The 121,896-nt window shown below is 41.0% G+C and overlaps 13 protein-coding genes and 1 long non-coding RNA gene across 21 annotated transcripts in view; 7 read left to right on the forward strand and 7 right to left on the reverse strand.

Moving 5' to 3' along the window:
- The window catches only part of mazb (MYC-associated zinc finger protein b (purine-binding transcription factor)), a 6,595-nt gene extending 6,531 nt beyond the window's left edge, over positions 1-64 (reverse strand). Inside the window, exon 1 of the mRNA XM_080482303.1 lies at positions 1-64. This exon is cut by the window's left edge and continues 1,107 nt beyond it. The gene's annotated coding sequence lies outside the window, so the exon portion shown is untranslated.
- A 4,432-nt stretch (positions 65-4,496) lies between these two features.
- Positions 4,497-29,531, reverse strand: taok2b (TAO kinase 2b). Its single transcript, XM_080482005.1, is given in 21 exon segments — positions 4,497-6,491; positions 7,725-7,907; positions 9,915-10,127; positions 17,726-17,965; positions 18,909-19,112; positions 19,308-19,436; positions 19,540-19,717; positions 20,075-20,280; positions 20,864-21,070; positions 21,552-21,719; positions 22,193-22,274; positions 22,771-22,864; positions 23,246-23,330; positions 23,332-23,338; positions 24,490-24,603; positions 24,877-24,973; positions 25,071-25,116; positions 27,006-27,107; positions 27,198-27,269; positions 28,878-29,018; positions 29,490-29,531. Coding segments are annotated over 21 exon segments (3,513 nt in total). The 5' UTR covers positions 29,493-29,531; the 3' UTR covers positions 4,497-5,549.
- A 7,154-nt stretch (positions 29,532-36,685) lies between these two features.
- cabp5a (calcium binding protein 5a) lies at positions 36,686-39,588 on the forward strand. The gene is made up of 7 exons (XM_080482569.1): positions 36,686-36,947; positions 37,258-37,307; positions 37,837-37,867; positions 38,006-38,149; positions 38,358-38,467; positions 38,599-38,746; positions 38,870-39,588. Exons 1-7 carry the CDS (start codon positions 36,908-36,910, stop codon positions 38,896-38,898), a joined length of 552 nt encoding a protein of 183 aa, XP_080338695.1. The 5' UTR covers positions 36,686-36,907; the 3' UTR covers positions 38,899-39,588.
- Positions 39,589-42,498: 2,910 nt separating this feature from the next.
- On the forward strand, positions 42,499-46,013 carry nif3l1 (NIF3 NGG1 interacting factor 3-like 1). 3 transcript variants are annotated; one of them, XM_080482390.1, is made up of 8 exons: positions 42,513-42,584; positions 43,232-43,330; positions 43,417-43,835; positions 44,008-44,164; positions 44,742-44,865; positions 44,982-45,120; positions 45,552-45,635; positions 45,750-46,013. In XM_080482390.1, the coding sequence occupies exons 3-8, from the start codon at positions 43,481-43,483 to the stop codon at positions 45,932-45,934; spliced, it is 1,044 nt and encodes a 347-aa protein (XP_080338516.1). In that variant the 5' UTR covers positions 42,513-42,584; positions 43,232-43,330; positions 43,417-43,480; the 3' UTR covers positions 45,935-46,013. The 3 variants fall into 3 exon arrangements, with proteins under 3 accessions (XP_080338515.1, XP_080338516.1, XP_080338514.1); XM_080482389.1 differs by having other exon boundaries at positions 42,499-42,584; positions 43,232-43,835; XM_080482388.1 differs by having other exon boundaries at positions 42,519-42,645; positions 43,232-43,835.
- A 3,141-nt stretch (positions 46,014-49,154) lies between these two features.
- tbx6 (T-box transcription factor 6) lies at positions 49,155-53,403 on the forward strand (the record flags this gene model as incomplete). Its single annotated transcript, XM_080484773.1, has 8 exons — positions 49,155-49,227; positions 49,693-49,906; positions 50,695-50,962; positions 51,050-51,193; positions 51,340-51,410; positions 51,506-51,564; positions 51,670-51,943; positions 52,152-53,403. Exons 1-8 carry the CDS (start codon positions 49,158-49,160, stop codon positions 53,401-53,403), a joined length of 2,352 nt encoding a protein of 783 aa, XP_080340899.1. The 5' UTR covers positions 49,155-49,157.
- A 2,042-nt stretch (positions 53,404-55,445) lies between these two features.
- Positions 55,446-59,937, forward strand: prodh2 (proline dehydrogenase 2). The gene is made up of 11 exons (XM_080482347.1): positions 55,446-55,631; positions 55,889-56,221; positions 56,578-56,768; positions 56,979-57,105; positions 57,443-57,514; positions 57,621-57,701; positions 57,805-57,948; positions 58,046-58,212; positions 58,292-58,402; positions 58,650-58,738; positions 58,873-59,937. Exons 2-11 carry the CDS (start codon positions 55,991-55,993, stop codon positions 59,040-59,042), a joined length of 1,383 nt encoding a protein of 460 aa, XP_080338473.1. The 5' UTR covers positions 55,446-55,631; positions 55,889-55,990; the 3' UTR covers positions 59,043-59,937.
- A 681-nt stretch (positions 59,938-60,618) lies between these two features.
- eif3c (eukaryotic translation initiation factor 3, subunit C) lies at positions 60,619-68,194 on the reverse strand. 2 transcript variants are annotated; one of them, XM_080482121.1, is made up of 23 exons: positions 68,075-68,194; positions 66,466-66,583; positions 66,312-66,377; positions 66,038-66,227; positions 65,825-65,950; positions 65,632-65,683; positions 65,282-65,391; positions 65,055-65,185; positions 64,799-64,949; positions 64,540-64,643; positions 64,281-64,422; positions 63,941-64,066; positions 63,452-63,545; positions 63,123-63,310; positions 62,811-63,035; positions 62,530-62,721; positions 62,237-62,408; positions 61,993-62,152; positions 61,841-61,906; positions 61,624-61,711; positions 61,383-61,548; positions 61,203-61,244; positions 60,619-60,954 (listed from the first exon to the last, which is right to left on the reverse strand). In XM_080482121.1, the coding sequence occupies exons 2-23, from the start codon at positions 66,561-66,563 to the stop codon at positions 60,875-60,877; spliced, it is 2,769 nt and encodes a 922-aa protein (XP_080338247.1). In that variant the 5' UTR covers positions 66,564-66,583; positions 68,075-68,194; the 3' UTR covers positions 60,619-60,874. The 2 variants fall into 2 exon arrangements, with proteins under 2 accessions (XP_080338247.1, XP_080338248.1); XM_080482122.1 differs by having other exon boundaries at positions 68,071-68,174.
- Positions 68,195-68,890: 696 nt separating this feature from the next.
- Positions 68,891-74,570, reverse strand: LOC308121049 (uncharacterized protein). Of its 4 annotated transcripts, XM_080482087.1 has the most exons (9): positions 74,484-74,570; positions 71,347-73,653; positions 71,174-71,219; positions 70,836-70,955; positions 70,462-70,560; positions 70,158-70,244; positions 69,893-69,967; positions 69,509-69,580; positions 68,891-69,276 (listed from the first exon to the last, which is right to left on the reverse strand). In XM_080482087.1, the coding sequence occupies exons 2-9, from the start codon at positions 73,633-73,635 to the stop codon at positions 69,248-69,250; spliced, it is 2,817 nt and encodes a 938-aa protein (XP_080338213.1). In that variant the 5' UTR covers positions 73,636-73,653; positions 74,484-74,570; the 3' UTR covers positions 68,891-69,247. The 4 variants fall into 4 exon arrangements, with proteins under 4 accessions (XP_080338213.1, XP_080338211.1, XP_080338212.1 ...); XM_080482085.1 differs by lacking the exon at positions 68,891-69,276 and having other exon boundaries at positions 69,409-69,580; positions 74,484-74,551; XM_080482086.1 differs by lacking the exons at positions 68,891-69,276; positions 74,484-74,570 and having other exon boundaries at positions 69,409-69,580; positions 70,462-70,557; positions 71,347-72,856.
- Positions 74,571-75,484: 914 nt separating this feature from the next.
- On the reverse strand, positions 75,485-80,703 carry LOC308121041 (uncharacterized protein). Its single transcript, XM_080482065.1, has 6 exons — positions 80,525-80,703; positions 76,758-79,496; positions 76,474-76,666; positions 76,296-76,375; positions 76,134-76,225; positions 75,485-76,043 (listed from the first exon to the last, which is right to left on the reverse strand). Exons 1-6 carry the CDS (start codon positions 80,576-80,578, stop codon positions 75,983-75,985), a joined length of 3,219 nt encoding a protein of 1,072 aa, XP_080338191.1. The 5' UTR covers positions 80,579-80,703; the 3' UTR covers positions 75,485-75,982.
- A 2,153-nt stretch (positions 80,704-82,856) lies between these two features.
- LOC308121208 (uncharacterized protein) lies at positions 82,857-86,470 on the reverse strand (the record flags this gene model as incomplete). Its single annotated transcript, XM_080482321.1, has 7 exons — positions 82,857-83,213; positions 83,403-83,675; positions 84,646-84,915; positions 85,001-85,345; positions 85,417-85,671; positions 86,146-86,196; positions 86,278-86,470. 7 exons carry the CDS (start codon positions 86,468-86,470, stop codon positions 83,182-83,184), a joined length of 1,419 nt encoding a protein of 472 aa, XP_080338447.1. The 3' UTR covers positions 82,857-83,181.
- On the forward strand, positions 84,336-91,130 carry LOC308121438. Its single transcript, XR_013936100.1, has 5 exons — positions 84,336-84,973; positions 85,116-85,230; positions 85,496-85,619; positions 86,337-86,516; positions 90,136-91,130. It is a non-coding gene; the product is annotated as an uncharacterized lncRNA (long non-coding RNA).
- Positions 91,131-94,810: 3,680 nt separating this feature from the next.
- Positions 94,811-100,084, forward strand: LOC308121319 (chymotrypsin-like protease CTRL-1). 2 transcript variants are annotated; one of them, XR_013936093.1, is made up of 7 exons: positions 94,811-94,919; positions 95,412-95,426; positions 95,534-95,702; positions 98,192-98,258; positions 98,375-98,460; positions 99,104-99,252; positions 99,400-100,084. XR_013936093.1 is itself a non-coding variant. In XM_080482497.1 (6 exons), exons 1-6 carry the CDS (start codon positions 94,865-94,867, stop codon positions 99,712-99,714), a joined length of 972 nt encoding a protein of 323 aa, XP_080338623.1. In that variant the 5' UTR covers positions 94,811-94,864; the 3' UTR covers positions 99,715-100,084. The 2 variants fall into 2 exon arrangements, 1 of the variants encoding a protein (XP_080338623.1); XM_080482497.1 differs by having other exon boundaries at positions 98,192-98,460.
- Positions 100,085-100,342: 258 nt separating this feature from the next.
- On the reverse strand, positions 100,343-104,057 carry aldoab (aldolase a, fructose-bisphosphate, b). The gene is made up of 7 exons (XM_080482476.1): positions 103,834-104,057; positions 102,543-102,661; positions 102,013-102,279; positions 101,738-101,898; positions 101,174-101,432; positions 100,897-101,096; positions 100,343-100,772 (listed from the first exon to the last, which is right to left on the reverse strand). Exons 2-7 carry the CDS (start codon positions 102,652-102,654, stop codon positions 100,680-100,682), a joined length of 1,092 nt encoding a protein of 363 aa, XP_080338602.1. The 5' UTR covers positions 102,655-102,661; positions 103,834-104,057; the 3' UTR covers positions 100,343-100,679.
- Positions 104,058-107,462: 3,405 nt separating this feature from the next.
- LOC308121006 (integrin alpha-X-like) lies at positions 107,463-120,730 on the forward strand. The gene is made up of 30 exons (XM_080482017.1): positions 107,463-107,643; positions 109,034-109,136; positions 109,223-109,320; positions 109,604-109,674; positions 109,799-109,913; positions 110,261-110,388; positions 110,503-110,651; positions 111,885-112,035; positions 112,271-112,421; positions 112,583-112,656; positions 112,997-113,117; positions 113,343-113,479; positions 113,571-113,717; positions 113,813-114,025; positions 114,767-114,900; positions 115,110-115,252; positions 115,364-115,518; positions 115,613-115,738; positions 115,940-116,013; positions 117,017-117,158; positions 117,257-117,352; positions 117,450-117,529; positions 117,612-117,698; positions 117,791-117,860; positions 117,947-118,045; positions 118,153-118,233; positions 118,341-118,451; positions 118,547-118,660; positions 119,504-119,614; positions 119,731-120,730. Exons 1-30 carry the CDS (start codon positions 107,607-107,609, stop codon positions 119,812-119,814), a joined length of 3,402 nt encoding a protein of 1,133 aa, XP_080338143.1. The 5' UTR covers positions 107,463-107,606; the 3' UTR covers positions 119,815-120,730.
- The last annotated feature ends 1,166 nt before the right edge of the window (positions 120,731-121,896 follow it).

Consider the following 121,896-nt stretch of genomic DNA (forward strand, 5'->3'; position numbering starts at 1 on the left):
GAGCGGATCTGCAGCGTTGGGAAAAAAAAAAACAGCCAGAACCACTTTCCATTAACGGCGAGATGACAGACGCATCTTAAAGGGCAGTGCGCGCGCGGCGCGCAGATCCTCCCAGCCAGTAATAATGATGTCAGAGATACAGGACGGCACGAGAGCGGCACACAATGGATGGATGGATGGGAATAATGTCAACAACAAATATGTCTGCTTAGGGGAAGACAAAAAAAAAAGAAGAAAAGATTAACCCTTTATTGGGCAACCATTTCTGATTCCTGAAAAACTAGATAGATAGATAGATAGATAGATAGATAGATAGATAGATAGATAGATAGATAGATAGATAGATAGATAGATAGATAGATAGATAGATAGATAGATAGATAGATAGATAGATAGATCTGTAAATTGCACATCAGTCCAATTTGAGTATATATTTTTTCTGTTATTGTGTTGTTGTTTGTTTGTTTGTTTGTTTTTATTGTGTTTTGAAGAACGGGGCACCTACTATCAGTTTGATCTTCTTTGTGCTCCTTTTGAAACCATCAATGAAATGAGCTTCATGAAATCTGAGACAAAAAGAATATAACATAACTGAAATTAATAAAAAGAAAGAAAGAATTTAAAGGAATCTCTCGCCATCAATGATTTTAAAACTAATGTTCCTCATGTATACTCATGTATAGTACCTTCACTGTGTTTTAGTAAATGTATGTATAAAGCTCATAAAGAAGCTTTACCAGTGTCCAGAACAGATTTTCAAAACAGGTAAGCTGTAATTTAAAAAGATCACAGATCTTCACAGAAGGTTTAGGACCAACTTTATGAGAACATCGTATTTCGATTTATGGTAGAATTTAGACAAGGAATCAAAACGATCTAAATCACATGCAATATTTAGAAATGTGATTAAAAAACAGCATATTATTGAAATACAACGAAACTAAGTAAGAGAATCATAAAGTTTGTAATGAGTGAAAGTGGCTGTGCTCAGACTTTACAGTCATGTTTGTTTTCAGTGTTCGTTGTAAAATGATTGTTTGATATAAAGGGGCAAAGCACAAAGCTTTATTCCTAATCTTCTCCCTTTCATTCAGAAGTTCTGAAAACTTTGTATTTTATTGTATTGAATTGTTTAATTTTTTAAAAGTTAATGAAGAAATTTAAAGAAAATTACAAAAACAACATGATAAACCACAACATGTCAACACATGTCAAATGCATGTGACATTTTTTCTACAGAGTACTTTTATACTATCTAATAGTGTTTCACGGAGCTCAGGTCAAACATTTATTCCAAACAGGGAATTTCTTAAGAATCCCCTGATTTTGACCCATTTTGCACTCATAGATAGTCTATAAATGTGTTTTAAACAACAGATCATAACATTTTCAGTCGTCTTTCCAATGAGTGCCATAAAGGGTTAGAATATGTACTTTAATTAAAAGCATGCTAGAAAAATAAGTATCAGTATTAATGATGACTGATCGTCTCTCTTTAAGCGACGACTAATAATATAATACTAATTGCAAGTTACTGAAAGTTAACTAATTTGAAGGGGAGCCCAATAAGAGTGGTGGTTAGCAGATGGTTTATTTTAATAATGAAAATATTTCTCTGCATTTAACCCTTCCCAGTGAACCTTAGCTCCACGTACTGTGGCTGCTGCAGTGTGGTATGAAAGGTTGTTGAATAGTTACTTGGAAAAGCAACACACGTGTTATGTCTCTCTAAATAAGGCCATTTTTAATGTTGTATTATTGTGAGTCGCCGTCACTGTGATCTGGTTATAATGACTGAACCACTTATTGAGCTCAGATGAAGTTAACTTATTTGGACACGCAGTATTTTGCTCAATTTCAAATAAATCAATGATTATTAAAGTCTGATAAATTCAACTGATGGCAACAGATCAGCTGAGATAAACAAACAACCTGGAGACAGCAGTGATTGGAACTTATAAAGGTGAATTCATGTTTATTTCAGGCTGTCAATACATCTGTGGAGAGAAAAAAAAGCTTTTGCTGATGCCAAAGACACGGCCGCTTCGCAGCTTTTACTGTATGACAAAAATAAGAACAAGCCAAGGCAAATTTCAGTAACTATGATAGTATTATTTTGTAAAAGTATTAATTCACTACGATCACGGCCACTTTTTAACCTAATTTAAGTTGCATTGTCAATAACATAAAGTCCATGGTTATAACAAATGACCAAATGTGGGAGAAGACTGAATTAAATGTGATATAACAGTCAAAAGTTCAGATTTCAGAAAATGAAAAAAGAATTTGTACTCTATTTTTAATCATCATTAAATCTCAATGAGACGGAGCACCTGCAGCCCTGGGATAAAAAAGATTAGGGGAATCTACTGTGCATCTTCTGCATAATATTGAGCTTTTATAAATGTCCAATAAAAACAGTGTTGAAGGAAACACTTCATCCGTTTGCACATGTAGGATCTTTTTTTTCTGATCTTTTGTTGCTGTGGCAGTAATGAAATGACTGAAATCTAAATGTATCAACAGACTATATGATCTTAAAAAGTTTGGTTTCAGAGAGGATGACATAAATAAGACCAACAAAACAGATTCAGACATTTCAGCATTGGATAAATTACTTTTTATGATTGTAGAAGCTAATACAGCAGGTCTTCTGAATATGAAAAACATGAATAAATCCAAGCCAAATCAAGACAGGTTAATGTGTTAATATCAATTTATTATCTTTTTTTTTTTTATTACTTTTTAAAGCACCCCATTTCTTTTCCAATACATGTGTTAAGACCCTTCTTCCTTCCCCTCGTCAAGCTTGGATTTGCTTGATTTGAGTATTTGATAAGAATTTCCGCCCCCTAAAAATCTCAGCATAACACAAGCGCCGTGTGCGCCGCGTCTCCATCCTTCATCCGTCATCCAGGCGTGATGCAGACACTCTATCCGCTCTCGCCGTGCCTCGAAAAGCACAGCCGATGATCCCCCGCACACAGAAAAAGGCCTTCCTGAACCCGCCAGTCTTAGTTTATATAAGGAGTTTATGCATGCACTGAGATTCCAACCAAGCATAAAGTAGTAGGTTATACAGGGAATTGTCTTGAGCTGGTGTTTCTGAGTCATACAAACATCATGGTGATTATCTTTTAGTTTTTTTCCTTTTTTTTTGTTTTTTTAGAATTAAATTATTAATAATAATAATAATAATAATAATAATAATAACAATAATAATAATAACAATGATGATTATTTTCAAAAACAAAAAACAAAACAAAAACAAAGTCCAGTTGTTTCTGATCCCCTTCAAGTAAACGGAGGCCCTGGAGAAGTGGTGGTGGTGGTGGGGTGTCACGACCTTTGGGGGGGGGGGGGGGCCTCAGAAGCTTCATGCTTGATAAACACTGATTGGCGTGTGCAGTGAGCGGACGGGCTGCTGCTGTCACTGCTGCTGCGCCGGCACAAGAGGGTGCGCGTCCACAGCAGCTCGGTCGACGCCCGTCCTCTCGCTCCTTCCTCTTCCTCTTCCTCCAGCTTGTGATTGCACGCGGCGTGTTTCAGCGGCCAGATTATCAACATATGGAACCCCGAACCGAAAACCTCAAAAAAACTAAAAACTAAAAAATCTGAAGGAAAAACCAGCGTTTACATTCCTGTGGCCAATTGTTTTTTTGTTTTTTTTTAATGTCCCTCTGGTTTTTTTTTTTTTTTTTGTGAGTCCAGAGGAGGAGGTCAGAGTTCATGTGAACAATGGTGGTGGGGGGTGGGGGTGTGGGGGGCGTTGCTGTCGGAGTGTCTTTCAAAGTTCACTTGTTTCGCTGTCTAAAGAAAAGTGGCAATATAACTAGACTTTACCGCTCGACACACACACACACAGAACTCATTAACAATTATTAATAATCCCTTATTAATAATCATTAATACCTTGAACACACACCACACCTGACAACAGTTTTTATTCAGCTATTTTGTTTTGTGTTTTTTTTTTTTTTACTTTTTTTTTTGTTCTTTTCGTTTACAGTCAAACGTGGGCCCTTTTGAGTCTCGCAAGAAAAATGTGAACATGTTTACAACAACTATTACATCGGGATTAGTTATGGTATTATTGACACCTATAGAAAATGCAGTTGGAGTTGTCACCCTAAATCTTGAATTCAATACTCATTTGAATATATCAAAATTACTATCATCATCTTTGTTACTCTATAAAACCAAATGATTTGTTGTTGTTTTTTTTCTGTTTGTAATATTCCCATAAATATGTACAGTAAAGATCAAAAATGTGGGACAAGTGATCTAAATGTCAGTGAAACTTGGACAGATACGGTACATTTTCAAATGTGTTTGGTCATGTTTACAAATGTTTTTTTTGTTTTTGTTTTTTCTTTTTGTACATCTATCTCATGCATCGGAGCAACTCCTGTAGACACCTATTTTGTTTAGATACTCAATATGTCATGAATGCCAAAAAGCTTCTTCTTTTTTTTTTTTCCCCTCTTCTTCATCTCCAAATGTCCACACAAAGATTTCTCCTCCTCCCAGCTGCATTTTTAGAAGAGTCTCTTGAATTTACAAACATTCTGTGTATTTGTATTCGGCTTTAAATCATCCTGCAGTCATCAAATAAAAATTTTGATGGCACGACATCCCTTTAAGAACCCCTTAAAGGCATTGGTGACGTTCCAAGCAACTTGTTTTTCAGGGTTTTTTTGTTTTTTTTTATACACTTAATACAAAAAAAATTAAATAAATAAACAAAACATCAACTGTTGTAAACCAATATAAAGTGTTTTTCAAGCTCCAGTATACTGGAGTCTAAAGTAATCCATCCTGTTACTGCTTTTGTTATCGTGTTTTTTAACTTTGTCCGCTTTATGAAGTCCCCATTTATTAGTGCTTGCTAGTTAATATCTCGACACTAACGACTACGTACAAGTACATACACAATGCAACAAAACATCCTCTTCCTTTTTTTCCTCCCCTGTCCTCTCGCTTTCTCCATTCCAGCAAAGAACATCATAGAAGAGGCCGAGGCTGCCGTCTGCTCTCTCCGCAGCTCCGGGAGGGAAAAATCAAAGGCTAAATGTCCTTTCCTTTCACGCGTCCTGGCTTACTTTTATACAGGCGGTAACAAAGATAAAAACATTAAATGGAAACCTCCTCTTTTTTTTAAAATCTAATATCACTTTGATCCAGTGGCGTCACGTGCGTTTACATTCCTCCCTTCCCTTGTTTGTACCTGTGAGAATGGGAGAAGAGCTCTCAACCCACCCTGAGTCTGAAGAGGCAGGATGCAGCTCAGCACCGTCAGCTTGACCGCTCTTGGCTTCGGCCTGATCGCTTTGACTTGCTGTGCATTAAGAGAGAACGGGTGATATCCCGAAACCCTCTACGTTTGACCTACTTTAAACGTTGGGATCAGTCCAGGAAAATCATCATAATAATAATCTTTTTTTTTTTTTTTTTTTTAAAGTGGCAAGCTGAGAGTATTGAGATGCAACCTGTGATAGCTACCTTCCTAAATCTGGTGCGACCACGCTGTCAGAGCTTCCTCCTGCCGTCTAAGAGTAGGAGAGGTGGGAGCCGTTGGAGATGTGCGACGTGACCGAGGTGCTTCGGCTCAGGACACCGTCGCTGCCCCCGGCGCCTCCGGGACCCCCGCCAGACGCCGTCCTCCTCAGAGGCTGGGGGCTGTTTCTCAGGGCCATCAGGCTGGGGGCTCCGCGCACCCCGAGCCCCCCGCCTCCATATATGCCCCCCTGCGAGGAGGAGGAGGAGGAGGAGGATGAAGAGGGGCCAGAGATGGAGGGAGGAGCGGGCGGTGGGGGAGGTAGCATGGCCAGGGACTGGGAGGAGGAGCGTGAGGGCAGGTGATGGGAGAAGGGCAGGGGGTGTGGGTGGGCCAGGTCGCCGCCGGAGCCTCGCACTCCGGCCCACTCCCGCTCCCTCTCCTTCTCCCGCTCCCGATCTCGATCCCTCTCCCGCTCGCGGTAGAGCTGCGGCGTGCTCTGGTGGTGGTAGTGCTGCGGCAGGTGGTGGCGCTGGTGGTGGGAGGAAGACGAGGAGGAGGAGGAGGAAGAGGAGGCGGAGGAGTGGGACGAATGGTGCACCTCCCTCCCGTCCCGCCCCAGCCCCAAGACCATCCCCAAACCGTGGGAGGAGGAGGAGGAGGACTCGCTGCGGCGGTCTCCAGACCCGCTGCCAATGCCGCTACTGCTGCTGCTGCTGCTGTTGTGGCTGCGGCGCGAGAGCTGCTGCGACGGGATGCTCTGGGGGTGGATGCCGTGGCTCCAGTGGCCGGCCGAGCGGGAGCCGGGGGGTGGGGCGTTGGAGTAGCCCTGCTTGGGGTAGGCCTCGCTGGGGATGCCCGTCAGCGCCATGTTGCTGAAGCCCAGACGCATGCTCTCCGAATCGAAGGCCTCGATCTCGCTGGCCTGCCGCTCCAGGAGGGTGCGGATGCGCTCCGAGCGCTCGTTCTGCAGGGACAGCATCTCCTCCTCGATCTGGACACAGGAAACGCATCACATCCTCACTTCTCATGTCGAACCTCAGTGCACACCTCCGTCATCTCAGTAACTTGGGGTTTCACAGTGGACCTCATGAAGTTCACAATTTATTAAACTATAAATTCAGTTCTGCTGACTTATGGTTGAATAAAATAATCATTAATGTTAGTTTGCAACACCTTTTTTCTCATGACTTCATTTCAACAATTAAGAGAGAAAGTCATGCTGAAGAAAAGGCATCCCTCTGACCCCCAGACTCTTTACTCCTGAAACTCTCTGCTCACTTAGAAACTCACTTTATCACATTCATCCTGAAAATGACTCATTTTCAAACAAGTTTTGGTCAATATAAATTACATTTTTCACTAATTTGATTAAATCCATTGTCAAAACCACCAGTTGTGGCAAAAACGGAGATAGTGTGAAATGATTAAAATCTCAAGAATATCTACTAAAAAGGGTCTTTAGTGGGAGGGAATGATATTTGTTCATTTCTTTTTCCAAGTTTTGAAGATTTTTTTAGTTGGATGATTAGAATTGTTGAGGGTAAAATATCTGTCATCTAAAATCCAAAACTCTCTTCTTGTATAATAACTTGGATCTTGGACTTTAAAATTATTTTCTTGTATTTCGAAGCGCCGGCCAGACTCGGCCATTGTTCTGCAATCTTTTTGACCAAAAGAGGCAACTTTTCCACTTTTCACCAAATAACATTTGTCTGGACCCACAAAACACGTTTAAACTTTAAAATGAAGCTAACAAAGCTTTTAAACTGTGTCACAGGACCATCAATGAAATCAGATCAAATACTTATTTGCATACAATTACTTTAGTTTAGAGTAGAGGATTTGTTTCTTTCTCATATCGGACCGGCAGCCTCAGTCGGCAGCTCAGACGCTCCTTGTACGGACTCGCTCGTTATATTTTTGTATTAAGTCTTGCACATTCTTGTAAACAATGTTTGAATTAGCGAAGACACACTGAACTGAATAACAGTGCGCGGTTGTTTCGGTCACGGAGCTGTGGTTTTGGCCAAATCATGACTGAACATTACTGAAAGAGTGTAAAAGGCTTTACAGCATCGTATTTCACATTAGATGCTCACTGTGCCTTTCAGACTAAGTCTAGAGTTTTGCAGTTTGCAACTATTACATGTCAAACTAAATTAGTCTTTGCACCACCTGTAACGGAACTGTGCTTCCATACAAATAGTTGCCCCAAAGCCCTCACCCTCTGCTCCAGCAGGGCCCGGCGGATGGACACCCTCTGCTCCAGGTCCTTGACCTCCCTCTCGTGCTGTGTGTCGGTGTGGATCTTGATCTTGCTCTGGTAGGCGTTCAGCAGCTCCAGCTCCTGCTGCAGCTGCATGCGCAGCACCTTGTACTCGGCTTCCTGGGTCTCATCCAGTCGGAGCTGAGAGGAAGAACAAGGGGGAGGTAGTAGAATGAAAAGAAACAGACTGAGGCCATAAGTTGTACTTTGGAGAGGTTAGGAGAGGAAAGGAGTAGAGAGAGTCTGACAACAGAGAGAAAAGAGAGGGCAGATGCAGAGGAGAGGGTGAGGACTGAGGAGAGTGAGCTGCATGGTTTTATCAGTGTGTGCCTGCATGTGCTGCATGTCGTGTTTGACTCTTTCAACCAGAGCCTAATGACACAGAGTCTGTGCTTTCAATTTATTATATATTCTGTCTGTGTGGAATCAAGTGTCAGAGTGCAAAGTGGAGCGTGTGAGACAAATTTACACATTCTTGTAGCGAAGGTTTTCCAGTTTAAATTTATGTGTAACATCCAAATATTGTGTAACTTTTGAAGCAGAGATCGCCGTCTTTATTTTCAAATGGTTGAAAAGATAAAATACTACAGTATATCGGTAGTTAATGAGTAAACATGTCAAATAAAATCCCCTAAATCAACACAAATACGGCATTATCACTATTGTTGTATGTTATGGACATGTATATATGGCACACATATATACGTATATATACGTATATATATATATATATATATATATATATATATATATATATATATATATATATATATATATATATATATATATATATATATATATATATATATATATATATATATATATATATATATATGTAAATGCGTGTTTGTTTTACCGAATCCTTTGTTTTGATCAGAGCTTGGACATCGGGGAACACAGCTTCCTATATCATTGCTCAGACAGTGAAAAGAACGAGGTGGGGAAAGTGTAAACATTAAATGAATTGGTATAATCGCACCGGCTGAGCTCCTCGACCTGTGAGGGCGACGTCTGGTCTCTATCCTGGTTCCAGGAACACAGATTGAGTTTGGTTTTCTTCATTTAAATATATATTTCTCTGACCTGAGGATTGAGATTAATCATGGTGTGGGAAGCCTTCCCAAACAGACTTTAACCACTGCACACAAACAAGGGCAGCGGGGATTTGGCTTACTGGGCTTACGTGGCAGGATGCCATGTGAGGTAATTACAGTATAGTAGCACAGAGGGGTTATGTCATTGAAAAGACATTTTGTCTTTCATCCCATCCTTTTCCTGGTAGATTTCATTCATTTAAAATGAGTGGATTTGTGGAGTCTCACACTGAGAGGCCAGGCGATGACTCTGGAGGGCCAGAGAGCGGCGGGGCGAGGCTGTTGGGCGTCAACCAAAACACACGGTTTCTTCCTTTATTCCTCCACACTAACAATCTGAGGAGTCACAGACAGTGCATCACTTATACTTTATCCTTTGTGAGCAGTGAACCCAGGAGGCGTCCCATTAGGTTGTTATCACTAGTGAGAATAGTGCTATCGTGGAAATGAACATTCCGTCGGTTATTTTTTACGTCTCCACAGAACAAGCTAAAGCAGTTCAGGAAGGCAGGAGGTGGACGTTAAAGGACCTGACTTCAACTCTATTTAATCAAATGACGTAGAATCAGATAATCTGGCTTTGGGCTTTTGAAGCTTGGCATCGAGGTATTTTGTTGTTCAGATTTTAAAAAAGAATCTGGGACAAGAAAAGAATCACTGCTCACCCTCCGCGGTATAATGGGTTTATAGGATGGGAAAGCGGTTCAGGAACTGAAGATATGGTGTTGGATTGAAATATTCTAACATTTTTCCCCCCCTTTTTTTAATGTAAATATAAAAAATAAAAGTAACCTCTTACTGGAAGCTGGAACGATTTCGTGTCTCCCCCATTACTGAAAAGGTGAAGGATGTTTTGGAAAAGGAGTCGCACACAATTGTGGGACCGGGAGGAGGCCGGTTGGCGGGCGAGCAGACAAGCGGGCGGGTGGTCAGACAGGCGAAGGAGGGGTGGGGTGGGGTGGGTGGGAAGGAGGGCCCCCCCCACCAGGCCAGGGCACAGCAGTGGTGGTGTGGTGCGAGTGTGAAGTGAACGACGTTTCCTTGCCTTACTCACAGCCTGTGTGGACAGCATATCATTGATGGAGTGGTCATACTGCTCTGCCAGGATGGCCAGCTTACGAGTCTGCTCATCCTTCAGCCGCTTCAGCACGGCCTTGTGGTCCGACTTGGGCGTGTTCTCCAGCAGGTGGTTGCGCAGCGCCTTGTACTGACGGGTCTGGATCTTGCAGGTGTCCTGGAACTGACGCTTGATCTGAAGCTCTTTGGACTGGAGGAGAGAGGAGAGAGACGGACGCAGCTGGGCTCAAGTGCTCCTGTGATATGTAAAAATTTTTGTTGAAAAATCTAAATCAAAAATCATCAGAAAAATGGAAATACCGGGGCTCGCCATGGCAAATCAGGTTTGATTCACAAGTTTTAGACGAAGTGTCCTGAATGATGTAAACCGAGAAGTTGGGAGTACCAGCGACTTTAATAAGCTTAATATAAAATACCTACAATTTCCTAAAATTATTATTCTCATTCTGGTAGCTACTTTATTAGAAAAAAAAAGAAAGCTTGCAGATAATATTGTTATGATTTTGACACTGGGTCAAATTTAACTGTTTGGCTGGCATGCCTTATATTTGACATCCCAGACTTACAAGATTGTTTTCCTAACCTTATGCCATGAAGAAAACAAACATCTGTTTGTTTTGGTTGTGGTGTGCTTCCATGCATATTATTACCAATTGTTAACTAAATAGGACAAACCCTTTAATGAAGCCACTTAAGTGCAGTTCAGCCCAAGAAGCCTGCTTCTGTAACTTGTGGAGTTTTGTCCAGTTGCGGATGCTTTAATGTCTCAGCAGTGTTGAAATTATAACTCACCAATGTTTTGGGACTCAATGTGTTTTAAGTATTGACGGTATTTTGCTGAAATGCAAATGTATTGAAAAACTTGTCCTCAAATACAGCTTTTTACATCGTTTTCAAAAATCAATATGCAAGTCAAAGTTTAAAGGGTAAGTATATTTAACTGTACTTAAATGCTTTGTCTATATAATGCAATGATTCAAAATATGTAGGTTCAAACATCTAATGGAATAATTAAACAATAAGAGTTTATGTGAATTTCAAATTGAAACCTATTTGGAAGAAAAATGCAAATCTAATGTCTGAGTATGAATTGAAAAGGATGGCGCACTCGATATGAACTGTAAATTTAAATCATACTCGAGTAGATGGTGTAAAACTGTACTTAAGTGTGGGTAAAAATACAAAACTACTACTTATTAGTACTACTTAGTAACTTGATTATTTGTAATGCTTAGGTTTTAAGCTCAATTTGTAGGAAACTTCCTCTTTCTGGTCTGTGTTTCCGTCTTTTCTATCACTGCAGGGAACAAAATGTTCTCTCCATTATAAGTGCTATTTCACTGATGAATCAAACACATTTCTAAAATCACTGACTCAGTCCTCCACAGACGAAACATTCTCCCTGCCTTCTTGTTCTTTGAGGTTGTAAGAAGCCTGAAGACTGCAAGTCTTCTATGTGTTTTTTATCCTTTCTGTCATTGTATTTAATGCAATACTTAATTGAAAACTTCAGTAATAAAAGATTAAAAAAAAAGTGAATAACCTGATCTTTCATTATAACAATGGTGCTTCAAACCACGACTGTAAACTCAGGCTTGTAGGACTCATGCTTCTGATATAATAAAAAAACATGTTTAGATGCTTTCAATTTGAACCATCTGATTCATAAATATGAAACTGTTTTGACTAAGTTATGGTTTATGACTGAAGCTTATTCCATTTATCACTTTTAATATATATTCTTAAATTATGTGCTTTAAAATATATTGTTATCCTCCACTTGTATATTTTAATGATTTCTCTTTAAAAGGAAAAGACATCCCCCTGACCCCCTTATTTCTCTTTTTCCTGCACCCCCGTCATGCAGAGAAGTCCCACACTTTGCATACCACCACTTTCAAGGGCTATTTAAACTTTTGGCACAACTTTTATCAGGAATAATAATTATGAGGGTGAAAACTCTGAAATACCAATTGGTTAAATTGTGAGTGTGAGATTTCTGGCGACCAAGTTAATCTTGACTCGGGCCCCGTTTACACAGCGCTTACAGTGAAAATGCACCATTTTTTCGTTTTCGTTTCAGAAAAGTTTCACCATAACACAGCAACCTTTTAAAAACAATGTCCTTTTAAAGCTTTAATGCTGAAAATGATTGTTTTCATGTAGGGCCACTAGTGGGTGCCGTTGGTTGTTTTTTTGTAATTAAACCACACAAGTGTGCAGAGAACAATTTGCCATTGTTGTTACTGTCCATCGACTGAGCATGTGCAGAAGAACTATTCACAACGGCTGTGGTTCGCGGAAGCAGCTTTTCAAAAAAGTTGCATTTGCCACCGTTTCCAAGGAGAAGTAGTCAGCGTGATTTCAAAACGTTCCGAGCACCGTCTACAAGTTAGGTTTAGTGAATCAACACAGGCATCTCAACGGTTCTCACCTCGACTTTCGCCTGCAGAAGTTAAAATCTGGTACAAATGTGGTAAATATGATCTTTGTCCTCCCGTCACCTGTTTAAGCAGTAAATGTTTTTCCAAATTTGGCTGCACGTGGTCCAGGTATCTGTATTTAGATTTGAGTTTCATGTGGGACAAAGTCACACCGTTGTTACTATTCATGTGAAATTAATTTAAACTAACGATTCAGAAGCTAAAAACAGATTCCCGTCATATCTGCTAAAAGCAGCATTCATCTGAATAACATAGTGCTGATGTATATTGTGGGTAATATGAAGGGAAGGGTAGGAGGACACAGCGTGTGATGACACAGGAGGAGTCGCATCAATAAAAAACTGAAGGAAATTATCTGCTCGGTAAAAAAAACAAAACCCAAAGAGGATAAAACAAACAAATGATAATAATGGAAACATAAAAACAAATCATAAACACAAACAAGACAATGATTTCAACACAAAAGAATTTATTTTTGTGTAAAGAAAAATCTCTAAGTATAACAAAATGTCTGTTTGGGAGCACACAGCCGTACAGTATGCCAACACTCATGCAGCTAATTAAAAAATAAAATAAAGGATGACGAAATGCCTCCTAAACAGAATGCAGTACTACTCGTATAGATACTGCATAAAATAAATAATCAAAAAAAAAAAAAAAAAGTGATATAACTCTGTGGAAACAAACAGAATGCAAACATGTAAACATACACAGGAACAGGAAATCAATGAAATAATCAATGGCAAATAAGTTACATAAAAAGAAAAGACAAAACAAAACGATGCATGAGGAGAAACAGTGTCCTACTTTCTTACTCCCCCCCCCAGATCGTTTTACAGTTAAGACCGAGTTTCCACACTCGGTGATTTTTCCTACATACGAGCGGCGCCGATGTCGTTTCTCTGTGACACACCAGGCACCTTTTTTCCCTGTATCACAGATGTTTTATAAGAATCATGCTCTTTGGAGTTTTTCACCTGAACCGTTTTTGTTTTTTAGTCTCCAGAGACAGACGCCGTCAAATCTCTTTCATGTTTAAATTTAAAGCTGTAATGACTCAAATGTTTGGCTTGAAAAATAAATATTTCTTAAAGAGGAATTATTTCAGTATATTTTAATGGAAATGTCTGGTTTAGGCTGATCAACTGCAATACAGGCGCATCTCAAAACCTTAATTATTACTGAAAGCCTACCGATTTGTTGGGTCTCCACTGTGAGGAACATAGTGAGACGATCAGGCACAGAAGAGGCAGGCTAAGATCACTATCAGAGGTGAATGATGGTGAGAATGATGATCAAAAACACTCTACAGACCACCTCCACAAACCGCCAAAGATCATCTTGAGGCAGATGGAGTCACTGTGCAGCAAAATGGGAAAAATGGAACATTCATACATGTTCCGATATTGTCTTGGCAAGCACATGGAAAGAGTCTGCAAAACAATGACATCTCCTAATTCTCAGTGCTGCAAAAAAAAAAAGAAAAAAAAAAAAGCTTCTGGTTGACATCACACAGGGGCCGAATGTACTGAACAAGCAGTTCCAAGCTCAGTGCTGCCTATACCAACATGAGAGCACTCTCCATAAAAGTTGTTCTGCAAAGCCCAGCTCTCTCAAGACAAACCTCAAGACACTAGTGAATGCAGGCACAACATTCAGTGGATTATGAAGCCACGGGAGGAATTTGATCACTGGTTTGGAGACGTCCGAGATGCACAGAGCTGCTTTACAAATATTTGCCGACCCTTCCTCCTTCGCTCTGCATGATGCTTCTCCTGTGCTCACTGGCACTGCAGGGCAATTCTCAACTCAAAGTTCAGGGAGGCGAGTGTAAAAGCAGAAGAGCCTACAATTTTCTGGGAGAATTGGCCACTCCCAACTTCTCTAGGCTTTCCAGCTTGTTCGAGTGGACCAGATGCCTTTTTGGGAGCACATATCTGTGAAAAACCCGTCTCCAGCATGAATTCAATAAGTCAGAGTACAGGTCCAGACTTACTGATGAGCATCTACCAAGACACACTGAGGATCGCAGCTGCTTCTTCCCTCAAAGTCAAACGTGGCTCAGCTGCGTGAAAGGAAGCGCTGCCAGAGGAGCAGGCAAGAGAAGAACCGTTCATGTTGAAAAACGATTCCATTGCACTTTTTTTGTAGAATACCTGATCCAGCCTCATCCAGCCCCAGGTCAGCCCACTTAAGAGACTCCTGGTTTTACAGGATTCCATTTTAATATCGCTTGCTTTAAACAGTCAGTGACTGTTTGTAATGATGCCATTTGTTAAGTTAAATTAAAATTCTGTGACCACGAGAAAACTAAATCTTTTCTACTGTATTATAATCTTTTCAGATGTGCATGTATCTTTGCTACTTTTTTGGGATTTAATATTCACAAAATGATTTCCAAACAAGTTTAAGGCAAAGAACAGGTGCAATTTTTTATGTTTTCAGTGAAGAAAAGCAACACGTTCTTCTATATTAATTTATTTTAAATGGCTTTGGGTCAGTGCAAAGCTAAATGAGCATTCAATATCACGGGATATCCCCTCATCTGATAGTGAGCTGCTTTGTCTCGACTTTCACATTCAGTAGTACTATCAACCTTTCCTTTTGAAGATTGTTTCTCTCAAAAGATTGTTTATATGGCTTCATATAAATTAAGCTACACTGAGATATTAAATACTTTTTTTTTTCCTTATATCAAACCTAAATCTACGACGAAGAACATCCTGCTTTCTTACGATCCCATGATGACTTCAGGATATGTCACTAAGCGACAGACTGTTGATATTTGTGCAAACAGCTGAAACTAGGCACTCTTCTTCTATCTATCAGGGGAAATGTTTACATGGTAAATAATCACATAATCATTGCAAAAACCGCAATAAAATAGTATAACTAACTAAAACGGGAAGGATGGCGGTTTTCACCAGCTGCATGTAAAATGATCCCATATGTCCACATAAACTTCATATTCTGATTTATCTGGTCATTGTTTCAGCTAAATGTTACCATACTTTGGTATTTTAGGTCCATATATAACCTCCACCCGTTACAGTGGTCCAAGATAATTTGGTTGAACTTTTTATTGCACTTGCATGGCGGACAGAGATAGTGTTCAGGGTAATGCTAGTGAAATGATTGAATATGAATATTGCTTTTCACAGTATTCAGCTTCAGGGAGTGAAATCATCGTCACAAAGCTTTGCAACACTGTAATATTTGTTCTAAGCACTGAGAAAACGGTGCAGCTGATCAAATAAGACCAATGTAAAAGTAGTTAAAAAAAAAAAAAAAAAGAACAAAAATAAAACATTGCACAAAAGAACGGTCTGAAAAATAACCATAAAAATATTTGTCTTACAAATTAAGAGCAAAATAATAAAAAATCCAAGAAACTTTTGAGAAACTTTTACAAAAAGCACAATAAATGAAATGTTTAAACTTCACTGGGTTTGGTACAGCAACTGTGGTCGCGGATCCCACTTCAAACGTATGTGGCTTGTGGGCACACACGTGCATGTTTACTTTCAGCCAGCACACACACGCACGCACGCACGCACAGATGAGTGCATGAAGTACAGCTCATCTCCAAGAAATGTGACCATAAACATGTTTGGAATTATGTAAAGAGGGACGGAGGCCAAATCCAAGAAGACACACAAATAATGGGCAGCTGTACGACATGAATCCCCTACATCAGTTCCCCAGTTTTCTTTGATTTGTCCTACGCTTGTTATCTCCATGGCCGAATTTTCCCCCTCACAAACCTCCCCGATGAAGTTCTCCTCAGCCCACACTCCCACCTCCCCTCTTCGCGAAACATCCGCACCCTCTCCTCCCTCCTCTGTCTCTCCCTCTCTCTCCTCCTCCTCTCACTCTGCCTCTGCTCTCTGACCTCTCGAGGCAACAGTCTGGGCAACCTGCTGGGAGCCTCTTTATTCAGGACGCCCAGTGCTTGGAGTTTAAGCCGAGCACTCGGTGGCAGCTTTTTGACGACCTGCCGAGCTAGTTTCAGCACGACCGAGTTAGCCAGATCCGCCAGGACTCCGAGGGGACGTCTGCTGAAACGCCTCGCCCAGAGCAGAGCCTTGGACATGGGAGAGGCGTTTCTGCAATGAACCTGGAACTCTAAGGGCAAGCTCTTCAAGGGAACCGGGATCTTGGACTGGCGCACACCCCAGTTGCGGCCTGCTTTGGGAAACATCTCGTATAGGTTACGCTCAGCCATGCCGCCCATTACGGATTGGCACATGGCAAACAGGGGCCGAGGCAGGCGGAAAAGGATGCGCATGCAAAGGCGGTTGACCTTGCGGGGCGCAAGCTGAAGAAAGTCACGGGCCGGCCTGACAATCAGTACCACAACCAGGTACAAGGACAAGAAGAGAGAAGGAGAGCTGAGGAAGGAAGCGGAGATCAAAATCATGGGGATGTAATAAATCCCCAAACTAAAAGAAAGTCCTAAACTGAAGAGGCCGCTAGCCCAGAGGCTGAGGGACAAGTAGCTGGAGAGCGAGAGAGAGCAGCAGGACCGGAGGAATAGGTAAGAGAAGAAGAGCGCCAAGAAGGCGAGCTCGGCAGAGAGCAGGACCGAGGCCACGGAGGGCAGCGGTGGCGAGCGACGAAGGGAGAGGAGGAAGATGGAGAGGAGCAGCAGGGTGAGGTTGGAGGGCTGGGCGGCAGCGGAGAAGGAGAGGAGGAGGCAGATGGCATGAGAGAGGAGTGACGGTAGAGAGGTCTGAGCAGGGGAAGAAGTGGGAGCGGGCGAGACGGGAACGGGTTCCAACTCCTCTAAAGCATTGGGGAAGTAAAACTCAGACAGCTCGTCGATCTCTCGCTCACGCAGCCGCCTCTTTTCCGAGGACGGGGCCAAGAAGAGCTCAGAGGGACAACCATCAGCCACACCTCTGCCCCCCTCTTCCTCTTCCTCTTCATCAAATGCAGTATTGCTGTGGTCGTCCTCTTCGTACGCCCACTGCTCTCCTTCAACTTCCCTTAGATCTGTCCCCTCTTCACTCATTTTCCACTCTTCATCATCTTCCTTGGGTTCTCCGTCCTCCTCGTCTACCTCACATCTCCCATCAACTATAGAGATGCTTTCTCCGTCCACCTCGTCTACACTTTCCCTAGAGTCTTCATTATCATTGAAATCCTCGACAGCTCCATCAAGCTCACCGTCAACTTCGTACAGCTCCTTCACCGTCAACTCATTCTCCTTTCCCAACTCTCTGTCTCCCTGACCCTCCACCTCAACCCCCACCTCCCCCGCCTCACTGACCCAGCTGCCACTGCACCCCTCTGCTGATTGGCTCTCCTCAGGAGACCCCTGGCGCTGGGTGCTCTCACTCACTTTGAGGCTCTTGGGCTGCTGGCGGACCTCCACGGCATGTTTCTGGCGCAACTCTTGCTCGCGCCTCTTGTTATACTCCATCTGGTTGGTGAGCTCCGTCTGGTGCTGCGTGCGGATCAGCTCGGCCCGCGTGCGCTGCACCAAACTCAGCTGGCGGAACTCCAGCTCCTGGGTGGACTCGTGGTGACGCAGCAGCATGGCGCACTCCAGGTCCTTCAGAGTTTGCTTCTTGTTCAGATCCTTGGGAAGAGAAGAATTATTAGAACTTAGAGGAGGAGGACTTGGCATGAAAACAAAACACCACTAGGGATCACAGCCATACGATTTTCACACTGCAGACAATTTCTGAAATTGGTCGAAGTCTGTCACATTGGCATTTGTTGGCCAAACCACAAGATTCCCCCCTGCCTCAGACAGAAGTTGTGATGTCAGTTGTTGGCTTCATCACCAAAGCAAATGAACGCAGTAAGGCAGACAAAAGACAAAACAGTACCTCGTACAATAACTGTAACTTCAGATAACTCTCCTCCTTGTGTCTTGCCACTTCAGTGCTATTTTTGATTAATTTTCTACACAATGTAATTTCTCCTTCATTGCGGCTGCGCTGTGTGTGAATTAAAATCTGGATTCTATGACATGTTGAGCAACATTTGATGGATATAAACAATAGACAAATTAAGAGTCTGGTCAGATACACACTGGTTAACCGACTTTAAAAAGTTAATTTGTGTATTTTTCTGTTGAATGCAGATCTCAGGTCATTCAAGTTGGTTTATGATCTGCAAAATCTTGAAAAACTTATTTTGAAAATCTCTGCGGCAGTGTTCACATCTGCAGTCTAATTCTTGATACAGAGAAGAACAAAGTAAACTCAGCAAACTACCTTTAAACCGATTCACTCTGCATTCATACTGGCTTTTGAAAATGTGAACTCAAAATTGTGAACAGGCAGAAGAACTACATGAAGAACTACAAAACAATACTGGACATAGGAATAAATCCACTCATGGAATCAATGCTTTGAATTCGCCACAAAGAGCCGATGAAACGTATAAATAGTCAAAACGGCAACAACATTTGACGTTAATGAAGCCATAAAAATAATGAAGTGTTTGAATTGTGTAATTTGTTTTCATATGACTCCAACGGGTTGTTTTTATGTTCCTTCAAAAGAAGACATTACCTCTCTTAGCAGATCCTGCTCCAGGTTGTGACGTGCCAGCAGCATCTTCCTCTTGTACTGACGACACTGTAGCTCATAATACTGCCTCTGCCTGCGCAGCAGCCCGGACTCTTCCTCTGCCTGCAGCTGCTGAAGACACTCTTTCTGGTGCACCAACCATTCCTGTTTCTCCCGTTTTGGTGTGGACTGGTTCTCATTCAGTTCCTTGAGCAAAAAAAAAAAAAAAAAAGATTACTATTGGCTCAAAGTCATGTTCGATAGTTCAATGCAGGGTTAGTAGACACACATGAAAAAGTAATTATCGTTCGTTGTTCAATGGCAAACACCGTATGCAAACTTTCCCTCTGTTATGTGATTAACAGCTGACTGAAGACATCCTGTGATAAAACTAAGACGAACCTCTTTGAGCTGCTCTTTACGCTGACGGTACTGTCGCTTTTGGGATTCCAGCAGGCCAGTGAGCTCCTTCTTCTGCTGGCCCAATATATGCTGCTGAAACTTCTTCTCCTCCGTCAAGACTGCCTTTGTCTGAGTAAAAAAAACCAAAACAAAATGATAACGGAACTTCTGGAGGATGAAATCTTCACCTTGACGTTCTCTTGTTACTTTCAGAAACTCCGTCACTGCTTACCTCCTTCTCCAGGATAGCCTGGTGCTTCTTGGAGAGTTTCTCTCCTTCCATTGAGAAACTGTTCCTCTGGTTCTCTAGCTCTTTGTCCAGTCTCAGCTGGTGCTCGTCCATCTCCGCTTTCAGCTTATTCTCCAGGCCCATCAGCTGCTTCTGGTGCTGCCGCCGCATTCGCTTATAGCTGTTAGGAAAAACAAGGTAAGAAGTTAACTCTCGGTCGCAAGTTTTATCAAGTTGGCACTGTAAAACCATGTTATGGAGCAACTATCAAATACTAACAAGAGGCATTTTCATACTAAATCTGATCAGCAGCTGTACATGTGGCAAAGGTGACTCAGCTCAACCATGTCAACAAATCATTGCTACAATGTGTGCAACTATTGTAAATACAGACGCAACCACTACCACTACCAAAGCAGCATTTTCACATTGTGTTACACAAGCATCTGGCCTCTCCCTCGCTTACATGACATCGCCGTATGACTTCGGTCTTCTTCTCCGACAATTCAAATATCAGGAAACTGAGATGAGACTTTACCCGGACATCTGCTCTCTGAGGGCCGAACCCTGCTCGTGTTCCTGGATCTGACGGGTGACCAGCGAGGCTGTACGAATGGTAGCAAAATGGTCGCGGCCCCGCCGCCGCCTGCCCCCGCCGCCCCCTCCACCGCCACCAGCAGATGAAGCTTCTCGTTGTGTGTCGACCTCTGGCTGATAGGGATCATCGTAGATGTTGTCATGGCTCTACACAGCAGAAGAATGAGGAAAAGAACGTGGGAATTTCAAAATGAATAGTCAAATATAACGCAGCAATCAATTAACTTATTCATCGTTCAGCCATCTGTGCAGTGATAGTCCAACACTTGAAGCTTTGTCACTTTACTTGGCGTTGTTTGTTTGAGCCTGCTACCATGCAATGCGGTCATTTTCTGCTTTCTTCTATATGTAGCAACACTGACAAGTCAGCTATGTCTCTGCAGCTTCAAACTGCTGTTTTTACTTGGTTATTCCTGAAGGTGGTGCAAGCATGCATGTGGTCAACTGAACCAACAACCGCTTCCTTTGTGGATGATCATTACATCTAAAGTAGCGCAACTGATTTGTCATTGAGAAATACAGACTTGGAAAGACACAAAAGCATTAAAAAAATATATGACTTACAGATTTTCATTTAGTACAATATTGCTGCTTGAATTATAAGATGAACCAAAACTATCATTTGCTCTTTCCAGCAATGTACCAATGGAGAGAGTGTGAGATGTTTTTGAAAGGGACAGGACTCTCAAACCTGGTGTCCTCCCACAGACAGTTTCACACTTGGACTAACCAGAGGCTTGTGCAGGACGGAGCTGTTGGAGGTGACTGTGTGCTCTCCCTCCTGCATCATGGCCATCTCCCCGCTGTCATCAGAGCCGTCTGCCAGACTGTTGACCGAGCTGCTCTGGGAGCTGGCGCTGATGGACATGGAGGGCAGAGAGTGGGAGCTCTCCATGCTGTTAACTGTGCCGGTGCGCAGCATATACTGCTCCACATCCTGGTGGAAAGAAAAAGGAAAAAAAAAAAAAAGTGGATGGAAAAAAAAAGTTGTGGGTAGAAACGACATTTAGGGATGGTGACTAGGTTTTAAATTTGGCAGTGGTGTCTTTAGCTAAATCATACATCACTTTGATACTGTGGGGGTGAAAAAAAAAGAAAAAAAGTGCCTTGAAGTGACAAACACAAACCGCCACTCTAAAAAGAGCCACTCCACATACTCTGAATTCTTTCATTTCCTTTCCAGAGAAATGCAAGCTAGAATTAAAAGGAAACAAAGGCCTTTGTATGGCCATGAACACATGTTGCATACAATAGTTTTATAACAAAGCAGGATGGATGCTGGGCTACCAGATCTTATCGCTTTCTAACTTTGAAGAAATGCAGCCAGTCTTGCTTAACAAAACCAGTTACAAAAAAATGGAAAAGTACTGAACTGCTGCATTTTCTTTTGAGATTCTCCTCGTCAGCCCCATTCTCACCTCTTCTTCGTCACCTCCTTCAGGTGCGGGACCGTTGTGCGCCTCGTGAAATAAGATTTTCTTCATCTTTCGGTACTGTAGGTTGTCCAGCTCACGGACAGCATCCTTGGTGCGTGCGATCAGGTCCATCACAACCGTCATGGGACGCTCTCTGCATAGGAAATGGTGCTGGGAGGACGTGTGAGGTGAACGAAGGAGTGAAAAGGACAGAGATGGTGTGAACATAACATGACCCAAAAGCAGCTAACCAGTAGACTAAGTATGCTCTTGAAAAATATTTTAAAAAGTCAGAATCGCTACCACAAAAATACATTGAAATGGCCGACATGGATTCACACAAAGTTTCTTTCTTTCACATTACCACTCCACTCTATATTTTCTTTCATCAAAACTGCAATAAAAGTGGAAAAACATTTTTGGGGCTTACATTTCATATATACTTTAATATATTTTGGGAATTTTCAAAAAACTAAAATTAATTATTCCATGATTCTTTCATGCATGTCTTTTGAGAGCAAAACAGATGTAGGTCCTTTTATAGGAATATAAACAAAAATATACTGTCCTCTTTCTCAGATTTCCTCTTCTTCTAGTGATAAAAGTAATCGTTCATGGCCTGTTATTGAAAAGCCTTTGTGTACCTTGAGCAGCACATCAGAGGTAGGTCTGTCCTGAGCGATCTTCTGCAAACAGGAGTCCACAAAATTGCGGAAATAATCCGACCTAGAGAAAGAAATGCATCATTATACAGGCACTGAGACGTATGAAAGCAGCTTGGAAGGCCTGTTAAGGAGAACAGCATCAGCACACTAGTGCTTGTGTCCTACATTAAGTGTTTTTTGAGTATCTACGTAATGGATAGTACCTGTGAAACAATTGCATTTTGAAATGTAAATGAAGTCATTTCAAATAAAAATTTGCAGCTTTACTTTTAGTAAAAACCTGGTCCAACAGTCAAAGAAAACTACAAATTTGGACACATAGCCCTGTACAGCCCTCATAAAATCAATAAAATTGTAAAACAAATTACAATTGCACATCAAAGTTGGCTGACGTGCTATACAAAAAGAAAACGCTTAACCTTCAATTACGCTGAAATTCCTTTGTGACATATTCTATTTGAAAGTATTTATAAGAGAAATCAGACTAACACGAAAAATAAAACAATCCTCTTTGCCTAAAAGGACTCATATGGTTAGAAAATGCCATTATCTCTCACCAGTGATTAGACTGCAACACAGGGCTCTCATTCTGGGCGATGTGGTATAAGGCACTCATAGCATTCATGTTGAACAGAGGAGGCTTCCTTTCCGCTGGAGATGACAGAGCATGACAGAGAAAGAGCGCGGCAAATAAAAAGAAAGATCAAAAAATAAAAAAGAAAAAGAGAGAGAGAGAGAGAGAGAGAGAGAGAGAGAGAGAGAGAGAGAGAGAGAGAGAGAGAGAGAGAGAGAGAGAGAGAGAGAGAGAGAGAGAGAGAGAGAGAGAGAGAGAGAGAGAGAGAGAGAGAGAGAGAGAGAGAGAGAGAGAGAGAGAGAGAGAGAGAGAGAGAGAGAGAGAGAGAGAGAGAGAGAGAGAGAGAGAGAGAGAGGGGAGAAAGCAATGAAAATGGTTGGGTGCTTTCATCTTGGTAAACATTTGAAAAAAGGAAAAAAAAAAAAATACTTCTGCATCATTGTATGGCTGCCACTTACCCAGCTCTATGCAGGTAATGCCAAGTGACCACACATCCACCTTTCCATCATATTGACCCTCGTCCATGGCTAGAATCACTTCGGGGGGCCATCCTGTACAGAGGAAACAACAACAATTCAGCCATTTCCAGCTCCATTCCTTTGATCCTGGACCAACAGAGAACAGCACCTCGGGGCTTGCTGTCATTTCCGACAGCTCCACTGCATGAGCACACATTACAAGGGTTAGGCTGCCTCGTGTACAGTAACAACAGTAACTTGGAGCTGCTGAACGCTGGATTCTGGGGCACTTGTGAGATACAAAAAAAAGAACTTTCTTTTGCTGAAATACAGATGAAAATATGCGTTGAAATTGTAATCACATCCTATTAAAACCCTGCAGGTTCACATTCTTCAAGTTTATCTCGCATTGTGAGTGCTTTGAATGAATGTGAATCTGACTTTAAAACAAATATCTTTTCTCTTCTCTCCAACAGTATGTAAAGATCAGCCTGACTAGACTGTACATAACACCTTTTCAGTGCTATTGAAACTAAAAGATAGTTCCTTTATATAGCAGTGCAGTGACAACATTACATCACAATCTTTTTTCAGCTGCAAAGTATTGCATCAGATGAGCACCCATTCTATCGTTTTCTCAGTTCAAATATATGCAATTTTAGACAACAGCATAATCTATATGTGCGTGTACAAGATTATTTATATTAGCAGTCAGGAATAAAGACTAATCAAATTTGTACAGTCAATTTGTCATTTGTCCTGAACTCAAATGCCACTGCTGTTTCCTTTACAGCACAAAGTATTTATTTCCTCGGCTGAAAAGCCTTTTTCTAAAGCTTGACAAACCGTCTAAACTCATAAAAGCGACACTCTGAAGTACCAGTGCACCTGGCTCTTTGTGTGAATAAAATAGTCCACTGTGGTTTGGTTTATTTGATGTTAAGCCTATAATATGTATTTGACCACTCAGAACATTGTGCTGCACTTTGTGGAAAGGTTAACATAAAAAAAAAGAAAAGAAAAAAAAAGAACTTGGATAAATACAACTGCACAATGGATTTCAAGCTAAAAATGGAAACAGACGTAGCTGGAAGGGAAGACTTCCAGTGGTCTACAACTGGCTGTTTTTGGATAAAATCGATGCTCATGTAAGTGTTTGGGTCACTGGCACTGGAAAGGTGTAAGCTATGTCAAAACATTTTTTCTTTTCGGTGAGCGGATGAGGAGTACAAAACTTCTTTCACCAGTAAGGTGTTCCCACGAAGGAGTTGGCTGGGGCAACAATGGAGGCAGAGCCAAAATCTCCGAGCTTGACCTGACCGGGCTCCGTTAACAAGATGTTTCCTGCCTTTACATCCCTGGGAGAAACCATCAAATGACAAGACAATGACAGGGTCAGAAAAAAAATGGCAGCGAGAAAGAATATGCACAGAGCTGTGGAGGCTCAGGAATAACAAGATGCACTAGAATGTGTTGCTGCACGGTGTGAAAGCATAAACACCATTGCATAAGCTTATCTCAGGCAGCACAGTTTGTGCTTTCTCCCCTGGATTTGTTTTGTCTCTTGTCAGGAGTGTGGGGGAGGATAGATAGAATAGATACAGATAGTGAGAAATGAAAATGGGGGTCACCTGTGAATCATGTTGTGAGAGTGAAGATACACCAGTCCCTGCAATGCACCATGGGTTATGGCAGCTATTTCCACTTCCTGAAGAGGCTTCTTGTGTACTGAGTGAGGAGAGACATTTCGCAATATGAGACAGTGTTTATGCAAAGAGAAGGACACGTAATTAACTCATTAGTGCATGTCGTCGTCCCCACGTACCTTCTAAGAGGTCGGAAGCCGAACCCAAGCAATACTCCATCACCAGCTAGGACAGAGACGGCACAGTGTGAGATTGCAGCATGTGCATAGTTAAAGACTTTTCCACACAAGAGCTCAGCAGAGAGTTTAAGTTGGGAAAGCTCAAGTCAAACTAAGTGCATCACAGAAAAGCATTCTTGTGTCCACCTCATAATAGAGCTGTAAAATGTGCTTCTCCTGGAGCATTTCCAGGAGTCTGCAATATATGCACACACAGAAAAAAAGTTGCTTCAACAATACATGTTAAATATTTATTAGCCATCAGGCTGTTTCTGATTCTTTAAATGCAACTGAAGTTGCATTATTTCTAATGGTTTTTCACTGCTCCGACTTTCAAGAAGCCAGAAACCTTAAGAAGACCTCTAAAGGTGAACATGTCTCATGAAATGAACAGAGACTAAATGTAATCCTCACTTCCTGATTCTGTCGGTTCAGGAAGTTAAGTCAAATGGAAGAATATATACAACTTGCTTAATGATTCAGACGAAAGAAGGAAGTATTAGATACAAGTATGAAAGTATCTTTCAACGTGAGACAGTGCACATGGGGAAAGAAAAAAAGAGCAGATAAAATTAAGAGACAGATTTTTTAATGCCTTTTAATCTCAGGCTAAAACAAAGTGAAACGAGTCCAGTTTACGTGAACACTGGATGAAGTGATCAGATTGATGCTCTTATATGCGAAACAAATATCTGATTCAAAGGATCAATCCCATAATGCTTGGTATTCTGTCGTTTACCATTTGTGACAAGCTCACATCCTCCCACATGCAGCTTTACTCGCGATGGATTTCGTCAATAGGCGAATCAAGCTGGTTGTATGTCTTTTTGCGACCTTTGAGACGCCGCAATCACATGATCAGGAAGAGACCATATGTGAGAGAGCAGCGTTCCCTTCAACATCGACCAGTTGTGCTTCACCGCCTAAATCTTTCTCTCAACACTGTGTGCGACTTTTCACATGGTGACATTTCGTAATAGACGAGCACAAAAGCTCCGAGGGTGATGGGCCGTTTAGATGGACCGCATCCAAACCAAGATTACTCCAACTTCTCTGATGAGAAATGCTGGTGAACTTTTCTTTAGTGGAGCCAAAGCTTGCGCGTTCAGAAATCTAAACATTTGACTTTTGTCAAATTCACATAAAAGTGAGAACAATTCCAAAAATCTTGCGCCAATGGCTGTGGTGAACTCGTCTCCTGTCATTACCCAACACAGAAACAAGCACACAGTTCAATCCCAGCCAGACCAAGAGTGAAGTTTCTGTACATGTTAGAATACAGATGTGGTTTTAATGCTCACAGCTGCACACAGAGAAAAATGTAAAAAAAAAGTAGCTGATCATGGCTCATCAATTCTGCAAAAGCCATTATTAACGCTGAATCCATGTTTGTTCTGTACAAAAAAAAATGATAGTTAAATTTCAACTAATTATTGGATATCATGACGTTAACTAAAAAAGAAAGACATGATCTAAAACATTTTCTGTTGCTAAACTCCAAGCCAAGACTTACTTTAGATGATTTTTAAATATGTTCAATGAGATTTTCATACATTTCTGTACTGTTTTTTTTATTTATTAAGTATGCCTGCAGGACACTGGACCTTATATCAGGCCAACGCTGGAAATAAGTGACAGTAAACTCTAGACTTGCTGAGAGTCCTCTGCAAAGAGACGGTCATATGTGCACTCAATCACACCAATTAAATGGTCAGTTAATTTTTATCTAAAGACAGTATTTTATTGCTTCAGCAGCGTCAATGTGCTTAACACAATCTTTTATATTCAACCACTCGCTCACACCAATGGTAACCACTACTTAAATATAACAATGGTAATTATGACATGAATGTAGATGAAATAAGAATAGCCGTATATGTCAATGTGCACACTCACCCAGGCGGTGTGCTCTCTCAGGTAGCAGCCACGGTACTCGACAGTGTTGGGGTGGCGAAGCTTCTGGAGAAACTTCACCTCCTTGATGATATCCTGCCATTTCTGGAAGGAAAAACAGAGCCAATTACACACAAGAACCTGTCAATGCATCCAAGATCGACAGTAGTTGATGATGGTGTGGAGTGTGGTTACCTCGTTGGACTGCTTCCCACTATAGGACATCTTCTTGATGGCCACCACCTCATTTGTGCGGATGTCATGGGCCTAATGTGGAGGTTAAGAACAACAGATGATGAACTATTCTTCACTGTTTCTTGAATAGAAATATTTACGGAGTCTTTTACCAGTTAATTTGAGTTGAGGGTTGACTATCAGCAGTATCAGCAGATGGTAGCAATAATCAAACATTTTGCACAACACAACAGTGATTCATGGAGCTTTTTTTTTTTTACATTTGTGACAACAAAGAGAACAGGATTACATGAAACAAAGATTTCTGCTGTGTCTCCTTCTCTCTTCTTTTCTGGCCTCTCCTGTCCGTGACCAGCTCCTCTTCACCCTTCATTAAACATGATTTTTCATCCACCACTGCCACGTTGTTCTTTGTCCCTGACGCCCACCATGCTTTTTTCCTCTTTCCAGCCACATCTCAGCCTCAGCTGACAAATATAACAACCTTCTCTTTCATTGGGAGGTACCATCATCATCATCTTCTATATCGTCAACATCTTATAAGATCAATCGTACAGTCATGTATCAACTATCCACCTCTTCTTAATATCTGCAAATTTAAGCCAAGGGAGCTACTTCTCAATGATGGTACCTTACATTTTAGAATGTGTTGCTTTTTTTCAATGGGTTTTTTGTTTTTCTTTCCCAGTGGAATATCCTCTGAAAATGTTCAATCCAACAAAATTAGTTGCTAGTGCTTGAGATGCTCATGTGATCTGCAACTCATAGGTAATAAATGAATACAGGAAACAATTCTTCCTTCATTTATATTTCGCTACGTTATGTTTTCAAATTTTAATTAATCCTGATTGGAAGAACAAATAAAAGCAAATAATATTGATTAGGGATGCACCGATGACACTTTTTGAAAGGAGGAGCACTAACCTTCAGCTACTTGCCGATACCGTGTACCGATACGAGTATTTTTTTAAATGCTATTGAGACTAAATCATCCTCCATACGTAAACAATACGTGAAGGCTATGCATTGCACGCACCTCCAACCGCCTTGAAGGCTCCAGTATACTACTGTGTCTACAATACGAATAGCGCAGTACGTAGCGTCAATCTACGCACTGCGCTATGAATACTGTAGACTGACAGTAAAAAATAAAACAATTTGCAGATTTATATTTAAACCTCTACAATCATGTGGTACATTGCTATAATAATTTCAACACTGATTTTCACAACTGTGGAAGCTGTCAATCAAAGCTAATTTACTTCACGGTCTGTCTCGGTTGTCGAGTGAAATATGAGAATGGCTTCCAAGCATGTACTTTATCCATATCATTTACTCAGTTCTGAATAATAGCTTGGATTGTTTGTCAAATCAGGACAAAAACCTGGCTGAAAAAAATGAATCGTAATCAGAAATGACAGGTTTTCTCGCCTCCTCGCTGGCAGATTCAGACACTTCCAATAGTCATGACTCTCCTCACAAGGCTTTTGATTCCAACAGCTGCAGTAAAATCAGAACTATTAAACAGCATTGAGGGGTGATCCAAACACATCACCCGTGAACCACTACAGGGCGCAGACCACCGGCTGCATATTATGCAAAAGAATGATGTTTAAGGGCTCTGATGTGTGTGAGTTCAACGTAAACAATTCTGCATTAAAATCCAGGGGTGCCACTTACGAAGTAGACTGCTCCGAAGCTCCCATGGCCGATTTCCCTCAGGTCCGTGAAGAGCTTCTCAGGATCCTCCCTGTAGAACAGCTCAGCCACCTCCGGGTCCTTCAGGCTCCCGGCCCGCACACTCGACGGCATGGCCAGCGCCTGGTGAGCGTGTGGGAGACACACTGGGTGAGCGTCTGCTGTCTGGCAACATTACCAATGTTTGTGTTGGGCATACGTCTCATCTTTTAAATATGTTCTTGTATGTCACACAGAAGTAATACGCTCAGATGACTTGGGGTGATTAGCTTGTTTTCTTTGGAGGGAAAGATTTGCACCTAATCCCCACGTGTCTCAAACAACTGATGACCAGGACATCAACCACTTGGGTCCAGGTATAAAAAGCCGATAATGCATTCAAAATATTACATGATGCAAAAAATGCAGATCCGCAAGCTGGCTGAAACAAAGGCCAAATATTCCATTCATTCACTTGACCGTCAGTCACCATCACCCTCATCCATCTGTCACTGTACTCAAAATATAGACTTCAACAGTTCCGACAAACACAAACACTGCTGTATTTTCCATTTCTACATTCAACACTGAAATTTTCAAAAAGTGGTTAATTACCATAATTTCACCAGATATAGTCTAAACAGCTTCAGCCTTGAAGGATCTAATTGCAAAGAGAAAGAAGAGAACACTCATCTGGACCACATAATATTCCTTTGCAAATCCAAATATTTCTAAAATGATGAAAGCTGTGGAGGCTACGCAAAACACTTGTGAACACTCATCTTATCTGGTCATTCTTTGATCCTTCACCATGTTACATACTCAATGACATAGTCACTGCCACTATATAGTGGCTTACGAGAGCCGGAGAACCAAATACAGTAAAATCAAGTTCAAAAACCAGCAACGTGTTTAGATTGAGAATAATGGATGAGACACTGTTAGGCCAAAGTCAGATATCCATGGTGAAGTTGAGATTGCAGTTATGAGACACATCTCAAAGTATATGTTTTTTGGAGGTTGTTATTCCTTCTTGGGAATATTAATGTTTGAAATATTGGCTTAGACCACTAACAACAATACACTTACAGGACTTAAATTCAAATTAACCATGACCAACATATATTGAGAGCAAGGTGTGTTATTCAGTATCATCAGAGCTGTTTGTTTTTCCAAAGATAAGTCTTTCTCTAAATGTCAAAATCCCCCCAAAACAAAGAAATCACATGATTGTTATACAGCCAAAACGGGAGTGTTCATATCTCCTGGAGGCTAAATTAAACACTGTACAGACATATTTTACAACAGGCAAGCTTTTCTGCGAAGGTCTTGAATGGGGCCATTATAATGCTACGAGCTATTAGAAAAAGATATTTGTCTCACATGTCATCTGTTGACTTATAAGTGTTCATAATGGTTGAAAAACTGATTAAAAGTTATTCTTCTGCACACCGACAACCACACCACGAGTGCTGCTCCACATTGTCCATAGAGTTGTTTTTGGACATAATGTGACATTAATTTCAGGAGTGCACCACAGATTAGATATTTTTAACACATAATTCTGAGACGATCATTTATCAGATACACTGTCTGTCAAGGTAACAGCCTGTAACAGGGCAAAACATGGCTCATTTAGGGGACGTGTCAAAGTTTTCATGTGGACAAACACTTGACCTTTTTACTGAAATGATCTGTAGCCTCACTCTTTCCACACTCCTGAAAATGAGCATACATGATTTATCTTCAGGGCCATTTAGGGACTCTCGACCATGAAGTATTTGGTTCCTTTTAAACAAGCAATTGCTTGAATCCTGCCACAAGCAACACATCTTGAGTCACTATGACGATGCCATCTCCAGTGCAGAGAAGGAGACAAACACGGCTGCAATAGTGTGGTTATATTTATATCTAAATCACGTGCAGCTTGCAACGTTGAATCACACTGGAAACAGGTCACTGGGAAACGAAATGCAAATTATTTCCCAATGATCGGATACATAAATGATAACCTGGATGTGGTCTTGCCTCGCGTTTAGAAGGCTTTTGCACTCGGCTGGTCAATTCGGCTGCACAAATGCATGAATTGCATTCAACAGTGGCCGGACAACAACTCCAGGCTTGCTGGCTGCTCAGGCCAACAACAAGCCTGCATGTCAATGTCAACGTCTGCCAGATGTGAAAATTAGAACCCGGGCGATGCTAGCCGGTGTCTTCGCTGGAGAAAAAATAAATAAATAAATAAATAAATAAATAAATAAATAAATAAATAAAAGAACCGAGGGGGAGACGCGGCTTGCTTTTAGCATGCTGAATGATTTATGACACGTCTTACCGTGGCTTTTGGGATCCACTGTAGCTAGCTCGAGAGCTAGCTGACTGGCCTGGCAGGAAATTATTGGTCTCGCGCCCCTTTTCCTCCGCGCTGATGTCCTTATTCAGCACGAACGCAACACATTCTGCCCGCCGATGCTTTTACTCAAACGCCCCTCCATCCTGAAGCCCCCCACCGTCGGTTGGACCGCTAGCGCGTCTGCACGACTCGACATGGGTGAAGTGTCCGTCGGTGGAAGTGACAGCGAGCTGACAGACGGCTGCCAGCTAACCGAGCAGCGGAGAGCCGCCGCCTCCAACCAGCGAACCAGGCTGCTGCCGCTGCCGCTGCCGCTAGCCACAGTGCTAACGAAATAACGCAACGAGAGGAGCCGCCCGGGACGCTTTCAGCGGCAAACTGGTGCTCGGAAAACCGCGGCTCCGCTCCCTTCTCCGCTCTGCGCTGTCATTACGCTCGTGGCGCCGGTGGTTTTCACGGTCCCGCTCGTGTTATCCCCATTTTGCTCGACTCTCGTCCGTTTTTGTTCAGGACTTCATGATGGCGGAGCGGGGCGGGAGCCGAGAGGAAAACGGAACCGCTCTTCTTCGACGCTTCGGAGGCGCGCGCGTCAGCGGGAACAGTATCCCCGCGTGGCCGAGAAGATTAAACATTAATAGAACATTTTAGGGCTGAAGTGTGAAATGAACCCCAAGAACTGTGTGGCCATTTACGCAAACAAACAAACAAAAAAAATCTAAATAGTAATAAAATTCTACTATCACTCAAAGTCCTTACAATCATCTTCTACATCTGAACCCAGTGTTCTGCGTGTCCTAGATCTCTCCCAGCCTCATCCATCCAGAGCACTGGAGCCAATTCCAGCTTTCTGTGGGCAAGGGATACATCCTGACAGATCACCAACTCGTCACAGGGGAAACACAGAAACAAACAACACACACACAGGAAATATAGGGTCACAAATTAACCCCCCATGCATGTTTTCGGACCATGGGAGAGACATTGCACGACCTGGAGGAAACCAACGCACACATAGGGAGAACATGCAAATTCCACACGGACAGGCTGGGCCGGTATTTGAACCCATGACCTTTTCATTGTGAGGCACTAACCTCTGACCCCTTCTCTGCCTCAATACACCTGAACATAACAGCAGTTTCAATCTGGTAAACTGGAATTGGGCACGGACTGATAAAGCAACTTTGGAAAGGGGGAAAACGTCTCGCAAGGCCAGTTGTTTTCTCAATTGTTTTGAGATACACGAATGTAATGATTATATGGACAATAAGCTCCAAAGAAAGCCCAAAGAAGGAGCCCCTCATTGCCACCAGGGTTGGAGACGCCTGTTTGTCAGGAGCTGATCCCAGCTGGCAGAGGTAGGCAACAAGGACAGGTTCAAATTTATACCAACAGGCAATTTAGAATCAAATGCATGTGTTTGGACTGGGGGAGCACCTGGATAATTTACAAGTTCGGGCGCTAAGTAACCACTATTCTACTGTATGGTCTGATTCAAAGTTTATCCATCCATCGTCCATATTCATTTATCTAACTCAGGGTCACAGGGTGGAACCCAAGGCAGGGTACACCCTGGATCAGGGTTAGGGTTAGGGTTAGTTAGTTTCTGGACTATGAGAGGAGCCTGATGTACCTAGAAAAACAACAGAGGCACATTGAAAAGATGCAAAGCACACTTAGAAACGCTCCCAAGGCTCTCACTATGGAACAAGCCTGATAATTACACCACCGTAAGGCCTAATTAAATTCCTGTAATTTGAATTAGGCACAAAGGTACAATGTGTAAGATTCTGGTAATTTCTCTGTGCATTGGCTGGTGGAGAGTAACTGAGTGTTTTTACATGGATTCAAATACTCTGAGTATAACTTGGCATACAGGTTAGGGAATCTTATTGGTTTATGACTCCTGCCATCGGGTCACCACTTTGATCCAAGCTCTTGTGAACACGGTCTATAACCCTCAACAGCTCAGGTTGAGTCCATAAGGGCATCCTGCATAAAACCTGTACCAAATCAAACATGCGGATTGCACAGTGCACTCTGCCATCCTAGAAAAGGAGTAGCTGAAGATTGACTATATTTTGGTTAAAGCGTTCACAGCACAGTGAGCACACGCTGGGGTAGATAGGCACTGGAATAGTCACCAACCTTCAAGCTCCTATTCCCCAGTATACGGCATTTACATTGGAAAAATGAAAGAAAATCAATATCATTATCACATTTGTCAAGAGGGATGAAATTAAGCACAGAAGGTCTAGAATTTGTTTTCTGCTTATTTCTGGTACACTTTTGTTGTTGTTGTTGTTGTTAGGCTTCTCAGAATTGCCGTGCTTAAACTTTTTAATTATAAGTGACAACTTTATATCACCGAAATGTTGAGAGATAATGCTTGAATTTATGCTCATGTTTTGGTTTCAGCATTGAAATTTTTATGCTGGAGTGACACAACAATCTGTCATTTCAATGGCTGTGCATCATCAGATAGGATGGATGTCTGACCTGATTTTTATATGGATGTGTTGAGCTGAGTGTGGACAGTTAGAGTAATCCTTACAGATGATGACGTCACTCACTCATTATAATTCAGTGGCGGGCTTGAGATCGGGAGTTCGTGGGATCGATCCCCACAGTGGACAGGCCACCACTATGGGTCCCTGAGCAAGACCCTTGACTCCCACCATGGCATCCTGTGGCCTCCCTCCATTAGATCAATTTGATAAAGAAACTTCTAAAAGTTGATTGATGAAGTATAATTAATTTAGATTATTCTACTGTTGCTCAACTTCCCAGACGAGCACAGAGCAGTCTAACTGGATTTTAATGAGTTCAAAACTTGTTTTCTGTACTTCACCTAGATTATTATCTAAATAAACAATAGACACAACCATCTGGCTCAACTTAATCTTTAAAGAGAGCCATCGTGTGTGAATCATCAGGATATATTTGTGACTAAAGAGGGTGTGTGTTTCTCAGCTTGCCTTTTTGTCTTTATTTTTATTTTTTATTTGTTTAGTTATTTTATTTTATATTCCTTATATATATATATATATATATAAGGAATTCCACAAAAGAAATAGATGTATTTCAAAACCATTTTTATTTAAAGATAACACAATATAAAAATATAATTTAAAAAATGAATTCAGTGCTGTTAAAAACACATATTAATGTTGAAGAACAAGCCAGATACTGAAAGTTATCTTAGAAAGCATGGGCAGAAGTTCAACATTTTATTGACAATAAAATATATCTAATTAAAAGAGGAGTAAAAGTTTAGAAATACATCGAAATCACATTGATATCCCAGTGCTGGGATGGCTTCCCAATCTTTAAATGAAAATTGAGTTTTCTTACTTGCTTATAAGCCGATTTAATAGCCAATGACCTGTACACCCACATCATGCAATCACACATATGGCTTGTTTGGAACAGCGTTTGCTCCTGTAATCCACTCAGTGTAATCCCTGAGCTGTGCATCTATAGCTGACACAACACATACACAAAACACACCAACAACAACAAAAATAAAATCATGATTCCCTGTCATTTTCTCCATTTATCTTTCACAGTTTCTCATTAATTAAAAAAAAGAGGAGAAAAAAATATCATTCTTTCATGACCTTCAGTTATAGTTCTGGATGTCTGACTCCAGTTGTACCATAATGTGGCGCAATTTACCTTTAATCTTCTTAGTAATTATTTTAAAGTGACTTCATAATTTTTCTTTTTTCTAAAGTCGAGCCAAGTTATCCCTTTAAACCCACCCAGCACTCAATCCCTCTCTTCCCAGTTTCATTCATGCTCTCCTTACCCACATTCCTCCTGCCCTCCACTCCACAGACACACAGACAGATCTTTTATATAGACATATATACAGCCTTGCATAACCTCTTAGCTGCCTCACTTCTGCAAAAAAACGGGGGAAAAAAGAAAAGATGATAAATCGTTATTAGTTCCTGTTGCATTGCCTGGAGGATTATGCTTCTTATGCAAACAGATTTTTGATGAATTTACGTAACAGGAAAGCAAGCAGAGGGGATAAGGTCAGGCCAGAGGACATTCACACCATCCAGACCCGGCGCCTCTGTGTTTCCGCTCTGCCAGGTAATTTATTGTTGATATTTAATTGTAGCTGTGGAAGAAAAAAAACTGACCCTGAGGTTTTAATCCCAGACTACATCATCATGGGGATTGTTATCCCCCCCCCCCCTCCTCCTCGGAAATGTAACCAATACTTACGTAGATAATCACACAGAGGGATAATAGCTGTAATCGGCTCTATATTCAGTTCGACTTTTCTGTCTGAAAGAAATTGGAGTCACAAAAGCTATGAGATCACACAAATAGCCCTCAGTTCTGTTATTGTCATCACATGTTGGTCAACAGGAAGAACTTTCCATTCATTTGGAAACATTTACAGGACGCAACTCTTTGTTCATACAAAATTTGTTTGAGGACAAAGGAGTGATTAATACACACTAAGTGTTAATATAATAACAACAGCTTCTGTTTGTCTTTATTCCTAGAGAAAACTTCCATCCAAGTCACAAATAATTTAGAAATATATTTTCATTCTGCTTATAAAACACTTCCCATCAAATTCAAATATGGTTTATGGTTCAAAAACCAAATAAATTGTACTATGAAAGTATGAATAATAGAAATCTGTTCAAATAGAATTCAATTAAAAAAGGACTTCCATTGAAACTGAGCTGGGACATTTGACGAAACACTTTTTTAAAAGTCTATTGTCAAGTTATTTCATTGTTATTTACAGTAACATAACAAGAGCGGTTTGAGTGTAAAAGTTTTGATTTGATCGAGGAACAATAGACAAGTATGAAAATCCAACAATATTAAGCAAATGCAAAAGATAAAAAAATACATTTGTTGAAGAAAGTTTATTGATTTTTAATTCGGACCGATATTTAAGTCATTGATTGACCAAAATTGTCAATTTGTTTGCATTCCAGTATATTACATGAAGATATTTCTGCTTTTCCACATTTGTATTGGATAATACCATTTAGGAATATTCACTGAAATAAGCTTTGAATGGGAAATCTATTTACTCAGTCACTGAAATCGAACGAGACGCAGCAATTTGAAGATATTCTCTACAACTTATGATGAGTTATCCTGTAAAAACAACTGTCAAATGAATTATTAATTCATCTTTGTGAAGTAATTTTTCAAGTAGCAGTTCTTTTAACCTGTATGTTGAGTGGTGCACTTATTAAGGGGTGAATGTGTTGAACCAATTAACTAAAAGAAGTTTAATTAACTAACAAACAACTTAACCCCCTAACCTGCTAACTGACCCTGACCGGTTGTGTGCCCTCTGTCAGCCTCAGATAGCAGTGTTATGATACGGTGTGATGTCAACACACAGCCGGAAACCAGGACGTCATCACTTCTCTCTACACATGATCCAGCGGCCCATCGATCACACGGCTGACTCCGCCCCACAAGCATACAACCCTGGATGCAGCCACACCCTCCCTCATACAACCTCCAGGCATCCCTGGCGGGCTCGGCAGACAGCAGCACAGCAGGCTGGGGGCAAAGCACTCAAACGGGACAAATACGAAGAGGAAGATTAAAAAAAGGCCAAAAGAGACCCAATTTTTTTTTTTCCCAAACAGCTTGAGCCTGCTGCTTGTCTCGACTCTGGGGGTTGTGTATGATGCGCTTGGTTGACAAGAAGAATTCAACAGAAAAAGGTGAGTGTTCAAAGCTACGTGGGAATTTTTTTTTTTTTTCGTCCTTCAAATTTCAGATTGTAAATATAGTGTGTAGAAAAATGTTGCAAACAGACTGTGTATTTAAAAGATAAATGGTTGGGCTGCAAAAATCTGCAGACATACGTTTAACTGTTGTTGTGTCTTCTCATTAAATCACTTCAACTTTTAAAAATTTGAGAAGTGGGTCATTTAGGCAATTTTGAAACTGTCAGCATTTCAGAGGGAAAAACAAACTATGATTTTACCAAACTTTCTATTGTGTCCCTTTTCTCTGTGTTTCTTCTTGCAGAAATGAGCTTTGGAGCAGCGTGCATCTTCCTGCGTGGAGGGAAAAACATTGTAGGTGCACTAACAGCATAGTTACATACTTAGATGTTTGTGTCGAATGTTTGCAAACATAAACAGTATTTTCTTTGGTTTGAAAGGTTTATTTTGAATAACAAGGTACAAAACTAAAAAAAAAAATAAGGAAAAAGAAAAACAACAACAAAGTTTTCCTCTCAAATTAATAAATAACACACACACACACACACACACACACACACACACACACACACACACACACACACACACACACACACACACACACACACACACACACACACGTACATACATTGAGGCTGACTGCATTAGAATTCCAGAGGTAACTGGATCAAATGAGACAGACTCTGTTTCTTCCATGTTACCAAACAACCTTGTAAAACTGCTTGATCCCTAAATTTAGTAAATCAGTAAATTACTGCATATTTTCATTTCTTTTACCTTGTGTTTTATGTCTTTAACAATCGCAGCATTTAGTAGTGACATTGCGATTGTATTTTTGTTTTTGGTCCTAATCTTTACTTTCTTTTATTCTGTTTTTGTGCAGTCAAGACAACTGGCTGACGATGAGATTGATGGTGAGTTAAATTCTGTCTTGCATTACCATGTCATCCATGATCAAATACAGATTGAACGTTTGACGTACAAATAAGTGACAGGTTGATTGCAAGGTGTTTTTCTTTTGTCTTTTTGGGGGCACTTGGACACTTGTGCAGAGCTGCGTGATGCATTCAATGAGTTTGACAAAGACAAGGACGGCTTGATCAGCTGTAAGGACCTTGGCAACCTGATGAGGACGATGGGTTACATGCCCACAGAGATGGAGCTCATCGAGCTGAGCCAGAATATCAATATGAACCGTGAGTAATCAGTGAAACATTTTCATTTAAATTTTATGTCTGATTTAATCCAAACCAATAGAAAACCTCACGGACCTGCCGTCATCACACACGACTTGATTCAGACTTTCAAAAAGTACACCTGCTAAAAACAGATAGTATTAAATATTGCTATGTTACCACTTAAGTTCACCGTCTCCTAATTTCTACGCTTGTTTTCTTTTTTCAGTTGGTGGCAGAGTCGACTTTGACGACTTTGTGGACCTGATGGCCCCGAAGCTCATTGCGGAAACAGCTGGGATGATCGGTGTGAAAGAGCTGAAAAACGCCTTTAAAGAGGTGAGCGTGAAATGTCACAGGAACAAGTTGTCTGGTCTCTCCTTTGTTTCATTTTACACTCATCATGACCCCCTAAAGATCTGCTACTCTCTTATTGTTATTATTTTGTATTAAAAAAAATTTCACCTTAGTTTGACATGGACGGAGATGGAGAAATTACAACACAGGAGCTGAGGGCGGCCATGACCAAGCTGATGGGAGAGCACATGACCCAAAGAGAAATCGACGCTATAGTCAAAGAAGCTGACGATAACGGCGATGGCACAGTAGATTTTGAAGGTACAAGCTGTCTTTTGACTTGCAGTCACACAATTATTGCCAACAGTAACAGTGCAGTGAATTCTGTGTCAGTAAATGCAGCCTTTGAGAGTCAACTAATCCAACCCTCGCTCTCTCTTGCAGAATTTGTGAGAATGATGTCCCATCAATGACGGTCAAGGCCAAAGCCTATCGAGGGAGTCTGTACACTCCTTCACATTAACACGGATGCTGTAACAGGTTAAACTGTTCATAATATAAAGGAATTATGATTCCAAGTGCGGCAAAGAAACCCAACGAAGATCAGGCAGCCGCCTGAGAAGGAACTTTATAGCTATGCAAACATTGACAATCATGTTGTGACATTCTCTTTTAATATGACATTAAAAAAAAACACTCTGAGTATGATCAACTGTTTTGTTTGGTTTAATTGTATGTATTGTATTGTATGAACAAGTCTTAAAAGATGGGGGGGGGGGGGGGGGGGGGGTTGGAATTGATTGTACATTAGGAAATTAATCACTAAGTAATTTATGATATTTACTCTTATTTCGACAGTTTTGCATCAGGATATAAAGTTACCGAGCATGAATAATCAATCTATTTCAGTGTGGCTCACTGTAATATTGAACCGTCTTTATAATTTCTTTAATGAACTTAATTCCTGATGACCGGAGACGGTCTTTCTTTGACAAAAAAACCCTTTCAAGTGCAATGTAAATATTACAAAGTCTTGGTTTAAAAGCTAAGATATTTTGTGTCCCTCTTGACAGAAATCTATTGGCAGCCATTAATTGTTATGAACCTTACTTCTGAATGACGTTTGCCGTTTACACAATATCAAGCAGAAATAAATGCCGTAGAAAAGGTCTGCTGATTCAGTGCTGACAAAAACAAGGATTATTCATATGTGGAAGAGGCTTCCCATGAAATCTTGCGTAATAGAATACAGCAGCAGTTTGTATAATACGCAGACGCCATGATCTATGGATTTTGTGTACCAAAGAAGGGATTTGGAAGCCAAAAACATCAGTGGTGCTGCTCTGCTGGGGAGGATTGACTTCTCTGGGTTTGGAAGGACATCAGGATGAAGAGATTGTGTGAGCAAAATGATTTGATAACACTGCTGCTCACCAAAATCCCGATATTACAACTCATGCATAACGGATGCATTGGAATTAAGTGCAAAAAAAATGAATAAATATATAGAGGGGAAAGCAAAATAATGCGAATGTTCCATTATTTCCTCTTTTGGAAAGCCAGTCTAAGCCGTTTTGTGAATTTGGAAATTCTTAGTGCAAGTTGTTACTTCACAGAAGAAGCTTAAGAGAATCAAAGAATACTCGGTAAAATATTAAAAGATTTAGGTGGCCCGAAAAAAATAGAACTCTACGCTTAGGAATATTTAAAAAAAAAATCAGTGCAGCATTAAAAATACAAAAATTACCTCACATTGAAGACATTTATTTCACTTGATATTTCTTAATGAATCTCCCAACTGGAATATGATTTTTCTGTGTTTTATATTTAAGTATCTAACTATCTAACTTATCCAAAACCAGGACAGCTGAGATTAACAGGTTGAATTTGTGGTCTGGGACACACTGCACCCTCACACTTTAGCCAGACAGATGCTATTGCATGACAAACTGGGCATGATGCACGGACAGATGGGGCGTGAGGGCTTATAATACCAATTACCAAAAGTGAAGATGTTCCCTCTCCGAACACAGGCGTGATGAATAAACACACATCTGTAAACGCCACTCCACAGATTGGTTATAGGGGTAATAGCTGTGCCAATATGCTGAATGGACAAACAAAAAAGGATCTGTTGCCCATGTTGTAAACAAGCTTTTTGTTCACAAGGATTTGGAGAGAGATTGACACGGGGAAACATGTTAAGTGAGGCTTTACATTGCTTTGCTTTTTCCGGCACACAATCTTGTCAATTTAATGTTCGAGGCGAAGTTTAGCGAGGGGAACGAGCTAATTCAACTTGAGAGAAGTAGGGAAAAGTGTATTTGATGAAGAGGAAACAGATGATGTAATGTCCGCTGCCCAGCCTTCGCCCTGATCCTTCCCTCATCCCTCTAACATCCAGCATCGACCTTTATTGCATTAATCCACTTTAATCTCGCTCTTGGTCACTCTCTGACTCAGTTCCGAGGTAGCCACTCTGCCGAGCAGCTTGGTGAAAGCTGTAATGAAAACTGCGGTTTTAACCCTTCGCAATTATCCACCATCATTGATAACCCTTCCTTCTGTCTTTGTATATGGATTTTATTTGTCTGTCGCTAAACTCTCGCCTGATAATCTTTCTGAGAAGAGCCGGGTGCATCCAGGTCATCTTCCACTATAGACCACCTGCCTTCTGACAGTTAATACAGCTTATCAAAGTCATCTTGTCTTTTCCTGTTCTCATAATCTGAGAATGTGTTTCATAACATTCTATAAAACAGTGGGGAAAGAAGTAGTGACATTTTATTACTTAAGTAAAAATAGATCTGAACCATTGTAAAAAAAACAAATAAAAAAACCACCCTTCAATCTTGGTCCTAGGCCTGCTTTATCCATTCTTTTATCCTTTGGCTTTAACTGCTTTATCCCGACTAAGGACTCTGGGACTGGAGGCTATTGAAAACAACACAGGGAGAAAAGAAAAAATTGGGGAGTAACACACTGGACCGAATGAAAGCAGGGGGTAGACTTCTAAATTGAAAATCTTAACCCTAATGTGTTGTTGGAAGATTCAAAATTCTAAATACACCATTACTTCATGGTTATATAAGCACATTTCTTGCAAGTAATTTCACTATTTCAGTTTTCAAGAAGTTGTGCAATGGTCTCCATGCTCTCTGTGAGAGTGCCTACAGACCACAGACTTATTGAGAATTATTCAGTGTAGGTTTCAAAATTGATTCTTATAACTTTAGCTTAGTAGTATTATGTGTATGCTGCAGATGATTTCGCAGTTTTTAAAAAGTTTTTCTTCACTACCACCGTTGCCCTAAACGTCCACACAGTAATTCAAATATAGCAAAATAAGTGAACAATATAGAAAATGTAGTGCTTCGTTATAAAGGAAGTATTTTTGCTTTGGATAGTTTGGTTAGAACATGTTTAATGTGAGGCTTCCAGCAGATGATGTGGTCAATCATCACATCTAGAAACTTCATTTCTTTAATTTACACCTTCTATCATAACTTTTAAGTTGCTATTCCGCATATAATCCCGAAACAATATGAACTTTGTTTGAACCAAATTGAATGATAGTTTATGTATATCAAACCACTTTTTAAATTAGAATTTAGATAAAGGTAAGATAAGCATTTATACTGTTGATACCTCATAAACTCAATTCAAAATATAAGACCTTTATTTAAATAGATAGATAGATAGATAGATAGATAGATAGATAGATAGATAGATAGATAGATAGATAGATAGATAGATAGATAGATAGATAGATAGATAGATAGATAGATAGATATTATAATTAAACACAAGAGTACTAGTTACGGTAATTGAATATTCACCGTACTCAGTTATCACGCTGATACAAAAATATATGATATAAAATAATTCTTCCGGGTTTGTTTTGTTTTTTTAATATCAAGTAAATTGACAAAGAGTGTTCATTGGAATTGGCTATTTATTTATTTATAAAAATAAAAAAATTTGTTACTGATTATTACATTCCCATTAAACCACATGTTTTGTTGCTTTTGAAGTATTAAAAAAAGTGATATTATTTACCAACGCTACCTGTTGGTACGGAAGCCTTACAGGGACAATCCGCGTGCTCCTCATTGACTGCGGCTCCGCTGTCACTCCGAAACAAACTCAGCAGTAAAAGGTCAGGTTTGCTTCTCCCGTCAAAGGCAGGAGAGAATCTCAGTTTTTACCACTTCGTAATGGTACTTTTTTGTCATTTTTCGCTCAAAAGCAGCAGCGATTTGAACTCAAGTTTAAAGCTGAGCTAGTTGCTGTTAGCCACATGCTAGTCTGCAGAAATAACCCACAGCTGCTGTCAAGCTTCACACTTATTGTTTATTATAGCCTCAACCCGCTCATTTAAGGATCTTTAGTTCACTAAAGCTGTGCTTTGAAGCCAAAGAAACTACATTACAACTCGCTGTGGGCCATCGATAGTTGAAGCAGTTCTAATGTTGACACAGATCAGTTAATGTGTTTCTTCATGTAGGTTTTGAGTTTCTGCCATTGGCATCTGTGTGCTTGTTTGTGAGCTTATTTCAAACAGCACACAGCTGCAGCTCTTCTGTCAGTTTCTTTTATGCCCTTCTGGTCACTGCATTTCACTCTATTTAGAAAAAAGAAAACACTGTTTTGATAGACTCTGGAAGAAAGAATAACCTCTTCTGGTCTTTGTACAATATAAATAACTTGTTTTCTTTATTTATCGGGGGTTTGCTCATGCACTTATTGTTTTATTTTGAAATAGCATGTTTTGTGTAACCAGTGTCTCTTTGTTTTTACCCACAGATATCTCCCCTGATGTTGACTGGATGTGGGAATCGCTTCCGAACATTTGTGTCACTCACTCATCGAAGATTTTGCATTGCTGAGAGTTTTTACACAAAGGTTGCTTCCTGCTCCTGCACCGATTGGTTTTCTGTCTCTTCAAACCCCCATTCATCTCCTCACAGTCACAACTTCTTTACAAACAGACGGATTTCCGCTCCTCTGAATCCTTCTCGCTGCCTCTCTGATTCGGCCGGTTTTTCTGGCCTGATGGATTTGAAAGAGGTGCTGCAGGTGTTGGAGCAGCTCGCTCCTTTGTCACTCGCCGAGTCGTGGGATAATGTTGGCTTGCTGGTCGAGCCGAGCAAACCTCGCTCTGTTAAAACCGTCCTGCTCACCAATGACCTCACGAATGCCGTCATGGAGGAAGCTGAGGCCATGAGCTGTGACCTCATTATTTCATATCACCCGCCTTTGTTTCGGCCGATAAAACGTCTTGTCCAGAAAGACTGGAAGCAGCGATTAGCCGTCCGGGCTGTGGAGGCTGGAATCGCAGTCTTCTCCCCTCACACCTCATGGGACAGTGTAAAAGGAGGAGTGAATGACTGGCTGGTAGGGGGACTTGGTAAGAGGCCTTTCCTAATGGAAAACATGTGACATACACAGTATTTCCATATTAATGAAGGTTTACGGCACGTTGTGATACTTGATCCACGGAGGAGGTGTCCTCAATATCACTGATGTGTACTTTTTTTTAAAAAAAATTTCCCTCTCTGGTGTCTGTTTTTGACTCTCAGGAAGCGGTCGAGTGTCCGTCCTGAGTCAGGCCCTCGGCCGCACCGTCCAGAGTAACAAATTGGAATTTACGGTGAGGAGCACAGAGGAGCTGAGCACCGTCATGGAGGAGCTGAAGGCTTGTGACGGTGGAACAACACTGCAACCTTCAGCCAGCAGGTTGGACCAGAAACATGTTGATGTTTATGTGTGTGAAGGTGACGATTCGCAGCAAACATTGCCATTTTAATGGCCTCATTTTATAAACTGGGGCTGCACATTAATGTGGTTTGTTAGTGCTCTTGCTTTTTAGCAACAAATCTCTGGTTTGAGTTCGAATAGGGAAGGGAGAGTTCATACATGCATAAACCGTAATCTATTTTTCTCCAACATTCCCAAAGCATGCGATCGCATGTATGACTGTCCAAATTTCTCCAAATGTTTCCTTTAGTTTAAGTACAACGAAGTATAAGATTACATTTAATAATTGAACAATTCATTTGAACAATTAAATAGACTTTGATTTCCTGTCACTTTTACACTTTTCAACATCATCCCCATTGGTATTATAGGACTTTCTAGCAGGTTGTTTTTTTGGGGCCAGAGGTAAGGTAAGATTCTTTTCTTTCAGCCTGAAAACTATCACAGACTTGTTTTTATGTTGGAACCGTGCCAGTGGAAAAGAAATGTTTCGAGAAAAAGTTAATCTGCCAGATCTGCTCATTGATAAATAATGGCTGGTTTCTCGTCATAACAGACCAGAAGGCGGTGGCGTCCTTGTCAGTGTGACCTGCAGCGACTCGGCTCTGACCCCGACTGTCCAGACGCTGTTAAAGCACAGCGCAGCCAGCCAGTCGATGAGCATCATGAAGTTAGAAAAGGTAGAAACCTGAAGACCATTTCAACGCTCAGCTCGCGGAAACCAATGAGATTGTTTTGAAAATAAAAATTAGTGTGGTCTTTTGATATTTGGTTTAATGCCTGTCGCTCCTTACAGCCGCCTCTCCCAGGTCACGGCCAAGGGAGACTCAGTGTTTTGGACGAGCCCGTAACTGTGGCAGCAGCCATCCTGAAAATGAAGTCCCACTTGGGTCTGAGTCACCTCCGTTTAGCTCTGGGATGGGGGAAAACACTGGGTGAGAACACAAACAGGATTTTGGTTTTTTTACATTTCATTTCTTGAAAAAAAAACAACAACTCATATTCAAAGTAACTAGGTAGAGGTTAAAAAAGTGTATATTTTATTCCATCACACATTTTTAGTACTGACTGTGTAAATCTGAATAATTAAAATTATAATATTTGTGCAAGACATTTAGTTTAACAGTTCAGAGACTGATTATAAAAAATTACCAAATATTTCAAATATAATATTTGTAACATAAAATATATATGTATGTATATATTTTTGTTTGTTTGTTTTACTGTCGATCCCAACAGCCAATAATAAAAATATCTTATGACATTATGAACAATAGGAAGTCCACCATTTAGGAAGAGATGTGATTCAGCCTCTGTGATCATTTTGAAAGCCGCTGCATGAAGTCACTTTTGTGGTATTTGACAGAGTCCTCCGTGTGCACTGTGGCTGTATGTGCCGGCTCCGGGGCCTCTGTGCTCAGCGGAGTCGAGGCAGACCTCTACATCACAGGTCAACAACAACAACACATGTCCAACTTTCCTACAAAGCAACTGTTTATTCTTGATGATGTTAATTAATCACAGAAGTCATTTGTTATAACAGTGTTTCCTATCTGTTTTTCAGGCGAGATGTCCCACCATGAGGTGCTGGATGCAGTGGCGAAAGGAACCAGCGTCATCCTCAGCGACCACAGTAACAGTGAGCGAGGTTTCCTCTCCATTTTCAGGGAGCGGCTGGCAGTGCGTCTTCCTGCCGATGTGACAGTGGCGGTATCAAAAGCTGACAGAGATCCTCTGGTGGTCGTCTGATCCTTTGACTTGCGGTAGCACTAAAGCTTGTTTTTTTTTTTTTTTACTGATGTAAATGAATTAAACTTGAGTGACTGACATTTCTGTGTGCTGTGTTTATTGCTTAAAACAATGTTTTTTGCAAGAACTTACAAACTCCTCATGGGAAGGCCACCAAGCCTTGATTTGAACTGGGAATATTTTAATGCTGAGGTGAGTGTGTTTACTACATTAGCGCCATGTGGCCTCAAACTTAAACAGTATTTCCCAAAATAAAATAAATCTGTGCTTCCTGCTGATGAAAAGTGCTTTCTTGGTACAGTTTAATATGTATTTCATGCAGGGTCTTAATAAAAATTGGTTCTACAAATCAAAATGGACTGTAGGCTTGCTGGATAAGACAAAATATCATCAGCTCACCAATACACTAAGAGCGAAAGATAAAGCATGTAATCTGTAATCTAAATGCATGTGGCTTGTACATGCAGTGGATCTATTTATGGACAACACATAATGGGGTTCAATCAGAATAACCAGTGACCTAAGATTTTCCTTTTGGTTGAAGTCCATTTTGGTTGAATTTCAGCATTCATAAAAATGAACCTAAAAGGTATTTGGGGGGGGGGTGGGATTGTATAGAGTTAATCCCCATCGGATTAAATGGGTTGTTGTTCTATCATGAAGATACTGAGGAAAATCTCTTGTGACGTAATAGTAGTGATGTAAACACAAATCGGACAACTATGATCATTTGAATAATGAGATATAATAGGAAACACTTTGATTCAGCTCAACAACAAAAGAGTGACCCAAGTATTTTGTCATTAAATGACCTTTAGACCTTTGGTGAGTAAACATTGGCGGACATCAAACATTTTAGCACGTCTCTGTCAAAGAGCAGATCTATGGTAAGACTCGATAAACTAAATAACAAATACAACCTGCCTTCCCTCTGGTGAGGGTAAAAAACAAACATAAACAAGAATTACTCTCCCCATTATTGCCTCTCAGAGTCTGGGGACCGCAGCACCTGTAACACACCTGTCACGTTCGTAAAATCATTAGAGGATGTGTCTCCCTTGCTAACACACACATACCCCGCTGCACCCGTCAAGGTAATGACCTTTATCCCGGCGTGGGGTTCACACCTCCACTTCCCCTCAGACCTCAGGGTCTTTCATCCCAACACGTATACACACACACACACACACACACAAATGGAGAATGAAAACAGCAACTACAACAACACGTAAACCTCCCTCAAGTAAACTGACCCCAGCTGTCACTTTTAGATCGTCTGAAAGGAGAGAAGTTAGATTTGAAACCTGTTTTTTTTCATTTTAGGTTTTTTTGCTGCGCTTTTGTTTGAGAATCTATATGTCATCATCCACATGTTGGTCTGTTGGTGGAAAATTCCTCCAGAAGACGTGAGTCCAGTTACAGACGAATCATTTCTGTGGCCTTTTCCATGTCAAAACATCTGTGTGACAATAGTAGAACTATGAATATAAAAAACCTTCATTTAAAAAATAAAAGATAAATAAATATTTCTTTTTTTTTTTTTTTTGCTTGTACTGAGGTTTTAAAACGTATGAATACAAGTCACAATTCTCCAGATATCCCAGATTCAGTGACTACAGAAAAGTCTCCACTTCTCACTAAAATTCAACTTGTGTGACTTTGTTTATATTATGAATAATATTTTGTCTAGAAAGTAGATAATTGTGGTGGTAAGTGTTGAAGAAATTCCGGAAAAGAGCTAGAGGGTATCCAATGGATGCCAAGGATGATTCCAGAGAGTGTATTACCGATGAAGTTAAGGTACATATTTTTGAGATTTCAGAGTTGTATAGACAGTATGTGGATGCTTCGTCTCTGTTGGAACATGATGGCGTCTCTTCAGGGAGAGCTGACGGCCTTCAGACTGTGGCATTCTATCACAACTTCTAAATTCTTGTTTAGATAAATTATTCTATAGCTTGTATTTGTAAACAAATGTTATTACTTTGTCAGATGACTGGATTCACTTCTCCGTAAATTTCATCAAGACACAAGCCAGAACTTTAATTCCAACATCCATCTTCCATGACCAAATTGTAGCCATTGGCCAAACTGGTCCTACTCCAGTTACATTCATGGCCCGGCTCCCTGCTGAGACGGCCTAACGGGCGGCCTGCTGGGAGGAAGACACCAGTCATCAAGTCATCAAACAGCCACAGGGAACCTGCCAGTAAACAACAAGATTCCTTTGCATGGATAAACAGCCACAGCTTTTCTATGAATCACAGAGAATTAGACAGTTCAGACTACGTCTTTTACGTCATTTTCTATAATTTAAAGAATTATGCAAAAGCATTAAAAGAAAATTCTGAATACAACACATTTAATTGTTGAAGAAGTAGCCAGTCATGTAGCAAACTTCAAATAAATGTATGCACTTGTTTAAAACTTTTACTCCTGCCCTGTCAATATTTGACATAACAGCCCGACTCCAGACAAAAAGAGCGTTGTGATCTGACGCTTGTCGTTGCGAAAGCCTTCAGGACTTCTGTGATGTTTGGCAACATTAACTTCTCAGTAATGTCAAAAGACACTGCCAGTTATTTAAAGGTAAATTGATCTTAAAAAATTCTAACACTGATTCATTGGACCCTTTTGGATAATTTTGTAGCTACAAAAATCTAAATAAACACAGATGTCCCAGTCATACAAGAGTTCACCACTCACTGTTTATGTTAAGATGAAAATGTAAAATAATTGTAGTTAAAATTTGAAACAAAACGTGACAAAAAGCTCAATATATCAAAGCTTAAAAGTTAATGCTTTTTCAAGTTGAATTGTTGAGGGGGAAAAAAAAATACAATCGCAACACACCCGAAGGCAAGCCATCCACATTTCAATTAATGTTGGTTGTGTTTATGAGCAGGGACAGAAGGGATTTTGAGGGGATAGGGTGGAGAAATGGTGGTGCGAGTGAAGAGCTACGTGAAAATGGGGCCATTTGGTCGTAGGTGTGAAGTCCGACACACCTATTTAACAGAGCAAACCCAATAAGGTGGGCTCTTTTTTTTGCAAAGGACAGCACAAGAACAGGAGCCTATACAAGGACAGTGAAAGGAAGAGACTGCTTTGGAGACACTTTGGAAAAGTCGATCGAAGCGAGACAGAAGAAGCCCGGAGAGTGAAATGGTCCCCTGTTGACGGGTGAAGAGGACGGGCAAAGAAACAAACACAGACGAGGAGAATGCTGAGTGTTGAGATGTATCCCAGTTTGACTCTGGCGCCACAAAGGATCGGAGAATGCTTCTACAGAGGTGAGGTGGGCATGCACGAGGGAGAAAGAAAGTGAAAAGCTTCCATTTTTACTCAAATATGTATTGGCTTATTGTCATAAATCACAAATAAGTTATTGTCCATCCATCCATTATCTGAAGAGCTGTATCCACCTCAGGGTAGTTGGATGCTGATCCCAGCAGATTGTGGGTGAGGGGGGCAGGATACATCCTGAACAGGTCAAACATCAGAGCGGAAATCAACCACACACACACACTCACATACACACCTATGGGTTCGTTGAAAGTATTCTCTGTGTCTGTATATAACAATAACCTGAATATACAGAGAGATACTCTATGATTTTTTTTTTTTACTCTTGAAGTTTGGGTATTCCTGTTTTCCTAAATATCTTCATGAGAAACTACCTTTTAGTCTTTATTTGGCTCTGGTGGTTCTTTAGTTTCTAACTCAAAACTGCTGCTTGGATTTGTGGATTCAAACAGACCGGGAGGCCGCTGCCCACATATCACTGTTCCCTCCAACCTGTGATGTGGCGGCTAAAACTCTGCCTCTGAGGATGCTGGGACCTCCTCCTGCCCCCAGCGATACTGCCTCCAAACCTCAGTGTGATGAGGTGACGATGGAGCTGGAGAATGCCTCTTTATGGAAGCAGTTCAGCTCAGTGGGCACAGAGATGATCATTACAAAGAAGGGCAGGTGAGTTCCAGTAGTAGTACTAGTAGTACTAGTACAAGTAGTAGTAGTAGCTGCAGCAGCATCAGTACATACATTTCACCCAGCCATGCATGATGAGCAGGGCTGTCAACTCTCACACATTGAGCCTGAGACTCATGCATTGCCTCAGATACAGATGCCTCACATGACTCTTCTCACACTAACCTGCAGTTTTTAGCTTGATGCTTCATTTCCTGTCTGTCACATCAAAATATGGTGATAGTGATTGCAGAGTGAAATAGCTGAACATCTGATATTCATGGGTCGTCTGTGTTTGATATCTTAAATGGTCCAGCTTATCAACACTCACAGATTTACACGATGACCTTTTCATTTTTTATCAATCTTCATTTGTTTATATCATTTTAGCCAAAACAAAATCCTAAAAATGTGTTCCACTCTATCCATTACATTAATTGACATTAATTTGAAGTATTACTAAAAAAAAAAAGGTAAAATATGTCTTCCTGGGATGATTTCCACAGACAGCTTAAACTTTTATTTGGCAAGTGACTACATTCAGTAACTTGATTGTTGTTGGGTTTTTTTTTGTAGAATGCATGAATACGAAGTTGTGCTAAACACGCTTTACTTTTGCAGTGTTTTGCCTTTTTCTCCACTCTTTCTCTGCCCTCAACATTAAAAATGATTTAAAGCATACGCATACAAATACATGAAACCAAGATGCTGTCAGTAAATGCAAACTACCAAACAGAGAAACCCAACATTTATTGTTCTACAACTTTCTCTAATTTCCACGCCTTTACCAGACGGATGTTTCCCGGGTTGAAGTTGAAGCTGTCAGGCATGAATCAGTCGCTCCGCTACATCCTCCTCCTGGACGTCGTTCCGGTGGATAACTCCCGCTATCGTTTCCAAGGCGGCGGCTGGCAGGCGGTTGGCAGCGCCGAAGCGAGGCTGCCAGACCGAGTGTTCATACACCCAGACTCACCTGCCACAGGTGCACACTGGCAGAGCCGCACCATCTCCTTCCACTGCGCCAAGCTCACCAACAACACACTGGACGCACAGGGACATGTGAGCACTGCAGACTGGCGAACACACATGTCCATCAGCCGTCTCAGCACGGTGAGTTTTGAGTTAATGCTCTTCTTTTGTTCTCAGATCATCCTGCACTCGCTGCATCGCTACCAGCCCAGAATCCATGTCATCGAAGCCAGAGACGTGCTGAGGTGGGGCGGCGGACAGCACTCCTTTGTCTTTCCTGAAACCCAGTTCATCACTGTCACTGCCTACCAGAACAACAAGGTATTGTGATGTTATAATCCTTTCACCAGCTGAAGAACATGTTCATGTTTAAGTGCACCTATATCTTCTAGATTGGGAAAATAACAGCCAATAACAGATTTAGCAAAACAAACTGAAATAGATTATTATTTTTTGTTTGTTTTTAGATGACTGAGCTTAAGATCAACTCCAACCCGTTTGCGAAAGGTTTTCGAGAGAATGGCATGAACAGCAAAAGGTATTTCACAACTTAACTACATGAGAAACACAAAATTACGACCTGAAGTTCATTAACTAAGCCTGCGCAGAACCTAAACTCCTTTTCCTCTGCAGACAAAGAGATGCGAGATTGAAGCGGAAAATGGATGTCATGACTGAAACCTTGGATATTGGTACATGCATAACCATATACGTGAATTATTCATTTGCTCACGAGTGGCCTGTTTTAAATCGCCTTACCCTAAAATATCCTCTTTTTTCCCTTCTTTTGAAATCAGTGAACTGTGATCCGTGCAATCCTCCCGAGCTGCCATCACAACCCACAGCCACTGAGCTGCAGGCTCTCACTCTGGCCCCGCTGCCCCCGCTGCCCGACCCCTCCTGCGGCTTCAGACCAGAGGAGGCCACCTTTCAGGACACAATGGTTTCAGAGCAGCAGCTAGACCTCGGCCAGACATATATGGCATCACAGATGTCTGATATTGACATTGCAATGGCCCGAGGGCTGCAGGACACCGTGGGAAGCGAGGTGGCAAACAGCGTGAACAAAAGGTAGGTGTGCAGAACCAGAGGATTTTAAAATGTTCCAGTGTCGCTAAAAGAGTCTCCTCACTCTGTTTTGATTGATAATACACAGGGTTATATGGACAATTTTCAAATATCTTTACTCGTTTATGCATCTCCTTGGATAGTTTTTTTTCCTGTTATCGCACAAAATTGTAGTTACTGTATTGAAACTCTTTTAATGTCTCATCTACAGATCAGGCACAGTGGATGAATCAACTTTCACCAGCAGCTTCCCTGATGTCCGGGGAATCAGCACCTCTTTCCCTCCAGCAAGTCTTCCTCATTCTTCCTCCTCTTTCTCCTCCCTTCCCCCCGTCCCTGGAACATCCGATACGTCGGATCCTCAGCCCTCCATTCCTCCGATTGATTATCCCGCCCTGCTCTCGTCCTCCCCCGCAATCTCGGCCACCTCCACCAGCACGCCGGCGTTGCAGCAGACCTCCTTCACCTTCCCCACCCCACCTCATTCCAACTCCTCATCGCCACAGTCGCTTCTTGTACCGTCCTCCTCCAACACCTATCATTCCATCGGCGAGACAATCAGCCCCCAAACTCTGACTGGTGACTCTTTTCATCGCCAGCCTTCCACGTGCCAGTCGGACCTGCAGAACCAAATGTCTGTGCCCGTTCTGCACACCCGACCCAACCAGCAGCTTCAGGGTGAACTCGCCAGCGCTGACGACGATTCGCCTAATGACCAAAGCTCAGCAGCATTCGTCTATCCAGATTTCCTGCCTCCAAATCCTGATTCTGCCCCTCTTACTACTCAGCCTATCCTCAATCAAAACCAACCTCCATCTTCAGGTCTTCCGTGTTACTTACCTTCTCATGGATCCTCCACGTCTTTTACTTTCCCTCCGCAAGTGCAAAATCTCTCATTTTCAAATGTGTCACACAACCCTGTCCACCCTGCGCTGCACCTCTCAAATTTAAGCCACCAAGCACAAGCGACCTCGTTCGCCGCCACATTTGCTCCTTCGCCTTTTCATCCGTCATCCTCCCTTTCTCACCCTCCTTTCCAACCCTCGTCTTGCTTGGCTGTTTCCTCCTCTTTGCAGCAGTCCGCCACTGCTGCCGGGTCGTTCCCACCGGCAAACCATCTTCAGAACTTGCCCAATCCCCCTACGTCCTGCCCCTCCACCTACCCTCAAGTTGAATTAGGCGCCATTTCCAACCCAGTCTCCATTCCTCAGTTCAACCCAGCGCCGCCCTATCGCCCAGAGATGGTACTGCACCACCCGTCTATTCTGCCTCAACGGGATCCAACGCTTCCATCCTCCACCCCTCCTCCAGCCCTTTACCCCACCTTTCCCTCCTACCCTCTGCGGCTCTGCCAGGACCCCCACTCCTCCCTCTCCATGCCATTCAGGCACCTGTACAGACAACACCAGCATGGCCACTCTCAGGGGCCGTACCTGGACGTGGGCGCAAGAGCTGTTTTTTAAAATGCAGCAACCATGACAAAAATTCAAAAAAGTTTTAAATTGCGTTTAGATGAATTAGCAATTTGTAGAAATAGTTAAAATAGCATAGTGCAATCTGTGTGTTTTTAAAGCAAGTTAGCTAATGAGGAAATAATTCTACCATGTATATAATAGATTACTGTACTAGAACCTGTGTGAAAAATAAAGCCTGCTGTGTGAGGTGGTTTGCAATTTAGTTTATATGTCAACATTAACCTCCTGATTCACATGAATGCTTTTAATCAATATTATTATTTTGGAAAATGTCCATGAAAAATGTAAATATTTTGAATTGATAAAATTTTTTCAGTGATTTTAAAGTGTGGATCATGTTGTGGGATAGACTATAACAGTATAATTTACAATAATAGCTCCACAATGTGCAGTGTTTCGCTCTCTCGCCTCACAACAAAAGGTTCTTGGTTCAAGTCCAGTGGTGGCCTGTATTTGTGGAGTTTGCATGTTGTTGACTTGTGACCTCTCCAGTCTACTCTACATTAGCTGGTAAATGGATTTCAGCTCCAGCTCCTGTCTAACCATACATTTGGAAAAGATTAATATAAGGTGACTAGATCAATGCCACATAGATAAAAGCCAAGCATTTTAAGAGGGTCTTACAGACCAGACATACCTAGAGGAAAGAGTATGATGCATGTATTTACTCTCACCAGCTGATCAAGCTGATCATGGTAAATAACCACAAACAGTGAATGTTACAGTTGTACACGTGTTTGATTTGAGCTAACATTGTGTCATTTTGTAAAACCAAGCCTTCAGGGAACAGCTCAAGTAAAACTCACTTTGTGCTGTTTTATATTTTTGTTTTGTTTTGATTTAATAGTAGTTTTTGAGTAAACGTCTTAAATTTATGTTTAGACACCTATGAAGGCACTTCATATTTACACTTTACTTACACCACGCGGACATAGATTATCGATTATCTAAATGAGAGAGAGAGAGAGAGAGAGAGAGAGAGAGAGAGAGAGAGAGAGAGAGAGAGAGAGACACATAACACATTGGTGTTATATATACACTCACATATATATGTATATATGTTACTCACACAAATATGATATGTGAGTTAGGTGTGAGGATTCTCGGGTGATTAAAAATCTGATTAAAAAGGATTGTGTAAACCCTTTAGGTGGGTGCGGGTATAATTGTCAGTAATACAATCAGGAAGATTTTTAATGGGCTTCAAATTTGTTGTGCTACAGAGGACACCAACACACCAGGCATACAGCCAGTGTCGTCAAGAACTATCTTTAGCGTAAAGAAGAAGAAGCGTGGAAGTGATAGTGTGGCCCCCACGGAGGGTCTATCTGAACGGGGTGGAGCCTGTCTGGGGTTGCAGGAAGAGACAGGGGGACCTCATCAAGCCTGTATCCACACAAGTGTTCCACATTACTGAGAAAGAAAAACAAAAAGGTAAAGAGTCACCCAATGCTGGTCTTCTGTTCATTGACTTTGAATCTTGTATTTTAACCACCTTCATTTTTAAAGCATTCTGCAGCATCTGTCTCACAAGATCCTAACATGTTTGCACAGTACTGTACCTCCATATTATAGGGGTTAATCAGTTCCTCTAACAGCAGCATTGCTGGACTTTCATGGAACACCTGATGAAGCTCAAACCCTTTCAAACATTAACTGAGTTCCCAGGAGCACTGTCACTTTTCTGCTTGGGTCAGAAAAGGATTTTTTTGTCATAAATGCACTCACATGAATAGTTTCTACTATGTGCTCTTTACAGATAGTCAAAACTGTATTTTAATCATAATGGAGCACATCTGTTGACCCATTTTCAAAATGTAATGCCAGAGTGCAGAATTCCCAATTACAGGCCGAATTAAACAACTGATATTTAAAGTTCATAAACTCCAGATTAAAAAAACTGTGGGAAAAAGGCTCCCATTCATATTGTTTATTGGCATATTGACAGATGTGATGGCAGTCAGACATTGAGACAGCCCAATAGTTTCTAAAGTCCCATTCAGTGACACATTAACCAACATGTAAACAGCAGATTAAACAGCAACAGACCAGCTCTTCAAACCTAGTGCCTTTTGGGAGACGGAGATGAACAGATTTCCCATTTATTTCCCTAACATTTTCTCACTTTTTTCGACTTTGGGGTAACAGAGTGTAACAGAGATCGACATAACTTTTCTGCTTGTTCAGTAAAACACTTTTTTTGAAAACAATATTCCGTAAGTACATTGAAACGTCTGCTGTTAACTGACTTTAAGAACTTTCTTTTGCATTTATTTGTGTTTGTAAGGCTGTATTATGTCTTAATTCTGATGTTTTTATCATATCTTTACAAAATGTTTAATAATTAGTCCTCTTTTGAAAGTTTTAGCTTCTATAATTTGTTTTTGTATTTTACGTGAAACACTTTGAAGATTGCTCCCCCAAAGATTAGTCACTATTATTAATAATATATATTTTTTTCTATTTCCAACAGGTTTTGAGACAAGACACTATTTAAACCGAGACAAACCATTATCCTTCCAGGATCTGAGAGTGTGGAATAAAAACATAATCCAGCTTGGACTTCCCTGGGACAATGTTGTTCTCTCGATTATGTCCCTCACTTCCTCGCCTTTTTTCACTGAGGCTTGCGGGCACCGTGGCCTCGAGGAGGACAGAAGTGGTGAAGCAGCCCGAGCTTTTCTCGGCCTCTCTGGCTTTTGAGGATCCCCGTGCCTTCAGGGTCAAGAGCTTGTGGGAGCTGCTCCGAGCCCTGGGCGTCTTTCGCCTCTGCTCCTTGCCAGTGCTGGTGAACAACTGTGGGAAGGTGAGACTTAAGTTTACAGTTATCATATATCAATTATAAAAAAAAAGCTCAGAGAAATCAAGACGTCCTCCAACAGGATTGTTGCTAAAGTCATTTTGTTTAATTTTGTGTGATTATAGTTGACATTGTGAAACAATTTGTATACATAACCTGAAATAAGACAATTTTTCCCATTCTTCCTTGACACCTCAGTTTCACACCTTCCGGGTTTAGATACCAAAACACTGAGTGATCATCATTGATGACTTTGTGTGTGAGGAAAAGAGAAAAAGTCACTGGGAATTCTTACCAACACAGTTTTTAACACCACCCACCATCCTCACCTAAATCACTCCTCATCTGCTCTTTTTGTCAAGCTGATGTCAATAACACGCACCCTGCTGGGGAGGAGAGGCTTCTCCTTGGTGCTGCGGCCCACTGTGTACGCCCAGTTTGTTGCTGGAGAGAATGAGAGCGAGATCTCTCGGTCCATGGAGAAGATGAGTTCTCTGGGCATGAGGCCCATGCTGGCGGTGCCTATCGAGGAGGACCTGGGAGAGAGCACCGGGTACGGCTCACTCTTATAACACAGTCCATTTAAAGTGGGACTCTTCCCAGAAAGCAATCAAAAACATACACTTAATGAAAACGATTTGGAAAGCTATTGCATCTGAATCATTTGACTGTTAGACACACATGAAAAAAACACTTGAGCTCAACACGTTATAGTTTTACACGGCGCATGTTGGAGTGAGGTTGTCAATTCATCCTCTTCCAGAGAGAAACGTTACGACGACAACATGGAGGCCATGTTGGAGTGTGTGCGGATGTCGTACAGCAACGCTTGGAGCAAAGACCCCATGATGCAGCTGAAGATCACGGCCTTGATCAGCCCAGAGCTCTGTGTAAGGCTACATCTTCCACCCCAAAGGCTGAATAGAAACTTACTCCACGGATAGTTTTGGTTTCTACTGCGAAATTTACTGTAATTCTGTATTAAATGTAAAAAAAAAAAGAAAAAAAAAAAGACAATTTTATCATCTTAAACCAGTCGTTTAAAACTTTCTCAATACACCCCGAGAGTGCAGCACTTGGCGACTTGTTTGTATTTCAACCATCTGTGTAATTCCCAGGCCTCTGAGCGATTATAATCAAATGTCAGGGGCAAAAAGCTGATAAGCTGTTTGGTGTGTCCACAGCCATTACAGGTTATAAAACAGCCCTCTGTTGCTTCTTTTAAAGGTGAAACTCACAACCCTCATGACACATCAGTCCTATGATCTAAATCTACTTGTCAGAGCAATGGGTGGAGAGGTAAGACCACAGCAAAAATCACTTTATCAGGCCTTAAACTCTGAAGCATTTTTATGTACAATTGATGTAAATTTTCCTGAAACTGTTTTGTTACCCCCCCCACCAGGGCGTTGCATTCCCTGGTTTAGATGAAAAGGAGGCCGCTCACTTCCTGTGTGGCCTGCGAAGACTCAACAAAATCGCAGAGGTGGAGAAGTTAACTGATCCTTCTGCGCAGATCAAGTTAAAATAATACTGTAAAAATCGTACTTACCATTTAAGAATGATTTCTTTTTTTTTGTCTTCTTCAGGCGAGTGTAAACAAAGTCAGAGTCCTTGTTGATGCTGAGTACACGTACATGAATCCCGCGCTTTCTCTTGTCACCATGGCAATGATGAAAAAGTTCAACAAGGATAGCGCCTGGATTTGGAACACCTATCAATGCTACCTAAAGGCAAATACCTATTTTTGTTTTTATCTAAGCCTCAGAGGAGCTTTCTAATCTTCTCTGAACATTACGGTGATTACGGGTCTCCGTTTGTGCCTGTTAGGAGTCAAGGTCTCTTCTGTTAGAGGCTCTGCAACTGTCCAAGACGGAAGGTTTCTGTCTGGGCGTCAAGCTGGTGCGAGGAGCCTACATGGACAAAGAAAGAAAGCTGGCAAAGCAGGAGGGCCGTGCCGACCCCGTTCACCAGAGCTGGGAGGACACCAACGACAGGTAGGAAGGTCACATCCAGGCCAACGCTGCACAGAAAACAACTGAAAACCAACAATCTTTCTTATTTTTGGTTTTCTAGTTACAATGGCTCCCTTGATGTGATGCTTGAAGTCATCTCGCAGAAACCTGAGAATTACAGGATTATCATCGCCACTCACAACGAGGAGTCAGTGAGACGAGCAGCCAAGAGGTCAGACTATGTGAAGTTATTGGTTTTTCCGATTATTGACAGTTGAGAGCTACAATAATTGCAAAAAACAAGTGTTGACAAGTGAAACAAAGCGGGAAGAAAGCGTTAACGTACACTCTCGTTTCTGTTAAAATGTGCTCCGCAAATTACATATTGGTGTAAGACAGACATTTGCAACGTCTCTTGGTGTGCATCCATTGTTCATTTGGAAGCATACTGTAGTAAGCTGGAGGCCTTTTGTCTTCAGGATGGACGAGCTGGGGATGGACAAAGATGGAGGCTCAGTGTGTTTTGGCCAGCTCCTGGGAATGTGTGATCACGTCTCTCTCACACTCGGTGAGCTACACTAACGAACCCTGGACGTTACACGAACATCCAAGAGTTGAGCTGTGACTAACCCAGTCATTTTCATTTTTCCCACACTAAGCTGTAATGAGTGTACTTCTCCCTCTCTCTGCTCGATGCTGCAGCTCAGGAGGGCTATGCTGTCTACAAGTCTGTGCCATATGGTTCAGTGGACGACACGGTCCCGTACCTGGTGCGTCGGGCCCAGGAGAATCGCACAGTGCTGCAAGGGATCCGCAAAGAGAGGGACCTGCTGAGGCGGGAGTTCAAGCGACGGCTGGGCCTGTCGGGATGAAGCTGATCGGCCGCTGGGACAGAGAAAGAAGAGGCACGGGTTCGTGTGTTGGTTGAAACCAGTTCTCAAGCAGTTTCCAAACTGGAGACATTTAGTTTGTCATTAAAGGTCAAATGAATATTTTCTAAATCAGGTCGACTTGAGTCCGATGTGTTGCTACAAGGACATGACTCCAGACGTATGGCTGCAAATGATGTGAGGATAAAATAGTTGCAGGAAGACTTGCACATGCAAAGAATCATGTATTTATAAATGATTGTGAGTATTACTATCTGTGTCTGTGATCAGATTTGTCAGTTTAGAATAGATCTATTATAACAGGACTATCTAGTAATAGATTTAGTTTTCTAATCAAAAACAAAAGCTATATGAGAAACACTGTTTGGACTGTGAGTCCAAAATTGTTTTGTGTTTTTAGAACAGTCACAAAAAAAGTCAATGAACATCTAAAATTATAGTTGAATTATTTTTTATTTTTTTCTCCATCACTCCATTTAGTGCCACAAATACACCAGTCATTGTTGCTAAGCAACAAGCATTTTCATTTCATTACTGTACATTAATGAATTATGTAGATTCCCATCGCTTGGGCAACTAGAAAAACACATGGATGACATGAAACCATTGAAACACTGGCGGCGTGGAGTGATAGTCATTTTCTGGTCTAATCAAAACTTGTCGGAGGTAACTGTTGGATAAACTAAGTTTTGACTTTTATAGTGAAAATATTAGCTATAAAGGCCAATAATTGAGAAATTAGGAAAATGAAAAATGCAAAACGAGAGAAAAAAAGTGAAAAGTAGTGTTTTCTGGTTGGGAGGTTTTGTCAACACGAAGCTTTTCAGTGTTTCAAATGGCTGATCATTGTTTCATAATAAACAAATACATTGAATACATCTATTGTTTGTTTTATTGACATATTAAAAAGCATCTTTCAACTAAATGGAAGGAATCACTTTGACAGGCTGTTTATGCTCGGATGAAACTCTCCAATCACAAACACCTCCAAAAGCTGAGGAAATAAAAACTCCCTCAAAAATCCTGGTCACTCAGTTAAATAGTGAGTCTGGTGATTGATTTACCTTCTGGCAATGTGCCAACAATCGGCACATAACACCAGTTTTACATAAAAACCATGTTTTTAGTTTGTAGCTCAAAATGACCTGATAATCATCACTTGCTCTTCATCATAGAAACTAAAGTTCTTGAGAATATATATATATATATATATATATATATACATATACAATTTTTGGGGATATTTTCAGAGAAAAAACTAAATGTGATTCTCTTAAAGTCAGTGAGGCACAAAATAATCACCTAGAACTGAACTTCAAGCCAAACCGAGGGGACGATTTCATTTTCTGCATTAGTTAACCTAATTAAATGCAAGTTCCTATTGAGTACAGTGTGAACATGATTCACTGCTGGCCTGACTTTTGTCTCATCGGAGAGGTAAGTCGGCTCAGCAGGTCACTTGAGACATTGGATGATTTTTCAATGCAAAGTTTAAAGGATCTCTCCTTTTTGTCTATCTCTGTTCCAAAAGTCTTATGAGGAAAAAAAAGGTCAAACGCAGTGTTGATATTTGTTTATTTTAGAGGCTAATAACACTTGACATGTCTTGTTGGCCAACACAACCAAACCACACTGCAACGCTGTTATTTTCTTTCATGATAAAACTCCAAAGCATCCAGAGATGAAGGGACTGGAAAGTAAAATCAATTGATGCAGCAGCAAAGAGAAAAGTGACTTTGGAGCTGGCAGTTCTGAGACTGTAGGAGACCCAGGCGATGTAATGGAATGGAGACTGCTTTTCGAGGGTCGGAGGATCAATAGTTGCTTTGGTTCTGATTCCTGTAGCCTCCTCGCTGGTAGCCGCCCTTGTTCTGCTGGTAAGAACCTTTCTGATCTGTGACCCAGGCGGAGAGGAAAACACCATTAATGCCATATTTAATCATGCAACAAATAAAGACTCCACTCACACGGGAGAGTCCACGTTTTCAAGGACCACCAATACTTTTAGTAAAATCATCCACAAACTTTAAACTTCAATGCATCACAACTTTGGTATTAATTAAACAGCAATAAGGTGAATCAGCAAAAAAAATTTAACAGCAAAGAGTAAACAAATGAATGTTGGAGTGTGGATTAATTTACCTCGTTGGTAGGACTGCTTCTGTTGGTAGCCGCCTTTCTGGTCTGTAATACAAAATAAAATAAAAAATAATTAAACATTATAGCTTGAACCTAAAGATCCAGGGAACTTTTACCCGAGGTATGAAGGAGACCTTTATACCTTTGGAGTAACCGCATCCGAGGCCTTTTGTCTGAACTCACCTCGGTTGAAATATCCTCCGTAGACGCCCTGTTTGAGGTCGAAGACGCGCTCGTTGTTCTCCACCAAGCTGCCGAGCTTCTCCGCCAGCTGCAGGGCCATGTTCTGCAGGGAGGTTGGCTCCGTGCGGTGCATCACCACTGTCTGTGTAGGCTGGTCGAGTGACGCCTGAACAGGACGGGAAACGCACTTCAGCACTCCAATACACCAGAACAAAGATTAGTTATAGAATTAAAGACTCACCATCAGTTCCTCATTGATGATCATCTTGCTGATGATGCTGTGCACTGTGGGTATCTCCAACTCAAACATCTCCGACAGAGTTTCCATGCTGGAGGAAATAAATAATGGGACATGAATATTAAAAAAAACAAAAAACTTGTTAGAAGCATTTCTCGTTTTCAGAAATACAAACTGTAGCTTCAGTTCAGTAACAACCAAAGCTGGAACCTTTGCTCACCTGATGGAGTCATAAACGCTGCTGTATGTGAAGAGGTACGTCCTCAGCGACTCCTCTTGTATCTTCCTACAAAAATGTAAAACAACCAAGGTTGTTTTAATATTACAATATTGCTAAGAAGTAACTTCAGGCAAAATGCAATAGCCGCCGACCTGACGAGCATCTCGCGCACTCTCTGCGTCTCAGGAAACAGGTCCCAGACTTTACTGTTCATCTTCTCGTTGATGATGAACGAGTGGCAGGTACGCCAGTCTCCCATCTTCATGGCCTTGCTGGCTGCCACCACGTGCTCCCTCATGCTCTCTGGGGGTCCTGGAGGACAAACACGGTTCGCGTCTCTGAATTCTTTGAACATCAAAGCCTCCTACTGAGAATCTTAGCAGACTTGTTCCGTACCCAGAAGTGGCTGTCTCTCTCCCACCCTCAGCTGGTGATGGAACTGCTTGCTGATCATCCTGCGGCGGGCGTCGAACTCGTGCGCGGCCATGTAGGGGATTTCCAACAGCATGGCCGACACTAGGTAGACACACTCCAACAGCTCCAGGTTGATGTGCATGTGGAACGGCACCTGTGAGGGAGGCCAAATGTCATTGTGATACCGTTCTGTACACGGCAATGCGATTTGGTCTGCTCAAATTAATTACATCGACTTTCACTGTTATGAATCAGCACGTATGCAGATGACTTACTTGTCTTCTCTTTTCGATCTTTTCCTGCTCTGCGTTCCTCTCCTGCATGTTCCTCATGAGCAACCCTTGACCCAGGAGCTCCTTGGCTCGGCCAGACGACTGGATGTCCAAGAGTGCATTGTGGGCGTCTTTAATCATGCCCTGTCTAAAAGCACAAATTCCAAGCTGGACCATGGTTCTGTTGTACAGGATCTAGAAAAAAATAAAAAATAAAAATAAATAACGGGTTGTTTAATATCAATTTGCATTGATAATTTGCGGAGCTTGTTGCATTTGCATACCTGTACAGGTGGGTCAGCATGCTGGATGTTGTCCTGCAGGTGGCTCATCAGCATCAGGTCGCGTGCCTGGTACCAGCGCGAGTGGAGAGCGTGGTGGTAGATGTGGCAGAGTATGGCACAGGTTCGGATGCGGTCGGTGCGATCCTTGGAGTAGATGAACTTGCAGAGACGGTCCATGATCACGGCGCTGTCCTCGCCTTCGCTCTCCTCCTGGTCCTGTTCAGACTGCACAGCAAAACACAGGACAGGTCAGCACAATGCATTTGATCACCTGAAAGGCTCCAGCCTTCCTGTGTCATTGTGCTTTCTTACCTTGGTCTCTTTCTGGAGGCCCAGACTGCGTCTGTGAGCTTTGTAGTCAAACTTGTAGTAGGTGTGCATGATTCTGCGCAGGTAGATGCGGCAAATCTCTTCTGTGCTTCCTTTGGTCTCCAAGTAGTTGAGCAGCCGGTCGACGATGTTACAAACTCTCCCCTCGTCCTTCAAGTTATCAACATATTCTGAAACACGCATAAACGAGGAAAAAATATATATGAGCAAACAGAAAGAACAAAAAAATAAATAACTACGAATTCTGAAACAATACTCCTGAATCCTAAACCTTCACTTTTGAACATTGGATAGATGAATCGCAAACATACCCTGTGAGTGAGGATCTGTGTTCTGCATGATCTTGGTGAACTCTTCATCCATCCTCTCCACCAGCGTTAAGACACAGCCACGCACACGGAAAGGCTGAAAAACACACACAACACAACTTGAAGTACATCAGAATCTTTTTTTTTTGTTTTGGGTTAACTTAACACACACGAAGAATGACAGCTTCGTGGTGGGTGGGGGTATCGCACAACCTCAGCCAGTCCCGTCAGGATATTGTGGAAAAGTGTGATTATAAATTATAAGAAAATAGAGCTGTAATTTAGCTTTAGGAATGGGAGATAGTTGATGCATTCAATAAAGAAATATTATTTGTCAAGTGATTCACTGGAATTGGACTTGAGTTAGTTATGATGCCCAATTTTTTCTTTTTAGAAGCACTGTTGCAGGATACAAAAACAGACAAAAAAACCAAACATGGTAGCTCAGATTCATCAAGTCACACAGAGTGGGAAAGAGGCAGGACGGGTTACCTGATCAGTGAGGATCAGACTCTCACTGTCCTCTGCAACGTTCTCTCCAATGAAGATGCTGTTGAATTCAAAGAGGATGTCCAGCAGCTCGTCGATACACTCCAGGCACTTCTTCCACATGTCAGGCTACAAGAAAAAGGACGACACTCACACCTGATTCGCAATCTCTTTCAGTTCTACTATTTGAGACTTAAGCTGCATTAGTGGACATGCTTCTGTTGTTCTCACTTTACCCAAGTGTATGAATCGTCACACAATGCAACGGAAGGTTGTGCTACAATCGTCTGTTCTGTCAGAGGTGTACATTTATAACACAACAGTCTTTAAAAGCAGCTCTCACCTTCATGAATGCTGCCAAATTGGGATTGTAGTCATACAGGGAGGCAATAATGTTAAACTTAATCTTGACCAGGATGCCTTGACCCAGGTTATTCTCAGCTGCGATGGCTGCCAGAGCGTGGAGCAGTTCAATCTGGGCAGCCCTGGAAGACGGAAAGAAATCCATCACAGAAACCTGAGCAACAGTGACTTCAAGTCATTCTGTTGTTGATTTGATGAAATGAATAAATAAAACTATAAAGTGAGCGAGAAGCTGTTACCTGTCGGTGCCCTTCTTGCCTCTTGCTTGCAGGATTTCATTGAGCTTCTTCACCACCACTGGGACGTTTATCTCAGTGCCTTTAGCGAACATCTTAGGCTTCTCCTAATTCAGTCCAGCAGCAAAAAAGAACAACAATTGAAGGGTTTTCTGTTTGTTACTAAGGCACATATTTTGATTAATTGTTATAATAATTTAAATTCTAGTTTTTTGTTTGTCTTGTTTAAATAAAAGTAAACAATTTCATCACGTCTGTGTACCTTGACCAGAGGGACGCCTCCCTTGACCTTTTCCCAGCCTCCTTCAACCTCCTCTCCTCCCTCCTCCTCAATGTCCTCCTCAAGACGCTCCTTCTTCTTGAGCTTCTTCCTCTTCCCGATCTTCTTTTCACCCTTTTCACCCTCCTGGGTCCTGGGGGCAGACACCATGTTTTTGTTTTATTCACAAGTCACTTCGAGCTCAGGACAAGAAACACATTCATCTATATACCATTAAACCAAAAGCAGAGAGACTCACTTCTTGAGGAAGACCATGGCCAGAGAGGAGCTCTTTCCTTCACCATCATCTGAACTCTCACTGCCACTGTCGACGGTGTCCGAGCCCCAGTCTTCATCGTCATCATCATCATCACTGGAAGACGACTCATCCTGTCAGAGGTAGACGAGGGGTTGTCACTTTTAAGCCGAGGAATTAATACAAGAGTTTCGCGACTAATGCTTGTTGGACACTTGTTGGTCTTTTACCCCGGATCCCTTCTTGAGGTACTTGCTGGCTTCTGGAGCCGACTCTGGCTTTTTCTTTAAAAATGACTTGGCGGAAACTCCGTCTTCATCGTCGCTGTCAGAGGAGGAGCCTTGAGGTACACAATTCACAGTATATGTCAGAAATGAGGCCTGCAAAGAACTTTCACATTTCTCAACAATTAACTGCAGATAGAAATATTTTCATGATTGAAGTTTGTGATAACGATTATCAAAAGTGCTGCGGGTCACAGAGTGATTGCAAACCCTTTCTTTGTGTAGATATAGTGTCGCAGCCGCTCATGTTCTAGCAGGTTTTCGCGATCATTACAATGTAAAAACAGCCTGCTTACCAGAATCCCCAGCCTCCTTCTCCTCCTCCTCATCGGCAGACTCCTGTGGGTTCTACCAGAAACAAAGGAGACCATCCCATAGTTGTTTACACAGCCTGACCGTCTATACCCACTTTTTCACATTCACACCAGGAAGCTGCCTCGTCCTGACTCACTCAACTCATTTCGTTGAAGCAATAATTGCTGGAATTACCTCCTTGTATGCAGCAATCTCTGTCTCGTAATCTCGGTTGTACTTGCGGATCTTCTGTCGGAGAGTACTGAGGGCTTTTGCATTGTTCTTGTTCATCTTCCTCTTCCCCTCTTTGTCCTCCCAGAGCTTGAGAACCAATAATGTTGAGTATTAGGTGCAAATGTCACCAAATGTGCTTTCCCAGAGTTATCCGTTTGACGTTGAACTACTGACCTGATTCAGATAGTCCTCCAAATCAGCCAGGAGGCGAATATAGAAAGAGGGAACACCCTCTTTGTCTACTATATTCTTGCTTTTGAGGAAGGCTCGGCATAGCAACTCAAATTCCTCCAGACATTTGGCCATGTCACGAATCTTCATAGCATTACGGATGGTCTTTATCAGGTTGGTCAACTCTTCAAATCTAAAATCAAAAGGAAATGCTATAGTCACAACCAAAATGATTAGTTCACATAATCTTTCAGAAACGACAAGGGAAAACACACACCGCTTGTCTTTGGCGCTGCGCACCACTCTTTTGGTGTCCTCCTCATCGTCACTAAGAAGCAGTGACCTGTGGGAATATAATGGGTGACCGAGATGAATTCAGGAAGAATATTTCAAATGTCAAGACAGTGAGACACATCAAGGTTTTCACTGACTGCTTGAACGTAGTCCCGGGTGCTTTAGGGGTGATCTCATCGGCGGATGAGGACTCCTCTGACTCGCTGTCAGACCCAGTAGCGAAGAAACGAGACATTGCGGAAGGCACAAGTCAATCTGCAAGGCAAAAAATAAACACAACTTATATTATTGAACCTAATTTAAGAGAGGTTGTCATAAATGTACAGAAAAAAACAACTAACAACTTATTGACAGCAGGAGTGGGTGGTAATTCTCCAGAATGAAGTCTATAGATAAGGTAGAGCAATCGGTTTCACTCACATCTGCTCAATATGAATTTATTACATGTCTTTATTAAAACCATTGAGACTGGTTTCAAAAAGCTATAGTTCCAGTTCTGCATCAGTAAAGTATTTCTTTGAATGTTTTGTCCGCCATCGCCGAGTTATGTTACAAATCATTCAACACAGCAAAGGTGGGTTAAGGTAGATCACAAATCAACAATCTACACTTAAAAATCGAAGCTGTCACTTAAAAAAACAAAGCAAAACAGCTGCGTTTCAATGCATATTTAAATAGACACAAACAAGCAAAACAAACAAACAAACCAAAATGAAACAAATCTAAAGTTAAATTTGTTTCCTACCTCCGGTTAGGCAACACAACTGTAGCTGTGCTTCTCTTTGGGATATTTGTCAAACTGGTTTACTCTGTACTTATACTGGCATTGAAGTGTGATTTGAATGTGCTTTTCTTGATGTTTTACATTCATTTATGTGACTTGTAGTTTCTTTTAAGCCTGTTTAGTCTTTTAGATTTCTGATACTTCGTGTTTTTACTTTTAACTGCATTACTTTGCATTAAACTTTGTTTAATCAGTTTTAGATTAAATTAAACCCAAGGCGATAGCATCACACATTATTTTTGCAAATGTTAGAGGTTTATGTGACAAATGACCCTGAAAGCTATGTCTTGTGGAAGTTTATGTTCCTTGTAAAATGCACGAGCAGTGGTCGGAAAAAAGAGATGCCCAAAGCAAATTATGGTAAAACACATTGTAAAAAAAACAACTTATGAAACTCTGATCAAAGCCTCAAAGAGTATGAGAAAGCACAAGTAAGTTTTCTGTGACAATATTAATGATGATTTACTTATGGTGGCTTGATATTCACAATGTTTTGGGATATATTTTTGAAACCTTTGTATCGCTTTAAATTTATTTGTACACAATCTGCCCTTTGGTGATTGTTTTGTGCCTTATGGTTGTGATAAAATGAACGTTACGGCTGTTATTCTAGTTTGTTTTGCGTTAATAGATAAAATTCCTAGCATTTTAAGTCTTTGGCTAAGTGTGTCAGTGAGCTAACACCACGTAACTGTACCAGATGGACAACGCGTAGTAAAAGTTAATCATAGTAAGAGTTATTTAAATATACACAATATGAATACCCGCCGCAACATTTTATTAAAGAACCGACGCAGACGTGTCTAACAGTAACGTGGCGCGGTCGCCGGTGCTATGCTATGCTAAGCTAAGCTAAAGCCTCGGGAAGGCAAAGCGGCCTCCTCGCATGTGACGGTCCACACTCTTCATTTAGGGCAAGTATCGCACAAAATTTCGACAAATACTCTGTCAAACTCACTTACGTCCTCGTGGAAACGTTGCTGTGGTGTGTTTGTCCGCGTGTGACTGTTATAAAATCCAGTTTGGCTGAAGTGCGGACAGACGAAACGTGCGTCGGCCGCGCCGGAAAAGGGAGAGACGGGAGGGAACTGCGCATGAGCCGTTTGAGAATGTCGTTGAGCTCTGACTTCCGGTAGTGGCAAACTAACGTCAAGGACCTTGACAAGATAGTGCAGTTGGCTGTACCAATCACTTTTAAAAAGGGTTGATAACATTTCTTCACTTCAGGGTTTTATATTGAAGTATATTTAATATGTTTGGCAAACTAAATAAACAGGGGTTTCCACAAACTTTTCCTTCATTTGTGCTTCTTTGTGTAAAGCGTCTGAGTGAAAAGTCAAAAGGTTTAAAACTTGAACTGTTTAAATTGAAGATTTTAAAGAGGTATAGGCTAAAGACTTTTAAAAAGGTTCCCCATCCGTTTACATAGAAAAAAAAAGGTACAAAAGTTAAAATATTTTAAAAGTCTAAGATATTAAAAAGTTCCAACAGAGGAAGGAAGTCTCAAAAAAAGATGCACATTTTGATACTTGAATGGTTCAAAGGGTTAGGTTTAGGACAACAGGCGCCTAGGCCAGTCAGAAAATGCTAATAATTCTCAGAATCAGCAATAAATCACCCAGCGTTTCCGGCCCAGAGATCAACACGGGCTTCAAAACGTTACCGCCACCTCGTGGCCAAAAGTGATACACTGCCAACAATCGATACCAGTTTAAGATTCTGAACACAGAATGAGACTGAAAGTGAAGATAACATATATACACACACTCAAGCCACTCCAAAGTTTACAGCATATTTATTTTGTCATTATGAAATACAAAGGCAGAAACATGTACATAAACATTTTATTTTTTAATTTAGTAAGTATTAATACACATGTATATATATCAGACCTGCACATTTATATTCAGTGTTTGCATTATTCTTTGTGTGTAATTCTTTTGTCTCGTATGTGCGTGTCTGTGTACTGATGCTGAAAACTATGGATTTCTCCACTGTGAGATAAATAAAGGTATATCCAGGTAAAGCAGGACTTTGTAAAGTAAGGCATTTTGTACACATTTCAATAAAACATTGAATTTATTAAGCACATTGAAATAAAATACAATAAAACACTCGTCTTTGACATTACACTTTCAATTGTCTTCTTTATACTTCAGCAGCTCTGAGGGAACAAAAAGAAATCACCACTCAGCTTACACACATCAGCCTAAAACCAATAAAAAGACTGAGCCAGACAAATATTCACACAAAGTGTACGGTCTGATGTTCAAAAGTTCAGGTTCTTTTGAAAACGGCTGCAGCCAAACCAAGCTGGCACACTGACAAACAAGCATGCAGTCATTCCTGCCCAGAAGAACTCATAAAACACACAAAGCCACAGCAGTGATGCATACCTTCGTTCAACCTCTTTATTTCTTCTCCCATCACTTTGATTTGCTTTTCCAACTCGGCACAGTTGGCACAACCTAGACACAACACAGAATTAGAACGAGGAGAAGAAATTGTTTAACATCGATATCGCAATTCTCTCAGAACAAAACCCATCATTATAAACCACTGAAATTCTTGGTCATCGACAGGAATTCTCCCACTGGTGTATATCAAAGAATTTAGCCTCCAACATTTTCCCTTTGCAGATTTGAAACTAAAGCAACTGGGTTAACGCCCTTCACTTCACTAAGTAGTCAGAAAGAAAAACACATCTGTTCTTTGAGACTTGTGGAGGCTCAACATTTGCCTGGAGCAGGTGAAACTGTACAATTACTTCTGGAACACACCATGTGTTTGGGCATTGGGACCCCCCCTCTGACACGATGCTGCGGGTACAGGATTGCTCGATGAAACAACAGACTCTGGGGAGATGAAGAGCATTAGATCGAATGTGTACGTTACACATCAACTCTGCTGATTCCACTTCAAAGAATCCCAGTTAAACATTCACACAAGTAGCAATGGGTTTCAACTTTACTTTCTGTACAATCCTGACCAATTTGAGACTTTTGTAGATGGTCCTTTCTTTTTTATGAGCAACTAAGTATTTACCCATTTTCAGTTTCTTCGATGGTGCAGCCTCATTCCTTGGAAAGAGACGTTTCTTTGCCATTATAGTCTTTGGTGCAGGATTAGTGACTGTATACACAGATGAACAGAAACAATTACACAAAGTGGTCGGATTGTGGGATATGCTGATTTATATCGTGGCAGTTAAGTTTTAAAATGACTTAACATTGCCCATCTCCTTTTGATTACAAATACCTCACCTTTAGGAGTTACAGATAAATTTGCCTCATAAAGATCAAGAGGCTGTCCATGTGCATGCAGGAATCTTGGCTCTAAACCAGCTTACCAGGAGCCTGGGATTTTGTTGTCACGGCTCTTTGACCGTTTGCAGGCGGTTTCAGGGCTCTGGCTCTGCTGGCAGAGTCACAAGGAGCCGACGGCACTGCTGTGTAGACGAAAATAAATATTAGTACACGTTAAAACACATTATGAGCGGTTAAGGACATGTATAAGAAACCCCAATTCTACTGGATTAGAATAGAAAGTGGACACCAACCTAGGAAATTTGTGGGTGTTACAATAGGTGGAGGCTGTATCTGTATCGTTTACTTGTTTGTTATTAGGGTTAGGAAAACATTGTTAAAGGAAAATGCCAAACTTCGATAAGTTTGCCACAAATTGTCACGGTGGAGGCCCAAAGTCTGGTTATAGTCCGCATACCTGCAGGTCCACAGAGTTTCTTTGGCACTTGTGTGTTGCCCCTGGCTGCAGGCATCTTGAGACCTCGGGTGATTCTCTGGATGCCCGAAGGTATGCCACTCTCTTGTGGCTTCCGCAAACCTGAGACGGGAAGTTTTAAACCTAATAAGAACATTGGGGGCGGGGGGGCTGTACGGACTGACAAACACTGAGCTCATGCTAATGCTCAGCGTTCAAAGTGCATTCATAAAATGTCTAGAAATAACAAAAAATAGCCATGCACTCTATGTGATTCAGTCACTTTAAACTAATGAAGAATAATTTCACAATCGATGAACCAAAAATAACACAGTGCCTACCCGTTGTTGTAGTGCGCAAGTTGTAGGCGCATGACGCTCCTGTGGTCTTTGAAAAAAAAAAACGACAGAATGTTAGTGTGTGCTTCGAAACACTTGTTTGGTTTCAAAACAAATTGGCAGATCAAATGGATATTTTACCAAACATCACAGAAACATGGAAATTCAGGGGATACCTCTTTGGGTGCATTTGAAGGAGCGGCATTTCTGCAAGCTTCCGTTGGGGCTCGCTGCCTCGTCAGGGGCAGGCCAGAGGTCGCCAGCTGAAAACGTCCTGGGAGGGCGGAGGTGGATTTGTTCTTTAACAACTGCGATGAAAGCTTTACAGAAGGCAGACAATGTTTTGCAACATTGGATTCCCGTGTGATGAATGTTTTGCGGTCGCAGACGATGTTTGCTGGGCCTTCAGATGCCACCCGAGCAGCTGGTTGAGCGGGCTCCTCACCCAGCAGTTTTTTCTGTGCTGCTGAGTTCCTGCCCTCCGCTTGCTGGGGAATGTCTGTGAACACTTTACAGTTTACAATTGGAGTTGAAGTGACCAGAGACTCTACCCCTAAATCTAAAGTTTCATCTAGATTGAATGTGTTAAGCTTGTTCGTCTCTGTATTTAGGTTTTCATGAATGATGGAGTTGTCGTAGACGTCAGTTAAAGCTAGAGTAGATTTTGTGTGATCTTTAGTTTCACGTCGAGCAGCTGCAGATGATCCACCTAAAACAGGATCAATTTCAAATGTGCCCTCAATGTTCTTTGTATTGTCAGCAGGTTCTGAGTCTTTATTCTCAGACTGCGCAGGAAGCTGTACTTCAGAAGCGCCTTCTTTAAGGCTCGTGGTTAGATTGCAGATTTGAGGAGAGGGGAGCCTGTCCATTGTCTTCTGAAGATTGTCCCTTGAGCTCGACTCTGACAAAGTTACTGACCGAGTCTGTGTAGGTGGCTGCTCACACTCTGAGGCATGCTTTTCCATTGTCTTCTGAAGGCGGTCACTCGAGCTCGACTCTGACAAAGTTACTGACTGAGTCTGTGTAGGTGGCTGCTCACACTCCAAGGTGTGCTTGTCCATTGTCTTCTGAAGGCGGTCACTTGAGCTAGATTCTGACAAAGTCATCGAGCCAGACTCTGCAGGTGCTTGTTCACACTCGGTGTGCTTGTCCATTGTCTTCTGAAGGCAGTCACTCGAGCTCGACTCTGACAAAGTTACTGACTGAGTCTGTGTAGGTGGCTGCTCACACTCCAAGGTGTGCTTGTCCATTGTCTTCTGAAGGCGGTCACTTGAGCTAGATTCTGACAAAGTCATCGAGCCAGACTCTGCAGGTGCTTGTTCACACTCGGTGTGCTTTTCCATTGTCTTCTGAAGGTGGTCACTCGAGCTCGACTCTGACAAAGTTACTGACTGAGTCTGTGTAGGTGGCTGCACACACTCTGAGGCATGCTTTTCCATTGTCTTCTGAAGGTGGTCACTCGAGCTCGACTCTGACAAAGTTACTGACTGAGTCTGTGTAGGTGGCTGCACACACTCTGAGGCATGCTTTTCCATTGTCTTCTGAAGGTGGTCACTTGAGCTAGATTCTGACAAAGTCATCGAGCCAGACTCTGCAGGTGCTTGTTCACACTCCAAGGTGTGCTTGTCCATTGTCTTCTGAAGATTGTCACTCGAGCTCGACTCTGACAAAGTTGTTGAACCAGACTGTGTCGGTGGTTGCTCACACTCAGAGGTGTTGTTGTGGAGATCAATAGTGGCCTCCACAGCAGTGTCGCTGGCGTTTTGAAGAGATCGACTTCCCGTAGCGCTGTGCTGCACATCACTTGAATAATTTTCCTGAATAGCAGAGCATGTGGGATTCTTAATGAGGGATGTTTCGGTGGCGACTGGAACATCGGCTGGTTGGGAACATGGTGTATCCTCAGCTGATGAGGTTTCAGTTCTTTCAGTAGTTCTTCCTCTTGGTGGTGAGTCATCACCACATGTCATATCAAGGAGGGTAATGTCTGGAAAGTTCTTCACATCCAGCCAGAACCCTTTCCCTTCAAGTTTGGATAATTCAGGAGGGGCTTCAGAGCCAGTCTCTTTAGTGGTCGTAACTGCAGTGACGATCGTAGGAGGAGAGGAGTTGCTGGGAGCAGGCTTGCGACTGTCACAGGGTGAACATAAGCTAACGGTCTCATCAAGGAGAGTAATCTCTGGTAAGGTTTCATCATACAGCCAACTTGAAGCAGTTCCTGCGCCCATACCACCAAAAGGAAACCGAGGAACATCCTGCAAAGGACTGACTCCACATTTTAAGGGTTCTGGAGGAGGACATTTATTGGCAATATTCATGTGTTTCAAAAATGGCGTTGGAGCAAATTCCAGACGAGAGAGCCGTGAAGTCGGGGTTGAAACGTTGTGATTCGCATTGGGCACAGGCAGTATATTTTCCCGGCAGTCATTTTCCTCCATGGCTATCTCAGAATATGATGTTTCCATTGTCCGTTAATTTCACACCTGCAGATTAAAAGCATAAATTAATCAATGCATCATCATTACTTTACTTAGACTAGTAATATAAGTAATACAACTGTCAATGACTAACTTTAATCAGATCTCAAAAAAACTGCCTTTTTATGTTTAAGAAGCAAAATAAATCAGCTTTACTACATTTTACATAATCCAGTCACAGACAATTTTTTATGATTTAACTTACAAATGTCTACTGCAGCATTACAATGATTCTGTATCGTATAGATCGTTTGCACTGACGTCACGATATTCCCATGATCCTCTCTGATTCGCAAGTGCCCGTCATCGTTTGTGACAACTTTTATTTACAACCTGTAACTGTTGAAGATGGCGCAAAATGGGAATTATATGCGTCATTGTCGGGCGTTCTAACAATTCTGCTGGCAACAATGTGTTGGTTTTTTTTGTTTGAGGGGATTTTCAACACAGAATGATCTAATACATAGACATACAGACACACATGTAAATAACTGAAGGCTCAACATGAGGAGGAGCCCACCACAGCCAAACAGGACGAAAACACACGTTCGGACACACACGTCATCCACACATATTCAACATTGAGGAGAAAAGTGGGACGAAAACAAATCCACACGCAGAAGAAGGACATAAATTCACAGAACCAGGCCTGGTCAGATTGGCAGTTTGATGTTCTGGGGCTGTCGCACATCAAAAAAAAAAAAAAGCTGTTTGTCAGGTCTTTTCGAAGCGACATTACGTACCGGCATGGACATACAAACATTGCGTACCGGAATGGACATACAAACTTAATACGAAATAAAACCGGTGAGGAAGACGTTACAGCTTTTACTTACCTTCCAAACAGAGGAAAAAAAAAGAAAAATGTTTGCTCGACGAGTGACACCGCTTCAGTTTGAACATCACGCAGCTTCACGCTGATTGGACAGCCCTTCTTATTTTCTGCTCTTTCTTTGTATTTCCGGTGAACTGGTCTCAGTTTAATGCATTACTGCCCCCTACTGGTGAACCAACATCACTGCATCCCTCAAAAGGAGGAGACTGTTGGCCTCAATTCATGAGTTCACTTTCAATGGAGGCATTATGGATAATTCATTTCCAATAGTTTCTTTTTGATAACTTTCTTTTTTGTATTTTTTCCAATATTATACATGAACACAGACCAGGTGTCCCCTGGCTAGCTCAGTTGGTAGAGCATGAGACTCACAATCTCAGGGTAGTGGGTTCATGTCCCACGCTGGGCGCCACCGTCCCGTGGGCTCACCACCTGCAGGAAGGTTCTTAAATGGTGCGATGTGACCCCGAAATGGATAAGCGGAAGAAAATGAATGAATGAATGAATGAAAAAAAGAACAGGTGAGGGCCAGATATAAGTACAATTATAAAATATTATCATCAAGGATATATATATCTTTGGGAATCATGGGACCTCATAATGTCTCCTGAGAAGAAATACACACAAATTTCCACAGAAGCACATATATAAAAAAAAATCATCTATGACGTCTTTCAATAAACAAATCAGAACAAATGAAACCAGCTATTGACTTCAAATGCATGTTTTTGGACTGTGTGAGGAATCTGGAGTACCCACAGAAAACATGCAAATATACAGAATGTCCTCCTGGCCAAGCCAGAACTCAGTCTGTCAGCATTCTGGCTCAGAGGCAAAGGTATGATCACTGCACCGCTGTTCAGCCAGAACAGCACATTTTCTTTGTGGACCTCATGATTGAAAACTTATTTTGGATAATCAGTGTTAAAAAGTTGATGTCAATGTTGTCACGTCATGCAATTCTTCATAAAAGTTTTGTATGCAACAGTCACCAAAGGCCATACCTCTTAGACAACACAATTCACCTTTATTTGAAAAACAAAGTACAGTATACATGTGGAATTGTGTGCGCTCTTCAGAAAAGTTCCAAAAATGTCTATGGTTCAATATAAAAGCCCGACAGCACAGAACCGTTTGTGAGGAGTCATTGTGGGCCAGCATTGCTGTGAAACTACTATCATCTTACCACAAAGAAATTGTAACTTTTCACATGTATAATAAATGTAGATGAAAATATATATATATTTTCTGTTTTGTGTATTGCATTTTCTCTTTAATGTTGGATTCTTGAAGCGGTGATAACTGTGAAATGGACAAATATGGCCACTTTTCCATGAGAGAAATAACAATTTCTTCATCCGTTTTACTTTGTTTAAAAAAAAAATTATAAACCTTCACATGGGAGACGTGTCATCATTTGGGTTCAGTTTGAAAAAGGAGCATAGAGCCATTGCGATTTCACATTCAAGTATTCACACAAAAGAACCACAATGACTCGTTTCACTCGTTTGAAGTTTTCTTCAGTTTGGTCTTCAGCTCAGACATCAGAGGATTCCCAAATCTGCAGAAACATTAAAAAACATTCCCTCAGAAAATGTCTAAAACTCCTTTTTTGAGTTGAAATACAACAAATTCAGTGATGTTATTTTACCCTGGGTGTTTTGGTGGCATCCATTTAGGTTTGTGTGGCGCGTCTTCCTTTTCGGGACGATCACCTTTCTCCTCGGGCTTCGTCTCGGCTTCCTGTTGATAATATCGGCTTTTAAGCGATGGATGTTTCTCCACATGAACTGAAACTGTTTTCTCTTAGTACCTGTGATGGGATTTCCTGGCCATCTTCATCCTTCACCGTCCGCTGTGTCTTTTTCAACAGTGGGAAGCCTGCAGCAAGTCCTAACACGACAACCAAAGAAAGCACAATAAGATAAAGAGCTTATGAAAAACAACAGTCCTTATAGTTAAAAGTGGCTTTTGGTTTGTGAGGGACTTACCAGGCAGTTTTATTCCAATGCCCAATCCTCCAAAAGGCACACCAGCAGTGGGTTTAACAGGCACGGGTGAGGGAGTGGGCTCCAGTGAAGGCATATTGAGCAAATAGCGGGGATTGTTGGGTGGCCTCACACGAGGGTTTTTTAGAGAAATTCGTGACCTCTGTGGAGTGAAGTCCAGTACCGGAGCGTCCACCTGAATGGACACAAACAGCTGAATACATGTAACCTGCAGGTTAAGCGACTTTCAGTTTGGATTTATGATTGAAAATCATTGGAAACGATACCTCAGTGTGATCATCGAGCATTGCCATGGCCTCAAGGGCGCCGTCAGATCTGTCTGGTGAACTCTGCGCAGTGTCTCCCGACTGTTGCTCTTCTATTGGTAAAATATCTAATCCCTCCTTTCCGCTTTCTGAACACATGAGTCCCTCCCCCGAAGAGGCCTCCGAGCCACTTGTTGATTGTCGTGACGTACTTTGCGTGACTTCATCTGAATCAGACGCAGTCATCTCAAGTAGCCCATCTGGTGGAAAAAAGCTCATCGTAACTTCGGTCTGTTTTCCCGTCGCCTCGTTCGCCTCGTCATCGAGGTCTTTCTGCAATCCAGAGTCAGCCTCTGCCGATTTCATTCTTTTCTTTTGAGTTTCTTCTTGTAGTGTTCTGGAGTTCTGATGTATCAGCGTGGCGGCAATTTCTGATCCAGGGTGAGATCCCGTTTCGCCGACTGACATCTGATTTAACAGGCCCAGTGTTTTAGTTTCCTCCACTGAATCATCCTGAGAGTTTGGTTGGCTTGACATTGCTGCTTCTATCCACAGGTCAAGGATTTCTTCATCGATCAGATCTTGACGTCCAATGATGGAGCTCCTCGAACCTTCTGATTCAGTCACGTGTTTTGTTGATTCTCCTGTTGACATGTCGGACAAATCTGCTCTGGACGCCATTATTGTGAAGTCATCAGCCATTTCAATGCCACTTATCTCGCTCTCTATCTCCAAGGTGCCACGTGAGGATTGATTGTTTATCTCTCCTGCCTCAACTTGAGTAGACAATACATATTGTTTTACAAAATCATTCTCCTCTTCTTCACTTCGTGTGATTAACTCACCTGCCATTGGTGCCAAAGGTTCCGTCTCAGTTCGGCCTTGCATTTCATGTTCTGCCCCCAATAGTACTCTGTTACATGTTCCTTCCATATTGTCCTTAGGATCCAGCTTATTCACTGTACCATCATGTTGTACTTCAGCCACACTCTCAGCGGAGTGGCTCCAACAGCCAGCTGCAGGAACATTTTCTAAACTGTTGTTGCTGTATGCCGTTGTATGTAAGAAATCCTGTGTCATTCCTGGAGCTTCAGCGTTCGAAGTTTCATCAGTCACTTCCTTTGCAGGAGCACCTCTGGCCTCGTGAGTACTTCGACCAGCTTCTTTGGAACTGGGCAGCGCTTCACCTATTCCAAATCCAAACAAATAAGCTTCAGTCCCATCGACCATTCTTAAGTCTCCGACCTCCGTCTTCATTTGGCTTTCGGATAATTCTGCCTGGAGACGGCAATCAACGACCTGAATTACTTCTTCAAAAAGTTGTTCCTCTGTCTCTTGGAGCGATTCAGTGTCGGGATGAGGCGCTATTCTAACCGGCTTGACTTCAGCCACGTCAACAACGGTCTTGGTATCTCCTGTGCTTTCTCGTTCCTCCTCCACAGACTCACTCGTCGGTAAACGGGCGGCTTCTGCGTTTTGAGGACTGTCCCGCTCGCCGCTCTCCACCTCTTCTGGTAATCGAGCGGACTGGAATTCTTTGTAATCTTCCACTTCCAGGAACCTCTGTGTTGTATTTTCATCTTGCCCAAGCTCATTGTTGCTTTCAGGAAGCCCCTCTTGTGTTCCCTCACATGCTGGAGTATTTAGCTCCTCGAACACAACAACCCGGCCTTCACTTGTGCCCAGGGGAATACTTTCTAACCCTCTGCTCATTTCCCATCTAGTCTCACCTTCAAGCTTTACTGTGGCTGTGGTGCTGGTTTGTGTTTTTCCTCCAAAACCTCCATCTTGAGGAATACATCTTGAATCAGCTGCATCTGGATCCTTGTCTGTGTTTTTATCCTGATTTTCTTCCTCAGTGATGGCGCTTTCTCCCCTGTTGTCCGGTGGCCGCCTGGCCTCATCGTTTTCACTTGTAGGACCAATTCCATGCTCCTGTTTCTCTACATCCACCACGTCTGTAAAGTCTTCCTCATCTGCTTCCACTGCCTGATCCACTTCAAGCACACTTGTACCGTACCCTGCTTCTTCCTGTCTCAACACTTCATCACTCTGCTGTTCTCTCTCTTCGTTGTGCATGTTGTCATTTTCGTCTGGCCTCAAATCTGTGATTGGGCGCTGATCTCCCTCGCTGCCTGTTGCTTCAAATGCATGTTCAGGATGAGTTTTATCATCGTCGTCGTCTTTAAATTGAACTGCTGTGCTGGTTTCTTGACGATCCTCAGTTGTCACAACACACACGGTGCTGATTGTTTCCCCTTCACTTTCCTGTAACTTCTCACTAATCACATCCTCGGTCAGAGCTTTTGACGCCACGTGGTGTTCGTCATTCTCAGATGTCTCCTCACAAGAGTGCAATGGGCTCGACTGTGTCTCTTCTTCTTCACGTTGGTTTGGATCCTCAGTGACGGGCAGCTCTGAATCATCTCGTCCTGTTTGGCCCTGCTCTTTCTCTGCCGCTTCTTCACCTTCTTCACCCTCACTACACTTGCTTGATGGGGTTTTCTGCGGCGCGGCGTCGTCATCGGGCTGAAAGTTGGCTTCATCGATGGAACGTTCCCCATTAACAACTGTTTGGGGTGAGTTAAGCAGCGAGACTGTCAACAAGGCATCTTCTCCTGCGTGGATGTCGCCCTCCGCCTCTCCACAGTCTGGAGGCTCGCCTTCACCTGCAGACTCCTGGGAGGGGTTTTGCTCGACGCTGGTATCAGGAGCAGGCGGTGGCCTGATGAGTCTGTTTACAGCATCATTTATAAAACACTGAGGGGGAAAAAAAAAAAAAAAGGTGGAGAAAGCATTTCAGACAGTTCAGGCGTTCAGGTTGTTATGCTTGAAGTAACAAGAACATACACACAGAAAGCATCATAACACACAGCATGTGAAACACGGTTACACAATAGTGCTTCCAGGTTTTCAGGGAGCGTGGGGAAGGCCCTTTCCTGTTTCAGCGTGACAATCAACTCATACACAAAGCGAAGTCCATAAATGATTTTCAGAGTTTATAACGGGAGGAAGTTGACTTGATGAAAACCTCATAAAAAGCCGGTTACAAAATGGAATGTGATGTTCTGGCGTCCAAATATAGTATGCAGTGCGTTTTATAAAACACCATCCGTGCATCTCCTACACCACTTTATTTAACTCGGGGGTGGTGGGAAGCAACCCCGAGTTTAAAGGAGGCGATGAGGAAGAGGTATGAAATCGGACAGAAGGTCGAGGGGTCCCGAAAAAAAGCTGCATTTATTTGTAACATCACGGTGAATTGGTTGGTTTGTCCTGGTTTTGTTTGCATTTCTTCTAAATCAAATTGAAGCAGAAGCATAGAAATGTTGGATAGGGGACGAAAGGAATGAACACAGAAGGATTCAAAAATACACTTTATATAATGCCAAATCTTCACCGGTAAATTTGTACAATCATATATATATATATATATATATATAAATGCAGAAAAACAACCCCAAAACATAAAAAAAAAGTGGTTCATACATGTATTACTGATGTGTTTTGTTAGAATTAAGTATATATTAATATTAATTTTGTTTTTTAAATATCTTCAACAAAATTAGATCCATGAATCTGTTTTTTTTTTCTCTATTTATATATGATTATGCAGATTTGTGTTGAATTATAATGTTTACATACATACAAGTGAAGACTGTACTTGTGAGTGCTTCCGTGTGCAAGTAGGAGGGAGAGAGAGAGAGAGAGAGAGAGAGAGAGAGAGAGAGAGAGAGAGAGAGAGAGAGAGAGGTTTTTATTTAATGTACATGAGTGGCTCGGCTCACCCAGACTGTCCACAGAGTCCTCTCCACCCTGGCCAGGGGACCGTCGGCTTCCATCGTCAAACCTTCAAACTTCGAGCAGCGTCGCTTTGGCTTTTGGTGAAACACCAGAGAAATGTGGATCCGTGATCAGACGTGAGAAGCTCAGCTGATGTTCAGTTAAGTTCCGTCTTCTCTCTCTCTCTCTCTCTCTCTCTCTCTCTCTCTCTCTCTCTCTCTCTCTCTCTCTCTCTCTCTCTCTCTCTCTCTCTCTCTCTCTCTCTCTCTCTCACACACACACACACACACATGTCCGGTGTGTCATGATGAGGAAGAGGTTGATTAACACAGCTGAGTGCTGAAGTTTGCGGATGTTCAAGTCCTCTTCTGGCCTGTGGGCAGACGCAGACGTTGTAGTAACTAATATGATAAGCCAACACTAACCGTTTGTTTTAAACTTTCATGGTATCTGCTTTTATTAAAGGATTTTTTAAATTTAGTAAAGTATTGAATCATGTATATGGCTGCTGTGGACTTATGTTGATATGGTGACTCATCCCACAAAAGGGTTAAATTATCTGTTTTATCTGGGCAAGGCAAATGTATTTAGCGCCATTCAGACACAAGGCAATTCACAGTGCTTTACAAGCAAATAAAGAAAATGTATTTAAACAAAGTGGTTAAGAAAGGCATAATAAATAAGTAAAGCCTTCGTTGAGTTAAAGGTAACAAAATAAGTCAAATCTATTGTTTGATCAAAGGCCTGAGCAGATCTATTATCATGTGTGACAATAGTAACTCATGAATTTTCAAAGAGTCATCAGTAAGTTTTATGTTGAAGCCAAAAGTATTGGCGTTATCATATTTTACTTTATTTTTACTCCCAATACTGCAAATAATAACGTCCAATGTAAATACATTACATGTTATTATTAGATTACGTTAAAAATGATCATTTCAAATACAGTGAAGACATTTACAGTTTGAATTTCAAAATGAATCACATCTACTGTAGTAGCCATATTTGGTGAGGGCTTGTATTTGGTTCACTGAGCCTAAACAGAAGAAAGGATATTGCTTTTGTAGCCTTATTAGGTTTGCTGTAAGTGACTAACAGTTACAAGTAAAGTGATTGTGAAACTATCATGAGTGACCGTTTAAGACTCTCCTCTGCTCACATATCACTGCATAAAGAGGAACTCTGCATATTTTTCAGTCTCTTTAAGTGTTGGGAAGTGCCCCTCCAAACAGGAAAGTATTTTGGAGCTCCCCAATGGAAATGCAAAATCAGATAAAACACTTGACGTGAGTCAGTGTAAGATTAAACGTCAAAGAAATAAGTGCTCTGGAGCCTGCCGTCCTATCAAAGCAGAGGAGTTATACCAGCACTGACAATAATAAGAATGACTTGGATTTATATAGAGCTTTTTTCAAGGTGACTCTGGTGATGGTAATCTACGTTGTAGCCACAGTTGCCCTGGCCAACACTCATGCACCATTCATACGAAGCAATGTCGGTAAAGTGCCTTGCCCAAGGACAAGGATAGGGCGGATAGAGCAGGATTCGAAACACCAGTCCTTCAGTTATTGGACGACCCACTCTGCCACTGAGCCACGGTCACTGACCAACATATTTATAGATATCCGAGCATGCAGAGGCAAGAATTTGATGAAGAAGAAGAAGAAGAAGAATGTGCATGAAAGTAAATTACTCAAATGTGTGTTGGGATAAAAACAAAACTTGTGACATTTGAGCCTGATATTTTATCAGCTCATGTAATCTGTTAATTACTGTTTTTGCTTTTTTACTTTAAGCATTTCACAGCATATGATCTGACCTTTGAAATGCAAAAATTATATATGAGGTCAATATTTCCCGGGTTAGTGAATATTAAATACTTACATCAGGGCACTACACTGCTGTAATGGTTTGCATAATTACCACACAGCAAGAACATTCACAGTTCCAGCCATACTGGTCGGAGTCTGCATGTTCTCCCCAGGTTTTCTCCAGGTATACGTGTTTTAAGTCAATTACTATGTGTGGTTTTCTGTCTGTGTTTGTGCCCCATGATACACTGTGAAGCTGCAGAAGAGCCGTGTTTGCTGTGCAATCGGACAGAAGGAAGTTAGAAACTAAAAAAAATAAAAAATAACCAACTCAAAACAATGCAACACCTCTTCTGCCCAGCACAGTGAAATGTGGTCACAGTGACGGTAGGAAACAAGAACTAGAAATGTATTTTAAAATGAGAAGTAGATTCAGATGTGGTCATTTGACCAACAGGAGCTTTTTGCTTTTGCACGCAACACTGACGAGAAGAAAGTTTCACAGACAGAAACACATACCAGCACTGCCCCAATTATGCGATGTAGTTTTTATTTACCAATGCAAATGTCTGAAAAAAAAAAAAAAAAAAAAAAAATCCATTATTGTGGGTAATTATTGTAATTTTATTTTTGTACAAAAATATGAGCATTTATAAAAAAAAAAAGAAAAACAAAGTAGTTGAAAAGAAATGTAAAGGATGACAGACAATGAATATAAATAAAGATCTAGGTGCTGGAAGTATAACTAAATATGTACTCGTATGATCACGAGTTTATGTATTACCATGGAGATAAATATTAGAACATTCATTACGGCAAATACAAAAAGGAGAAGCGGCCATGTAGGAGTTTCACGCAGACGATGAAATTTCCTCATCGGGCTCTGAAAAGAGAGGACAGAAGGTCACGTTCAAGAAGACAAACATGAACACACTTCCTGTTTCAGAGGAGGATTTCCTTTCTCCCCTGCAACAAAATAACGGTTGGTGATCTTAAAACCGCCGACAACATATCCAGCTACAGCAAAGGATTAGCTGCCAGCAGTTATTTATCCTTTATATGGCGCTCCTACCTGTCCAGGTGCGATAAACCGGAAGGTTGAGTGCAGGGTGTGTGATCTCCACACAGACTCGCAGACGGGGGTTCTGCGGCTCCCTGGGTCCCTTCGTCAAGTTGACCTTGTTGATGTGCAGCGCGCCGGGGTCACCCTCTCGCTCCTTGTCACTGTCGTAGTCGGCGTCTGACAGCGTTGTTTCCTCCTCCAGCGTGGTGTCGTCCCCGTCCATTTTCTCGTCGATGTATTCTATCCCCTCAGTGTCGGGGTCTGTGACCGCAGCTTTGGTTTCTGTGAAGTGACCCCAGCAAAAACATGTCAATGGGACTAACTAACTCTCATACATATTAATAATTATATGAAATAAAAGCTTGTGTATGATTTTAGTACAGTATATGGTCAGTTCCATGGAGGTTCTTCCACCTACAATATGCATGAATGGGCAGCTATCACACACTGGAATGTTGGACTTTAAAATATATTAATATATTATTTTGAACAGTTACTAGAATCCATATGCAATCAAAGGCATAAAGCTTTTCCTGGTAGTTAAATTCCTTTAATGCCAAATATCTGCTAAGTCTTTCTATGTAGTTGGCAACTGTCATAATTGCTCCAGTCATGTTCCACATAAAAGCTCATTTTATGTGGAATGTCATTTATGTCATTTTAATTCATATCCGCTGCACTCATACAATGAATCCAGTTCTATGATGTCATGTCATATAAGCGTTCTGATGAAAACAGAAATCTGGGAGCCGTTCCTCACAGACCAAGGAGTGTAACTTAACATATATATTGAATCTGACATGCATGATCCAAAATTAGATTCACAGTTCAACATCCCTGACTGGTGGGCAGGATTACAGCGGGTGGGTGGGAGTAAATTAAACGGGGAAAAAAATTGATATTAATTAAGATAATTTATCTTATCCTGGTTTCACTGTTTTTATTTGTTTACATTTTAAATTTAATTTGTTTTGTTCTCTTCAATTATTTTCATTACTGTTATCACAATGACAAATTTTCCCCAATGTCATTACTGTTCCTGGCATTTCTGTTTGTATTTTTTCTTTATATGATCTATTTTCTTGTTTCAGTGTATTATATGTTTCTATGTTACTTATATGAGAGAAGGAATAAAAAAAAAGAAAAGAAAAACTTTTCATAAATCATGCAGGCAGTCTGTCAACATAATTTCATAAATTTCATATATCAAACAGCTTCTATATATATCTGTATATATCTTCTTAATGCGTACTTATTGCGTGTCCGTTCCTGCGTCCCTCCGGTCTGTGCGTCTGGCTCGGCAGGCCCGTGGTCCTCTCCAGGGCGCACACACTTTTCAGCTCCCTCTGCCCGTCGTCTCCTATCTCCTCCGTCTCACTGGACACCATCGGCGTGAGAGTGCCCCCCCCCGCCGCCCACAGCAGCTTGCTCTTCGGGTGACCTCCCTTCAACAGCAGGGTGAACACGCCGACGCCTTCGCTGCTCCAACAGACCGAGATCGACTGGGGGATGGAGGGAGCACCTGAAGAGCAGACGCACACAATGAGCGTAAACAGACACGGTGAAAAGAAAAAAGAAAGGTGCCGTGCAATGAACGAGAGTCGTACCAACTGCGTTCCTCCAGTACTTCTCAATAGGCTCTGGCAGCGAGCAGTGCTCCACTCGACAAATAATCCCACCCCTCCTCTCCTTTTTCTCCTGGTTTGTTGGCCTTCGCTTCAGAGTTGCCGTAGCCTTGAAGAGTCTGGAAAGAACCTGAATGGGGCCCCATATCTCTCCTCCCTCTATCACCTCCTCCTCGTGGTCATCTTCCTCGCCCTCCCTGAGCTTCAGCCAGGTGACCGACACGTTCGGAGGATAAAAATCGGTGATTTCACAGCCCAGAGTTGAGGTCTGATTCGGGTAGTGGGTGGAACTGACGATCTCAGACACGCACGGCCTCTTGATGAAGCCTGTGGAAAAGATGACACTGAATCTTGACATAACCTGAAATATGACTGTTTATTCTGTGCCTCATTGTTACCTCTGGTCTCCCTGGTCACCGGCTGCTTCAGCGCAATGTGGTGGACGCTGACCCAGACTTTGGTGACTCCCTTTTCCAGCTCAGTCCGAGGAAGTTTGCACTGGCTGGAGGCTGAAAAAAATCCCTCGGAATTGGGCCGAGGGGAGGAGGAAGCCTGGGAAGCGACGGGGCTGAGCTCGCCGCCCTGGCAGAACCAGCGAAAGGTGATGACATCTGGGTGGAAATGTGACGCTCGGACTGTCATGCTGATAACATCTGGGGGGCGGAAAGACAGCAAATTGAAGCTCGATACCAAATCCAAACTTTAGTCTAGTAACATAGAGTAGTAGAGCAGTAAAATGACAATAGTCACACAATCACAACTCCAAATGTTTCCCTTTTGTGTCATCATAAAGTAGAATTACATGAATATTCAATTAGCATAATGTTAAAAATCCCATCTCCCAGTATATAGTGACTATTTTCGGTATAAAAAGTGTACGCCAATTTTTTTTATATATTCAATAGCACAAGATAAAAGTGAGCAATAACAAAGCTTGTTTTTATGACAGCTACACTCACTAAATCATTGATGCCCACAGTAAGTAAACCAGAAAAAGGAAGTAACTCACATGTAAAGTTGACTTTTTTTTAAAATTGTGAGTTTTAAACTTTGCAGGTCAGATTAGACCGTCTGGTCGGCTGGTTTTCCCGCCAGTGGGTTGAATGTTTGACACTCTGTAGTCTTACCTGAGTCATTTTGCGTCTCTGCTAGCTGTATTTCTGACACCTCTGGAGCCGCTGAGAAAGAAAACATAGACATTTTTGCTTGAATTATGATGAGAAAAATGAAAGTGAATAAGAGGAATAAAGTTTTCTCACACAGAATAGTAAACTTCTCTGACACCCGCTCCTCCACAATCTTGTCTTTGCCCAAGTAGGACACTTGGCATTTGAACACGGCGCCCTTGTGGACTGAGATCTGGGGGACGAAGGTCAGCGAGGAGATGACCTGCTGTGTGCCACTTCTGGAGGAGTGCAGGGGCCCCTGACTGCGCAACTTGTAGTACCCCATCTCACCTCTGGAGGGCAGCAGATGACCTTTCTCCGATGCTGGGGAGGTGAGAGTTAGACCGTAGGGCAGATGGATGGTGGTTAGGGGGTTATAGAGGCAGTTAAAGTTTGCTTTGGAAGTTCCTATGTGTGCATGGTTGTAAATTGTTAGAGGAATCAAAACATAAAAGAGGAAATATGGAGAGTTTTAGGATTATTTGCAACACATGCACTGTAAAACCGAACAATGTATGTTGAATGAGTGAGCACAGCTTAATCCTGCTGAGGATTTGGAGTCATGACTTTCACTGAACATACACTGAGGTTCCATGTTACAATTCACGTTTTTTTTTTCCTATTCAATTCTCTGAAAAGATTTTATGTCATTACAATAATACCAATAATAAAATACACACTAAAGTGAGTTTCAACCATATCCACAGTGTGAAGATGAAATATCGGTTAATTATATTTGTAAGTTTGCAAGTCAAACAGACCACTGTTTTGACCTTCCAGTTTGTCAAATATGAGAGAGAAGAAAAATATTTTAAATAAATAAATAAATAAATAAGTAAATAAATAAGTAAATAAATAAATAAAAATTCTGCAGACTTTTCTTGAAAATTTTATCAACAGCAAGTCAGGAGTACTACCACCACTAGTTCGACTACTAATAAATACATAAATACCCTCTTGGTGATGACAAATGTTATCAATTGAATCTATGCTTTTCTACCTACTGAGACAAAATGATCCCGGATGGAAAATCTATTGTTCTTACTAATGCCTTGATACCAGCATGTGTCACATAGCTTTTTAAGAATTACTGATTTTTTTTCTCCCATTGATCATAATCTCCGACTAGATATTGATATTAAAGTATTCCATGTTTTCTTTGATGAGGTGAGTGAATCCACGCATGTTAATCTCCAGGATATTCACAAAGAAAGCTTAAGAGTAAAGAAAACTTCTGACTATCAGGACATTGTGTAATTCCCCATGACCGAGCAAGTTGCCTCATGTGTTTTGTTTCCTATATGAAGTAACACCTCTTGAAAAGTTTAAGGCAGTTGGTATGTTGCAGTCATCACAATTAAATCTAACTTTGTATAGTGGAATCAATTTATTCAACTTTAATAATAAATGTTTGGAGTTGATTAATTACGTATATTAGATTCACTTCAGATTAACAATTTAATAAATGAACATGTGTTTGATTTACGTAATAGTTTATTAACTTTATTCCTCAAATTGTCTTCAGTTGGTTTCCCAAATCATTTAAAGTATCTCATCAGGTCTTACAGTGTATAAATATTGTGCCATAATATCGTTTGAGTATTATTTCAACCAAATCAGACTTAACAGATTAATCTCATCAAATGTGTACGTTTTGGAAATTACCACATCGTGACTGACGCTTGGTACTTAAAGAAGAAGAAGAAAAAAGAAGCAAAAGTGAAACCAAAGAAATAAAGCCAGCAAAGTGTCCTACCTGTGAGGGAGGTGTCTGAAATGGGCATGTCATTTAGAAACCATGCAGTCTGGACTCGGTCCACCCTCCTGCCTTCAATGCTCACCGACACTCTGCCCTTTTGACCCACGATCACCCGAGGGGGGAGGATAATCCCGGACACTGTCAGAGATTTCTGTTTCTCTGAGCGAGGACAGACGGAGGAGACAACAAAGTTAGTGAAGTTGATGGGATCAAGCAAACAAACACTGAAAATGTTTTACAAATACCCTCAGATTAGTCCTGAGTGCAGCGAGAGCATAAAATCAATACATCAATTTTTTAGTAAATAAAATTGCATTGTGAGATATATCTTATTTAATTTAATATGGCAATACATAGTAATGTGACACTGCACATTCAAGTCTATAAGAGAGGATCTTCATTGAACATCAATAAAAATGAGACAGGTTTGCCTTTTGCTGGTGATTCTTACAAAGGAGGGTTTTGCGTGACAAAGAAGAATGTTGTCATGATTCATTGCTTTTACTTTCATACATACTCCAGTATTTTCTGCAGGTTGTTTTCCTGTTGCAAATATTTAAATATATTTTGTGAACTTGTATGTCGTCGTCTGTAAACTGTAAACTTCACAGTATTTTTTTCTGTTTCTCTTTCTTCGTGTCACACCAACATCTGATTATCTTCATTTTTCTTTGTAAGTGTTGTCGAGCCTCTTTCTGTGTTACTGCATTTTCCATTCTTCTATTTTCGTCTCTGCCTTTTCTTCACCCTTTGCACGTTTTTGTTGCCGTTTGTGACACACTAGTCAGATGACCTGATTAATAGCCTGTTGGAGGATGAAATTAAAATGCACCTGCACGTACAGTGAGTTAGAAGGTACTGTGTGATTGAGGCAAATCTGAGTTTGTTTCGAACTCTTAAAAATTGTTTTACTCACCATCTCTTCTCCTCCAAGAAAAGCCAAAACAAAGAAGGAAGACAAGCACTATGGAAATGCACATCATAGCCACAGATGCTTTGGCTGATTTATTCAACACGGGCGTCTCATCTAAAAAAAAAAAGAAGATTTTTTTTAATTAAAACACAGGTAGAAACTGCGATGAAGCATCAAGAAGAAGATAAACTGTAAACAAAGTGATGTAAGCAATAAATCTTATGTCACTGGAAAGCCTGTTTATTTCCCTTTTAATTGGTGCTGCATTTATAAGTAACAGGTATTTGTAGGATGAGCAGAACAAACATGTGGGTAAGGCCCAGGACATTTCTCAGAATCTTCTCTGCCATTTCCAAATAACTTTAATCCACACCACCTCCTCTCAGTTCTGTTTCCCTTTTTGCTGTGTCTCGTCATGCTCTGCCTCCCAGTACGTGCATTTAAGCCCTCACACTTGGTTGTTCTGCCTTTTCATGAGGTTTTCTAAAGACGTGTCACGACTGTGCCGATATAAAAGCATATTTTGGTGAGGCAGTGTGACAGTGGGTGGGTGGGGCTTTTCGTCAATGGAGGCAACTTCAAATGTTCCTTACAAATGTGATACGATCTAAAAGAGACATAAGATCTATTACAAAGAAGTATTGTGGGTCATTTCCAAGTAGATGTATGTGAACCTTTATGTTGTGGCTTATTCTTCTTGAAACTAGAACGGTCACACTGAGTGTATACCTCGAGGATCCAGGCTGTCGAGGTGTGCGGAGCCGCTGGAGGGATTCACCACTCCATGCTGGTTCACCAGACACTGCACCTCTCCACGCTGCGCCCTCTGCTCAGGGCTCAGTGTATAATAGCGTCTGGTTCTGTAGGTCCCATCAGGGTTCCTCTCAGAGACGGGAAACCCAGACAGAGTGGTGCCATTTAGGAACCAGGACACTGACACATAGTCCGGGTAGAAATTGTCCACATCGCAGTAAAGCGTGAGAGGGGAGTTTTTGGAGGTCGGTGGCATGGCAGACATCCGGACCGATGGAGGATCTGACAAACAAACAAGCAAAAATAGGGAAATTATTTGGCGCTACAATCAAAGGTATGCATCAGATTAAAGCCGGAGGTGTCACTTTTGAAGCTCGTAAAGCATCTTGTCACAGAAGTGGTTTACCAGGAAACCGAATGTGCCGAGTCACTGCGTGCTTTGTGACTCATCTGAAGGCCTTGAAGCATCCCGTGTGTCTCTTGGCAAATGTTCAGGTGATGTAATGTGTTTGTTTGTCACTCACAGGTGATGTTGAGTTGAAAATCCAGCTCTTGAACTCTGCCACCGTGGGACACTTTGCAGCTGAAGGTCACGTTTTGGTCCTCTCGTGACGGGTAGATGGTCAGGTTGCTCACTGCTGTGTAGTACCCATCTGGAGTGGCTTCAGTTTCGACCTGGTCGTGATCCGGAATCACCTGCCCATCCTTGCTCCAGGAGAAAGACACAGGTGGAGGGTAGAAACTGTCCGCGCGACAGTTAAGATGGGTCTCCGATTCCAACACCGCCCACTGCTGATTGACGTAGAGGGCGGGGACAGCTGGACAAATGGGAGAAAGTTAAGAGAAAAGCAAAAGTTCAGCCTAGATACTATTTTGAGAAGCAAATGAAATCACAAGAGTGAAATAAAGACGTACCAAAGATACGAAACGTAACATTACTGGAGTGAACAAGTTCTGCCTTGTCGGTGACCTTGCATTCATATAAGCCCTGCATATCAAGAGCCGTTTTCAAGATGGTCAGAGAAAAATCCCCACTGATGAACTCGTCGGTGTCCCAGCTGAAGCCTTTCTTTATCTGCGTTGCCATTTTTCCATATGAAGCGATATCGGTGCCATTTCTTGTCCATTGGGCTTCGATCAGAGACATGTTGACAGAATCAGGCAGCGTCACATTGCAAGGAAGGGTCGCATTTGTATTTGGACTTGCGTGAATTTCTTTTGAAGACACTGGAAGAATAAAGAGGGGGGGAAAAAGACGAGAGAAACAGAATACAATTTTGAAGAGTGCTTGTTAGTGGTCCACAGATGGGTTGAAGGCAGAAGTCTGCAACAAGCATCATTTAAGGCTCCCTGAATATCTCTAATAAGATATCGTCATTTTATCTTTCATGTGGTTTCACATCAGTGAGATAAACATCTAAGCCACATACAATAAAGATCTTTATCTTGCTGCTGTGAAAACATATCTGACACTTTTCATTGTATGTTTTCTTATAGCTCTGAGTATGCTCAGCATAAACCAAAAAAAACAGAGTTGATTTTTTATTAAATAATTGGAGCCAGTGCCACCAATGGTGGAGAGAAACCAGCAACCACCAGAAAAGTCATGTCGAAAAAGCTCATCAACTGAAATAGCTATAAAAAAAGAAGAAGAAAGTTAACCAGTAAACCACCATGCAGCACTACATGGTAAACTACTTCAATATAATAAGCAATATTTTATCTTCTTATTGAACGTAAACCAGGTTATTGTAGTCATGGGTGCAACAGTAGCTCTCTGTGGGGAATATTACAGGGGACAACCTGGACTGTCAGTAAATCACAGGGCAAACCGAGAGAGGCAGACGGCCGTCAACAGACTCACACTACAGCTCAGATCCACTGCGTCACCATGCAGCACGGTCAGGAATCCTAACGAAAGCAACGAGCAAACTAACGCCATCATTAGGGAAGGAGAATAAATACATTCTATAGGTGTAACAAATGTTCAGAGTGTGGTCAGGAAGCAAAAGAAGGTCTTCATGAAGTTGGTCAAATTTTCATCTGTAGTCTCCAAGTCATTAGATCGTGAGACAAGTGAGACGGTTCCTTCTGAAGATCTCCTGGGCTGACTTCACTCAACTCACTCAGCAGTAGGTATTGAAAAAAACGTTTTCTGTCACTACTCATATATTTCTTGCAACACGGATTCCTAGTTTCTTTGTATCATGTAGAACTATGTAAAGCACTTTGGGGCTGCTCATAAGGCGCTATATAAGCCCATTTACCATTTTGCTAATGGAAGTTTTTTAAATAAAAGTCATATATGAAAAGTTTCATGTAATCTGCTTCACATTCTTTTCATCCCTTAAAGTAAATCAGTAATCCCAGTTTACCTAACAGAATCAGTGTAAATAATAGAGAAAAAAAAAGCCTTTCAAACAGTCCTGATCAGTCAATCAGCTTAATTAGTAACTAGTACAATAAATACTGGTTGGTGGTAATAGCACCGAGCAGTGGAAAACTTCAAGTGTTTACGTTGGCCCTCTTGTGAAGTGTGATAAATGACGCAGACGTCGCACGTTGACAGGAAATAACAAGAATAGAGGGTCAAAAGACATGACTCAAGCTTTCGTTGACATTCTGACTTTACAAGAACAAATAAGTACAAATATCTTAAACATCAGACTGATTCAGAGAAGAGTTTCTCCTTTGTTGTGCCATTTAAATGGATCAAGACTGATTGAGTCAGTTGAAAACAATGAATGACAGAACATTCATCAAGCATTTGCGAGAAAAAGTGATCAAACATGGATGATAGAAACATAATCTATACTATTGTGTATTTATTAAACATTTTGTGTAATATCAAAATGAAGTTTGAGCATAGCCTGTCTTAAATGCCAAGTTATGAACCTCACCGCTGCATAAATGTCACTCTTCCAATTGTATTATCAAGATGACCCATTTATTGATCGGCAGGCAGTTACAACAATATGACCAACATGAAAACCTACTAAACTCTCACATCATGTTTTATAAGATCTCCCTGGGCTCATTCCCTCTGATGTTTATCACGAATCAATAAAAGTCTGGTGGACAGTGGCACAAAGTCAAACCCACAGAGCATTTACAATACAAGTGCAACACAACCTGCCGATTCAGAGTGTTAAACATTGAACCTTTAAAATGCACACCTGTCTGCTCTTGAATGAAGCTCCCATTTACACTCAGTCACCTCGAACGTCAGGTAGAGACACATCAAGGCACTTGTTGTGACTGCGACGGCGCAATACTCACCATGTTTAACGAGAGGAAGGAGGGCAACATAGAAGAGGACTTTAAACTGCATGGCCGGGCTTGTCTTGAGACCAACTTCTTATCATCGGGTCCTTTTGCCGTCTTTTATAGGGCAATGACGTGACAGTGGGTGGGTTTGTCCCCGCCAGTTGGGTAATAAGAAATATTGTCTTAGGGCCTCAGTGAAATGAAAGGAGGCCCTTGATCTGTGTACGTCCTCCTAAATAAACGAGGCCTGAAGAGTTACAGAGTGTGAAGGGAAAGACGGGGGAAAGGAGGGGAGATGTGACGGGATGCACAAGTAAGGGAAACTGGTCACTTAAAATTCAGCCGGGCCTCTGGCCAAGGTTTTGGGGCTACTTTACATTGGTGCAGTGTTGCTGGGGACAAACGGGGAGAGTAATCCCACTGTGCTTATGTGGGCAAACACTCAGGCGGGACTACAACTCTTTTCTCTGTAGGGGAAAAACGTTAATGTGGTGTTAGGTTTTGCAAAGAAATGAACCATCCCTGTTTCTCCTTTTCACAGACTCTCTGTATCTTCAGTCAGCCATGATTGCTCTCTCTCCGGAGGTTAATGTTTAGCCACACCGAGTCCTCCTCGTCTTGAGGGAAAGATGTTATCTGTTTCAACTCTTCTCAATTAACTTCATTCCCTGTTTAAACAGTCTCACCTTTTGTACTTTAATCATCATCAGTTCGGACTAATTTCTTATTTGCGACCCCAGCGCCTATCTGTGTGGTGCTGGTCAGTTTTTCTTCTTTCTCTTGTTCCGTTCACTGCTTGAAAGCCTTCAGAAGAGCGTGATGAATGTGTCCCATGTGTTTGTTTGTCAATGGTACCTGTGCTCACACGGGACTCTTTTCATCCACTGCTGTGTTTTCTCTTCATTCTTCATCTGACAGCTCAGTTTCTTTTATGTGGTGGAAAGATGGAGTGGACTTGGTAAGGTCAGGAGGAGACGGGCGCCTCACCAGCCGAAGGAGAGAAGGATACTATTCAACTATTGTGAACATGTTTTTGTATTTCCAGTAAGTTCCATTTCGTCATGATGTCAGCAAAAATTATCACCGTGGCAGGGGGGTGGAGGCAGAAGAAGTCAAAAGCCAAAGGTGTTCCTGAAATGTATTCTGGTCGGGATTTCAAACAGTGGCTTCAAATTCTGTAAAGGACCAGAATATTTTGAGATATTTGTACTACATCTTATCAAACGTCGCATATTTTCACGCCATCACATTTATCGTAGCAGCTTGACCCAACATTTAGCTGTTAATTCACACACCTCATTCAATTCACACGTTATAGAAATTTCTTAAAGAGACAGAAATACGGACAAAAAAATATAATCTTTGAAAGAAAATAATTACATTTATTGCTGTTGACATGTTCTATGTTCCGGTTAAGGTCAGGGTCAGACAAGTTGCAGTTGGGGTGAGGTAAACAGAGTAAAAAATAAATAAAAATGTATGTCATGCAAAACAATAGTCATGAAAACACAATGTGTGTGTGTCTGCTTCTTGTTTCTCCTGTTTCTTCCATATATCAGTGGAGGCCTGAGACCTGACTGATGTTTGATGTATGAAGATCAAAGTGGGGACACATATTGCGTCACAGAAAAATTATTTTGGTCAGGCAAGTTGTGAGTTACATATATTGAAAAATACAGTATGTGTGTGTGTGTGTGTGGGGGGGGGGGGGGGGGGTGGAGAGGCATCTATTTTTAAAAGACCTGGTTGGAAAGGTTTGGTTGGTCTCCATTGAAAGATAAAATGCTGATTGTAAAAGTCATCTAAAAAATATGTCTGGAATTAAGTGATATCTAATGTCTGCGGTAACAGCTGGTATGGAGAGAAACAGGTTTGTACAGGGAGTGTTCATGTTGCTTATAAACCATCTGGATGTGGTTCAACAAGGAAAAAGAGTTTATGACAGAGACCTGATTAGTAAAGAGGCAGAACATAAGTGACTGTACAGCATGATGACCTGGAGAGTATGTATGTTCTTGCTGAGTGCAGGCCTCACAGCGACAGGTGAGACTTTACCTTAATTTATTTTTATGTTAGTGATGTGGATAGATGTACACTGTATTTCAGTTCAAACCTATTTCGAAATGTACTTTCGTTTTTGTACCTTATTTATTTTTCTTTTACAACAAGCCACATAGTGTAATTGTGTTTTAACATGAAGCCGGACATTATCTCTTTCTTTCTTTTTTTTCAGTTGAGCTTTTCATGAACAAAAATAGATTCACATGCTTTTCAAGTTGATCTGAGTGTCAGGTGATCCGAAATTATTTGTGTGAACATGGTGTAATTTCACAACTTGTTATTGTATATACTATATGGTACTATAATACTATATTTACCTTGAACAAAATGCAATCATGGGACGTAAAAAGCATTAAAAAAAGAAGTATTCTTCTGACTTCAGCGCCATCCTGTGGCAGCCACTTGCATATACCAACTTATCTGTGTCAGAATTGTTGTGCAGACTAAAATAGTTTTTTTCTCTGACTTTTGCAGGGTCAAATGCTCAGGGTGAGTGCACAAACACTTCATGACTACATATAAAGATTTTGCTTTGACAATAATTACAGTACATGACCTTCCTGTTTGTCCGACTTCACTGTAAATCTCTTTCCCAGACTGCGGAGTGGCTCCTCTGAACTCCAGAGTGGTAGGAGGTGAAGGTGCCCCGGCTGGATCTTGGCCCTGGCAGGTCAGCATCCACCTCAGTACTGCAGGGCTTCATATTTGTGGAGGGACGATCATCAGCGAGGAATGGGTGATGACAGCTGCACATTGCATTGTTCGGTGAGTAATTCTCATCAGCTTTAAATTGATTTCCCGTCCTTACTTTGCTCCCAATTTGACAAATTTGACAATTCTGATTCAAATAAAAGTTTAGAAAAAAATGAATGTTTTAAATAGTTTTTATTTCATTTAGAAAATAATCACATTCATGACTCAAAACTGAGATGCAAATTGAATTATAATTTGTATCTTTGCTGATGATTAAGCACTGGTATTCTCTAACAAACATAGTACTACAACAACAAAAGTTATACGTGCAAATGTGTGTGTAGCCCTACGGTGCTTTTCCTGCTAGTAGGAACTCTTACGATTCGAAGGTAAGGCTATCTAAATCTAGATTCGATGAGGAGGCTGGTTGTATATACATCTAACAGTTTAATAACTGGTAGATTCCACTCCGAAAGAAGCACACGACAACAGATTTAAGTCTTAGTTTGAATTAGTATTTGTTTTTCCAGTTCTTTCTTTTTTTGTAAGTCAACGTTTCATTTGAAATAACACAACAAATGTACAGATCAACAACAATATAACCTCTGAGATCTCAGGAAAGAATAAAATAAAAGACAAAAAAATATAAAGGTGGGTACCAAATAAAATTTACCCCTGAGTGCACTCAAATTAGGATCTGTAATACTCAGTGTCCATAAAAAAAAGGAGAGGGGAGGGAGAGGGAGAGGGATACCCCAGTGTGACCGTTGCAGCGCTGTTGGACGAGGAGATGGATCAGGGAACCAGGCACCAGGGCGAACGAAGAGGAATCCAGTTCAGCAGAACCAAGAATCAGATCCAGACGAATCCTCTAAAAAAACAGTCTGCAGAACGTGCAGAAAATTAACTACTAATCAGTCTTTGTGTTCTTATTCATATTCCATTCCTCAACTCAAATTTAGCTTATCAGCTGAGATAAACAAAATAAAACAGTATTACAATCAAAATTGGCACTCATTTTACACATATTATTTATCTTCAATACAATATAAATCATAGTATTGGAACCATCTTAACATACACAAAACAACTCCAGACATGTGCAACTTCTTGTTCACTGTCATTTCTTCCATGAAAGGTGATTGTCCAGGTGAAAGTAAATAAAAAAGTAATAACTTCACTCTTTCCGGAGTCAGGTTCAACAATTAACACTCTCCTGACTGGTTTTCCTCGTCAGCAAGGTTCACAAACATGTTTATAGTCATTTCTTATGTTTTAATCGTATGCTAATACACAGAAAATGTAGTCAGGACTCACCAGGATAACCACGTTTCTAAATGATTTTCTTTTAAGTTTCAATGAGTTCTAAACATTCACAGGTGCTCTCGGTTTGTCTCTCCACGATGTGCTTAGCTTAGCAAGATGGATGCCAGAGAAAGAAAACAACGAAGAAGTGTGCTAAGTGTGTTAGTGCACTGCCACCTTTTGGCGAAACTCAGAATTACACTCCATTCATTTTAACAAGTGTTTAAATCATACTCTATTCTAGGATAAGACAGGGCAAAATAACAGGGTTACATGTGCATAGTATGGCTATGAAGCTCATCCACCACTTCCATGAGAAAAGGGCCAAGATGTCTTGAAAACAAACCAAAAAAACTGTGCATCAATAAAACTAAACACAAGGTACAACATTTTAATATTTCTACATTTACCAAAGTCTTTTTCTTCTTTGTCTTCTTTTATTTTTCCAAAGTTCCCACATGTCTCTTGAAGTAAAGACTGTGATTACTATTACCACCTTTTATATATCAGAATGTATATTTTCACTAGAAGTCTACATTGAGTAGCATCAGTAGTTTAGACAGGCAGGACGTAAAACAAATTGTTAAATTACTTCCTTATTGCTGGAGGGAAATGCAAGATAAGCCCCCACACCTAAAACTAATTTGTCATGGCCAAGTTGACAATCTTTAACGAGGCTTCTGGCCTCAGAGAGACACCCAATCGCCAACATACGTGGAAACCATAACCCAGCATTCACCAATGTTGGTATACATCATCAACATCAACACTCAGATGTCAAGTCACCTCCAGTCGATAGTTTGTGAAAATGTTACGCAACTGGCCAAGCAATTACATTTTATACACGGTGCATTACACTTTACACTATACACTTCTCTTTGCTTTGCAACCATGAGCCCTGCACACAACCAATACTGTTTCTGATCCTTAAACTGCGCCGTCACACTTCTGCATTTTAGAATTACTCAATATTTATCCAGAAATAGCTCTTATTCCTGTCTATAGCTCATCCTTGTCGAAGTAGAACGGGATCACATTGGTCATATCTGTATAGAGGTCTCGGACTAATCCAGTGGTTTCAATAGAAATGAGGGAAAATTGTTATTTTAGATCCAGAGTCTTTATTTTATTACTTGAACACGAACTCAGGTTGCCATCATTCTATTGTTTTCCATTTGTATTGATGTCTAGTAAATATTTTGATACAAATAATCCTTTTGGCAAATAACATTTCTCTTCTTCTCTTCTCAATACAGTGCATCTGCTAGTGAGTACACACTCTACTTTGGAAGAGACACCCAGGCTGGCCCCAATGCTAATGAAGTCAGTAGAACGTTGGCCCAGATCATAATTCATCCTAACTATAACAACACACTATTCAACAATGACATTGCTCTCATGAGGCTCAGTAACCCAGTCACATTCACTGACTTCATCAGACCTGTCTGCCTGGCAAGCAACTCCAGCCAATTCAACAACGCCACTTCCTGTTGGGCCACCGGCTGGGGCAGGACAGGCAGAAACGGTGAGGAAATGTCCCTTTATGTGTTTTTATCTGGAGCTTTTATCAAAATGTCTCTCTCGAGCAATCGTGCTTTTAATAAATCTGCATTGAAAGTGTTGCTTCTCAATTGGGGTCGTCACTGCAGATGTGGATGAGTTTGCATATTCCGGTTTGGTTGAGAAACTCCAGTTAAGAAAATAAAATAAGGTTATGAAACTGCAGACAAGCCTTTCTGTGAGGGCTCAGCCCTTTTATGGTCTTCACAAACAACACTATATGTGTCACTGCTTTTACTGCCTGACAAATTAGGACATAATATAGGACAAGGCCTCTATTTGACTTCAAAACAGCTCTGATCTCTCAAAGTATGAACTCCGTAAGACCTCCGAAAGTGTTCTTGTGATACCACATAATGCTCTGGTGCAGTTATTTAGCTAAAACAATTCAAAAGTCTGGAGAAATGTTCTCATCTCCCCTTACTCAGTATTATCAGAAGCACCGAAAGTAAAAAGAAGCCAGTGGTCATACTGATATAGCTGGTCAGTGTAAGATTGATGAAGCTCTGCCTATTGGATTCAGTTTCAACCGTCGCCCAGCGCATTTAGGGGAATACACATTTCTGAAAATTGCTGACACCAGACTGATTTCAGTTTCTCTTCCACAGAGCCTTTGCCACCCTCCTCCCCTCTGCAAGAGGTTCAGATCCCTGTCATTGGAAACAATGAGTGTGCCTGCACTTACGTCCCAGTTGAAGAGGCAACGATCACTGGCCAGATGATTTGTGCGGGGCAAGAGAACAAAGGAGTCTGCCAGGTTATAGCAGAACTCATTACTATTTGATCGCACACACTAAAAACAGCTGCGCTTAACAAGATTTTATGTTTTTATCTGATGTGACCATGTGATTCTGGTGAGGCTCTGCTATTTCAGTGCATGTTAACAGCTGTTCTATTTTTTCAGGGGGACTCTGGTGGACCTCTGCAATGTAAACAAAACTCATCGTGGATCCAGGCTGGCATTGCCAGTTTTGGAGTGCCTTGTGCAAGGGGCTTCCCTGAAGTTTTTTCCCGAGTGCCTCAGTTCCGGGCTTGGATCACTGAGCAAGTGGCCGGGGCAAACGTTACATTCGTGACGTACACGTCCAATGGCACCGACCCGGACAGCAGCTTTGTGTGTCGCGCTGACAGCTCTGGGAATTCCACCAAGTTTGCAACAGAGCTGGCATTTTTTGTCATCTTAGTGAAGGTGTTTGTGCAACACATTTTAGATTTCTAGGAGTTATTCTAACAACTACCTAATGAAACTATGATGGCAAAGTTTTGCCTGAATATTTGCACTGCTTATCAAGCTAATTTTTCACAAATAATTATTTATATTGTAAGCAAGATGACAAAGAATATGTTTTCTGTTCCTTTAATCACATTGATTGATACTGTAACTATGTATCTACAGAAATTAAGTTATATTGTTCTCTTGGTGATGGAGAACCAGGTTTTCAATAAGAGAGGCATGCTGTACTACGATATAAATGTAACTAATAAACTTCCTGCTAATTGGTGTACTTGAACGAAGCATTTAAATTGTGAAAAATAAATAAAAAATAAATAAAAGTGCTTGAACACATACGGTACATGTGTTTCATCTCAAATGTTCCAGTGCTCCTTCAATGTCAAACACAGAACTATGTTTGGCAACGAATACTTCATATGACATTGATATTCAATGGTGTGCTGCCAGTCTGTTTTCTACTATGAAATCCGTCAAATTTACAAAATATCTATTGGATTTGATCGTGTATTATTATGGCCAATTTAATGGAGTTTAATTGATTTTGCATACATATAACATAGGATAAATAAGGAAGTTTTAAAGTCCAGTGCAACAAAAAACAAGTGAAACAACATTATGGGGGTGAATACTTTATTCCTTGGTGCCAGTACAACTCTTGTACTGTGTTTGGTGGAAACACACCACGGAAAAAAAGTGAAGGTTGTGTAAAAAGAGAGTGGAAATCTTCACCTGTAAAAAAAGGTGTTTAAAAACAAAAAGGCGAGGGAATGGAGGCAGAACATTTTTCAGGATCTTCTTGCTGCAGCAACGACCATAAGGAAAGTCTTTTCCTTTCTTCTCCTCCATCTTCTACAGAGAAGCTGGACAAGCGCTGTTGTTACTGTTATTGCAGTGGAGGGCGTGCCCTTTTCCATTGTGATGTTGTGACGGTGGAAGAAGGGTGTTTATGTTTAATAAGCGTGGTTGGCCACGAACAGAGACTCTCCACCAGCAGCACTGCTTGCAGAGGAAGCATATTTTCCCTGGCAGGCCTGGCTGTTTGCCTACAAGAGGACAAAGGAAGATATTATTAATGAATGTTATTTTGTACATAATCCAGATAGTTCTTTCTCGTAAATAATGAAGAATTTGTCATTTTGAGTGGTATTTTTAATTATTTACACATACCAGAGCTCTCTTGATGAACTCATCCTGGCAAGCCTTTCCATTCTCCTTCTTGCCACTCCAAGCTTTCAGGGCAGAAGCCTGCAGGGCGCGGCCATAGGAGAAGGTCAGGGCCCAGGCTCTGTGCAGAGGGCACTGGTTCATGGCATTCAGGTTGACGGAGGCCTCCTCCTCACTCTGGCCACCAGACAGGAAGGTGATGCCTGTACAAGACGGAACACGACAGCTGAGAAACTATTTCAACTCTAGAGGAATTTCATGTGAAAGGCTAAGGGCTTACCAGGGACTGCAGGGGGCACAGTGCGGCGCAGGGCGGTAACAGTTGCCATTGCGATCTCCTGGTTGCTGTACTTGTGCGAGCAGGAGTGTCCGGCAGTGACCATGTTGGGTTTGAGCAGGGTGCCCTCCAGGTAGACGTGATGGTCAGACAGGGCCTTGTAGACAGCAGCCAGGACCTTCTCGGTCACGTACTGGCAGCGCTTCAGGTCGTGGTCGCCGTCGGGCAGAATCTCAGGCTCAACAATGGGGACGATGCCGTGCTGAGGAAGGCAAGAGAAGTCAAAAGGTTTTATTGGATGAGACTGTGAAAGCCAAGCATAACATGGACCTTATTTGGCAAAAACACAGACTTAATAGAAATAATGTGTACTTCATTGTTTGTTCCAGAATAGAAATATATTATCATTTTATCCAAACCAAAAACCCACACAGGATGTCAGCTCCATGCAAGGATTTAATTACGCTGTCATTTGATTCGACTGAAGCCAACAGGGCTTTGCAAACTCATTGGAAGCTTGTAAAGTTCAAGGAGAGCCTGTCAGGATCCCCAGCACTTGTGTCTCACCATCTGGCAGATGCTGGCATAGCGGGCCAGGACGTTGGCGTTCTCAATGATGGCCAGGCGGGAAGGAGTAGTGGGGGTGATCTTCAGAACACAACGCCACTTGGCAAAATCAGCACCATCCTTCTTGTACTGGGCGCAACGCTCATACAGTCCATCCAGACCTGAGAGGAGAACGAGGATGAATTAGATATATTTGATTTGACAAAGGTAATGTGGGATAAAAACTGTCTTTATTATTGAAGAATGGCTTGCGTCTAATATTTTCCAACGCTCACCCTGGGTGGTCGTCTCGCCGTTGGTTCCGGCCAGGGGGACAACACCTTTGTCGACCTTGATGCCCACCACCATGCCTCTCTCTTTGAGATACTGTGGGAAGGACTTGCCATCGTCGGTCTTCTGGTACATGGTCTCGTGGAAGAGGATGACGCCTCCGATGCAAGGGTTGATGCGGTCGTCGGCGGTGAAGAGAAGCTGGCGGTACAGCCTCCTGTTCTCCTCAGTGTTCTCAGCATTGATGCTCTGGAAACGCTTGGCCACACTTCCTGGAAGTGATGAGAAAGGTAGATGGATGAGAGGACGCTCCATTTGATCACAGTGGAATGTATGGGTGAGTATAATAGTAGATATTTGCAGAATATCTTTAGCTCAGATGAGATAAATGCTCATTTGAAGTCATCAACAAGCCATGTTCCTGATTTTACTTTCAGTGTGGGTTATAGATAAATGGCATATATTTTAATACATCATACTTCCTATTGAAATGTAATCAGTTCTAAGTGACTTCTCATTCCGATTTGTAATTTACCAGTGGACTCATCAGCGGCGAGGATTCCCTTGCCGGTGGCAACAATCCTCTGAGCAATATCGTTGAGCTCCTTCTTCTGCTCAGGAGTGAGGAAAGGGTATGCGTGAGGCATCCTGACTCTGGGTAAAAGAAGGAGGAGAACATTTTGTTTGTTATAGACAAAGCACAAAGCAGAAATCTCCGAGTGTGAAGTTGAACAGGTCAACTGACTGCCAAGGTTGTGACTCTGCGTGTTGTTTTGCTGGAGAATGTGTGAGCAATTATAGCATGAGCATGTACCTGAAACCTGTGTTTGTCAGTGTGTAGGAACTGGTAAAAAAAAAAGCTTCTGGCTGTGTAATTTTGTTGCTGTCATCTGGTAAAAAAAAATCCAGCCAGCTGTCTCGACTGTGTGACTGCAGTTGTTGCAACTAAAAGTGTGTCAGCTTGCTGGTATAACACACTATTCCCCAGGCACATTATATGGTGGCACAGGGGATCCAGTGTCAGAAATCCCACCTCCCCCCTTCTCAACTACCCTACCCTCTGCATATCTGACCACCCTTGAAACGTCCTGACAAGCATGTGGGTGACCTATTCCATTTTCTAACCTCTTATCCCTGACCTTTTCATTCACTCGCCCTCGCTCCTCCCTGGACTTCACCCGTCCTCCACACTATCATGAAGTTGGACTAAATATACACAGTGCATTACTGCATTGCGAAAGCCTCTGAAAGCATCGTGGCACAGAATAAAAGGTGTTACGTAAAAGAGAATTGTGCAGCTTCATATCCAATTCCCGGAGAGCCATGCCTCTCTGCAGTCTGGATGCATTTAGACAGAGCTTATTCAAATGAGTGAATAAACTCTGACCAGTTGACTGGTGGAAACTTCCAGAATGTGGTAACAGTCTGCGATGCATCAAGTACCAGCTGAACTCCACGGGTATGTCAGCTAGAAACAGTGCAGATTGAAAAACTTTGCATGGTTTGCAATGAAGATTCACACTGCAGGAAACCAAATGACCTATAAAAACCAATAAGATCACTCAGTTTGGTTTTCCCACGATCACACGGCATCTCTGGGTTACATGTGAAAGAGATGTTTCAAGCTATACATATGTGAATTTAGACCATCAGAAACCACACACAGGTCCAAGCTATGTGAAATACTCGGACATTATCTTGAGTATCTGAGTATCCTCATGCACTTAATGTGTGACATTAGCAAAATGTACAGTTGGCAGCACACAAATCCAGCTAAAACAAGCATATGTTTAAATCAATTCTTTGAGTTTCATACTCTTTTTTACCTTTGAGGTTGGGAGGAGTGCTGAGAGAACAGTGAGGGAGGGAGAAGATCCTGTCTTCGTCTGCGACACCGTTGCAGCCCACTGGCCCTTGTATTTATCCCCCCATTGTGACCCCTCACATTTCAGCTGCCTGGCTATAAAAAGAACAGGACGCAACCAGAGATGGCTTGTGACATTCAGCAAGACTGGGGCTGGAGTAGCATGACGGTGAGCGGCCAGTGAAAGGGCAAAGAGTGCTTCAAAGAGAACTGGGAGAGAGGCACGTATAGTGGGAGTGGAAGAGGAGTGACTCCGGTAACAGTTGCATAATGGTATGAGGGGAAAACAAAGAAAAAAACTTTACATTTTTTTTTTTCAACTTCAGTGGGATGTGGACAGTCCTCACATCCATTTTTTTCTTCCTGCACATCTTTGCAACCTCGACAGCTAATTCTAAAGCAGCGATGTGAAAATCTCACATAGGATTTAGATCCAGTTAGTTTTAAATTACTTGACCAATAAAAAAACATGTGATCACTCATGATAAATCTATCACACACACACACACACACACACACACACACACACACACACACACACACACACACACACACACACACACACACACACACACACACACACACACACACACACACACACACACACGCACAAGGAGCATGTGGTAGCATTGCTAACCTGCCCTTAGAAATCTAAGCCAGACACAGCGACACAGTGTGCTGATCCTTGACCTTTTCCTGACCTTTCTCAATCGTCTTTGCATGGCAGGAGAGGGGCAGGGGACAAGGAGGGAAGTTGGGAGGCCGTCCTGCCAACCAGCATGCTTTGAAAGGGCGCACATGCACAAAAAGTTCGCCAAGTCGCTCAACCCTTGGCATCTGTTCCATTTTATCTCCCTCTGATAGGTCAGGGTGGGGAGCCACAACATGTGGCAGCACATTTTAGAGGACATGTGATGTGTGAAGCTGGAGGAAGTTTGCTGCATTGGGTGTTGGGTTGTGCTAAGAATTATGAATTTTACCACCAGTGAGGAGACTGAAAAAGATGTTCACTTCCTGAGTGATGAACCCATATCCACACTGAGTGGGTGTGGGCTGATTGAGCCACTGAAACAGCCATGAGACAAAACAAACACATTTAGTTTGGTCATCATCAAGTGGACTGTTGAAAACTACTATTTCTGGAAGTAACATACTAACTAAACGACTTAAAATGAGTGTTGTTTCAATATGCATGTTAAAATAAGCTTTGTCACACACGCAAACTGCTTCTGTCTCTCCATGCTGTGATCACTGAGCGGACTGTAGCTTGAGCTGACAGATGATTCATCTTTTCAGTTACCTTCCATTTACTGGAAGATTTACACTCATTAATCTGGAACTCCTGAACACAACATTAATAGTAGCCCGTATTCACAATTTCTGTGCTTGCTCTAAACAAACATTGGACTTCTATGATGCATACACATTACAACAGAGCTGTGTGCATGTTCTCCATTTTATACCAACATTGCTGAAGCCTTTAGAATTTCTGTTCTTAAAAAACATGCAAATTATGGGGAATTACAGAACAATGCTAGTTAGGTGGCTCAAATCACTGAACAAACATTGAATAGGTCTTTGGGGGGAACAGGAAGCTGTGACTTGTCGCTGCTCATGTCTCCACCACTGTGCAAAGGCTCACCCGCCACCCAACAGCTCCGAGGGCTCCACTGTGGCTGCTCACTGCTCTCAGTGTTTGTGGTTTAACTCTGACTAGAATGAGTCAGAAGCTTCACTCAAACTTGAAAAATTAAAGCAACATGACTTGAGTGGTTACTCTGGAAATCAAGCTGCACGGAGGCTTGTTTGTCGCATACCAACTAGCAATATTTGCTGCTTAAAGTGTTGGTAACATTAATACACACCCTGATTTCAGTGGCGGCCATTCAAGGTGCTCAATCAAATCAACAGCTTAGGGAAGGTGATATTTTTCACAATTATTATGTCTCATAAAGAAGCTTTTAGATAGAAAGAAGTGGTCGCTCTTCATATGTAGCCTGCAACTATCATACCTGTCACACTCATTATGATAAACTATCATTTTTTTTCTATAAATATCTTTATTTATCATAATTGTATTGCATGATTTGCAAAATTATTTGACCTTTTATTGTTCTTTTTTTTCCAAACAGAAAAGGGCATTCTAAAAAAAAAAAAAAAAAACACCTCAGGGAAAAATTAAGATTACAAAGTAAAACAAACTCAGTTAGTTACTTTTCCTGATATGAAGTTACTTTACATTTTCAGGAACTTACTGCTATGAAGGAGTAACTTATAAATGCCACTGAATTTCAGTTACTTGCACACCACCAGAAATAATCAGTAGTTAAGTCAAGTAGAACAGATGAATGGAGCATCTTCCCACATGACCCAATGTGATGACCGCTGAAAGGAACTGAATCATCAGACCCACCCACAGAGTGTCGATGGCTCTGATGTGTCCCACACTTCACTACACTGTGAAAGCAGTCAGCGAGACAAACGGAATGTTTGAGTTACTTTCCTATGGTACTCTTTATTTTCAGTAACTAGTGAAGTAGTAGAAGAAATTCTTTATTGAAGTAAGATATTCACACTGATGCTTTGTGGAAGCCATCGCTTCAGGTCTGATAGGAGAAATTGCATCTGCTCACTGACATCAACAGATAAACCAGAGGAAGTTGAGAAAAAGGAGAAATGGACCTTTTTATTTTTATTTTTTTCTTTTCATGAGGACACTTGTTTGAAATGGGTTTCAGTGAGTGGGAACGATCACCAATTCAAACGTTTCATAGCTTTAAATGAGGCCGAAAAGTTGAAACGGTCCTTGTATTTGTTTCCCATAACTTTATAGAAAAGAAACAAGTCAAAGTACATTTCACAATATGTTAATAATTAAGACATCACATAATGGTTCAGCTTTCCAGAGTTTGTTTAATAACTGAAAAGGGGTACAGGGGTCTGCAGCTCTAGAGCCACATGTGGGTCCCCTGTATGGCTCTCCAAAGCTTTCTGAAAATTATACAGTATTTAGAACAATTTTCTTCCTACAATTATCTTATTTTTTTTTAATCATATTAGCAAACCAGGCTTATTCTCGAAAAGACTCTACTGGTTAAAATGAATAAAAAGGCTAAAATTATTGGTAAAAAAGATTCCAAATTGCTAAAAACAAGAATAACAACAGAAAAAAAAAAAGGTGTTCGAAGAAGCCCTGCCTGAGATAAATCTCTGAAACATTCAAGAATGGAGCAAAAAAAAGTCAGAAAGTCAAAATGGCTAAAACAACCAAACTACTTAAATCAAATAAGCTAATAAGGTTAAAATGGCTAAAAATGACTCTAAATACTAAAACAGCTAAATAAGAATAAGAATGTACCTTGAGCAAAACTACACGCATATCTTTATAGAGGGTGCAATCTCTTATGATTAAACGTGTTTTGTGGCTCCAGAAGAGTTTATTTTGGTGGAAAGTGACAGAAAAGGCTCGTTTTAATGTGGAAGGTTTCAGACCCCTGTGGTAGTACAATGGGCTTGGACCAAACAGAAGGTGTGAGTGATTTGACCCCTCCTACACAGGAGTTCCTCTGAGTAGATACTCTGGCTTTGAACAGTCTCTGAAACATTGCTGCAGTTTACTTGCAACATCTCTTCCTTCCACACTTGGTGGTTGTCACCAACAGGTCGTTTAGAATAACTTCCCATGAGCTGAGAGCATACCCAATTGTTTTCTTTATTATCCAGGGAAACAACAAAATGGTGTGGATAATTATTTCTACACTACTCATGGCAGGTAAGACAAGTTAGTGATTTTGATAAGTTTGAATTTGACTTTTATTTTCCACTTTTTCTTTTTCTTTTTTTATTATTGGCATTAGTGTAACTGTAAACTGTGCTTTTATTGCAAAACTGAAATGCTTTCTCAAATTTCTCAAAATGTATATAACATTTATTAAAAACATCTAGTTATTTTTCATCAAATGATGCAGTTATTGTTTCCAATGTTGGTCTTTAATGCTCCGTGAAATTAAAACTACCACCTTAATTGCTATCGTCTTGTGGTTGCAACAAAAATAAGTATATAATGCTTTAAATTCACTTTGGCTCTGAACCCTTGCTGTACCACAGACTATTAAAGTCAAGCAATAACATATTGGCTATGATTTATTGTCAATGTCAAACTCTTGGACATGTTTAGGAAATGCTAAACGGACTTCATTTCCAGCCGACATTTCACACAATATCAGCTGTTTCAGTTCCACATGGGGCTTTCTGCTCTAACAGCATTTCAAGTTGTCAGTAAAGAATTTTGTTAAAAGCTGTTTTAAGAAGTGTTTCCAATACTTTGGCCCAATAACATGCACAGAACATGAAACACTGTTAAAATCACTCAATTCACGCCAGCAGCACCTTTACAAGGGAAGTATAAGTAAAGTGAAATGATCTTTTCTCACAGGAGCTCCTGAAAAATAAAACAACCAACAAATGCACTGAAACTATATTTTGCTGAACACGGCGGACTGCGATGTCATGTAATGTATCATCGGATCAACTAGTCAATAATGACAAACAATATCATAAGTGGGCTATTTTTAGGAAACGACATGAAAGATAGCAAAAAAGGAAGCAGCAAAAATTACACCATCAGGAAATGCCATGCAAAGGCTCCTGCTGATGGGACACTTACTTTCTGTTGAAAGAAAGAAACGCAGACAGAAAAATGCTTTTTATTTAATACTTTATAGGAGTATTTGAAGGGCCACAGTGGTGCAGTGGTTGGTCAGCATCCATAACCTGAGTTTGAACCCGTGGCTCTACATTGGATGAAGTAGGACATGGATGTGTGAGACGTCTGAAACTCCCCAGAAATGTCATTAAATGGAGGAAAGTCTTTAAAAGTTCCTGCCATGTTGCTACCTCATCCTACACACTGCACCTATAGCCAAACATGTCATCTGCCAACAATAAGCACCCTGTCACTTCAAACGTTTCGTCATTCGTGGTCTTCAAGTTCTAAGAATTGGTTTTGGTGCACTGACAGAGTGCATTGGAGTCATTTTCACAAATTCTCGCAATTCTACACAAACAATTGATGTCATATCCACAACTGGCACTTATTTAGCTCAGTTGAAGCAGGAAGAAATGTTCGAAATAAATAAATATGGCTCTTCTTCGTTCCTCAGTGTTGAAAGCGGCACTTTGTTTCAACATTGATCCTGTGGCTTGGAAGTCCCTGAGGAACTCCGCTGCAAGTTTTGGCTACCAGGTTGTGCAAAGAGAATCGGAGTGAGTGGGATCACAGTGTGTTGAGGAATAATTTGTCCTCATGGTTGCTTTAGGGTATGTCTCATATGTTGGTCGTGTTTCCTTAGTGTGCTGGTCGGTGCTCCGCTCGCACAATATGAGACAAACAGAAGGGGACAAATATTCCGGTGCACCACCAGTGACTGTACAGCTCTGCCTATTCAAGGTGAGGAAAAAAAAAAAAAAGATCTTTAATTTTTCCTTTTCAAAAGAAACACACAGCGCAAGATGATATCTGTTCGTGATGCTCATGTTACCAGTTAAAAATGTCCTCTCATTCTACTTTACCTCCTTTATTAACCACAACGTCCTGTTTTTATTCAAGCTTCTTCAAGTATCAGATAATATTTACCTTGTCACTGAAGAGGAGAACTGTTTTGCTTGTCACAGCTTAAAGAAGTATGTGTTACTAACAGAAAGGGGCTTTTTTTTTTTTTTTTTTAATACAGTTCCAGAATTTGCGGTCAACATGTCCCTGGGGTTGACAATGACAACTGATCCCGTCACAAGTAAAACGATGGTGAGTGGCTTTCCCAGCGTATTGTTGAAATCGCTGTAGTTCCTTTGTAAAGTTGAGCTTTAAATTCTTGTTCTGGAAAGAGAAGAATAATCAATCCGCAGAGTTTGGCTCCTTGTCACTTCAGGCATGCGGTCCAACGATCCCTAAAGACTGCAAAAGCATCACCATGTACAGCGGCGTGTGCTTTCAGCTGGACTCCAGCAATGCTTTTGGACCTCCTGTACCTTCCTCCATCCAAGGTCGAGTAGCTTGGGAAAATACCCCCCCCCCCAAAAAAAAACCCCCCAGAAAGGACACACGTTTACATTATTCAGTTGCGTAGTTGCATTTGCAGGCAGTGATTGATAATTATTGATGAATCAATTGAAAAAGCTGAAAGAGGGTAAAAGACATTTATTTGGGATTTATTGTAATATCAGAGGTTTTATATGTTATAAGTGTAAAATTAACAGTTAAAACTTTTCAATTATATTCAATTATTTCTTGTGTTCAACAGGACAGTGTGTGTTTGTTCACACATGAGCTTAGAATCAAAATCTTAGTGCCACATAGGAAGATTTTAAAGTTTCCTTCCTAATCCCTTCAGACTGCCAGACACAGGCAGACATCGCCTTTGTGCTGGACGGTTCTGGCAGCGTGTCGAGTGAAGAATTTCGAACAATGAAGAATTTCGTGAAAAACCTGGTTGGCTCATTTTTGTCAGGGGACACGCAGGTACTGGGGCGTCACTGTCATGCAAATCACAAAATAAATCCATTTTACAATTTGCAGTGATGTAAAGGAAACATTAAAACACATCTAATTATTTTTTTCTTCTTTTTTTAACAGTTTTCTTTGATACAGTTCTCTCGAGCGCCTAATGTTCATTATTACTTTAACACTTTCTTCACGTATGGAGATTGGGAGCAGAACATTGACACGAGAGTGAATCAACTAAGAGGAGGAACTTACACTGCCAAAGCAATCGAGCATGTCGTGTAAGTAATGTCATGAATGCAAGAGAGTACTAGAGTATGTGATACTGTACTTACAATATCCCTTGTTGGTCTCGCTTACTTCTTCAGGTAATTTTTTATTATTTTGTGTGTGTGTGTGTGTATGTGTGTGTGTGTGTGTGTGTGTGTGTGTGTGTGTGTGTGTGTGTGTGTGTGTGTGTGTGTGTGTGTGTGTGTGTGTGTGTGTGTGTGTGTTTTAGTGCTAAAAGCAAAAGGTCTTCAACACATCTGGAATCAGAACAATATTGATTCCAACAGACTTTGAACCACAAATGTGCAAGTTGCAGTGTTTCAGACTACGTTCTTAATGCAGGCAAATGCCACCTGATTCCGATTTCCTCCTCACAAGATACTTACTCTAACCCTTGATCATATGCGGTGCCAAATCAGATATGTGTCTGATAAGGCCCCATGAGGCAGTGGCTGCAGTTTCTTTTTAGTGAAGTCCAAGTGAGTGAAACTTGCTTTGTCAAGGTCAGATGTAACTCTCCGAAGAACATTTTGAGAGCTACTCATTATTTTTCAATTTCAGCCGATGTTAACTTCATTTAAATACAGTACGTTTATAAACCACATGACAACACTATTGCCTTTTTTCTATTTTTTAGATTGAGAGAGCCCCCTAGTGGTAAAAAATGATTATACGAGTGAATCGAGAGCGCTTATTAAGACTCTTTTATTAACATACAAGCAGATGCTTCATTAGTCCTTTTTAGACAATGAATGTGTTTTGGGGCTGGTTTACTTGAAATGACAGTTACTTTGAGTTTAGGGAAAATAAAAGGTATATCAAGTATATGTTTAAACAACACATCAATCCCTCACTTTAGAATTCTTTGATAGAAACCTCAAAAAAAAAAGAAGTGCAAAATAAATAGTGTGCTTTTCTAAGCTCTTCCATTTTCAGTCTTTATTAAATATGAGCATATCTAAACATTTATAAACATTAACAAACCTGGACACATTTGCAAAATTCAGAACACATTTCTGTTTGTGTGCATTTAAAAATAACAAATGTCTCCTTTCTAACGGTAAATCAGAAGAGATGAGACAGAGTTGATCATTTGGAAACACAAAATGAAGAGATTAACAAATGTAAAAAAGCTCTTTTCTGTAATGGTGCTGAAAATAGGACATTCAAAAAGGAATTTTTAGATTTGAATGGATGACAAATAATGATAAACTTTCAATAACTGATGATTTTTCCCTCAACAGTAATCATGTTTTCATACCACAAAGAGGTTCCCGAGAAAACGTGAAGAAGATCATGATAGTGATTACTGATGGAGAATCCAATGATCGAGCCCAATTGTCAAACTCAGTGAATTTAGCTGGCCAGAAAAATATTGTTCGATTTGCTATTGGGGTAAGTATTGTTTTATTGAGAACACACACACACACACACACACACACACACACACACACACACACACACACACACACACACACACACACACACACACACACACACACACACACACACACACACACACACACACACACACACACACACATATATATATATATATATATATCTCCCCATCTAGGGACATCACCTCAAAACCATGCTGTGTTTTTTTCTTTTCTTTAAACAACCTTAGGTGGGACAGGCATTCATCAGACCTGAAGCAAAAGAAGAATTAGCTACTATTGCTTCTAAGCCTTCACGAGACTATGTGTTTCAAGTGAATAACTTTAATGCACTTCAGAAAATAAAAGACCAGTTGAAAGAAAAGATCTTCTCTATCGAAGGTACATGCGCATGCATAAGTGCTGAGGACTTGTCATGTGTTTTCATTTCAATTTGTTCTTTTTCCTTCCAAACAGTGAGTAAAAGATATTTAGCTGAAAAAGAAATTGCGATGGGAATGGGATTAGATCCACAGTGAATAATCTTTGCGTTCTTGTTGCAGGATCTCAGTCTGCTGGAGCGTCGCTGAAAATGGAAATGTCTCAAGAAGGATTCAGAGCAGCTTATGTTCCTGGGGTAATTAAAAAAACCACAAATATACAGGGCATCTGATTCTTCAAGAATCGCACATGTCAACGTTTACAGTGTAAAGGAGGTTATGTTTGCCTGTCACTTCATGGACTGTATATTACAAGCATTATTCATCCTCTCGACACTGTTTTGTCCTCTGTTCTTGTCCATATTTTGATAATATATCTATTACTTTTAATTACGAAAATTTGCACTTAGATATAATTGTGACAAGTGAAATTAAGCTGTCTCGAAAGAGAGAAAGAAATAATAATAAACACAGGTGTTATTCTATCTTCATTCTTTCCTGACGTTTGTTTTTCTCACACTTCTGTCCACATTGCAGGGAATTCAGTTATCTGCTGTTGGTGCAAACCAGTGGAAGGGAGGCTACATGCAATACACACAAAATGGTGCGATAAAGAAGCCATATGAGCCTGCAAATATGGAGGCGGACAGTTATCTTGGTAAGGATCAGACTTGGCAAAAGTACTGAAATTATTTAGCTCAGTAAGAAGGAAGTAAAAGGACATATTCAAGATTTTTAGTTGGGCTTTAGTGAAAAAAATGGGCGGCGTCATATTCACATATACACAAATGTAACATAGAATTCTCAACTTCACTTGTGCCTGATCATCTATTATTCTTTTTATTATTATGCTTTTAAAGATGTACTGTTTCCTAAATCTTAGGTTACTCCATGGCGATTGCCAACATCTACTGGGAAACACTGACCATTGTTGGTGCTCCGAGGTATCAACACAGAGGGATTGTTATGGCTGTCCACAGCCAAAACACTGAGCAGAAAATTGATCCTTATCCATGGCAGGTATGCGTGAACAACCGTGACCAAGTCAATATGTCTCTGTGTTCTTGGAATACATCATTTCATTAATGTCATCTATGCCTCGTTTCCACAGTTCCAGACTGGTGAATATTTTGGGGCAGAGGTCTGTGCCATGGACACAGATTTAGATGGAAACACCGACCTGATCCTCATATCTGCTCCAATGTACTCGGAGCCTGATAGAGAGGGACGAGTTTATGTCTGCGGCATGACTGGTCTGGTAAATATCTGATTGTTTGCAGTAAGGTGTATTAGCCCCGTTTACCAAACATGAAATATTCACTCTCAACTTTACATTATTTTTGTTGCCACCAGAACGTCGATTGCCACTTTGACTCTCCCTCAGTGCTGAGAGGGGATGCATTTGAGACAGGAAGGTTTGGCTCCTCTGTTGCCGTACTGCCGGATCTCAACACAGATGGACTCAGCGATCTGGCTATTGGAGCCCCTCTGGAAAACGATGGCCAAGGCAGCATCTACATATTCCAAAGTGAAGGATTAACAAGAATCAGTTCCACTTACTCGCAGGTGAGCAACTTCGGATTAAAAGTTTCCTGAAGATATATCCGGTGTTCTAATGCTGGCCTCGTTTGATATACTAATCCTGACATAATGCAGAAATGAAGCCTGAATGTTTAAAGTACTGTAAGGAAATACACAATAGTGTTTTCACAACTACATTTTAGCAGCATTTCTTCCATCAATAACAGGAACTATGGGTTTCAAGTGAGGAGAAGACCAAAGACAATGACATTGCCATATAAGCATATTTAACAGACTGTAAACATATATGGAGTTTCAGTTTCTGCCTTTGATTGTGCTATATGGCATGGGGAACCGGTTTTTCGAAACAGGAAACTGTATGATCCTAGTAGCTAAGCGAAGACTTAATGCCGGAAAGGCTCGAGTCTTCCATTAGTTCAATAAATAAAAACAAATGCTTGACACATGGCTGCAGAGTTTTCATTAACACAAGCGGGTAAAATATAATACACAGGCTGGTCATCCAATCAGATATTTCCCCACTGGAGAATGTCCCAGCAAAATTTCTGAAAGTTCTCCATCACAACCAGGGACGTTTTTTAGTAGTAAGAAAAAAAAAAAAAAAAAGCACTGGATTTAGATCTACTGTAGATTGTAGACCCTGGTCTGAGAGTACAAAGTTCCTGTGATGGTACTGAGTATTTGGGGCAAGTTCCTGCATTTCCATTGGAGAGTCTTTTTATTTGCAGCCTGATTAATGAACAGTAATTATTTCCTTTAACTCAGAGAATTGCTGGCGCCGACGTTCAGTCAGGGCTGAAGTTCTTTGGAATGTCAATCAGTCAGTCGTCCTTCGACCAGAGTGGCGATGGTCTGCCTGACCTGGCAGTGGGGTCAAAGGGCGCAGTCATCCTACTCAGGTACGTCAAGAAACCTCCCATAATGCAATCTTTTTTATTAGTCCCAGTTGGTCTAACACTGCTCTTAATATGATGGACTGTGAAGTCTGATATGTTAGAGGTTGGTGAGGCTGTCTTCCATTCCTTGGGTTGGTAGTTTGATTTCTGTCTTGCCTGTTGTAATTTTATTCTTCAATGAATTATTGATCACAAAGCCTCTGCTTTTCCAGATCAAGGCCCATCGTCATGGTAGAAGCCGATGTGTCCTTCAGTCTAAACCAAATCCCTACTCAAACTACAGACTGCTTAAAACCATTGGAGATCTCCGCTCAAATCTGCTTCACCATGAGCAGGCACTCCGTAGTAGACACAGGTTCTTCAGTCCTTTACCTTTTTCTTTCTCCGCCACAAAGCCTTGGTCAATATATCTAAATTGTATGCATCTACATTTACATCTTCTAAATGAAATTTCGATCTATTCCAGCACAAGCAAGGATTAATTATACCATAACTCTGGATGCCACCCGCAAGGTCCCAAACAACCGAGCTTACTTTACTGAGAAACAACGAGCGGAGACCCGAACTCTATTGACTGGATTGAGGGAGAGAGGGTGTGCAAACGTGAAATTCTTTGTTGAGGTGAAACTTGAAAACCTACTTCGATATTCCAACTCTGGACGCAAACAACACACCATGACATGTAGCATTTTATGAATGTCCCTTCTTCCTGCAGCCTTGTCCAGACGATTCCCTTAATGAACTTCAGAATGAGCTCAGGTTCACCTTTGAGGGTTTGCCTTCCAGCCAAGGTCTCAGACCAAGCCTCGCTCAGCAAGCTCAAACAACAACCTTTCATCCTGTGAGTGACTTTCTAAATGTAATAACGAGACTATGTCTTTAAGAAGCGTAGGAAGCAGCCCTACGCCTTTTCTGATTCTTTTAAACGTTCACGGTCACCATATAATGGACTATTCAACGTATTATCACTTCAAGGAATTATGATTATTATTCAAAGGTAGCCTTGCTTGCTTATTCTGCTTTATTCATTCCTCGTTTGCAGATAACATTTGAGATCAACTGTGGAACTGACAAAATATGTGTCGATAACTTGAGAATGGATTTCAACTTCACCAGGTGAGCACGAACAACACACACAGCATTTTATTATCTTTTACATTTTGTGTATGGAACTATGGTGGAGGATAAACTTTACAGCAAACTGATATTAAGACACTGTGACTTTCAAATACACTCCCAGAGCTGTATGTATTTAATTACACTTCTTAGAAACTGTGTGACTGGTTCATTACTTTAGAATGAATTCAGTTGCTGGGAGTAATACGCTGGATGAACAATCAAAGGAAGAATCATGTTTTATGCATGTTCTCGATGAGAATCTATACAAGTCAAAGCCATTAACAACCCTCAAGACTTCAAATACCCATAAATGGGTCATTTACAGACTATTTTGTTGATTTTGCTTGAATCGGTAGATTCAGGCCTGTTCGAGCCGAAATATAACAAAGACCCGAGAATTTATAAGATTTAATGTAAAAAAAACTGAAATGTAATAAGTGATCGATAATGTAACAAGATGCTGAGCCCAAAACTTAAAAACTTTTTAATATTACATTATGGTGGCAGGCAAAAATATATGTCCCCTAATAGTGTTATAATTTTATTACATCATAAAGTGAGTCAATGGTTTATCGACTGGACTTGAACTTGACCTGCTTCAATTTGAATAACACTGAAAGAATGAGAAAATGTTGGACTATTTGTTTTTTTCCCTTTGTCTATATACAGTTTATGGTATTTATGTATGATTGCTATTGCCCAAGTCATTTATAGTCTCTCTGTTCTCTAGAATATTCTGTGATCTTTTTGTCCAACATATAAGCATTTAACACATTATAAAGACCGCATTTAAATTCTTGATGAATATTTTTACAATATCGACCAGTTATTACATTTCGGGTTTTATTGCATTATTTTTTATAACAATTTGGGTTGTTTTTAAATTCTGTGTTATATTCTGAAACACCCGAGTTGTGTTTCCTGTGAAGACGAACGCCCGCCTCCTTGCATTGCAGTTTCAGTCTTTTTAATCTTTTCGCAATTCTTCTTGGTTTGCCAGTTCATCGGAGATTAGAGTGGGCATTGATGAGCTTCTGAATGTCACAGTCGTGGCGGAGAACACCGGGGAAAACTCCTACAACAGCCGTGTCACTCTGACATACCCAGCCGGGCTCTCCTACAGAAAGGTCACAAGTCTGCAGGTAAGCTATTAGGATGAGGTTTGAGTCGTTTCACCTCTCATTTGCTGCCCTCATGAGCCATAAATGACTCGCTCTGTTTGTTTTTATTTCCAATAAAGGGACGAGTTCAATGCAACTCTGTTGACAGTGAAGGCGTTTTAGAAGGAAAGACAGACTGCACCATCGACAGGCCAATTTTCAAGAGTAACACCAAGGTTTGTTGCTCTGCTGTGCAGGAGGGTGTATTTGTCTGCACAGATCTCCAAATCAAAGAATAAAACAACCTGATGTCTTGGATTCATCTTGCTTCAGGCTTTCTTCATCGTCTCCTATGGAATTGAAGCCAACAGCCAGCTTGACAGGAGAGTATTTATTTCTGCAAATGCGTCCAGGTACTTCAGATCTACAGCACGTTTTCTCCATCTTCATGCTCCATCACCTTTTGCAGGAATTAATTCAAAATGTCTCTTTCAGTGGGAACCAGAGGCACGTCTCTTCAAATGAACTTTACAAAAAAAAACACATTGATGTGAAGTACAGCATTTTTGTCACAATAGAAAGGTTTGTGCTGTTTTAATGAACGTGAAAGAAATGATTGAACAATTGATATTTTTTCATCTAATAATGATCATTTCTTTATAATGTCTCTATAGCCTCCTCAGTTACAACAATTTCACCTACGGGAAGAATGATTTGCAGAAACCAGTCGAACAATCAGTCAAGGTAGACCGTCATAAAAGTTTGTAAGGTCATTGCTTTGAGTTTCTCTTGACCTGATAATTCATTAAAAACAATATTGATTCTCTTAGATTACGAATGACATCAGGGCACTGAATTTCACTGTGATAATCAAAGTCCCAGTGAAGCTTGGTGACAAAGACATTTGGGCGAATTTGAGCAGTTTGCAGGTAATATATGTCACATGACATGAAAAATAACTCTAACGTGTCTTTGAGGTGAGAGTTGTGGTAAAATGAGCAGCAAATAAACTGAAATAAAAACTACTGGGTTTCAGATTCCAGGCTGTCAAAATGAGAAAGATGAAGAACCAATGGTCAAAGATTTTGTTGCTCAGATACAGAAAAGTAAAGTGGTGGTAAGTATACCTGTCACTTTTGAGATTGTTACATCCTAATCCAAATAAGTATTTCAAATGTATATTACAATGCAGTAGATTTACTGTCTTTTTTGAATGGCCCACAGGACTGTTCTGTAGCCCAGTGCAGAACGTTCAGGTGCACTTTGTTCATGGGAAGAATGGACTATAAATCCTATAAAATCTCTGCTAACATCAGCTCGCAATGGATTCAGCAGGTATTTGATGCGTGTCATGAATACAGCTTCTTGGTTAAAACATGAAATGAACTTAAAATGAAAAAAAAGAAGGTGTCAATTTTTGTTTGTCTCAGATTGGACTTGAGTCTGCTAAATTCCGCTTGACCAGCACAACCAGGCTGGACTACGACAGAAACCAGTACATATTCTACTCAACGGGGTCGAGCAACAACCCCCCTGTTCACAAGGTGAATGCAAGTGTTCTGCACGATGTACATTTTTTTTATTAAACAATATGAAATAGTTGGTACTTCTTTAGAAGTCACAGAAAATAAAACGGAAGTTAAATCGCCTCCCTCAGTTAGACCTGACTTATTGACATATACATAACTATTATATATAGTGTGACACACTGTTAAACTGTCAGTATTGCATGAGTAAGTTGGCATGAATTTAGATAAGATTACACAATATTCATCCCACATAAAGTGTAATCTTGTCTTAAATCAGGGGTGTCCAATCCTGGTCTTGCACGTTGTAGGTTTTCCCAATGAGTGGCTCCGCATTGGGCTTTCTGACATGCTTGATGATGAGATCATCATTAGATCCAGGGGGAATTCTAAAACATGCAGGATGGCTGCCCTCCAGGACCAGGATTGGATGCACTTATCTTAAATGTTGTTCTGTCCACTTTAGAAGAGGATGCATTCCAATCTGGATGTTGAGCAGAAGAAACACATTTGTCGAGGAAGCAACAACTAAACAGATTAGAGAAGCTATAAACACGCAGACAACCGCAGGCGGGTTGTTTTTTGGTTTTTTGTTTGTTTGTAAGCTAAGGCTCTCGACACATGCTAATGCTAATGTTGGTTGCCATGGGAGATGTTTCATGGTGGAGTAACGCAACTGATGAGATCACTGAAACTTCATGAATTGTAACTGCAGTTGGGACTCCCGAATAGGATTCAATTTATAACTCATGACTGTCAAAAGTACACAATTAGATGTGAGAGTAACTCATTACTGATATTTACATGATGTTTTTCTTCGTTTGCCAACAAAGAGCTAAAATTTCATCTTCTTATATTCAGATTGAGGTAGAAGTAGAGGTCTATCCTGAACCAGACTTTACCAAAGAAATTATTGGCGGAACCCTGGGTGGTCTGGCTTTCCTGATTTTACTCACTGCTGTCCTGTATAAGGTGAGATACTGCATGTACACATGCATGTACATAATTCTTTAATGAACAAACTATATTGCAAGGTTCTGGTGTTTGTTTGTTTTTGAATGTGTGTGTGTTTGTTTTTTCACTCTTAGGCTGGATTTTTCAAGAGTAAATACAAAGAAATGATCAATGCAGAAGAAGCAGCAGCTGCAGAAAGTGCACCCACACCAGAATAAAATTGAGTTCAGATATTTACAACAAAAAAAACACACCAAAAAACAAGCAGCTTTTGTGATGTTTTTCCGCTGGCAAGTGACGATACAACAAAAGCCATCACAGGATGTGCACTGGCATTGTTGGGTTTTTTGTACCATTATTCAGTTTCAATATTATATATTATATCGACAGTGCCATTATTCCAAATTCATGACAATGACAACTGAACCAATAAATGTTTCCAAACATGCAACTTTTATTTAATGCAATGATAATATAATTGAACACTGTGTTTTGTTATATACTGGTGACCATAACATGTATTCATAGCGCGCTCACAAGAAGTTTTGCATTAATCAACAGTATCACAATTAAAAAATTTTTTTTTTTATTGAATTAAAAGAAATTTTCTTTTCTTTTAAGTGTATAGCCAATCAAACTTTTAAACAAAAGACATACAATTCACATTCAAGCTTGAGGTATATAAGTGGCTGTGTACTTTAAATTGGTGTCATTGTAATCACAGACTTTGTTGTGTTGGATATATAGCTAGTTTATTTGTAATCATCACATGACAAAAGGTGATGAAAAGATAACCAAATGCATACAGGATTTATTAAGAGTTAAAAGATATTTGAAATGGGTAAAACTTGCTGTTCAGTTAAAAAGTTGTTAAAATGTTAGTATATTTATTTTACAATATTTACGTAATTTGTTATTGTGCTCAGACTGTTTCTGCATGGATCTTCTATCTAAATAGAGGCCTGGTAGTAATAAATAAAATAAGATTAGTTTCTACATGAGAGAATTTGAGTTTTACCCTCTTCAGGTATATGTGGTAGATTATGAGCAAAACAGCACTGTGTCCAGTGTTGTACCAACCTGTTTGAAGTTGTGAAAGCCCATGAGCAATGGGCTTTCACAACTTCAAATCAACTTCATATCTGTCCATGCTGAGGACTATTATGCACATTTGTATTAATTTAAAAAAAAAATTTTGCAACCATCAGATCTAATTGAGTGAGTATAATCCCACTTACTATTATCAGCATCCACATCGTGTGAATTACCTGCATCGTCACTGTAATATATTGTGAAAATGACTATCTTATTTACCAGGAGCCTTTCTGATTCATGTATATTTCAATCCAGATTATGAACTTTGTTGCTTATTGTCGGTATCACTGAAATATTTCAGAATTTATATTTCTGCAACAATTGTGAAACGTTATTGAATGGAAGAACAGTATACTTTATTTTATTGTAGTTGGATCAATGTATGAACTGTGAAACTTGTAACAGAATGCAATTTTCTTTAAACTCTTATTTCGAAAAGTCCACTTTCAACTATGGCATTATTCATCAATCCATACCACTTTATCCAATTCTAAGTTGTGAGGTACTAATTTATACATGTAAATGATGTAATATTGGTGCATGTGCAATAAATGTTGCTTTTAAAAAAAGACATTCATCGCATGCTTCTGTAGCACCTGAAAGCGAATGCTTGTATATAATGTATTTCTGTGTTTACAGTTAATATTGTATTCAACTTTAGTTGGTTATTTTCTGTTCTTGTGTTCATGTAGTTAATCATATTGGCCAGCAGGGGGCCGAGTGAAGACTGTATAAGATAAACAGAGCCAGTCAAGTGAGAGAAGAGGAGTGGCTTTGGTTTTGGTTTCCGGTGTTGAAGGCGAAGCTGTGTGTGATCCCGTTTGGTTTGATGGTGACTTGATTCTGTACCTGTCCTGCCAGTAGTAAATAAAGTCAACTGATCTTCACGCCACGTCGATGCCGTCTGAGTGGTGTAACATTTTGGAGGTCCCACCGAGATCGAGACGGACATTATTTCACGGCAGAGGACTGGTTTCAACTCCAGAAAAGCGGTAAAAATCGGACATGTGCGCTGTCAGAGTCAACTAAGTGAGCTAACGCTAGCTCTAGAGAACAGTTAACGTGTAGTGGGAGCTACGCAGTCTCGTTTCTGTGTTTTTTTACGCAAGTTGCTACGAGTTATAGTTTGATGCAAAGATGTCGGAGCAGCGAGAAGAGTTTATGTTGGAGATAGAAGCGAAATTAACTGGACTGAGCTTGAAACA

This window comes from Lipophrys pholis, assembly GCF_963383615.2.
Source record: "Lipophrys pholis genome assembly, chromosome: 1".
NCBI classification, from domain to species: Eukaryota; Metazoa; Chordata; class Actinopteri; order Blenniiformes; family Blenniidae; genus Lipophrys; species Lipophrys pholis.

Excerpts from the sequence above, each read along its gene's own strand:
- cabp5a (XM_080482569.1), top strand. The coding sequence starts at position 36,908 with ATGATGCGCTTGGTTGACAAGAAGAATTCAACAGAAAAAG. Across the intron at positions 38,468-38,598 it reads TGAAAAACGCCTTTAAAGAG|TTTGACATGGACGGAGATGG; the intron begins GTGAGCGTGAAA and ends ATTTCACCTTAG. Across the intron at positions 38,747-38,869 it reads TGGCACAGTAGATTTTGAAG|AATTTGTGAGAATGATGTCC; the intron begins GTACAAGCTGTC and ends TCTCTCTTGCAG.
- eif3c (XM_080482121.1), bottom strand. The coding sequence starts at position 66,563 with ATGTCTCGTTTCTTCGCTACTGGGTCTGACAGCGAGTCAGAGGAGTCC. Across the intron at positions 65,684-65,824 it reads AGATTGCTGCATACAAGGAG|AACCCACAGGAGTCTGCCGA; the intron begins GTAATTCCAGCA and ends TGTTTCTGGTAG. Across the intron at positions 61,712-61,840 it reads AGCGTTTATGACTCCATCAG|CATGGAAACTCTGTCGGAGA; the intron begins GTGAGCAAAGGT and ends TATTTCCTCCAG.
- aldoab (XM_080482476.1), bottom strand. The coding sequence starts at position 102,654 with ATGCCTCACGCATACCCTTTCCTCACTCCTGAGCAGAAGAAGGAGCTC. Across the intron at positions 102,280-102,542 it reads CGCCGCTGATGAGTCCACTG|GAAGTGTGGCCAAGCGTTTC; the intron begins GTAAATTACAAA and ends CATCACTTCCAG. Across the intron at positions 101,433-101,737 it reads ATGCCAGCATCTGCCAGATG|CACGGCATCGTCCCCATTGT; the intron begins GTGAGACACAAG and ends TGCCTTCCTCAG.
- LOC308121049 (XM_080482085.1), bottom strand. The coding sequence starts at position 73,635 with ATGGAAACATCATATTCTGAGATAGCCATGGAGGAAAATGACTGCCGG. Across the intron at positions 70,956-71,173 it reads CTTGCGCACTACAACAACGG|GTTTGCGGAAGCCACAAGAG; the intron begins GTAGGCACTGTG and ends TTCCCGTCTCAG. Across the intron at positions 69,968-70,157 it reads ATCGAAGAAACTGAAAATGG|AGTCTGTTGTTTCATCGAGC; the intron begins GTAAATACTTAG and ends TCATCTCCCCAG.
- prodh2 (XM_080482347.1), top strand. The coding sequence starts at position 55,991 with ATGTTGTTCTCTCGATTATGTCCCTCACTTCCTCGCCTTTTTTCACTG. Across the intron at positions 57,515-57,620 it reads TCAGAGCAATGGGTGGAGAG|GGCGTTGCATTCCCTGGTTT; the intron begins GTAAGACCACAG and ends CCCCCCCACCAG. Across the intron at positions 57,949-58,045 it reads CCTATCAATGCTACCTAAAG|GAGTCAAGGTCTCTTCTGTT; the intron begins GCAAATACCTAT and ends TGTGCCTGTTAG.
- LOC308121041 (XM_080482065.1), bottom strand. The coding sequence starts at position 80,578 with ATGGAAGCCGACGGTCCCCTGGCCAGGGTGGAGAGGACTCTGTGGACA. Across the intron at positions 76,667-76,757 it reads TGCTCGATGATCACACTGAG|GTGGACGCTCCGGTACTGGA; the intron begins GTATCGTTTCCA and ends GTGTCCATTCAG. Across the intron at positions 76,044-76,133 it reads ATGCCACCAAAACACCCAGG|ATTTGGGAATCCTCTGATGT; the intron begins GTAAAATAACAT and ends ATGTTTCTGCAG.
- LOC308121319 (XM_080482497.1), top strand. The coding sequence starts at position 94,865 with ATGATGACCTGGAGAGTATGTATGTTCTTGCTGAGTGCAGGCCTCACA. Across the intron at positions 95,703-98,191 it reads GCTGCACATTGCATTGTTCG|TGCATCTGCTAGTGAGTACA; the intron begins GTGAGTAATTCT and ends TTCTCAATACAG. Across the intron at positions 98,461-99,103 it reads GGGCAGGACAGGCAGAAACG|AGCCTTTGCCACCCTCCTCC; the intron begins GTGAGGAAATGT and ends TCTCTTCCACAG.
- nif3l1 (XM_080482388.1), top strand. Across the intron at positions 44,165-44,741 it reads CTGCAACCTTCAGCCAGCAG|ACCAGAAGGCGGTGGCGTCC; the intron begins GTTGGACCAGAA and ends TCGTCATAACAG. Across the intron at positions 45,636-45,749 it reads GGCAGACCTCTACATCACAG|GCGAGATGTCCCACCATGAG; the intron begins GTCAACAACAAC and ends TCTGTTTTTCAG.
- LOC308121006 (XM_080482017.1), top strand. The coding sequence starts at position 107,607 with ATGGTGTGGATAATTATTTCTACACTACTCATGGCAG. Across the intron at positions 110,389-110,502 it reads TTTTGTCAGGGGACACGCAG|TTTTCTTTGATACAGTTCTC; the intron begins GTACTGGGGCGT and ends TTTTTTTAACAG. Across the intron at positions 113,118-113,342 it reads GGAGGCGGACAGTTATCTTG|GTTACTCCATGGCGATTGCC; the intron begins GTAAGGATCAGA and ends CCTAAATCTTAG.